Genomic DNA, 113,332 nt, shown 5'->3' with positions numbered 1-113,332 from the left:
TTTAGCACTAAAACAACCATTTCGACAACTAATGTGCCAGTGTTCAGTGTTTGAACAAGCGGTCAGTGTTTTTAATAAGCGAGTGAGAAAACAAAGGGATAAAAACATGGTCGTGTTTCCGGTCGGAAATTAAGTGATATGTTATAAAATGTTATAAAAGCGAAATATTGGGCGAAATGAGTATTGATGCCCATTTATAGCTTTACATGCGTCACCAAATGGGGACATGGTTAGAGTTGGTAGTACCATGGAAGGTACTAATCCATGGTAGTACCAGTACTAGTATACGCGGGGAGGGAGTCCAGAGAGGGAACAGCCAGCATCCCTTTTACGGGAAAACGTGACATCTCGACGGATTTGTTTCGTACTCACATGTAATATTAGGTTTTGCGGGCTTCTGAATTCAAAAATGATGACTAAATCAGCCAAAAGGCAAGCGTTTAGTAACATACATATGCAGAAGTTGGTTTGCCAGTACTTAATCCATTTTTAACACCTAGGCTACTCTATTGACATTGGTTGTTTATTTCATGGATTTGGCACTTGAGGTAGCTGATAAGCCGTGTCGAAAACGTGCACAAAACGACCATTCTGTGCACGTTTTCGACACGGATTAAAAACCAGTTGTAAGCACAATTTTTCATATGCTGCACGGTGTTGCTCCGTTCGAACATTCCTCCCTCCACAGCACCGTGCGGCAATTCTATTCATAACCGTGTATGTCACGTGGTTGGGCGATAGAAAGTTTACCGACCAATAGAAATCTTTGTTACAATGACTACCAAAAAGCGCTTGGGGCTTTGCATTTCTGATGTCTTCATCTTCGGCTTCATTTCTGCCAATATATGTTGCAGTGACACCATGAGCTTTGAGGTATAACACCTACTCTTCTATAATACTCAACAGTGGCTCAACACTATTACCACGCTCGATGGTCGCAAGGCTGGTAAAGCATAATAACATAAACTTGCCATCGAAAAAGGTCGTTATACAAAACCAAAAACACCAGTGGAAGACAGGTTATGCTCCCATTGTAACAAAGTTGAAAATGAGGAACATCATTTAATACATTGTAAATTGTACACAAAACAAAGAGACGCAATGTTTCACACTATCAACAGTGTAAATGCAAATTTCCTGAATTTGGATAAAGAAAAACAATTTAAACATATTTTACAATCAAAAGATAAAAATACTATTATAGCCCTCTATGTGTACTTGAGTAACAGTAAATGAACAAACAAAAGAATACACTCAGTCACACTTATTTAACTTTTTATTTACTCAAATTTCACCTACTTACTTTTTTAGTTATTCATTATTAACTTTATTACATTTTAAACACCAAATTAGAAATGTAAAATTTTCTACACGGTTGTAATAAAGCTGTTATCTTATCTTATCTTATCTAATGATTTGCCATTTCCAGTGCGACTAAAAACGAACACATCAGACTCGGAACTAAGTACCCTGAACGGCTTTTGTCCGAATATTGTATTGCCTCGACATCCAAGCTAACACAGCTTCCACTGTGCGAGCATTTTCACCGCCTGGCAACCATCATGGTGAAAACAAAGGCCAACAACTCTCAGAAAACGGTACTTTGAGATGGTTGTTGACACCCCCTGAACCGTGTAACAAGATTACCCTGCATATGCAACATATTTAAATTTGGCTGTTTAGGATTTCTTTAAAGTTAAGTTTGTGCTGTTTTTTCGATTTTAGCTATTTTCCGGAACGGCTTTTCGACCGGCGTTCCACAGCAGCTCGCGCAGAGCCCATAGAAATACATGGTAGAGCACAGGGAGCCCAGGAACTATAACCAACTGTAATACGCAGTCTCTATGAGCGGGGGGGGGGGATATCGGCTGGTATCTAGTGTAAGAAATAGACAAGGGATGAAGGCTCCAGCCAGCTCACATTTTTTAAACTCGAAAAAACAGACGAAACAAATAAAAAATAAAATCTAAAAAAAATACCAGGTTGAAGAATATTAGTTGCTCCTTCGAATTTCGCCAAAGCCTTACCTACATTTTACCGATATCTGAATAATAAACCAAGAAAACTACACAAATTGACTCCATTTAGGAATTCCTAACGGTTAGTCTGAACGCACGACACCGTTGGAGGCGTGACCTGTTCAGCATTTGTCAACAACCAATCACAAGACTGGTTACGAACCAGTTGAACAAGGCTAACCGAGTCGTGACCTCGATGTGGTTCGTAACCAGTCTTGTGATTGGTTGTTGACAAATGCTGAACAGGCCACGCCTCCAACTGTGCCGTGCGTTCGGGCAAACCGTTAGGAATTCCTAAATGGAGTAAATTTGTGTAGTTTTCTTGATTTATTCTGCAGATATCGGTAAAATGTGGGTAGGGCTTTGGCGAAATTTGAAGAAGCAACTAATATTCTTCAACCTGGTATTTTTTTTATATTTTATTTTTCATTCTTTTCGTCTGTTTTTTCGAGTTTAAAAAATGTGAGCTGGCTGGAGCCTTCATCCCTTGTCTATTTCTTACACTAGATACCAGCCGATACCCCCCCCCCCCGCTCATAGAGCCTGCGTATTACAGTTGGTTATAGTTCCTGGGCTCCCTGTGGGTAGAGTGATGCGCGTCTTTAATAGCGTCTTGTGGCTTAGCTCCGCCCCGACAATGTTGATAGCTTGGCCAAGCGCATTGATGAAAGAAGCAATATGATTGGCTGTTGGTAAACTGATTCTAAACTGTGAGGGCATTGTCACATACACGTAGTCCTAATGAAATACTTCAAGGTGATAGTGGAGTGCTTCGCCGGAACATTCACCTTGAAAATTCAAAATGTAGCGACGAAGCGTGGGACCCTTTGACTTTCAAGTAGCCTCACGCGCGTACAGTAGTTTCACAAACTTGACAAAACCAGTTCACTTCACTCGCCCACAACTGCTTCTATCAGTCGTTCGACTCGAAACACTTTGATCTCACGGGTACCTGCCACTCAGCAAAGACTTCAATTCACTGTCCTACCCGCGATGGCCTTCTCTTGGCGCACTGATCGGTTCAGGCCGTGTTTCAACCAGTCAACTCAGGACGGCGCGGTTTCACTTTAAGTAACGAGCAGCCATTGTTACCCCGTCTTCACTACGCTGACGTCATCAGTTCCACGAAGTGATCACGTGATATTCGCATGTCAAATGAATTCACTCAGGAGTAAAATAAGCTTCATAACTCCGTTACGGCTATCCATGTTAGTATAGTGTATGCAAAAAGCACATCCACACAAATCACTGCATGTCATGTCCGTCTGACAATCCATAAAATGTTCTAATTACGAAATAAAAATTATAACTCCATGGCGTCAAATTTACCAGGCGACATGTACACCGTGACTGACATCCTATCTTAGACTGGCGCAGTCGAGGCGATTAATTTGTTTTTGTAGTTTAAATAAAATTAAAAAAATCACGAAATGGAGGTGTTAGCGCGAAATGATTACGCAGTTACAGGGGATTTCGCGCTAACACCTCCATTTCGCAATTTTTTTTTATTTTATTTAAACTACAAAAACAAATTAATCGCCCCGACAGCGCCAGTCTAATCCTATCTAATATTGATACCACGTTTGGTGATATAAAACATCGGGGTCAGAGATCGCATAATGCTTATTAAAACAGCAGTTACTTCACTCCAGGTGTCACATTAGTTATCATATATATGAATTTCTAGAAACAGGTTCGGATGAGATTCATTCATTGACCTCTAGTGAAAAAAACAAAAACAATTTCTGAATAACTGACGTCAATGTTCTAGCAAATACACCACCCTATATAGAAATAAGCCAGGGTCAAGACGATTGGTTAGCCGAGGGGCTATGGTTTACAAACGCTTGTTGAACCACTGAAGAACCACCGAACCAGTGTTTGTGTGATAGAACCTCTAAAGTAAACAGATTGTAACGCGTGGCTAAAAGTTAAGATTATTAACCTTTAAGCGAATTACCAAATACTAGACCGTGAAAAGAGTTTTTATCCTTTCAAACTCTAAGGAAGATTTTAGTGAGCGATTTTCAGTGTAAACAAATACGCTTAGTTCAGAAAGAGCATATGTGTGGTGGCGCCATTTATTAAATACCTTGCAATTTGTTGAGGGTGTCGCGTTCCAATGTAATTGCTAGTATCACTCGCGGGGCTGAAACATAGGACAAATTTTCGAGAAGTTCGCATTTCCGCGAACACTTATACTCGATCGGGCGCATAACCGGGCATTTTCACCGCTTGACAACCATCGCCCTGTCAAAACAACAGTCGAAACACTCAGTAAACAAGTAACCTGTAGAATGCTGTGTGGGTAATATTTTTATATTGATTTTTGTTGCATTTGCAGCAAATAGTTACCAAACAATGAGAAATCTATAGGATTGGATATACCTCTCAGCTGGCTTCACATGCATAGTTCAAGACTGCCTAACCGGTGCTTATACCAGGATTTAGTTGCAGCACTGTGGTCTGTGGTTACAGCTTCATTTTCCGAGTAATCACAAGAAATTGACATTACAATAGAAAATAAAAGACTGGCACTCCCATACAATTAATAGCAAGTGAAATTCCTGGAATTGAAACATAGATTTTGAAGTCACTGGTGTAGGCATTGAATAACTTCAAGTTGGCATAAAGACGAGGTAGTTTATTTAATCAGTGCTGAACTAGAGGTTGAAATTATAATTAAGTTCGTTGTCATATAATTTGTTTATTTAAATTTCTAATGAATTCAAATAGAATACACTGGTGAAAGGATGTTTTGGAGGTGTGGTTACATTGTGTATGGAGTGGTAGGGTTGGGTGTCATATAATTTTTTCATTTTCAACTCTCATGAAATCACACAGAATTTCACTTAATTTATTTTCGATGAAAAGTTTTCAAGCAAACGGTGTGAATCAAATTTTCACTGTGCTGTGTCAAGTCTCAATAGAGTATGAGGGAAATGGCATTTTCACTGGAATTTATTTTAGCGGAAAAATGTTCACAGTGAAAGGAAGTATTCCACATTATTACATATATACTGCAGTTTATTTTGATTCGTCCCTGAAATCAAAATCGGTACTTCCACACCCCATATGCAAATGAGGTCTGAGAGCGAATAAAGTAGTCCGTTCAAGAGTAGCGTTTTTCGAAACATAGCAGAAATAAACAATATTTAGAAGTACGATACTTTACGTTTGGGTACATGAATATATTTGCCGAGTGAAATGAAATTTGAACAACAGTAATGGTACTTCTAAGCAGTAACTAATTTTGACCAAAACTAATTTGCATATCACCCATGCAATGATGTTTTTGGTATTTTCACGGTCAATATGCAAATGAACATGGTATTGGCGATTTGCTCCACTTGGATTGCCCTTAAAATCACTTTAATTTTGTGTATCTGTGTGTGTGTGTGTGTGTGTGTGTGTGTGTGTGTGTGTGTGTGATTTCTAGTGTTTTCACGTATTAATTCTTCTGTGATTTGTTTGGCTTGGCCGATTTCGCTCAAACTTAGCAGGTAGGTCACACCTTCACCCTAGTTATCAGGAAATGTATCTCCTACAAATTGTGGATACAACACCTCAGACATAGCTCATTTTGCTCAGCTTGAGTGTGGGCACAAAGTTACTATTGGTAAAATCTGAAAACAAATTCTGACCACCGTTTCCATGGAAACAGCCAACAACTGAATTTTTTAATACCTTCACGCCAAATGTATCACACCCTACATTTTTATAATTAAAAAGCATGGACGTAGCTCATTCTAATCCGCTTGAGTGTGGGTAACAATTTACTGAGATTTTTTTTGGCTTGGCTAATTTTGTTTATAATTGACAGGCAGGTCGTACCGTCACTAATTGGCAAAACAATCCTGCTCCACAGCTACCATGGCAACAGCCAAAAACTGTTTTTTGAATACTTTCGACCCCAAATTTATTACCTCCCACTAGTCTTGTATTCATGCCTTTTATTTTGGCTATGTTGCACACCGGTATAAGATCACCGACGCCGACATTGTTACACTGTATCAACGTAATCCCGACGCAACTTTGAATTTTGAATGAACTGTAAATTCTGCCTGCAATCTAGAAAATACGGAAGCTTATTAGATAAACGCCCTTATAAGATAGGAAAAGAGGATTTGAATCTAGGCGGTTTGAAAACTAATTTGGATTTAATATATCTTTCATATCTTATAGACCAGGAAAGCTTTACACCTGAAGCACAGTCTGTGCTTATGAAAACAAGGGACACTTTGATTTTTGTATAAATTTGTGTTGGATTTTGGTATTTTACAGAGCAAAATATGCATATTTAAAAGTAAAAAAAAACAAAAAAAAAAACTATTTATTCATATACATGAATCCATTTAACTTTTTTGATTTGCTGAACAAAAACTGTCACTGCTTTTTGTACTAATTGCTGTGTTTTTCCGTCTCCAGCTACAATTGGATAAATCCAGTAAATATCTTATACAATGGTGACTTCAGACTTTAAATAAAATAATCTGATATCACATGGACTTGGGATGTGTTCAAAACTTAACTGTATAATTGCATGGGGCTCTGCCGCATTGCATAATCTGTTAGTTATTTGTCAACTTCAACCCCAAAATATTTAGCCTATAACATTTTTTGCATCAACAAATTTATAGGCAATATGGGTAATAGTTATTATTAAGAACACATTTGTACGATTAACTTTTTAATCTATTGTTCTGAAATAAAATTTAAAAAATATATGCATAAGCGCGTGTGTGAATTGTGGAAAACAGGGTGACCCCCCCCCCATTCGCAAAATACAAATCAGGGTAACCCCCCTACTGATCCACCCCCAGGCCGAAGTAACTGACCAATCCCTAACAACAGCATACGTACTAGCAATAAAATAAAATGACTTCTAAGGACTGAATGTTTTTTTGCGAACTTTGTATACGGTGCCCGGTTTTAGTTATAAACCGACGTTAGCTTCACGTTCATGTCCTACCATGGCAACAGCCGAAAACATATTGCTAGTTTTTTTTAGTGGAGTGGATCGCCAACCGGCTTGTTTTCATTGGCAAAATCGTTCAGCAACATGTTTGGCATATTAGGTGTACATCACATGGACTACTACGACTGAGAGAACTTTATGTATGTTGAATGAGTTTTATAAACTCCGAAGGGCTCTTGGAAGATCCACCCGCAGTAAAATTAGCGATTGCCATGGAGGCGCAACCATCAACATCAAAATCGCAGGAGGTTTCTGCTGGCGACGTTACCCAGTTCCAAATAAAGATCACCAACGCCAAATAAGCAACATTTTAACCGGTAATCAAGATTAATTCAATCCACGGCTAACAAGCAACATCACAAGTGAAGTTGTAGCGTGAAGCTCAGCGACTACTGCTGACAACGTAAGTCATGCTTGCGTGCCTTCACCATTGTATTCAAACGAATCACGTGGTGTGCCGTTCTCTTTCAAACCCGGGATTCGATCAATAGGGGAGTTTCAGTAAAAAAACACATTGCAAATCATGCAAATTCAACATTTTCAAACCAGTATACTAAAACAGAAATGCTCAGCAATGCAAAAGAAGGATAGATGTTACTTTTCATTATACACATCTCTGTTGATACAATCCCTCACATATTCTATTCCCAGTTTTACCTGCGTAAATGGATTAGCCTCTTTTGATGTTGACAATCAGACTAAAATCACGTGACAGGCTGTTAACATTGGCTGTTGCATACACTTTCGCCAGTCTGAAAAATGTGTTTAGTTAGCTCTCATTCAAGTAACAATGCAGATTTCCCAGTGGGAGTGAAACTATTCGACTCTCCCAATTAAAAAATAGGGGTGTTTTGAGCAAAAAAACGAATAACCCTGGAGTGCACACAACACACTGAATTTCGGAACAAACCTTGCATTATTTACAGCAGCAGAATACCACAGAAATATCAGACGAAACATGGAAACACTATATATATGTATTTCGGCCTGAACCTTCTCTATTGCAATTCCAGGAATTACCCCCCATATGTGCAACCATTTTCCACCTTGGTACCACCCAAGCCTGAAAACAAAATCTTAATACCACGCTGAAGCGTTTGGTAAATATACTTTGGGCAGCAGGTTGGTGTGACTCTCTTGAACAGTGTAAGAAGACTAGTACTGCCCCCGTGGGTCCGACTTGTGGAAATACCTGGAACCCATGTCTGTGAAAGGGGTTTTCAAAATGATCCTAAACACGTTTTAAAAGGTCAAAATTTCGTACTCTTTTCACTGTTAGAAAGCTAAAAGATCACGCACCTTGAACTCGCGCCTGATCTCGCGATATTTGAGCTTTCTAACCCTTCAGTGTAAGCACGGGTTGGTCATATGCCGTGATCGCCCGTGATCGAGGGTCTTTAACCAGGGGGCAGGACATTTTCCTCGTTTTTGCGATCATTGAATTCCTTAAAGCAATAACAAAAAAACGATAATCTCGTTTAAAAAAATAACCACCCTTATCACGTTGGCAGTACCGGAAAAGACACCATTTTTGTCTATTGTGACTGAAATGGTAACCCTAAACCCGTAACGCGCGTTAACGTGGATTTCTTTAAAAAACACCCTTTTAACGCGTTTTCTTTCACAGACATGCGTACCATATCATTCTTTAAGTCGGACCCCCGGGGTACTGCCACTACATGTTCAACATATATCAATTTCAATGTTCTGGATTATCTCAAATTTGAGTTTGTGCTGTTTTTACTAGCTCTTCGTCTGGCGGACAACAGCGTCCGAACGTTCTGTGACGAAGCTAAGCCCCAAGAAATGTTTTATATGATATCGAGCGTTGTTTTATACGCGTGGGAAGCTATAAGTGGGTGATTTTCACTGTAAACAAATGCGTTCAGTTCAGAAAGAGTAGGCGTGTGGTGGCGCCCTTTATTAAGCTTCTTACAGCTCGGGCGTCGACCCCAATGTAATTATTACCAGTATCATTCCCATAACAGCCATTTAAATGCGTTGGTCGTCGTGCAGCGCGTGTCCAAATTTCATGTAAACAAACAATGTAATTTACATGCGTTCTCAGGGGCGGATACAGGATTTTTTTATGGGGGGGGGGGCAAACTTTAAAATCGACAGACTAAGTTAATGATTTTTTTATATTATAAAAATTCAAATTGAATAAATTTTTCAACGGGGGGGGGGGTCCGAACCCCAGATCCGCCACTGGTTTTAAACGTCGCTATGAGTCCCATATCGAACTGAGCGCGGAGCGCATTCAAACTCGAAGGAAGCTATTAGCGAGTGATGTTCAGTATAAACGAGGAAGTACAGTTTAGAAGAAACAGGCTTGTGGTGGCGCCCTTTATCAAACATAATAAAAACGTTTTTATCTGCTATTGAATGTTAAAATACCGAACTAAAAAAGATTGTGGGGAAATTTGCTTACAGCTAAATGTAATAGATATGCTATTGTGGTCTGTGTTTTTGAATATTATCAATGCAATCTGATAAATGTGGAGCTATAAAGTTGTCCAAGCTTGGTTCGAACAGTGACATTGGTATTGGGAGTAAGTACATATTACCCGTATTCCATGGAATCCTGAGAAATAGCTATATACGAATCCGAAGACGTTCAAGGAATCCATTCGCCGTCATGTGATATATACAACAATGCACTAAAAACATAACCTTTTGTGTTCATGCAAATACGACGCCGATCCACAGACACCAATTTGGGCGAAGTTTTATGTGCATTCATTTTGCGTTTTCTTTGGATTGTCGTGGTATACGTCGATAATCGCGCATATTGTAGCCGTGCCGTTCTGAACCACGCTGGTCGTCATGTAAATGATAGTGTATTTATACAGCAGAAAAAAAAGTGCATTTCAGTACAACATTTAACACGTTTGTTATGTATATATTTATATTTTTACACCAAATACACATAATTTATCATCAAGTTGTGTTGATCATTTTTTTTAAATATGTAAATAAATGTATACAGGTTTATTTCGTGTGAGGTGACGGAATTTGTCCGTGGTATTAAAGAAAATAGAGATTGTTGTTTTCATTGTTAGATTAATACATTTGGCAGACATTTTCATATTTATTTCAATAAAACATTTACACTTTTGAAATTAATTTCCGCCTGAGGTGCATTTGGTGGCCATCACAACAATAGACTTGTACTAAGTGACTGAAATATTAATCTAGCGGTGAATTAAGATATATTGAAAGCAAATTGTTCAACCCAAAAATAAATTTGGAAATTTTCTTCCAATTTTTCAATTTTCAATTTCGCAGCAGGTCTGTTAAGAAAAGTTCATGCAGATCACAACGACGCCGATGGATACAATGTGAGCGTGGGAAAAGGAGCGGTACCACGGATTAAGTGACGTCACGGCATCTACATATTTTGAAGTGATATAACATAAGTGTGTCTGTATTGGTATTATTTTTCAAAACCGTTGTGTTGTGTATAAAATGTATGCAAAACATTTACTTTGCCGTTCTCAGTAGAATAAATCAGGGAAACTAAATAGTTTGACCTTATTTACGAATTCTGACGGAGTGGTGTGCAAGGTTTTACCGGCACAACTGGAGGCGTGACCTATTTACAACTTGTCATACATCAATCGCAAGACTGGTTACAAACTAGAGCTAATTGATTCGTGACCCACTCTGTTTCGTATGGCAAAATGACAACATATTGGTGGGTTTCGCTGGTTATAATTGGCGGCGCATGCGTCGTTAAAAAAACAGCTGTCTGTTATGTCATTATATTCATTTTGTATCACGCTAATTAAAAATTCTTGATTGAGATAAACATAATATTAATCAGATGAAATTAGTTTTAGAACAGCAATTTTCACACACTGGCAGTGAGACAATAAAAATTAGGTATCTTATCAATACTGCTGTAAATGTTACACAGATTTAACGTTGGATTTTGAAAGTATTTTAGGCATCATTGAATGGAATTAATTATGTTATAAATTAAACGAACGTAATGTAAGTTCCGGTGCAACAATGACTGAACCACAAATATAAAAGTTATCCACGTGGGTTAGAATCGGCTAGCATTATACATGGCCATGCCGGAGAGGGGAACAATACCAATCAAATGAATAGAGACGCCATGTTGAACCGACACCACCTAGCATATGGAGCCATCTGTTGCAAATCTCAATTGACCCGTGTTAGAACAGCCATGTTTTATAGCCATACTAATGCAGTAGTGTCTCTTCCGACAAGTATTTTTTCCTGTGTAAAATAACGAGGCAGACGTCCAGTGTACATTTCTTTGCAGGTTGTAACGATGAGTGCATGAAGCCGACGATTGCGCGAACGGGTTTTGGGTTGCGTAACCCCCTGCCACTGATGCACAAACTACGTACAATGTCGACAATAAGCTTGGCCCGTTTACAGTTATACGTGGTAATCGCACTGTTCCTTGCTAATGTATACTGTATGTATGTTTACTGGGACACATGGGCCACGGAGTCGTTGATGCCTGCTAGTCACCATGGCAGCGCCCTGGTACCTGAATATGAGACGCACTTGTTTTCAGAAAACAGTCATACCGCGTGGTTCAAATATCGCCACAGAAGAAAAAGGTATGTATCAATACTGAATGTGCGTGTGTTTGTTTTCCAATTGTATAAATATTACGCCATTGTAAGGCGCGCCAGCGACTGAAATTGACGAGTTGATTCTGCAAACGCTTACAGGTGAACTCGGGTCCACCTGGAGTAATTTGGCAGGTGGGACATATGAGTGTTAAGCAAAGTAAAAAACAAGCCCTTTTCACTTATGTTTAAATTCAAATTTACTCTCATATTTCGATAAAAAATTCCATTCATTGTGGTTCTACAATGTATGTATTGTAAATGCAACATACAACATATAACAACGCTGGCGATTACACTGACACTGTCTAACACTCGAAACGCAGGGCTATTCTGTAATACGTGTCGTCACATGCATCGTATATTTTGTACCCCAGGGCCCTGGTTATTCTCAATCAAGAATGATATGTTTCAAATTTTCGAATTAATGTGTGAAATAACATGAATAGGAGGATTATATTTTAAAAACCTTAAAAATTCATGTGCAGCCGGTCGCATAGCATTGACACTTGTAATGCAGATACCGGATGTGTATATTTATTTAGGCATGCATCATCGCAGAATCCGTTATTGAATCTAAACAGCCAGTAGCTTTGTGAACAAATTATTTTTCAATAGATTCAGAAAAAAATGGAAAAAGTTCTTGAAAAGTGATTTCAGTTGTCAGAGGCGTTATACACAGAAGCTTTTGCAAGACTTGGTACCTGGGTGAGTATGTGTGGGTGTCACTATCTCTGCATATTCGGTTTGTGCACGCAATGCCATGAGGTTATCTTCATTGAAAATTATCCAACCTCTAAAAGGATCTTTATTTATAGCATACAGTATTTATAATTTAGAATGCACCCAGTATAATGCTTTCAGGTCTACGAAATCGCTCTTAGTGACAAACGGGGAGACACACTGAGAAAACCGTAGATTACGAAAAGAGAAACATGTTCTCAAGAATAATGGGGACTCTACAACGCTAGGAGAGAACAATTAAACCACTGTTTCAGTGGGCCCTGGCTCTGGTATTCTTTTCTTTTTATAATTTTAAACCAAATTGTAAATATATCAGGAAAAAATCACAAAAATAAGTAATGAGTAATAAGTTTGTGTGTTTTTAGCTTACTTCGTATTACCACAAATAACTGAAGGAGTATAAATTATTATTGGAGTATTAATCTTTATATGATGATAATAACGCTATATTAACATGTTATTCCTAAATTGATATCTATGTTGATTTGATATTTGCAGTTTCAACGCGAGTGATGAGTTATTTCTAAATACAAAATACAAAACATTTAAAAACTATGATCAGACGTTTTCAGAAACACCACCATACGGCTTTGATAGAAAGAGTGAGTAAATCTTTCCGCATAATTTCTGACTTATTTATTATGTATTCGCAACTGCCAGAGCGTATTTGATCAAGTATTCGAACTCGGAAATCGTTCAGATAACTTAGTACATTCCTGAGTTATCTGTAGGTAACCTAGGTCTGTGATTCTATGTTATGTTGATATACTTAAACGCGAATGTTTAGTCGAAATTTATTAAGAAAACGCATGGAAAATATTGCTCAAAGCACGCTACAATACATTAAATGAGTGACCGGACTGGTCACTGACCAGTTACGCCCTCTGTCGCTGACTTTCTCAACAATATCAAAATGGCCGTCGAGAGAGGGCGCCCAAGCTACAGTTTATGTAGGCGGCATGTGTGTACGAGTATATGCTGTGTTAAACCTGTGTATCGTTCAATTGCAGCGAGTGCAGTGGATTACCTTCTGGACCTACTTTTATTGTCTGACTATCCAGACCGATTCAGGTGAGCCAATGACGTGCGATTGAAGCCCTAAAATTGTGTTTGTTCGTTTTTCTTATATGTAGATATTATTGTCTAAATCCCGTCTATGAGTTGTAGTTTTACCACGAGATCATTACGAAGCAGATTAAAAAATACCAAAACACCTCATTATCATTCTTTGGTTCTTCAGTTGATAAGAGAGTTTCAAATTTACATAACTCGCTGATATTAAGATTATGCACATGGTGCGTTTCTCGCATTTGGGCTTTTTTATATATTGTTCACATTTAATAATGTCAGATAATATATGTTATAATATATTATTTTTTATGTGGATAAGCAGGACACCCTATCATGTGAAAGTTGCACCGGAAAAAACAACAACAACAAAACAAGAGCTATTTAAGTTTAAAATTCCCTGACCACAAATTCAAGTTAGGGGAATGGCTAATATTCTCCCAGTGCAAATTTAACATTATAGCAAACTAAGATATGTATGACTGCACATTATCATACCTATTTTTTCATTAGAACATTCTTCCAGTTTTCTGTGAATGCTTGTAATACTAAGGTAAAATTCTCCCTGTGTGCTAAAATAGTGACATGCCCCATATTTATGATAGCATGAAACAAGTGGGAAACGAATAGTTACTTCACGATGTATATGCGTGTTTCCAGGTTAACCAGGGCATCAAATTGTACTCGCTGCGTACTGGTGGCCAATTCCGGAATCCTCATTGGTAGTAAACTGGGTGACGTCATAGACAGTTATGACATAGTCATAAGGTATTAGTATACATTACGTATTTTAACACACAGATGAGCATGCTCAAATGATTCGCCGCTTCCTTTAATTCACACTCAACATGCAACACAGTCACATGACTTGAACGGTATTTTATAAACGCTCGTGTTCATCATAAAATAAATAACAAATAATCCTTGACTGCCATTGCAGGATGAACAATGCAAAGACAGTAGGTTACGCCGACGACGTCGGCAGGAAGACGACCTTTCGTTTTATATACCCAGAAAGTGCGCTCATGGACACAAGCCAGTATAATCGTGATTCTGATATCGTATTCATGTCGTACAAAGAAGACGATTACTGGTGGCTGGCCTCAGTGCTAAAAAAGGTGAGTCAGACACTTTGAATGTAACATCGTATACGTTAATGTAAACAGGTGTGGAGACATATTGTAGTTATTTTAGTTAGTGTCTAATTTCAAGAATGTCCTATTGTTAATTAGCAGAATATCTAATTGTTAATTAGAGAAAATGACCATAGTTCTGGTAAAAGAAGTGGCGCATACACGTATACGCGATTTGATTAAATGAGAGTTTCGTCAATGAGTGAATTATTTACCCATTCCATCATGCATCACTGTTCATAGGTCCACACTCATTGCATTGCAGTGTGTCTATCAATTGTTTGTAGTATAATTTTACTTCTGTTTTTTTGTACTTGTAATATTATCGATTGGTGTGGTGTTATTTATATTGTACTATGCGTTATATATATATATATATATATATATATATATATATATATATATATATATATATATATAAAGTTTAATTTTGTTTTAAATAATAACAGTATCATAGACATCACAGTATCACTAATGTTATAGTATGTTGCATTTCTGTCGAAAGAAAAAAATAAGTGGCTATTTCTGGAAGGAAATCCCAAACTCACTGGATAAACCAGAATATCAGATACGACTGCTAAATCCAGCTATACACCAGGAAGCGAGGGACATACATTTATGTTCGAAAGTGAGTATTATTCAATTGTAACTGACTGGTCCATATTGAATATAGGATAAACACGCAACATGAAAGATATATTTTGTTTTGTACCTTTGTTAGATACTGAATGTAGATGAGCATTACACAATTTGGTTTTCGTTGTAACTTAATTATGCATGTGCACCGATTGTGTTCATAATACATTCGTAGTACAGGTAGTTTGTTTTTGCATTTCCAATCGAACATCTTATTTTGCGTTCTACAAAAACAAAATCATTCTATACATATGTGTAATTATAATTAAAATGGGACATATTCCTAAAATAATTCAAAATACAAATGGCCCTGCCAATTATCTCAATTATTATTTTTAGCATATTTGAACATTAGACTAAAACCATCTTCGGTGCGGTGATCGTCAGAGTAGATCATAAGTTTTCGAAACTTAGCATAAACATTAATAGCGAACGATTCATGCGTACTGGTGGTTTAATTTATATAAATTAGCTTATCACTACGCTGACGTCCATGTATATTTCAGAAACGTCCGTCAACAGGGATCGTGGCTATGGTGTTCGCGTTTCACTACTGCGATATTGTTGATATAGCAGGTTATGGGGATGACCCACGAATGCCGAATCACTATTTCTCAGACCCGGTATTGGATAATATAAGAGTCACCTCGACAACTCATTGTTGGGACAATGAAGCAAAATATATCGAGAGAATGTTGTACTGTGGAGCTATTCGCAAAGATCTTACCCGCTACTACACAAACCGACTGAAAAACAGACCACCATCTAGCATAAGTTGCCATGGTACTACCTGGTGCAACTCGCGTTCTTCGTTCAAAAGTTTAGCTGCATGGTTCCACGATGTTATATATTGAACCACGATGTTATATATTGAAGCACGTCAAACGTAGATGGTTACGTCTTATTATATGTAAACGGGATGCACTGAGGCGTGATGGGGCGGTGTAGTCTGTGAAGAAAGATGTTTGGGTTCGATGTAAGGGTTATACACACGTAAAGTGTACATTATGGGAATGAGGTATATGACACACGGCAACGCACAAATACGGACGGTTTGCACAATCTATCGTTCCCAATTATGCAAAAGTTAACAGACAACTTTTAGAACAATCCAGTTGGTTTCTTTGGAACAGTTTATTTGTGGGCTTGAGACAATTCATACATGATGTGATGGAATCGTCAGTAAACTATGCAAGTAAAGAAAAATGGATTACTTTGTTTCAATTATCTTTTTCCAGGGTAGCAATTATCATCCTTGGCTCTCTGACTGAATGTTATAGCTACCATAGAAAATGATAAACTTGTCTAATAATGATAAATTCTACACGACTCACCTCACCGTTAGTTATAGTCATTGTAACTTCTGTGATACGACACCACTACGTTTCCGATCAGGATTAATTGTAAACTGAAAAGAGACTATTGCTCAATTGTAGTGATTACCAACTATAAGCACGTATAAGCAAACTGGACACGCATTACAAAAAATGCATGTAATACGATCACATAAACTCGTGGGATTTGGATGATTTAATAACCTTGTTGAACAGGCCAATACATTACATAATGTAATTGATTAGTTCAAAAGAAACGATTTAGCACAGAATTCTGTACATGTGCATCTAATAAGTAAAATGCACTCTTCATTAAACAGATGCAGAGTAAACAACATGCACATTCAGATATGTATGTGGCTTTTGTTCAACAAATATCCATGCGGGTCAAATGTGCTAGTGTACTTTTCGAAAGTTGTCGCATGTCACAAGTATCGTTCTTGTAAATACGTATCATATTACGGTACATGTATGTATGACAGTGTATGGGTAAATAACTAAATCATGGAGCATGGTAAAATAACACTATAGAAAGAAACAACACAATAACTTGGGTATGTTTTAATAACATGGTTTGAATATTCATGTTTTATCATTATAAGGTAAATATATTTTATACAATACAATATGTGTATTGAAAGTGAGTACCAGCAATTCAAAATATCACTAGTTAAAAAAAAAACATGAAAAAAAATCCGAAATACAGCAGCCATGTGCAACTGAATACAGTGATACTGTCTTGTTTTGTTTGCTTAGACGTGTGGCTGACCGGTATGAAACGTCGATTATCGTAGCACGAAATGTACATTCCTGGGTTTCATAATGTGATAACTACGAATTACACCAAGAAACCATACTTTTTTTTGATATATACGTTTTCATTCTGAAATAAATGTCATTGCCATGAAAACTGATTATATATGTACTTGTATTATATATAACATTGATATCAGTAGAAGTATTGCACGTGTGTATGCATGCAACATAACACAATACTGTACATATTGACATATCCATATTTAGTGAAGCTGGTCTTTATTTTATCTTCAATATATAACATGCATATATCGTAGATTAGCCATTCATAGTGGATCCTTGCAAGGCTCAACAGAATACACGTTTGTGTCTGTCGCATATTTGTGGCATTTCACCACGCAATAATGTGGTATAACCTTTGGAAGTCACCATTTGTATTAAAGCTGTGACGGAAACACAAACCATTAAAGACTGCATGTGGAATCATTCAGTGCTTAAAGGTTCTGAGCAATTGAAAAGCTCTGATCCCCGGATCCGAACCTCTGCTTCGTACAGCCCAGTAAGGTCTTTCTCGATCACACCACAGTAAAGTAACTTCATTATATATCTATTTTCGTTGAACCAGCTATGCGCACCATCTCTTGGGATTCCTTTGGATTTCTCATAATAATGAATGGTTACATTAGGATGATATCCATAGCCCGTTATATGCAGATGATCACAGTAGTGAAGTGCCATCACGACAGCCATCGCTCCAGTAGATGGACGTTTCTGCGGGAAAAACAAGTCATATACATGTGAATGCAATGCTAATGGTCGCCGAGGTCTCGTTTAGAGCGAGAAGGCCACGAGACTTTAGTTTGCCCTAAATAGTGTTACATCATCGATTTTTGAACAGATACATGCTGAAGCTGGTAAAATGTGGACACAATCGAACCTGAAGAAGAAAGCGAAACTGAGCCACTAGTGTGGACGTTTGCTGTGTGATGATGTTCGTAGTTCTGGCAATTCACAATTGCATTAATCAACATCATACAGTATCACACAAGGAATTACAAGCAAAGTTACCTCATGTCATTATCTAATCTAAGGTCCAGGATGAAACGTACCTTTGTTTTCATGTGATAGTTAGCAACCTCATGACCAAGGTAAGGGTTGAGTATTTGTATTTTATCTGCTGGTTTATTCAGTGAAGTAGCGCTTTTCTTCCAAAACTTTAGTCCCTTCTTAATAGGGTCGTCCTGCAAAGGAACAATCCACTAGACAGTAACATATATATACATAGTGATGATGTGCAATATACACTCAGTCTTGTGTTGGAAATCAATGTTAAATAATGCATTTGTGACACTAGTTAAAGTGGGAGAGTCGTCACCTGCGCATGTGTCAGATGACCATAGCGTGTTATTGTTTACAAACATAAGCCTTTGCGTTTTAGCGTGTTGTTATCATCGCTTGCCAGGTGCGCAGGTGACAATCCTCCCGCTTTAAATGAACCTGTGTATGAATGGCAAAATAATGGAAGATGAATGCATGTCCACTTAATGAACAATACAAAGACATTTTTAATTCAAGACAAGCAATCATTTATTTATTTTATTCCTGTCAAACTGATGAACTTGTCAACCTGCATGTAAAACCATGTGTGATCATTTTGTTACGTACCAATTGGGTGGTTAAGATACATAGGTATTGTAGTAAGAAGTATTGAACCACGAATAAACATTCAATTCAATAATTACCACCCAGTATTCCAATATACCCCAAATGAACATATATAGAATAGACTGAGTAACCATACATACGCCTTTAATAACTGCTTCCAGCCACAAGTAGTCATCAAGTTTGTACGGTACAAACACCAAAACAGAGTTTTTATCATATGAACTGCTTGTACGAAATGCACTCTCTGGGTAGACGAGTCGGAACGTTGTTTTTGACCCAACATCTTTTTCATATTTTTTCACCGGGGCATTATTCATCCTGGCACAGAATACAAAGAAAAAAAGATAGTGATAAAAAAGGTGATGTACCAGAAAACGTACACCATGTCCTCTACATCAATTGACAAAACAAAAAACAAAACAAAAGTGTTATCTGACTGATGGGGAAATATTCACATTCACAACATTTGAAGAAAGAACCATTGCACCCGATACGCAACTTAATCTGACTTTTGACTACGAATATAGCAGCCCCCAAAACGTATCATCATCACTGTCAAAGAAATCGTAACACTGGATTGATTGTAAGGCAGACAGGCCCTTTGCCATTGCAGGCAGACATTTCTAATTCATCGTGGTCACATACATTGATAATGATAATTTTCCCATTTAACATGCATGTACTATGAATCGTATGCCCAGCATACGAGCAACTATCTAAAATCTCTTTGCTATATAAATACATACAGATGTGCAGTATAGTCGACAATGTCAATCTATAAGTCAGTTAACAGAGAACTTTACCAACTTCTTGTCAGACCACATATTATTAGATTAGAAATGACATGCTATCATCAGTTCAGTCATTTGAAATACTATTATTACCATCTACATTATTAAAACCAATAAATACCTTGTATCTTGCTCTGAATGGTGACAGAGATCTAAATATGCATGCAGTATATACAGCTAAATTAAAAGTATTCACTTCATTTCTGTTATTATAAGTTGATTATCTTGAAAAAACAAACTATATTTATGTGACCACAACATTGGCAGCAGCGAAGTCTATATGATTATATGTTGCTTTGTACGGTTATATGAAGCGCGAGGACCACCTTAAACCCTGTTTAAACCCAAGTACTAATTTAGTGATATTTAAGAATCTGCCATTAAACTACTAAATAAACTATTTGTTATGTTCTCACGCATGGTGCTATTCAGTTGTGATACATCAACAGCCCATATAGATTAAATAGTATTTGACCCAAGACTCGGTAAACATATAATTAAAATGCAAACTAGTTGAATTACAGAAATTGTTGATGACGTATTCAGAACAAAGATTTTCATCATTGTTATTTTATAGTCAATTGAAATTTCAATTCACAGTTAGTGAATTATCAGTAACAAGCTTGTAATTCGAACATCTTTTGGCAAATTTTAAATTATCTTTAAATACAAAAGATAAACAAAAGTTATTTATAATTCAAATTGTCTGCATTGCAAAATCAAAAGATATTGCAATACATCAACAAACAGCAATTTTATGAGTAATTTCAATTATATAGATACTATTTTCTACGCAAAATTAATAAGTAAATAAAGCAAATGCATATTGCCAATTATGTGCATATTAATTTACATGCATAATTATTAAATAAGAATATAAAACATAAGCAGATATCAAAAGTATCAATTTTGTTGGTACTAATTTCTATCAAAAATTAATAAAGCAAATGCATATTGCCAATTATGTGCATATTAATTTACATGCATAATTATTAAGAAAAATATATAAAAAATATGCAGATATCACAAGTATCAATTTTGTTGATACTAATTTCTATCCAAAATTAATAAATAAATAAAACAAATGCATATTGCCAATTATGTGCATATTAATTTACATGCATAATTATTAAGTAAGAATATAAAACGTATGCAGGTAGCATGAGTACAATCAATTTTGTCCACATTCAGTGTGTGTTTTAGTTTATACCACATTTTCTCTTTTATTGAGCAGCGTTGAGGTGTTTCTGTGGTTAAAAAAAGTCATCAAAAAATTACCCAGTTCTTGTTACTACTTTTACAAACAAAAGACATCCCAAAAAAAGATGAATTATATGCAAAAAGAAAAATTCATGCAAATGCAGATAAAATGACCTAGTTAAATGTGTCAATTGAAGTTTGTGGGATTGGTCAATCGTTGTGAAAAACAAAATGATATGCATCCAGGTCCTATGATACTCAATGTATGTACAAAGTTTAAATGAAATCCATCCATACATGACAACATAAAGAATGGCAAATGTGCATTTTTAGCACTAAAGTGGCCGTCATTCATCCATCTTGAATTTGATCAGGAAATGTAGGCATATATGTATGGTATAATGTATGTGTGAAATATAAATATGGTCGGTCAAGACATGACAGAGAATAAAACCCTGGATCATCATTAACATGACCATCAGTCAGCCATTATAATCCAACTTGGGACATAAATTTAAATTACACTCATCAAGTTCTCATTATATTCATTGAACATTTTTGGATGGAATATATATATATGCCCAACCAAGATCCTGTTCCAAAGTGGCATAAATCCTTGATCATTAGCTTTAAAATAGCCACTATTTGGACACTTTGAATTGGATTATTGAACAAGTGTATGTTCATATATTTAACATGAAGTATACATAAAATCTGAATGTAATCAAAGAAGGCATGACAGAGGGATAGCCTTGGGATAGTATTCTTAAAACAAAATGGCCATTATCCGACAATTTTGGATCTGAGCTGATCTGAAAAAATGACAATGTACCAAAATCCTATTATATTCAGTGTAATTCAGTGAAATTTGTCCATGTACGATCCAGTTTTGAAATAACAACATGCTCATTTTTGATGCATTTTAGCATTAGACGGTCGCCATTAGTCCATCTTAAATTGGATGTTAAAACAAATGCTTTACTAAATATATACAACATAAAATGTTTGAATGGGCTCAGATACGTCCCCATTTTGAGGACTACGTTCAAACGAGGACTGATAATTATTATACATTATGCAATGATTCAGTACGCTACAGATGCAATTTTTGGATTATTAATGATTATATTAAACATGTGCCTCTAATAGTCTTTACTCTAATTATATCACAGTGAATTCTAAAAATCTATTTTTTCCCCAAAAAAGGAAATGGAATAAGGGTACAACTCAAAGAATTCAGGATTACACAATAAATAGGATGCATATAACATAGATAATACAGTACACAAATACCTCAGTGCCTCATTGAATCATGCAATTACTCACCGTATAACCACATCATATTTGTCTATCAACTTCCCAAGACCCTTTCCTGTACTAACACCAGAACTAGCTACTAAAATACACCGCTTACAGTCACCATGATCTGTTAATCTGTGAGAGTAGATGGCAGTGGTACAGATGGAACCATATACAAGAGGATATCATTTATTGGTTACATAGGAGCACACCATGCAATTGGGGATATGTGTTCAACCGCAGACCCTATAGATGGGCCTGCAGTTGAACCATGAATGAATACAAACATGCAGGAAAGAACTGTAAGCCTTTAACTGCTACAGACAAATCCCCATAAATGTCTGAGAAGATCAACAGTCATGATAAATCCAGTAATGTTATTCTAGACCAGTAGATGTACCGCATGACTTGTTTTCCCTGAATTTGATTATCTGAATTTAACGAATTCAACAGATTATGAGATGAATGTAGGGTTGATCATGAAATATCAATTGATACAGAGACAACAGCATGTCAAAGATGTCCTATTAAAGTAATCTCTACAATCATTTTTTTTTCATACAGGAGAGAAATATTGTCGAAGTCTCCTGATTGAATGATATTGCCCCAATTTGTGTACACCTCAAACATTATTTGAGATATTTGTCAAAAATGATCCCCCATAACCATATATTACAAGACAATTAAAATTCAAATATATCTCAATCGCTTAGCTACTATGTGTATGAAGTGGGGAGAGGGGGTTTGATAGACACTGCAGAATATGCAGTTCCAGGTAAATGTTTACACAATCAACTTAAATTTTTGTACAATTGTTTATTGTAGGCTTCCATGTTACCTTTGAAAGTATTGGAAATGTTCATAAAATAAGGAATACTTGTTTTTCATTCATAAACACAATGAAGTTGCACAGAATATAATATTGAATATTAGGCCAAGTGTCTCACAAATAATCTCCCCACTTTTCTGTCACAAGCACACTCAGTAAAATAACAACCATGGAACATGCCGGAGAACTCTTATCTATTGCATGCCATACTTTTACAACCATTATAAAGCAAGGTGCAAGAAGCCACTTACTTTGACAAACTTGTTTGAAATGCTTAAATTCCTTTTCACACATGACCAAAAAAAAAGCATTGATTATGCATGATTTCTACTTTTGTTTGTGTGCAGAGTTACTGTTACCAGTTATAGCCACAGTCCATAACAGTTGTGAAATGCGTTTTTTTCAGATTACCCCAGGAAAGTGTTCTCTGTTCCTTGTGTAATTATGCATTCGTATGCAAGGGATTTTTCCACACAAAAACAACAAATTTGGCCGAATTTTGCTAGCGATTGGTTTAATATTACCACAATGGGTTATTTGGCTGTGAAAGATTGGTATTTTTTTCCTGATTTTTAGGAATCTGAAAAACTCATATTCAAGATGGTGGCCCCCATATAGTAAATACCACATTTATTTTATTATCACTTGTGTGCCAGCTGAATATAGCGATCATCTCCACAATAGTATAGGGCATGCTTTTAGCATTTGATAGGACAAATCAATTCACTACCGGTACTTTGGTGGCTTTGAGCTTCTTGAATAATAATGTTGGTATAACCTTGTTATGGTAATCTGAGATTAGTAGAGATATTGCTAACAATCATCTATCAGCATGCATGTGCAAAGGTTAATATTTCAAACTGAAATAAATAACATGCAATTATTGGGATATATACACATCGCCTGCCAATATCCTTTTTTTTTCCCCATTAATTTTGGTAAATCCATGGGGGCTTTCAGAAGGCGAAGTGATAAAAGAATCATACAGCTAGTGTTTTTTACTGTACCCAATTGGTGTGGTCTTGTTGGCTTCTGGTAGAAGTTTCAATACTCTTTCAACAACATCCTCTGTACAAAAGAATTTTAATTAATTAATGCGCGAGTGAGTCGTCACCTGCACATGCGTCAAATAGCATAGCGTGTTATTGTTTAAAAACAAGCGTCTACCCATGAGCCTTTGCATTTTTAGAGCATGTTGTTATTGTTGCTTGGGACTCAATTCTCATGCATGCGTAGGTGACGACCCTCCCGCTTTAAATGTGTAATAATAAATTAAATCAGTGTTGTGTTTTCTGTTTTTCTTCTCCCCAGTAGACTGTGTAATGCCAGGTGGAAGTATAGAAAATACCTAGTATATACAATTGTCTATCAGTTTCCATAAGATGAATGAATACCATTAACATACATCATGGAAAAGGATGTGTAGCAATAATAAATAAATAAATAAATAAATAAATATAGTTCAAGACCATACAGTAAAAATATTTTTGTGTTTGAGGACTTGTTGAATACGTGATTTGGAGACACAATAGAAGGGAGCATGTACGTAAACTTTTTTTGTGTCAGAATTATATAAATACCATACCATGATTTTTGAATCCAAAAGGTTCACTGGAAGTCTTCATCCGTGCATAGTCAGTCCATTCTTTGAAATTACTTGTCAGAAACAAGGGAATATTTGGATCAAACCTAGAAACAAAATAACATTACAATACAAAATATGTTAACAAGTTTAGTTGCTGAGAAACTGTGGATAAATCTGACACATGTTTTGAGTATTTCACATTTTTTCAATGAAAAAGTACTACTGTATATGTATGTTTGCTGCCAGAATAAGTTTTTTTAATTTTTTAACGATACACAATACTATTTGTTCCCCTCTAACTATGGTACTTATTTCAGCTGAAGTAATTAAGTAAATAGGTTATTTTACAGTACTTGATGAGCAATGTGCATGTAAAAAGACAAGCAGATTGTTGGCTGATATAGCTCCACTATTTGAAATTCATAATAAGAAAGAAATATCAAATCAATCAGTCAATCCATTTACAAGATAACAAGAATATTCACTAAAATTAACAAGCAGCCTGTCGGCTGAGATAGCCCCGCTGTTAGCAATGCACATTTCAATTAAAGAACAGAAGATATCATTAGAAAACGAACAATATGTATAGTATCAAAACAATCAGACTTGAAGTGGAAAATATCACTTTTTACCAAAAATTACAAAAATATTCACTAAAATAAGAGAATTGAAGATATCATCACGAAATGAACAAATCTGAGAGAGGTCCACATGTAGTACCTATATATGTAATATCAAAGCAATCGGACTTGCAGTTTTTAACAAGAAGTTGAAAATATCACTTTTTACCAAAAATGACAAAAATATTCACCAAAATTAGAGAATGAAATGAACAAATCTAAGAGAGGTCTACCCAAGGTACATATACATCACGTATCAAAGCATTCAGGCTTGTAGTTTTCAAGAAGAAAAAGTAAAACATTGACACGGACGACAACAGACGACGGACAATCACTCATATGATAAGCTCCGCTCGACAAAGTCGACAGCGGAGCTAAAAAAATGAAGTTATCAACACTAAATGGATTAGTCTGATACAGTATTAAAACAAATCAATCTGACAGTGGTACATCTAAAGTACCTACATATAATATATCAAAACAATCAGAATGGTGGTTTTTAAAAACATACTCAAATTTGTATTTAGGCATTTATATTTTAAATATTCACTTAAGTTAGAGAATAAAAGTTCTCTGCACAAATCAATAAATCTGATAAATTCTGGTCATGGTACCTACAATATCAAAGCGATCTGGCTAGTCGTTTTTGAAATAAATCAAAAATGTATTTTTTTTGCCAAAATCAACAAATCTGAGATATATGTATATTTATTGACACAAAATCATAAAATCCGAGTGTTTACCAAAGATGTCTACATATAAAATACAAAAGCAATTGGGTGAGCCATTTACAAAAATATTATTAAAATTAGAAAGTCAAACTGTAATGAAACAAACGAATCTGAGTGAGAGCCACCCGAATTTAGAAACACAACTTCCATAAAAGCACTCATAAACCAAAATTTGCAAGCACTGTATGCTTAGATTATTAAAATATGTCACATTTTGACCATAGAATATTGATCAATACATGTAACTAATAATAAAGTATGTCCAGCTTAGGGGTAGTGGAAACAATGTATTCTATGAGGCCTATGGGATGATCCCTCACACATATTAGGCATCCAGAAGCAGAAAATGTAGTCAACGCAATCTCTGGTCTAGTTGGTCTAACATTAATTTCAAAAATACATAATATGTGAAAAGAACAATTATGAACAATCAAAGGATTGAAGCATTTAACAGTACTCACGAATACACATATTTCTTGATGGCTTTTTTCAAAAACCCTTTGGTACAGGATGTGAAATTCAGCTCTAATTCTAAATCAGTAACATTTCTAAAAAAAATATGAAAAATGAAAAAAATTATGTACTGTAGAATACTTTATTTTAGCTGGAATTAATTTTTCGCTGAAAAGACATTTTGGGTATTTTTTATGGAATTTATAGCGAAGTAAAGTATTTTACAGTAATCAGATAAGTATAGTGGCCACCAGCTACATGGGCAACAATGTCATTTGTTTCAAAATAAACTCACAGGAATTTATTTCTTTTATTGATGGAGAACAGATTGCCTTGCACAATCAATTGACAGTTACTGTAAACATATTAATTTTTCACTGGTTTTTACTAATATGTAAAATTCACCAAATTAAATCTACATGAACATGTAGAATAAGTTCATGAAATTGTTCAAAACATCAAAATGGTGAAATTAAATGCCAGTGAAAATAAATGGTTTTACAGTACATCAGATGACACCTTAAAAGATTTAGGTCCATCTTCACCATAGTGATGAGATAATCTACTTACACTTGAGTTGCCAGCTTGGTAAATTCTTCGACAACCGAATAGATCGATAGAGTTGGCTCAATATTTGGTCTGAACATTGCACTGTTGAACACGTAGACTACACAAAACAATACTGGAGGACAAACCACCATAAATGTTATGAATATTTTCTTTACGTTGCAGTTTACCATGGTTCTTAATATGTAGTATTTCATCGTTGGCATGTCCACTGATTTAACTCTATGTCTCAGCCTTGTCTACACTAGCTAAGGTAGGAACACAATAACCATTGGCACAGTAGAGGTGAATAAGATCCAATTTCATGAACGTCATATAGCTACAATGACAAAAAAATAATTAAAACTACAGAGCGGCTTTGTCAGGTCAAAGTTTGAAGACTGACAGTAGAATATGCATTAATACACGTATGTACAGTGATGTGAATTGTAAATCATAAAGTCCTGTGTTAATAACATGACATAATAGTTTTCTGTTCCCAAAGTTGGAAGGTCTTACCCGGGAGATAATATATATGGATTTTCATTTAATCAGACCTGCCATTCTGTAGAAAAAAAATTTTCAAGCATTTTGGCTGTTTGTCACTGACAAAACAATGATGGTCAAAGTCTGACTGTTATTACTTATGTTATTATATTGTACATAAATGGTAGAATATGCCATAAAAAATCAGATTGCCAAGCACATCAGAAAGTGGTCAAATAGCCACTTCCTGTTTACTATTATTTTTAATTCAAGATGGCCACCATACCAATGCACCAATCAAAATTGTTAGATTCACTAGCTCACACATTCCACAATGTGCTTGACAAATTGTAAGTCTATGGACAATGGTGTTCAAGTTCCAGGGCGACAAAGAAATGGCAGAAGAAGAAAAAGAATTACTTGGGCGAAAACAATAAGTTCTAATTGGACTTAAACCCTAATTAATATATTTGACCAAAAATTCAAAGTATTATTTTTAATTTAAAAAAAAATTGTGGCCCCCTAATTTCTTTAGTTTTTACAGTTATTTTATTTATAAAATGTGAATTTTGTACCAAATTGCAAATATTCCATAACTGGAATGTTTTTCGAACTCTCAGTATCAATGTGTAATTCACTGCTGCACCAGTGGATTAGCACAGCATGTGTGTGTGTCAGTGGGTTGTCAAATTGGCTAACAGGGCACACTGCTCATATCCACATCCATAGAATCTTACTGTGTAATAAAAGTGTGCAGTGGTGAGAAATATGTGAAATTTTGCTAAAATTAGGGCTGCACAAAAAAATTTTTTTAGTAATACATGTTACATGTATATAGTAAAAATAAGATGATAAGATGAAATACAGTTTTACATAAATAAAAGTGTCCATAGTCAAAATAAGTCATATTTATGTACACGCATTCAATACATGCAACTGTTTACATATGCTTCAATCAGAGATCACTTCAACAGAGCTAAATAACAATAAACGTTCCGTAAATACATCAGATTTTTGTTCCTCACTACCTGCATTTGTTTGAAGAGTAGATATAATTGTACTATTGCTGCATGCTTCAATTTTGAATAAACATATACCAAACGTGACAACAGTGCATTGAGTGTGGCACCTCAAGACAAACAAAATTATATTTGTCAATGTGTTTGTTGAAAGGAAGTATTTTTATATAATAAACGTTTAGTAGTATTCACTAATTTTTAATCCCGCATTGCATCTTTTCAAATGTTTATGATAATATGAAACAGAAATTTAGTTTTTGTTGGCCATTTATAAGCATATAATCCAAATACTGTAAAATCATTTATTTTCACCATGTTTAACAGCACCATTTTAAAATTTGATCAATATTAACTCATTTAACTGTAAAATTAATGTGTTTATGGATATGAAACAAATAATTCAAATTTTTTTTTGGAAAATAAATTACACATCTTCAGTAAGTATTTAAATGAAAATTTAAAATTCAATTTTATGGTGTAATATATTGACAAGTTTGTGGCTTAACATAAAAAGAACCAGTCCGTACAATTCAAAATGGTGGAACACTCTTACTGTTTATTAGCATTGAACTCTGGGTAATTAGAGCAATGACGTAATCATCCTCAAATAGAACCTTCAAAACATTACATATGGCAGTATTATCTGTTAAATTTATTTTAAGCTTTGGACATATGTAGTAAAATGAGCCATGAATTTGAATCAGCAGTTTCACTGGTAATTCTATGGACTTGTTGAAGCCCCAAGTTGCTGAAAATCTGATCGCAGCCGAATCTACATAAATGCTCTACAATTTTCGGCCGTTTGCTATCAATTTCCGACCCAGATATCTTGCGTGCTGTATTTGGTATATAGCACATACTACTTTCACGTGGTAAATGATACAAACAAAATATTAGATAATATAGCTTTAAAATACATGTAGTTTTCTCACCAGTAAAACAAATAACCAGAATTCTATTAATTCATAATACATAGATCTTTATGATGATTTTTAAGCAATTAATTTACTATTGGTTTTTATGGTAACAAGTTCGCACCATATCTCATATTTGTTTACATATGGTGAAAAATATATGTATATAAAATGATAAATAATATTTTTTTTTTATGAAATATTTCATAGGATTCCTGGGAAAATCTGGCATCAGCCAATGTAATTGGTGACATTACATAACATGTTAATTTATAGAATTTAAACAGAAAAAATGTATTTGTTTTGCGTGTGCGTCAGTTCAAATAAACAAGCTCAGATGTTTTGTTTTTTACTTGAACTGAAAAGAACAAGAGGATATGTGCTTAAAGTTGGTGGCACAATATTGTGTTCATGTATGAGCAGATCGACTTTTGTGACAAAACCTTTTCAGGGGCTTGAGAGCCTCAACAATAAAGCATTATTACTGCCCTTATGTAAATTGGTATTGTATTATTAAAGCGAGGGAGTCGTCGCCTGCGCATGCGTTAGATGGAGTGTAATTGTTTACAAACAAGCGTCTACCCATGAACCTTTGCATTTTTAGCGTGTGTTGTCATCATCGGTTGGGATTCAATTCCTGCTTTAAACATTATGCCTAAGGGACGACGTCAAAAGATCGATGTCGAATAAAAAACTTATTTGCTTTAGTTTGGGGGTGGGGGTGGAGGGTTTGGCCTCAAAAAATTTCCATCCTACAAAAACGATTTTATTTTTTTTAATGAACTCAAAAAAACCTTGGAGTATTTGTAGTTCGTTTTTTTCTATCCAATCATAGACAAAAATAACATAAAGTGAAAAAAACAAACATTCAAGACGAGAAAATGGTTTGGTCCGAATGTAAATATGTGCGTCAAATGAGGTCAATTTCAGGGCATGGACCTAGAGCATCCGCAGAACCCAGAAAGTAGTTTGCGCATGCGTATATTCCGCTTCATTATTACAACCAACTGCTATGCCATACTACTGTCCGATTATCAATTTGTATTTAATGGTGAATGTAGTCTGATGTCATGCTCAATATTTATCAATTAAGTTTCAGTGGGGGTGGGGGGTTTTGGGAAAAAACTAAAAGAATTAAGTTTTTTATCCGACATCGATCTTTTGACGTCGTCCCTAAGGATGTACCATTTGCAAAATGTTGTTGATTATATTAATTATTTCTAAAGAACATAATGTTTGATTGATGATATAGATCTACACAGAAATTGTGACGATAAAACAACAAGTGTCAATTCGACAAAAATAATTATTTTTTTGAAAAATCTTTTTTTTTTTTAAAAAGGCATTCCAAGCATGTGGTAATATGTAAACACAGTCCTTCACAGGGAGTGTTATGTAAACAACATTTTCTATATTTAATTTTATTTTTACAACAGTCGCCCCAGGGAAAGTGCGGAATATGTGCGAAGGATGAAGACAGACACCCTAGATTGGGCCCCATTATGTCAAATCTAAATTTCAACATGTCAGCGAGGCCTCTCACTGTGGAATATGCCAGAGAATCTTTGAGTATAAATAAAACGCTTATTCCCAGCAGTTAGACTGTTTCACTGAGAATAATTCAGTCACTATAATACGAAAGGTATAGACATTTGACTCCGCTATTATAAATGCATGCTGTACTCTGTAGCGATTAGTTCACGCCAAGCAACACAATCATATTAGTTTTGGTGACAGTACTCTTACCATAACATCCTGTGTCTGTTCAAGTTTGACCGACCATGTCGTCGATAAGCGCTCCTAAATATGTTGAAAGCGAAAGGGCAGCCACTACAGCAATCAATAGGGGCTCGGATGAGTCATCTAATGCAACCGGTATTCGGAAACGAGGGATGAAGGAACCGTTCACTGACAACAACGCCTCTGAAACTACAACTCTCGGCTATGGGCATATCAAATTTGTATTTGCTGTTGTTAAGAATAGGACTTTCGTTTTCTTGTGCGTGCGATAGAGGGCGGTAGTTATTGACAAGATGCAAGTGTTGCACAGACTCGTCACTCTTAGCATAACTTTATTTCAAATTTTTATTTATTCCTTTTCTAGATTTTCTATCAGACTATTCATATATTCGCCCTTGATTTGAACGGCGTATGTTTTATCCCCCTCCCCGAGTCTAATATACAGCTTATCTGGAAAATTTGGTCTGTGCCCCCCTTTTTTAAATGACCTTGTAAAGCAATTGAAGCAATCTATTCAAAAATTAGTTTTAAAAATTATCAAGACTTTCGTGAAACTGTATTGCGCCACCGTAACAAATCAAAATTAAATTTCTCAACTCCAAAAGCACTTTCAATAAAGTAGTATGCGAATTGCTGGAAATGATTTTTGGTTTGAGCAATAAAGAAATAATTTAAAGTTAACTATCATAAAATTGGGTCTATTGTATTTACGATTAATAAAATATGGTAAATTGATGAATAAAATATGAAAAAAAAAAGTTTCAAAAATACACAATTCAGTTATCAGTACTAAGACACTAATATAATTAGAGTAGTTCGTCACACTCAAAATGGTCAAACTACAAGGTTTTTTAAAAGTTTACCAAACACCTCAGATAGTTGTGACAGTTTTCCCTGAAAATACAGTGTAAAAATCTAACGGAAGTATTCAAATACTGGAATAACAATTTATTTGTTCACTGTGGTGTCACCTGTACCTTTTTATGAATGTCATTAAGTGTTCAAAAATACATCAAGGCTGATTAAGTAGGGTTTGGCTTCCACAAGTTGTCAACGACAGATTACCGGTAGTTTGCTTTCAACAAAATATGTCAACTTTGGTAAAAATGAAATTTAAATTTAAAAGCATTTATTACCGAAAAAATGGTAATCATTTAAAAACACATAATCACACAGAAAGAAGAACATCAGAATTTTTTAGTTACTTCATGAATTTGACAAATAAACTGATCTCTTGTGTTAGGTACATTCATTTGCTAAGTTACTAAACAGGTTTGTGATTGGCTAAGAAAAACAATGTATCGATAGTATTAGCCACAATGGCTCAAACTACAACCTTAACAGTAGCAGAAAAAGAGGTGGGTTACGAATTCTGTAAAAAGGGTATCCATTTTCATATTTTGTTGACCAATCGTTACCTAGACATATACACAAATGCAGGGTTAAAAACAATAAGTGCACCACCCCACAGGAGTGGAGATAAATCCTTTTATTTACACTGAAGACAAAGCATAATACAGTATATACAGATTTTGCAATTACGATAACTAAATACATGTAATAACATACACTAGAATAAAATACATCAGATATGATAAGGTGGTTTGAAGAAGCTCAACTTTTTTTTCCCCCCTTCTTTCGGTACTTTCGGTAATTTACAGCGCTGTGTGGAACCGAAAAAGAACTTTAATGTTCAGAATCATTTTATATAGCTGGTATCTTTTCACAACACAGGCTTCATTGCACTAAACATGTTCATTCATGTCATGTTTGCCACAGCTTGTCCAGAGTCGGTCATGAGCTTGTCAATTCACAATAGCAATTAGTCAAAAGCTAACGACCACCTAATGAGCACCACAGAAGAATTTGGCAAAACTTTCTAAGTAATTTACTCAAAAGAAGCAAGATCTTATGATGATAAAGGTGTTGAATGTTGGCAGCAATTGCAAGACTGGAATTGATGCTGGAAAGTTTTGTGTTTTTTTTTTATTGTTTTTTTTTTGTCAATGTGTTGTCAAAACAGATTCACATGAAATTGATTTCACTTATAAATGCATTTTTGATTGATAGATCAAGATATATTTACATTATTGCAGAGATTCTGTCGTGTCACGAGTAGTTTCACATTCACAGTCGTTACCGAATCACATCATGTACATACGAGATGTTCATGAATATACATTTTCCATGTGAGCACTTTAATTCTCATCTATCCCGTGAAAGGTCCAAACCATTCCTTCCTACAGTTTGTACGGGTGCTATTCTGGTAATGCAAACAGTTATACGGAAGAACAATACTCTCTCGTTCTTTGTCTGTGTCTTTGTAAATATATCAAAATATATAATATTTGTTGTTTTGAAAGAAGGATGCTAGTGTATTTATTATCGACTGAGAACTTTTTCCATCAGGAAGTAAGTGACAAAGAAGAAGGCCACTAAGAAGAGAGTGATGTAGCACATAAGTTTCCGGTTTCCTCTTCCAGACTGGATCATTCCTTGTACTCTTTTGAAACTTCCACCGAGTAGGCCATGGGTGCTGTCAAATTCATTGTCCTATAGAGGAGAAAGAGTAAACTGGACATAATTTCTCAGGTTTTCAACATTTAACACTACAAAACACACTGCCCCTCCCTCCTTCTACCTAGCTACTGATCACTTTGAGCAAATAGTGAAAATTATTATTCCACATGTTAAATACATTAAATAGCTAGTGTTTTCAAAAACAATAACAAGCTCCAATTGTGTTGTAGTCCCAAGTCATAACAAATAGAGATATTTTGAAAATTAAAAAAAAAAAAAATTTTTAAATTTAAACAAACAAAATTACAGTCTTCATTTTCGAGGTTTGAAATTCAGTGCAGATCTAACTATTTTTTTTTCAATATATTTACATAGTTCTCCACTCTTATCATTGTGAAAAACATTTAAATTCATTAAATAGGAAATTGATGCGCGTAGGAGGGATACCCTTTGAACCGACAGACGAATATGATTACAGATGCATCACTTTATGCCCATGCCTCCAGTGCGTGATATAGCAAGCTGTGCTGGATGCTGTTGTAAATACACAATACATAACAAATGGTCTGGGTTTGTACACTCCACGCAAATAACAGCCATCTGGTGCCACCAGCTTAACCCAGATTATAGAACGGAAGTATCAGAATATGCAATCTTGACTGAATATTCAAAAGCAATGAATTCAATACATGCAAAACCAAAGATGATTTATTGGAAATTTTTACACTTATTATTTTCAAACAACATGTAAGCATGGATGCAGTTTTTTGTTTTTTTTTCATTCATTTTGATTATCTGTGAAGGATTTCAGTAGGCAATGAGTTAATAAATTTGTGTTATTCACTCCTTGTTTATGCTGTTAATAAAGTGTGCATGGTAATTTTGTAATAATTTTGTATAATTGCTTCAAACAATTTTTCTTTAAAATATAGAATAAGTCTTCACTATCAGAGATCTGTATTCAACAGTCCCTGGGGACAGGTGGCAGATGTGATTGTTTTCATTCCTCTTTGCACCAGCAACTCACTGGAACAGCAGAGCTTTTGGTAAAAAATTGTATTCTATATGACATCAGATGTCCCCGATTTGTATGTGCTAATTTCAAGTGCAAACCCTAGAGTGCATTCTATCATAGCAATAACATTGCATGTTTAGGACTACGTGACATAGATGTATGACCACCATAATATCAATGTAAGCAACTAGGTCAAACACAATCACCAGCAGATCTTACCAATCAGTTACCTAAATTGAATCTCAGCTATGGCTTTCACCTATAATTCAAATCTGAGATGCTCATATTCATGGTATGTTTATCTTCACCTTTTTTTCAGTGGTCAACACCAGGTAGGATCCCAACTACTGATCATGAGCCGAGAGCAACACCCACAATACAAACAGTTGAAGCTTTCAGTGTACACTTTCAGAAATACAGATATTCCAACAGAGATGGGACTACACAACAGTTCCTAAGCCTATATTTGATTCAGAGCTCCTATCTTTTACTTCCATGGATAAACTGCTTTGTGTGAGTGCTTGTATCTTAGTGAAATCAGAGTCTTACCATGCCATTCAGGTGTCTATTTTGTTCTTCAGTTTCATCATGAATATCAAGGGCAATCTACAGGAAAGAACAAACAAACAAACAAACAAAAAATGAGACTGTACAGCTAACACCTTCTCTCATAGAAATCATCTTAAATTCCAGTGAACTTATATACTAGTAGAATAATGCACAAGTCAATGGAAACACTGATACCCTAACCCTAACCTCAGGGTATGTGGGGGTAATTTTGGATAGTGATGGTCAAAAAAACCCTGAGGACAATAGTGTAAGCATAGGGTATGGTGGGGATAAGGTGACAATGCCTTTAGTATTAAGGGGCATAATATATTTAGCAACTTGACTGAGTTATCTTGTTGCCACATATCTCAAGGCAGAAGGGGTGAAGATTTATATTGACTAGCCCGTAATACACTTGTACACAGCAAACTCAAGAAGCCATAGAAAGGCTAAATTGCAGACATTGGACGTATGCAGCGTCGTAGACATTTACAAAATCACTAGTCTCGACTGGCCTGGCAAAACGCAAGAATTCGATACACTTACCGATTTCAGTTGTGACACTTTCGCCGCCAAATTATCCGCTAGCCTATTATTCTCGTCTTCTAGCATGTCCTCAGTCGAAACCGCACCCCGCCCTTGTGAAGGAGAAACATTGTCAGACATTTTTTCAAACAAATATCAATATTACACAGGACGCACTCTGCTGTTACAATCAGTGCTCCGAGTTCGGCCTGTAGCGTGGCAAAGGCACTAGTTGTTGGCATACATTAGGATTTTATAGGGGATTTGACTTATGACGCAGGTGACAACAGCTTGCAAATAAACAACACACTGAAGGTTTGTATTCACGCACTGCACACATGCCACACTTATCTATCCAGCCAATCACAGTCATAGCTGTTTCTGCTCGTCATAGAGTGCACGAATTATTCAACAGCTTCGCCACTACGTTTAGACAAATTCATATAACAAGAGCAAATTATTGTAAAACTGAATAAACAGATTCTCACCGTTGCGTTTCTTTCCCCATTCCGCCATTTTGTATGAGTTGTCAGTTTGGTTGTTTGTGCCTCGCGTCTCCAGGGGCATCCTGTGGAGCACTCGTACTTTACTTCCACCGGGAATGGTAAAGGTGAGAAAGTACGCAACGCAAAAAAATTGTTAAAATCAAATTACGTGCTATTTTCATTAACAATCACTTGTCTGGTGTTCGAAGGCATGTATTAAAATTAATTTAAAAAAAATCACAGTTTCCCTATGTTGTTATGAAAATATCAGTCTTCATTTTTGTGATTTGAAATTCATTGCAGAATCTAAGGTTATTTTCTCTGATTTAACTTTTAACTATTTTTTTTTTCAAGATATTCACATGGTTGTCTGCTTATAATATTTTGGAAAACATGGTCTGTGTCAGGACGTAAAATGCAAGAAAATGTTATAATGATAGCCTGAGTGCATGGGACTGTAATTTATGAAGTCTTTTTTGAAGGAATGGCACTGAAATTAGTAGAATGATCCCGAAACAGCAAGAATACAGCGAAGAAGATACTGGGCAGATTCGGAAACTGGGCAGAGAGTCGAAGCATTTTGAAAATTTAAAAAAAAAATGACGGTTTAAAGAAAAATATAGATAACAATGTTCATGATGACCGCATAAAGTGAAAGATCTAGGAAAAATACGAATACAACAATTATCATAGAACATATGTGATTACAATATTTGCTAAAACAAACTTCCAGCCCCCCGGAATTCAAATGTCAAACTCTACTATATACACACACCTGAGGTCACAACTCAGCGATGTACTTAGTTACATATGTTACTTGTATATTTTAACATCCATAAGTTTTTATTACGAGTCGTCGTTTCGCTCCGCTCAGGTGTTACCGGCAGCAATGGTTCGTACTGTACAAGGTCCACGATACTAAGTAAACAATTCGATGATTGTTTATGTTTCGTAGAAATATGTTGTACTATTAAATCGGTCTCCACGTGTTAATGAACTAGCAACTTTTCTCGCTCTCAAAGTTACCGAAGTAAGAAAATGTATTTTGCCTTTAAGGTAGCGAGAACGGAAATGATCAAATTGGTGTTTTAAAAGCTAACACAAGTAACTAAAACTGCCGTTTCGTTGATATTTGCATAATGTTTAACTTCGGGACAATTTATATGATGACATCTTAAATATGTATACTCTCTTATTGCCGATTCTCATATAACTAACGGGTGATAAGCTTCTTGTTGCAAACAATGCGTGTTTATCTACTTGCAGATACATGTACCAGAATCGATAACCATTTGGTAAGTTACTTCATAGACAAAGTTAGAGTATGGACAAACATCTGAAAGTTTTTTTTTACCCGCTCTCTCAACATGAATTCTGCTCCAAGTACTTTGTTTTAGCCTCTAGTATTTTCTGAGTTACACCTCCTAGTAAATGGCGAATTACAGGTCTTGCATTTCTTTCTATAGACCGAGTCCCTTAATATTAAAACTACGATAAGTCATGATTGTGTCGCTTGACTCAACTATAATTGTTTCGCCGGGACTCATATCAATCAGGCATTTATATGGGTTGTCGGAGTGGACAGTTTCTGGTTAAAAAATCAGAACAATCAATAATATACCTGGTCTTCTGGTAGTTAAATTGAAGATTTGAGTCGGTCCATTACCTCCTACAAAATAAACAAATTCTTGAATACTTGTTGGGTTTTCAGTCATCACCTTGCTGAATCCATGCAATTCACTTTCGTCTGAGAGATCTTTTTTTCGCTGGAGCAAAGGCATCGAAAGTCACGTCACGGTCTGAACTTTGGGGATATTTTTCTTGATTGTACTGGAAGAACACCTGGAGCATTGGAATACCAGTTAACCCTTCTTTATATGCCTGAAGGTCCGAATCTGGTAATAATACGCTTCCCGCACGATACTAATCGAGTGCATACAAGAATTTAATAGAATATAAACAGAAAATTTGTATTTGTTTGTGTGTCTGTGTGTGTGTGTGTGTGTCAGTTCCAAAAAACAAGCTCAGATGTTTGTTTTTTTTACTTGAAACGAAAAGAACTAGTGAAGGTGTGCCTCAACAGTAAAGCATTATTACTGTCCTTATGTAAATTGGTGTTGTATTATTAAAACGTCTACCCATGAGCCTTTGCGTTTTAAACGTGTGTTGTTATCATCGCTTGGGACTCGATTCCCGCGCGTACGCAGGTGACGACCCCCCCCCCGCTTTAATTCAACCCCGCTCCAGACGCCGAACACTACTGTCATCCAGGTACTTTAATCCGCCCTCTAGCGCTGGCAAAAATCGATAACTCGAATGTCGGCAATTGGCGTTTTAACCCTGCCAGGAAGGGCTTTCTGGTCCATTACCCTCAGTGGGAAAAATGCAAAAAAAAAAAAAAAAATGGCTATAAACTTATTTTAATTTTAATTTTTTATTACTTTCGTTAATAATGCCTTTTTATTTTACTTTGATTTTTTTGATTTTTTTTTAATTCCACCCTACATACATCTGATGTATGTAGGGCGGAATTAAAAAAAATCACAAAATTAAAATCAAAGTAAAATAATAAAATAAAAATTAAATCCCGTACACTACATCAGATTTTAATCAGATTGGTGTACATCCAAGAGTAAGCCTGCGTAACTACATTATTTAACGGTAAAACTTGCCTATGTTAGCTTTTTCTTCTAAAGGTGTTCACAGTCACCCAACTCACAACACAGAACGTCATCTCATACAACAATCGAAATCCAACAATCAATCAACAATCGAGATTCAATCGACTTCCATACGACCGCCGAGTTAAATATATTGCGTCACAACACCCACGGTTCCTATCGTGCGCCGGTATGAATATATTAGAACATAATACACCAAATATAATATTATAGTTTTGTCGTTAGAGGGCGTAGCAAAAGAACCGAACCGTGTTTCGTTTCCTGACATTGTCACGGAGCGATGCATCCTTCATATGTATACTTGTCATGCAAATATTTAAAGGACGGTAGTCGTCGCGCCGCGTCCTGTTCGATATGGGACTCATAGCGACGTATACAACGCGTGTAAATACATTGTTTATTTACATGAAATCGACCACGCGCTGCGCGTCGACCACCTCGCTTAAATGATAGCGTTCTTCTTGACAACCGTTAATTAGATTTTTCGAAGTTGTCTGTTATTTATCGGATATTCTCATTAAACATAATTGACACCAACATTTGACAAGTGTTATATACATATATATACTCTTGTTCATCATTGTCAACATAGTGTATTGATACTTCTGGTAGTTGATTCAAGCATCGCCTACTGAAAGCCACAGTGTTGTATCTCACTACACTACACTACCTGCAGTACCTGCAGTACCTGCAGTAATATCTTTGTGCCCATGAGACAGGTTTAGGAAACGGCTGCCTCCCAATAATTTTCTAAATGTAACACGAAATGGATTTTAATCAAGCTTCTTTTCAGTATCTAAATTCATAAAAAAAATCGCATTTCTTCCCTCCCCAGAATTATAAAGTGCAGTAAAGTTTCATAAAGCGGGACGCAAAAACAAACGACCTCTGTTTTCTGTGTCCACGCCTCTAGGTGACCCAAACACACTGTTGTTGCTACCACCTCCATGTTGCTACCTTACAGAGGCGGCGGCGGCGGCACTAAATTTTGCATGAGGGAGTGAGATCTGCTCACCAACCTTGCCCAGCGAAGGCGTGACTTTACTAGAGGGTCCGGGCATGCTCTAGACTCTCTGAAACGCAATTTCCCGCATTTTGAGGGGCAAATTTTGCTAAAACAGGGGGTTTCAGCTTGATTTTTTCGAGGAGGCGGCTGCACCTTCTGCCCCCCGTGCCGCCGCCACTGCCTTATACTTGTATACCCAACGATATTACAGCACATATAGTAAATTCTGTAACCGAGGCTTGCTTTTTCACCACCTCCATCAACAATAATTACTAATATTGATGAAATCCCCTTAAGCCGTAGACACATTAATTTACGTACAGACAATGTCCCGTGGGTGATTTTGATTTATATATAACCTGAGTGTACCCATCTCAGTCACGGTGGTAACTCTGGACAGTACTAAAATACCCAATCCCAAACATTAGATACAAAGCTCGATCAAACATTGTAACATTCAGTGCAATACAAACACACTAACTGGGTTAACTTCTTTACTAATTGAATGATATATATATGTATATTAACTTGCCAAAGTGTGATTACAAAATAAAAAAAAAAAATATATGTAAATAATAAATTAATAAAAAAAATACGAATAAATAATAATTAAATCCATAGTTAAAGAAAAAAGGAATAAAATTATGAAAATACTCTATACAATACTCTCAATGTATGTCTTTCGTTTGATTTGACACCCCCCCCCCCCCCAAATTTCAATGAGCCTGAAGGTGAATGCTGAGAGGATGCTGGGTAACGCTTGTTTGGACTTTGCGTTACGTCTTAATGTTCAAACTAATATGTTTTGCGCGGCAGTAAAAGAACACAGTACACATGTTTCTCATTCATGTGGGACCTAGTACGTGAGAAAAAACACATAACCAAGGATTTAATCAAACAACTGGTCGTCTGCGCGATTACATGATTACGCCACCACACAACAACACTGTAAATAAACTCCCACATTCCATAAGTGTCAAAGGTCAATATTAACTTTACGCGCAAAGCAGCAAGTCCGGGAAGTTAACTAAAACAAGTTGTGAAGATAGGCTGAATGAATCAGATCTCCAAACAGGCGTGTTGTGTGTAAGAGTCTGGAATTTGTGTGGGTCGATCTGAACAGCGTTTGTAAGTTTATATACAGGAAGTCCGAAAGACGACTGCGGTTAGCTGCTTCCCGCTGATTTCCTAATACTATTGTTTCCATGGAATGAAACACAGGAAGGGAGAGGGGGTGATAGAAGACTGTCTATTTTCTTCCGTTTCTTATGGACACCGTAACTTGCATTGCTCTGTGTGTTTGATCAAAAGGTCTTTTGAGTTAAATCTGCACATTTTACCTGATCGGCGTGGAGTACTTTGTAACAAGACTGAAACATGGAAATAATCCGAAAAGAAATAGGAACAAAATCGTCTTGTGAAATCCTGTCAAGGACAAAATGGCAGTCACGCGGAGCAAGCTTAATATTTATTTTGTCCTTTATCATTGCGAATTTCTGTCTCGTTGGAGCTCAGAAAGCGAACACAGACGCTGCTGTCACCGATGCTCATGATATATATCCTTATATTATATTGCCTGTATCCGATTTTTTTCTCTGGGCTGCCTCGCCGTGGAGTGAGTGCAAACTAGTCAAATCCGATGTCTGCTGTGACGATGGATGTGGTCGAACTAGAAATGTGTACTGCATTGACGCTCGTGACGGTAAACGAGCACCCATGTATTACTGCCAGAAACTTGAACGACCGGTTGCGATCCAGTCTTGCTTAAACTGTTCAGAGAAATGCGTGACCAGCACATGGTCTACTTGGTCGACGTGTAGCTCGACGTGTGGACCAGCGACCAAGTATCGGAGCAGACGCGTTCTCCGCCTGCCGACTGAATCGGACAGCCAATCTTGCGGAGCACTTTCGGAATTCCGCGACTGCACCGATCTGTCTCCTTGTCCCGAACCTGTTTATACGTGGAAAATCGGGACATGGACAAGTTGTCGTAAGGTGAGTACACGATTGAGTAAAACGAAATGCTTTTATTGAGACGAACTAAAACCATATAAATGAACAAAACAAAAAGACAATGTGCTATGAATTGAATGGTTTCCTTCAACCTCGAGCATACACACTTTTACTGGCAAGACACACAATGAAGTGAGACAATGTCTATTTTTCAGTTTACATGTTTTAATTTTTTTATGATATTTAAATTTTTCAGAATTTCGGAAGTATTTTTATTACCTAAACTGATTTTAATTTGTAGAGAAGTGTAATACTTACGACTTTAATAGGCACCAGTCAAACATTGATTCGTTTTTGTGACATTTAGTTATTGTACCAGGATTTTGTTTATTTTTTAGCGAAAAATGTATTTTTCCTTTCTCACAGCTTTCACAACTTCATAATTATTATGTTATCTCCAGGTATCAAACTTTTAAGTGGTTGATTGCCTTACAGGCATGGTAATGTCAGGGGAGTGTGACCTTTCACCCTGGGAGCATAAATAACATCACAAAACAAAACAAAAAGTCTCCCGCCAGCTGCCCCTTCTGTTTGACAGGGTCATTTCCAACAAATACTTTAAATATACAGTAGCGCTAGCCATGCATGTGTTAAATTATCAAAGTCATGGTGAATCATTGTACCCAAGTACAGTTAGTCTACGTACTATGAGTTTTATGGTCGTCCTCTTTCTGTAGTTCCAAGCAACCATGGAGAATCACTTGAAAATCACTTTGTTCATTTGAACAAACTGAAGAACTAAAAATGTAGTCCAACAACAGATCCAATCCCAGACCCGAGTTTTGTGTTTGTTTTTTTTAATTACATGCATGATCCCTGGGTATTAAATTTATTTTATTGTTGTGATAAAAAGTTAATTCTTTAGCATCCGTGGACAAATCTGAAATTTCTGGTATACTGGTATACACTTTCTGTATATTTTTCAAAACAAACTACTGAAGTAACAGATGAACATCCTAACCCCCCCCCCCCCCCCAATTACAATGTGAAATACTGGGGTCACCATAAACTTGTGTTTCTGTTAATTGTTCTCAGCTGGCTCACTGAAATAATAGTCTTTGTTCCCCCTCCAGGGATGGGACATTGACCACTTTATTGTCAAGATTTGCATTTTCAATAAATCATTTAATTAAAATCTGTCATTCTTTGTGCGTGACATCATGAAATCTGGTGATTAAAATCGAATATCTTCGGCTTAGTGATTGATGTGTTGCCAAAATACGTGACAAGTATCTCCTTTTTATTAGATATTCTGTCTTGGGAATTCTATGGTTCCTGAGTGAGCACAAGTTATGAATAATTAAAAAACTTTTTATAAATTATAACACTCTGGCTGCTAAGTGCTTGACGCACTGTATTAACCAATCACAGACCTGGTTGTATTTCGTTACCCAAGTTTTAACTGAATGAGTCATATAATATAAGTTCAATTTAGTTAAATCGATACTTACAGGTAATACTGTAATTTACTAGTGTAAAACTACAAAATAAATTGTAAAAATTATTTTATCTCATTCTCAGCATTGGCATGTCTGTACTATAGATACATGTATACCCGTAGAATGTACTGGGTGCTGTGGCAATGCTTCTAAAAATGTGACATGGAATGTTGAAATTCTCACTTCCACTCATGCTGTCATTCAACTGCATATGATACTTTGTTATAACTTAATTAATGTAGTCTTTATAATACTAGTATTGCACTTTAGGTAAAGCCAACTCATAAATAAGAATGCCCAGATTTTATCGCATTTTGCAATAAACTCTTCTCCCTACCAAAACATGTATATGTATGTTGAAAAACACAGTTCGGGTCACCAGCCAAATGTTGGCAAATTTTACCAGTTATGAAATCGTTTTAGCAATTGGTTATTAAGGTGGTTATATTATCCCAAATTTGTGTCCGGTTGAACAATTTTATATGACTAATGGGCAACTTTGTTATTCTGAATTATTCCAAAAATCTGGGTGTTAAAAAGGGCATTCTATAGAATTGTTCTAGAAATTTTTAACTAATATTCTGATAAATTTCCCAGAATACAGTATAGTTTGTGTAACACATAAGAATGCTGTTTCACAAACATCTAACAAATTATGAGTACTCCACTACCTTAAAAGAAACTACTACTGTAAATAATTATAAAACTGACTTTTTCAAAAAATAAAAAATATTACTTTCATGCAAATGAGCTAAAAATTATTTATTTCTATGCAAATTAGCCAAGGTCATTCAACCAATGGACTTATTTTGCGTTAAAACATGAAAGATGAAGTGACACTGGTTCTAATTTGATAAACAATTTTTATCAGGAACAAAAAATGATTAATTCTGGAATACAACAAGCAGTGCAAAATTTGTTGCTGTTTTAAAATCATTAGAAAATAACAAGTACTCCTTTGTGATTTACCAGCCTAAAAGAACCTTTGACCTCAACTGACCTTGATGTTATACACATGGAAGAGTGCTATGAATTGAAATTAAGTGAAGCAACTATTGTGTATAATATACGACCTAAGAGATTGAGAGATGTTATCAAGTTTACACAGTGAATTGAAATACCGGCTTTTAAAGTGGCTTGAATTGGGTATTATTTTAACTTCAATAGATGTCACTCATTAGACGTGCACTCAGTTGATCTACTCCACCAAATTGAGACGAATGCCAGAACAGTAGCCATTCACATTCAAATCACAAAGGATGAAGATTACAAGCGAATCCATTAGATATTAAGTGGGCGGTAGAGAACTGTAAAAAAAGCAATTTTATTTGTTTCACTCAAAGGGTGTATATTATACATATGTAAGTTTTAATAACTATTATTATTTCACTCACAGATAAACGCAACCACTGTTAATAATTCAACGTGTGGTGTGGGTCAACGAAGTCGCTTTGTTACGTGTCTGGATGAGAAGGGCCTGCAAGTAAATCATTCACTGTGTCTGAAAAGTTCACTAGGTAAGTTTTACTGTGTCAGGTAAAATTGTGTATTGTCTCAAGCACCAGTCAGGATTCCTTAATTAATTTCGCTTTTTAAAAAAAAAAAATGATTATTGTTATTCACTACCTGGCTCATGAGTTTTAAACATTCAATATTCAGATACAAGTAAGTTAACAAAGTTTATGATGTATCAAACTAATAACTTGTGCATTGCAATGTTAAGGTAATTAATGGTAACTGTAGTAACCTACCAAGTTCTAGGTATTAAAATACTCCCATATAACAGCATGAACCAATCAGCACTGCCGAATAATTAATTAATTTTCATAAAATAACAAATTATTGCTCCCTATCTACCTACTTTTATTTTTAATTTTAGTAAAACACACTACTTTTGGCCAAATAAATACATTTTTTGTTTTACTTACATGCCATATTACCGGTAGTACTATATGGATCCAAATTATTTCAATTAGCTACTTGTCTAATTTGCCTTACTTTTTAGCTCCGCTGTCGACTTTGTCGAGCGGAGCTTATTATATGAGTGATTGTCCGGCGGTGTCCGGTGTCTGTCGTTCGTGTCAATGTTTTACTTTTTCGACTTCTTCTTGAAAACTACAAGCCTGAATGCTTTGATACTTGGTGAATATTTACCTTGGGTAGACCTCTCTCAGATTTGTTCATTTCATGATCATATCTTTAATTCTCTAATTTTGGTGAATATTTTTGTCATTTTTGGTAAAAAGTGATATTTTCGACTTCTTGTTAAAAACCGTAAGTCCAATTGCTTTGATATTACATATATAGGTACTACATGTGTATCTCTCTCAGATTTGTTCATTTTGTAATGATATCTTCAATTCTCTAACTTTGGTGAATATTTTTGTCATTTTTGGTAAAAAGTGATATTTTCAACTTCTTGTTAAAAACTGCAAGTCCAATTGCTTTGATATTACATATATAGGTACTACATGTGTATCTCTCTCAGATTTGTTCATTTTGTAATGATATCTTTAATTTTCTAATTTTGGTGAATATTTTTGTCATTTTTGGTAAAAAGTGATATTTTCGACTTCTTGTTAAAAACCGCAAGTCCAATTGTTTTGATATTACATATATAGGTACTACATGTGAATCTCTCTCAGATTTGTTCATTTTGTAATGATATCTTTAATTTTCTAATTTTGGTGAATATTTTTGTCATTTTTGGTAAAAAGTGATATTTTCGACTTCTTGTTAAAAACGACAAGTCCAATTGCTTAAGTTGATATTACATATATAAGGTAGATACTACATATGGACCACTCTCAAATTTGTTCATTTCATGATGATATCTTCAATTCTCTAATTTTGATGAATATTTTTGTTATTTTTGGTAAAAAGTGATATTTTCTTCTTGTTAAAAACCACAATCATTTATGGTTAAAAATTATATTTTTGAATTTTTGTTGAAAACAGCAAGTCCATTGCATTGATACTATGCATATTGTTCATTTTCTAATGATATCTTCTGTTCTTTAATTGAAATGTGCATTGCTAACAGCGAGAGCTATCTCAGCGGACAGGCTGCTTGTTTAAGTAAAATTAAGTAAACAAAGATAACATTAGCGCGCTTCACTGAGATTGCAAACTAAAGTTCATGCATTTTATTGAAATATTATCACATATGTGGGGTATTATATGCTGGATGACAGTGATGCCAGAATCTGTTTGAATGCAGCTATAGTGAGACTCCTTATGTATTTTTGGGACATGTATTTGCAGTGATAATCAAGGTTATTGCCCTGTGGGTTGGCATGGCCACTCTTATGCAGTGAATGGAACTTGTACATGATCCACTACACAAACTCATTAACCTCTAGGATGCTTTAATAATAGGTAATTCCCCTCTATGGATGGTGTGTCTTAAAGACATCATTCCACATCATTTCCCGTCAATGGCCATCTGTTTAACAATACTCTGTGTCCCAAATAACTCCCATTTGGCATTTGTCTGGTTGACTCGAATCCTGTGTTTAACACTTAAAATGTCACAGTAATTTTTCACCACTTTTCATAATCCTTTTTTCAGATTTATTGAAATTTGTTTTTAAGTCAGCTTGAATTAACAAAAAAGTGTTTGAAATTAATTAATAAAATAAATTTACATATACATCATTATTTTGGTGGGAAAGATTATTGCCTTTTAAGGGTAGTATAGCTCTCATTAATCGTTAGGTGTTTTATATTTGCTTTGTTAAAAATTTAAAAATATGTGTGGCAGATTTCTTTTGAAGTTATTCAAAATTATTTGCAAATGTAATGTATATGCAGGGTTTTTTCTAGAAAAAAACTGCATGAGTGAGCACTGCGATTCAGCGGTGTCACTAAGTGGGAGAGATAGGGTTCTCCCTCTGGTCAATCAGACTTTTATGGTTGCCAGAGGATCTGCTCCCCAGGGTAAGGGGGCGCATGACTATGGCATGAGGGCGCTGCGCCCCTGGTCCCTTGTTTAAAAAAATCCCTGCATATGTATTTATTTACAAATTTTCTTGGGCAAAATGAAAAACAACTTTCCACGAAGAAACAGTAAAAATAAATACCGAAGGAAAATGGTATTGTGATTGACAATTTCATTTGTTTAGTGGTAGACCCTAGAGAAGACATCTGATTTTGTTGGCATTGCTGTTCACTTAAGATATCGTAGTGACAGTGACAGTGACATTATACAGTTGTTCACAAGAGATTTAATGTTACACATATAATCACTTATTTTTATGTCCCCTGTCATGGAAGAGAGCTGTTCATATTACAGGTTGTTCCTCGTTGTCATTGTCAGTTGGCATCAAATTTACTTTAATATAATTTAATTTAATATAATTGCAAAATTTTCTTTGTTGCATGCTGTAAAGTGCCGGGTACTTTATTTTCACTTAGAATTTATTTTCCCTGTTTTTGTGCATTACCTGGAGGTAGTGAAAAATACATCTAGTGCAAATGCCTTTTTTTCCTACATTTTATATTCAACTCATCAACAATCAGTGAAAATAAACTTTTTAAACAGCCAAAGTGTCTTTTCATCGAAAATCAGAGTATGGTTACCAGGCAAGTCATTTGAAACCTCTAATAATGAATTTTAGAAATAAATATCTAGATGTTGTCCAGATATACATTAAGGACCGAAAAATTCATTTTAGCTCAGTATTAGATGAATTAACAAATTTGAAAAAATTTGCTTAAAAGTGTATACCGGAATGTGATGATACCTGAATAAAAAGTAATCCTTAAATTTGTTTTTTAGAATTTTATAGAAAACTAACCAGTTGTTGGTAACTGATTAGTTAATCTATACTGTCATTGGTATTCAGTGGGTAGTTCCAGTACAGTTACTCTTATAAAGCCATCTTGCGATACAAATCTGCATGCTACGACACATGTCGTTGGTATTTTAGCTTCCCACATGTCGTCACTGACAATGATGTGTAAGACACTTGAGTGAGTTTAAACCCTTATGAAGGAAAAGATCACTAGGTTAAGCTGATTACCATGGCAAAGCAGATGACGAGATTCTGCACTTATGATACTTTTACTCAATGGTGTGAGGTAGCTGAAAAAATCAATGTTTATGTGCACTCTCAGGTTATTCAATAGTCTAAGATCACATCTGAAATAAAAGAATATAAGTATCTGCTCTTTTAGAGACACATCTACAATATACATTTGTAGGTGTATGCCAGGTATAACTGATCAAGTTTTGGTGTTATTATAAGTACATTGATCCATTTATTTGGGTTATTTGTTTGTGCATGCCCTTGTAACAGTGCAAATACAGTAGTGTCTAGTTAAGTAGTAACAAATATTCTTATTTTAAATGCCAATGTTGTAATTTTTACCTTGCCCGTACCATCAAAGATGGAAGGGAAAGGTATATTAAGGGGAAAATTTTGTTCGGCGTTGTCGTCGTCGTTGTCGTCGTCGTTAATAATTGTTATTGTGTGCATAATAACTTTACTAATTCTATTCCAAACTTTATCAAACTTGGTCACCTTATTCATCAGTATAAAGTCTTCCCTGAGTTTGAACAACAGATGTCCTGTATGAAAATATCATGCAAAAATTGAGAAAATCTGATAAAATATTTTGACTGTTTCTACTTGACTGATCACTGGTGATACACATCAAAGGTCACTGATCTCAGTGGAAATATGCATTGTTGTATGTGTTCAATGAAGCAAATGATTTATCTTGTAATAATATCCTTGGTAATGTATCTCAGAATCCCATACTGGGTTTCAAAACCAACTCATGGAGAGATTGCACAGTCTGATACACATTTGCAAACCTACCAATAAAATCTTTACAGAAAACAAGATGTCAGAAAATCAATATAAGCACTGCTATGAACTGGGTGCCAAACTTTGATCAAGATCTGAAGCTAATAGAAAATCTGTTTAGTCAAAAGTTATCAAATCAAAAACAATACATAAAAAATACATTAAAAGCAAAACATTTCATCCACATTTTAAAAAGATAATTGTTCTAAAATATATGTATTCTGTATTTTGACAAACAGTTCATTCGACAAATGAAAACTCACAGGAATATATTTCAGCTATTAGAACAGAATGATAGAGTTTTTATAATACTAGTTTAAAAACGCACTTCAGAGATTGCAGTGTTTGAAGATGTAGTTTCTCAGGAGGCAACAGTACTGTTGACTTCTCCCTCCACTGGACACCAACTATTTAAGTTGATTTGCATACAAAGCAGAGCTTGCAACATGATAGCTATTCATAAAGGGTGTTTTTTTTACTTTTCATATAATACAGCAGTGTTCTCCACAAGGGGTTTTAGACGGGCGGCCCGCCATCAAGTTTTACAGCCGCCCAGTAACTCTCAACACCCGCCCACCAACGTACATCCAGCTGAAATTATTTGTAAAAAGCTTGCATTGTTCTTCCCAAGCCTAAACAAAAGAGTAGTTGCCCAACCCTTTAGTTTGCTATTGTTTCAACAGTCCAAACATAAACAATGTCCATTGGAAGTCTGCAAGCAGTTATCAAGTGTATTCATGGCAATGTGTCAATCGCTTGAATTCATTGTCGCCCGACATTGTTGCCACTTATTGCTCACGATATGCAACTACAGTGGTTTCAATTTACAGCTGTATTTTTAATAATCGTCTTCCGATCACGAAAGAAAGAAGTAAATACGAACGAAATGTATATGCACAGAAAATAAACAAATATATTAGCAGATAGCATGTAAACTCGAACAAAAATTTAAATTCTAGCCGTATTTACAACGTTCGCTCGATTTTCATTGTGAAAACAGCATGGAGAAGGCAAACTGATGACCTTTTGGCCTACCCCATTCAACGACCGTCTGCTACCCACCGCTGTTGGCGCTGTAACGATTTAGTATCTAAGTTGCATAGGGGAACAGCGCATTCTGGGTGTTCGTGTACTGAATTCGGAAAGCGGTAATAAACATCAAACATGGCTGCTGGATTAGTTTACCGCGAGTATTTGTAATTGAATAATATTTTAGTTATCTTTTCGACGTACTTTTTTCAATTTATCTATTTTTCATGTCTAATCTTTCGAGAACATATCAGATTCTTTTATTTTGCCGATTGCTAGCATTTTTTTCTTGAATCCCAAAACAATGTGTGAAAACGCAACGTATCGTGGCCGTACATGCGTAAATGCATCCTACCGTCTGTCGGCACGGGTGAGTACTGATGCCTCAAATAAAAATGTTATGGATTTTGTTTTGACAAATTGTCTGTTTTGGCTTCGTGGGCAAATCATCTCGTATATTTTCTACCTTATAACTCAATTATGTTTTGTACTTGCTCTTGGTTACTCGAATTGCATTTCATGAACGCAGAATAATTTGCGAACGCATAAATCACCGATTTCAAACTTTTTGCATTTCGTAAATATTGATAGTGACCAATCTGTTTGTATTTCAAAAAATTGTAACATGTTCCAATTAAATTAAATTAAAAAGAGAATAGTAAATAACTTAGTGTGTATTGCAGTTCATGTCATAAATGCGAGAATGCTGTATGTAAATGATATGCAAATTAATATGCAAAATTTATGCTAATTAGGCCGCCCACCAGCTAATTTGGATTGTGGAGAACACTGTACAGTAGTCACACAATGAGGCAGTTCATATTTGTCTCAGTGAATCATTCATTTTTGACAGACACCTGTACAAAATACTTGAACTAAAGCCAGCTAAATTTTTCTGTTATCTTGCATGTTTTATGAATCTATTCACATCTAAATGCAGCACTTTTTTTTTTGCAATGAGACATTTGTTTTTATTCTAAAATATCTCAATTACTTTCAATAAAGCTGGAAATTATGTTCCTTAAAATAATTAAACAAATAAAGCACCAATGTTTTTGTAAGATATTTACATCTTTTAAGGACATTTGGTAGACTGATTCCCCACTGTTGGTTCAACCCCAAAACTTGTTTGTATTCAAAATTAATTATGACAATGCATATTTATATTGAAAAAAACTATGATAAAGGGAATTATATTATATAACAAAGGGCAAGGTCACCAGAGTTCAATTATGTTTTATTCTCTCACAACATTAATTATGACCTAAAGGGAATAGTAAACTGTGTTTATTTGCCTCAATTCATGTATACACATGTGCTCCTAAAATTCAAATTGGTTTTGTTAATACAGAAAATAAACAACATTTATTCAATATATAGTTTGAAAAAAAACCCTAAATAAATTCTTTAAACTCAAATACATTAACCAGTACCGTAGTCAATTACAGACTATGCAACAACACTGAGAAACTGAGGAAGACCACCTAAGCAAGTTACAAAAAGCTTGTTTGCGTTAATTTTCAGTTAGTTAAGGGTACGTGGACATCAATCTGTTTAAATCATAATGTTTGTAGCTTAGCTGTTTGAAGATAAAGACATGCACAACTTAAACAGTTGAATGTTTCTTTGGAAAGCGTTATCAGCAACCCAAACTTCTATTCTTGACAAACGCATCTAAACATTAGCTTTTATTGGTATCTTGATTTTTATGGTTTTAGTAATAGGTACCGGTAACTCTGTTTAAAGTATTCTCTTCTGACAATACTTAGGATAGCACTGATACACACTTAAAGAATGTTGCACGTATATAAATTATATTCAGTACTGAAGCACATTGATGGGGTCCCTGAATCAGTAGATCAGTATTGTCGTGTATGCCTTATTTGGCATTGCTAAGTTGTAATTATTTAGCAACTTTTCATCATTTAGCAGTACTGAATAATTATTTAATTGACTTTTTCAGAGAAAATAACAAAATTGTCAGAATCTGCGTACCTTTGACATTTACGTGAATGTACATTTGTGTTATAAGCATGTAAAAAATTAAATAATCCAAATAGAAGAAAAATGCACTTTAATGGAACAGCGTTCTCTCTCTGTCTAACACTCACTTGGTATTTCTTGATGGTTTTACATCATAATTTTTTTTTTTGGACAATCTATTTTATCACAATTTTTATAAATTAGTCAACCATATTTGCATATCAACAACTCTTTCAATTTAATTTCAATTTTGAATTTTTTTGTTGAAAAATAATATTTTTTTCTCACTCTTTCAAACATGACTACCCGTAAACCTCTTTAATTTTTCAATAATCAATTTTCAAGATTTTCGCGAGTCTGTGACATGAAGCGTCAACGACTTTCATGAATGCCGTAAAAAATCCTGAAATCGTGTTCATTTCTCACAGAGGAAATTTAAAGCATTTACAGTGTGTAGATGCCACACAGAGAGAACATATCGCATACGAGTATCATCAACGAGTATCATCAACGTCACTATTTAACAGCTATGTAAGACCCTTTTCCCTGTGGGCTTCTGAAGCAAAATGTTTCATTCCATCATGTCAGGAAGTCTTAAACTTTCCGGAAAAATCCTTGATCTTGGCATTCCCAGGGCATACCGCACAGGAAGAGGAGAAATCCACTCTCTCTCTCCCATTGGGTCTACAAGGAAATTTGAAGATTTCTAAACATAATTAGAACTTCCCCCTGAAGAACCAGTGTAGTCTGTGTTGTATCACTGTTGGAGAAAAATAGGAATAGCTGTATGGAGATCCCCAGGTGGTCAAAGTGCAAATAAGTCACAGGAGTAACTAATAGGTACTGACAAATGTAAACGGGTGATCTGTGGATTCTGTTACACTTTGAAGTACTGGATTTTTATTTGCATGCACAATCAAAATAAAAAAGTTGTTTATTTTACATGGCATCTTAAAAAAAAATCCTGGAAGCCTGAAGGTAAATACCGGATTAAAAGGAATTCTGTGATGGTTGGTTTAGTTTTGTTGGCTCAACTTTTTACCATTGAAAGCATTCCTAGCTGTCCTGTGAAGTCAACAAATCTTAATGTTTGATTTCTGTGCGTGATACCTATTAAGTAGATTTTGTAAAAATGTTTTTTTTTTTTTTTTTTTTTTTTAAATTTTTTTTTAGAAATTTTTAAACTACCGGATTTTGTGTGTGTGTGTGCTTACCTGAATTTTGCTATAGAAAAAGTGAGTGAATGTCAAACAATTGAAGGAAAACCAACTTTTAATAGCAACTCAGAAGCACAATAATCTCTAATTGTATTGCAATGGTTACGGTACTGTTAATCATGTGTTTCATTATTTTCATCAATTGAATTTTATTTTGCTGTACTGCAAAAAATAATATTTTAGTTTCCAATTAAACATAGTTCAACGTTTCATGTAAAGATTTTCATATTTATACACATAATATATTGTAGAAAAATTCATGTAATTTATTAAATTATTTGTAAAAGAAAAAGAAACAAACATTGTGGGTGGTAATGAAAGAAGGACCAAAATGTTGATATGATCTGGATGTATACATGTAAAACCCATATGGTACTCTTCACTATTAGAGCAACTATCAATGATTCATGATAACATCAAATAAAAAAAGTATCAGAACAGGAAGGAACATGGGAGCTGCCTTGAATCCTGCTTCCATTCAATCTTACAATCATTAAAACGGGATAAATTTTTAATGGCCGCGATCTCATCTAACCATTGGCCGGCTTCCAAATTGATTGTGTAGTTTTTAATTCACCCATTGATCTGAGACCGGCCTTTTAGTCTGTAATCCAAACTGATTAAATTCAAACTTACATGTGACTGCTGTCAAGGTTTGTACATGTACAAATGTACTTGGTTGTTATTCATTTATTTTCATGCAGGTTTTCTTTTTGGGCTTTCTGTCATTACCTGTCTGTCTGTCTGTCTGTCTGTCTGTCTGTCTGTGTGCAGGTCCACAAATGCTTGGAACTGTCTTTGAAACCAGCTTAATAATGATGTGAAATCAGCTGAAAATATAACTATTTTTTCAATAAAAATTTAACTTGTAGCTTTGAATATTTTATAATTCCCACATTTGATGCTCTTAGACGAATGATTTTTTCACTCTATATGCGTCTAACTAAAAGTGATAATAGGATCAATGTAGTGCTTTCATCATCAGACTCGCATTTATGTTCGAAGTGTTATGTTCTGTACCGTAAACTTATGTATACGTCACAGCTACGATAGAACAATGAATTTATTTATTATTCAAATTTTTGTTATGTATTCGTTTTTTTAATATGGGATGTACGAACTTTTCACTTTATATACTGCAATAAAGATTTAATAAATCAATAATAATTAATTTATAAAAATCAGTCTGTAAATTTGATGTTTCTGCAAGCAGCAGTATAGTATTTGAATGTGTAGTGCAAGAAAAAATATCAATAATGCTTTGAGCAATACCACATGTTATCCTCGGTATTAGCTATTAATTACTGCTTTATCATACTGTAAATGCACTAATTTTTTGCTGATTTTAATTTCCATGATAAGTGAAATCCACTAAATTAAATCCATGTGAACATGTAAAATAGGAGTCATTGTTTCTCTGCCAAGTCCAGGAACTTAAATTAAAGCCCAGTGAAATTGCTCAAAGCATCGAAATAGTGAAATTTAACGCCCATGAAATTAAATGGTTTTAAAGTATTTGCATTTGTATTAGTGAAAAAAACTGTTCAGAGACTAGCAGAGGAGTATGAAAAGTAGAGGGTCAAAATCTGTCGTAGACAAAAGACCACAGTATGCATATTTGACAGATGCACACTTATAATCATTGAAGAATATAGTGATATCTGATGAGGGATATATTGTCGAACATTATACGATTTAAATTGTTGAAATACTGAATCAAATTAAGCATAATGTTAGATATTTGGGGGGTTTTTGTAAAGAACTTTGCAATGAATGTGTACATTTATAAAATATCAAGGATAGGAAATGGAATTACCCAAGACTGTTACCATAAAACAAGGTAAACAAGAACAACTTGTTCACTTCACTTGTAAATGCTGTTTGTTCTCTGCAGAAAATAAATGAAATATTGCCTGAAATGATTACTACCGGTATCCATAATGAACACATGAATTACTGTTCAACACTGGAACAGTTGCAGAAAAAAAGATGTTATATGTAGATTTGTAGATGCCATCTGTGTGCTGTTGATATTTCTGGTTCAAACAATAACACAGGGTCAAAAAATTACAGCGGAGTCAAAGTATATTGCATAGTATGAAACAATTACCTCACAGTATTACTGCAGATTGTACCATATATATATTTATTTGCTCTTATAGGCCACTGGCCCCTTTTGCTTATTACAATACTGATGCAACAAATCTTTGGTCAAAGGTCAAGTACATCTTGTCTCAACTTAAATGCATTTTGTATAAAAACAGCTAAGTTACTAATAATTTCAAATGAATTACATGACATTAAAGAATAAAACTTATTTACAGATGGATTTGTATAAGCCCAAATGGGAATCAATGAGCCGCTTTTAGTATTACTGCAGATAAGACAATAGGAACACCTGGATATTAAATTGCTCATATGATAAGTGAATCTATATCTAATACATGTATCTACATGTAACTATAACCACCCATATGTTTGCATGCCAATATCTATATTATCTAACTAATTATTATTCTATTCCAATATCTGAAAATCTAGCCTGGTACAACTTCAAATATTTTTAATAAAAATTAATAAAAGATAACAAATTATATCTGTAATAAGAGATATCTCCATATCTGTTGGATATTGATCCTTTAGTGTAATCTGGGTGTAATTCAGATATATTTTCTGATAACCCTGAGTGAATATACTCTTAATACATATAAAATAACATATGTACTGTGAAATACTTTATTTTCGCTGGAATTAATTTTCGCTGAAAGGGCCTTTTGGGCTTTTTGCTTAGAATTTATTTTCACTGATTTTTGATGAGTTTAATGTGAAATATAGGAAATAGTATAGTATAGAATTAATATATTCGCTGGATTTTATTTTCACGGAATCATTCCTTCAGCGAAAATAGCGAAAATAAATTCCAAGCAAAAATAAAGTATTCTACAGTATATGTTATTACAGTTTAGCATATATATTGGGTGCTTGTAAAAAAAGGAAAATTTTAATATACAACAAATATGTGTCTTTATTTAGTGTCGTGAGTTTAGTGAACTGTGGATGTATGTATAATTCCAATTTGTTATTCTTATTTTGAATGTTTGTGCAGACTGCATGTAAATAATTCAGATGTATTTGATGACATACATTGTGTCTTTAAGCATCTTGATAACTTATCAAATACTAGAAGTACTGATATGTTGCCTGCAGTACTTCAGTGTATTTCCTGAATTAGTTAGCACAGAGACAGAAAGAATTAAATGATGGAAAATAAATTATGAATGTGATACTTTTGTGGTACAATCACAACTGGAGGAACTGTAGTACAATGTACATCACAATGGATTCCACAGAGCTTTCTGGGATTTTCCCTGTGACTAAACATTAAGATGGTGGTTACGTGGTGATATTTTCTGCACGTTTCCATTTTTCTAGGTTGTAATTTTATGAAAGAATTATTGTAAACAAAATGATTAAAATTTTTTTTACAACAAGGTGCTCAAAAACTTCTACAAGATGCTGGGATTTTTTTTTTTTTGGGGGGGGGGGGGCATTTTTCTCTGCTTGTCAGTCTGCAGTCCCAGATGTGCTAGTTACATAGTATGTGCACACTGCCATGTCACAGAAGACCAGATATCATCGTGGGTTATTTTAATATTTTTTGAATCAAGCATGATATGCATATATGAATGTGCTCTAGGATCAGGTCATGACCTTTTAGTGATATTCATGAATTTGAATACTAAATGAGTTCCTTTTATACTAAAATACAAAATAATAGGCAGATGTCTTGCATTGAAATGAAACTTCATGAATAAACTTTTAATTTCAAATTTTTGCCAATTTATTTGTTTAGACATGATTATTTTATCCAAACGGGATAATTCAATGATGTTACTGAAAACAAAATTTTTCCCATAATTAAAGGGCGGTAGTCGTTGCGCCGCGTCCTGTTCGATATGGGACTCATAGTGACGTATACAATGCGTGTAAAATACATTGTTTATTTACATGAAATTCGAACACACGCTGCGCGTCGACCTCGCGCTTTAAAGTATGGATAATTTTGTTGTTTTTGTTGAATTGACAATGAATAATGTTCCACCTATGAGTTATTTGAATCAAAATAATTTGGCTAAATATTAATTTTTTTTTCTAAACTTTGTAGGTGAGGGAAAGCCAGGGAATAAAGAAGCATGTGATTTGCCATGTGATTGTATGGTATCGGAGTGGACACAATGGAGCCAGTGTTCAAAAACATGCAGAAGCCACACAAACTACGACACAGGTATTCAAAAGAGGACACGCAAGATCACGACATTGCCCGAGTATGGTGGACTACCGTGCCTGCCGCTGATTGAAAAACGACACTGCGATATCAGAGACTTACCACTCTGCCCCCTGTATAAGTGGCACACAGAGCTTGAGTGGGGACAATGTCGGTTACTAAATAATGAAGGTCTTTGCGGTGCTGGACAACAGAGGAGACAGGTATACTGCATTGTTGAAGGAGATGAGCAACTGAGACCAGTGAAAGAGGCTTTCTGTTTGCAAGGTAATTGTTTATTTATTCAAAATTACATAACAGAACGTCTAATAGTATACTGTTCAATACTTTATTTTACCTGGAATTAATTTTCGCTGAATAGACTTTTTCGTTTTTTTGTATGGATTTTGTATGGATTTGAATGTAAAATATAAGGAAAAATTATATTCACTGGATTTTATTTTCACTGAATCATTCGTGAAAATTAATTCCAAGCCAAAATAAAGTATTCTACAGTAGTTAATATTATAATTTTTTTTTTAAATCTTGGCATGAGAAAAAAACAAACATATTTGTAATAATAGATGACTACAGGAATGTAAACATGTATATCAGCCTTGTGTGAGTAATGCAGCACAGCATGTAAATTTGAAGGTAATAAATTGTTGTGATCAGTTGATGAGAAAAGGCTAAAAGGAAAAGCTTTCATATTCCATTTTGAGCATACTTCAGATCTGTCTATGTTTGAATTTAACGCAAATTTCCCACACTCGTCCCTGCGTTGAATTCATAGCTTCCTCTGGGAGTTTTGACTGTTTGGTCCTTTAGTCATATCACTGAAAAGCAGGTAAATGATATCCTCAGCACTTTGATTAAACCATGCCTAATTTTGGTTTAGAACTTGAAAGAAAAGTGGACATTGATCTTGCCCGCAAGTCTTAAATTGTATTTACATTGAACTCCAGTACAGTAATTCTAGCACAGTTCAATAAGTGAAGTTTGTAAACATTTCTAATATTTAGAAAGAAACCAATATAAACACTTCACAAAACTTACACTCAAGGAGACAGTCAAGATATACATATATTAGGCACCCTGGACATAGAGAGGGTAGAGATACAACATACTTATTAATTGTTGTATTAGGGTAAGGGCCAGTGTATCACAGTTGAACTTTCCAGGCTAATTATCATACCTATCATCCTCAACTGTGTTCCATTGCATTTGGTAGGGTTACATTTGTATTCACATTTGCTTCCATTCACTCTGAAGTTGTTAAATTTGGGGTGAATTGTCTAGCATTTGACATCAACTCCTTAGCTAGCTTAGCTGTATGAGCCCAATTATATATAAACCCTATCAATCTGCCATTATGTTGGTGGCAACACTTTGTATTTTCTACAGTTTTTTTGTCAGTTTTGGACTAAAGGGACACGACTTCCCATTAGTTGCAGGTTTTTGGTAAAAATTTAATTAAAAAAACGGAAAAAGAAAGTTATGTGTGTTTATTTTGTGAATGATGACAAAAGTTGACTTTGGTACACTAAGGGTTAATTAATATATTCATAAGAAAATTAATTTGGCAAAGGGGGTATAAATGGTGCAAATCTGCACTACATATTTATTGACAAGCAGATCAAAGTTTGCAGGAAAAAAACCCACAGCTTATACATGTACATGCAAGTTATAGGACCATAAATTTGACACGTGTATGTAATGGAGACATTTTTCTTTTGCACTCGATGTCTGTAAATTAGATCTTATAGCCTAATAACAATTTACCTGTTTGCCGAACCCAAACGACAGCAAACGATTTTATGTTTGATAAAACATCTATATCTAGCACCTGAAACACTGAATAAAATTTAGCTATATACATCGTTTGGGGTGAACTACGTCACCACCAGGATAATGATGTTACATTCAAACGCTTTCCTTTGTTTAAATTGAACAGAGAAGGCGCACATTACTGAGTGCCACTGTGTTAACATTTCTGTCAGTTATCTTTCATTAAATTATTTCTGCAAACAGGGAAAAATAAAATGATAATACAGTAATAAGGTTATCACACGTATATGCACTCGGGCAGTACAAGATCACATCAACCTCTACCTTGCGTTGGTTGAAACGATCGCTGTACTATACTGCCTCCATACATATTTCACAGTATGCTTATGATATCAATATACATGTATGATGCATGAAATAAAAACGTGTCAGCTCTTGTCCTTCAGTGATCGTCTTCATTGGTCTTTGAGGCCAATAATTTATTTTCTAGTGGTTTATTGCTGAGTGACTAGAACTTACGAACTATACTTCACTGAAATTGATCGCTGTACTGTAATAGTGTAATAAGAAACCATAATACTTGCTTTGATCTTGGAAAAACAACTCTTACCCCACACTTTTTATCCTGCTCACAGCTACATATATCAATTGAAAACCAATCCATTCAAAAGAAAGTGTTTATTCAATCCCCCCTCCTTTTCCATTAAGGTGGGGGTAGTTGAAGAGGAAAGACTACAAGGTCAAGTGCCAGACATAAAAATTCCTGCCATTCTTGTTTTCACCTCTGGGGTCAGCTAAGTGTGTGGATACTAGAAACACTGCATCAAAGTCATGTAATCACCGGTTGGTGTGCAGCCAATTAAAGTCAGCTGTGTCAACTGAAAACTGCGGAATGTTCCCTGTGTACATTACACTATGCAGTGATGCAGTCATGCCTTAATTGTATCAGTTTCAGAAGCCAATTTAACTACTGTTTGTGCTTGCTTAAAGTTACCAGATTCCCTTGACTAATACAGTCTATGTTCAATAGTGATATTAAATTCATAGTTGGGAGCTGTTGTTGAGTTAGCTAGAAAGACAAGTTTTATAGTAGTTGCCCATTGACTTCAATATGTACATCATATTAATTACAGATGATGTAAAATGTAGACTTGTAATGACTGAAAGTTTTACTTGCAAAGTTTACACCATAAATGGTCATGCCATGATTACTACAAACTTTAAATAGACCACTCTCCTATTTAACCTTTTCACCACCGTTTCCCTCTATTCATCACAAATTCACAAAATAGACCCGTTTATAGTCTGCACATTCCTTCAGCCAAATTTTTCGGCTGATCTGCACTGGCTCGGAAGATGAATTCTGATTGGCTAAAAAAACAAAAAAACTTGTGGCGTTGAATGCACGTTCATTGTCAGTATTGTTATGCAAATTCAAACTAGCTAATCATTTACAACCTTCCGAGCCAGTGCAGATTAGCCCAAATTTTTTGAGTAAAAACTGAAAATTTACTCAAATATTGTCTGTTGACTCGAAAATGAGAGTTCATTTCCAAAAATATTGATGAATTTAAGAAAAAAAAGTGCAGACAAATTTGGGCGAGTAAAGTCTGGTGATGAAAGGTTAATATTTCTCTACACCAATTTTAAAAATATTTGTTTTTTCTTGATCGTCAACAGATGTATCAACAAATTCCACCAAACAGAAGCCCCCATCAAAGCGTGCCTGCCAGGTCGCCTGCCCTCAAAACTGCCAAGTTGGCGAATGGCAGAACTGGTCCCCGTGCTCTCAGAGTTGCGGAGATGGTGGACAGAAGGTTCGTCAACGGGAAGTGCTAGTTCCTGCCATGTATGGAGGTCGTGACTGCGGCCCTCTACTGCAGAGTACTAAATGTGAAAGTGTGGACTGTGTATGGTGGTACACAGGTGAGTCATCTATCATGTCATACAGCTGTGTGTTGCGTTGTAATTTGAAACTTTGAGATAAGGGGTAGACCATTTGAAACTCTGGGAGGGGGTGATCATAAATATTGTGTACAGATTTTTTCCTTCACTTAGTTTTTTACTAATTTTTGTTTCCATGATTAAATTGGTTGTAATTTTTTTTTCTATACTACCGGTACAAGGAAATTTTTTTCCTCAAGATTTTTTTTTCTGTTACTGATCCCAAGATTCTTTCAAAGTTTTTTTCTAGTGCAATTTTTTTTTTTTTTCCCCAATTCTTCCACCCCTCCTAAGTTTCTAATGGGTGACCCCCTAATGCAACATGCATGGGATTTAGTCATAGTGAGTAAACGACATTATAGACTTTGTGATTTCAGGAAAAATCACCTCATTAAACACTAATTTAAACCATTTGACGCAAATGATGCAGAAAAAAGTGACAAATTCTTCACAGAACACTAAGTCTTCCTCCATGTCTAATGACTGCTTCTTTATGTTGCCTCAATAAGCATGAAACGTATAAGTTTGTTTGTTCCTGTAATAGATCTTTATTTTAGTCCCTGATAGCTCACTGGAATGGAATTCAAGACAGGAATTCTGTCACTACTGCAGTTTGTTGAATAAAAACAATTCATATGCATTACCAGTGTGGGCTTGTCAGTTTATTTAACGAAGTCGTCCATTTCACTACTGCTTCTCTGGTTACTCATGGCAAGAAACTTTAATAATCATTTGTGGACAGTCTTGAGTTAGGGTTTCCTTCCTTTTCAGTGATTCTATTCTATTCTATTTTCTATTCTATTCTATTCTATTCTATTCTATTTTCTATTCTATTCTATTCTATTCTATTCTATTCTATTCTATTCTATTCTATTCTATTCTATTCTATTCTATTCTATTCTATTCTAACACATCCTTTTTAAAAATTTCTATTCTATTCTATTCTATTCTATTCTATTCTATTCTATTCTATTCTATTCTGACTTTTACATCATATTTTTTTCAGGGCGTTGGAGTAAATGTTTTCTGGACTATGGCAACAGTAGATGTGGTTCGGGCAGTCAAGTTAGAGTACTCTACTGTAAGAGCGCCATGGATGACGTACTTGATGCCAAGAATTGTTCTCATCTGGAACGGCCGTTGCGAACCAGGGTTTGTAAGGTCCCTTGTCCATCAGATTGCGTGGTATCTGAGTGGTCAGAATGGGGAGAGTGTTCAAGATCATGTGGCAAAAAAGGTGGTGTGCAAACTAGAACCAGACAAATACTAGGTAAGAATTGAGATTAAACCATCTTTCATTTGTTTTCAGTAACAATAAGAACTTTGTATGGATACCTTTTATTAATAACTTTAAAAAAAATCCTAGCTTATGCAGATCCGGTGCGGAGTTCCTGCTTGCCAGAGGACGAGTTAGTCCAGACACGAGTATGCAACGAAGAAGTCTGGTGTCGTAATTACATGTGGCAGGTCGGACCGTGGGGAGATTGCCATTCTGATGGCCAGAGTTATCATTGTGGTCCAGATACAGGCATCCAAGTAAGGGATGTTACCTGTGAAATAGACACAGGTATGTGTTTATAGATTTGTACATTACTATTATGATGTCACAATGAATTTATAAAATTTACCAGATAGTGTTGTTTTCAAATGTATTACGTGATGTGGTGAATTGGTTTTCTGTATCAAATGTGTTATTGGTACCAGGTTTAATTGTACAGATTGCGTTATTGGTACCAGGTGTGTTATTGGTACCAGGTTTAACTGTACTGGGTGTGTTATTGGTACCAGGTGTGTTATTGGTACCATGTTTATTTGTACTGGGTGTGTTATTGGTACCAGGTGTGTTATTGGTACCAGGTTTATCTGTACTGGGTGTGTTATTGGTACCAGGTGTGTTATTGGTACCAGGTTTATCTGTACTGGGTGTGTTATTGGTACCAGGTTTATCTGTACTGGGTGTGTTATTGGTACCAGGTGTGTTATTGGTACCAGGTTTATCTGTACTGGGTGTGTTATTGGTACCAGGTGTGTTATTGGTACCAGGTTTAACTGTACTGGGTGTGTTATTGGTATCAGGTTTATCTGTACTGGGTGTGTTATTGGTACCAGGTGTGTTATTGGTACCAGGTTTATCTGTACTGGGTGTGTTATTGGTACTGGGTGTGTTATTGGTACCAGGTTTATCTGTACTGGGTACCAGTATTGGTACCATGTTTATCTGTACTGGGTGTGTTATTGGTACCAGGTGTGTTATTGGTACCATGTTTATCTGTACTTGGTGTGCTATGTGTACCAGGTGTGTATTGGTACCAGGTTTATCTGTACTGTGTGTGTCATTGGTACCAGGTGTGTTATTGGTACCAGGTTTATCTGTACTGGGTGTGTTATTGGTACCAGGTTTATCTGTACTGGGTGTGTTATTGGTACCAGGTGTGTTATTGGTACCAGGTTTATCTGTACTGGGTGTGTTATTGGTACCAGGTGTGTTATTGGTACCAGGTTTAACTGTACTGGGTGTGTTATTGGTATCAGGTTTATCTGTACTGGGTGTGTTATTGGTACCAGGTGTGTTATTGGTACCAGGTTTATCTGTACTGGGTGTGTTATTGATACCAGGTGTGTTATTGGTACCGGGTTTAACTGTACTGGGTGTGTTATTGGTACCAGGTGTGTTATTGGTACCAGGTTTATCTGTACTGGGTGTGTTATTGGTACCAGGTTTATCAGTACTGGTGTGTTATTTGTACCAGGTGTGTTATTGGTACCAGATTTATTTGTACTGGGTGTGTTATTGGTACCAGGTGTGTATTGGTACCAGGTGTGTTATTGGTACCAGGTTTATCAGTACTGGTGTGTTATTGGTCCCAGGTGTGTTATTGGTACCAGGTTTAACTGTACTGGGTGTGTTATTGGTACCAGGTGTGTTATTGCTACCAGGTTTATCTGTACTGGGTGTGTTATTGGTACCAGGTGTGTTATTGGTACAAGGTTTATTTTTACTGGGTGTGTTATTGATACCAGGTGTGTATTGGTACCAGGTTTATCTGTACTGGGTGTGTTATTGGTACCATGTGTGTTATTGGTACCAGCTTTATCTGTATATGGTGTGTTATTTGTACCAGGTTTATCTGTACTGTGTGTGTTATTGGTACTGGGTGTATTATTGGTACCAGGTGTGTTATTGGTACCAGGTTTATTTGTACTTGGTGTGTTATTGGTACCAGGTGTGTTATTGGTACCAAGTTTATCTGTACTGGGTACCAGTATTGGTACCAGGTTTATCTGTACTGGGTGTGTTATTGGTACCAGGTGTGTTATTGGTACCATGTTTATCTGTACTTGGTGTGCTATGTGTACCAGGTGTGTATTGGTACCAGGTTTATCTGTACTGGGTACCAGTATTGGTACCAGGTTTATCTGTACTGGGTGTGTTGTTGGTACCAGGTGTGTTATTGGTACCATGTTTATCTGTACTTGGTGTGCTATGTGTACCAGGTGTGTATTGGTACCAGGTTTATCTGTACTGTGTGTGTCATTGGTACCAGGTGTGTTATTGGTACCAGGTTTAACTGTACTGGGTGTGTTATTGGTACCAGGTGTGTTATTGGTACCATGTTTATCTGTACTTGGTGTGCTATGTGTACCAGGTGTGTATTGGTACCAGGTTTATCTGTACTGTGTGTGTCATTGGTACCAGGTGTGTTATTGGTACCAGGTTTAACTGTACTGAGTGCCTTATTGGTACCAGGTGTGTTAATGCTACCAGGTGTGTTATCAGTGATATGAAAATTGCGTCCATTTGGTCCACAATCAATAAAAAAAAATATATAAAAAAGTAAGAAAGTTCTAATAAAATGAAAAATGTTGACAGGTACATGAATTTAGTAAAAACTAATAAAGTATAAAATACAGGTAAGCAACAGAATTCCTCTGTTTCCATCCAAAAATTAACTCAAATTTAATTTACAACTTTCATTCTTTCATTTTATGTATTTTGGTCCTAATAGACACAGTCAAAGTTGTTTGCAGATTTAAATAAAACAGTTTTTATTAATATTGCACGAGGGATGATGAATGTATATCATAGTAATAACATCTGATATGCTCTGGTGGGGTTGATCACTATGTGTTTCTGTTTAATAATAACAGTCTGGGAAGTCTCCGGTTTGTACTCATGCCTATTTGCCCAAAGGTTATTGCCAGAAAATATCTATTTAAAATCTGTATTTAAATGCAAGATTGGTAGTTTAACAACAAACCTGGAGTCCATTTTTTGTGTAAAAAATGCAAATTTTCATTTAAAAGCTGAAAGCTTTGTTGAAATTCAACTTTTGTTCCTGTTTAAGTTGTGGAGGGCCTGTCTAAAATGACTGGTAGACAAGTGAATGGCTAAACGTCTACTTTGTCTTTAAGTTTTTAATCTGTAACTCAATCAGTTGTTTTTTTTAGTGTGTGTCTTTTCATCAAAATTCTGTTTAGCCTGATATGTAGACAGCGTCCTTGCCGCCCGAATGGCATCAGACTCGACTACCGTCTAATAGTGTATGTCTCGTCAGCAAGATCAATACTGCAAATTTGCAATGTTCACGCCATCTACATCGTTCTGTCCGGCGTGTATTGGGTTTGGAGCACCACGGAGGACGCAACTTATGTGACCATGTCAGGTTAAATTCTGATCTGTTCAAATAAAAACCCCTAGAAATTTGTGTGGGATCAGTTCAAAAAATATTTAAAATTTGGTCAATTGTATATCAGTTCAAAATGTTTTCAATACCAACTTGTGTCACCTTTCGTAAAATAAATGTGCATATATTTTTAGATTTTTGTTTCAACTATATCGATCTAAACTTGTAGGTTATTTATATTTATGTCCATTTGGATCAAAATAAGGAAAGAAATTGTTGACAAATGTACAAAATGTCATACACCTATTTTGGCGGGAAAACTAGTAATGCATGAAATATGTGTAGTATGAAAAATCCAGACTTGAAAACAAACAAAACCAGCTGACACTGTTGACTGATGATCGCAATCATTTAACAGGGCCTTCCCCTCTGTGACAATTACCAAATTTAGCACAAAGCTGAAATAAACAAACTCAAGTGTTAAGGGTGAAGAGGTCAAGGGGTACTCATTCAAGAATACATTTTCAGTACCTTGCAGAATTCGCAACTAGGCAGGTGTTCCAACAGGAAGCCACTATAAACATTTTACGAGTTTAGACTACATCTAGCATCGCTTTGTAATTTGTGAATTCTAGAAATGGACCTGATAATGTGTAGTTTGGTGACAAAAAAACAATAAAAACCTATTATTGTCGGTTGTGTTTGTAATGATCCATAAAACATGTTTTTTCTTCACTGCTCGGTAACTTCAATAAAAACAGGTTTATCTTTATGTAATTTACGACAGTTTGCTCAGAACATTATTTGGTCATTTGGAAAAAACAGATTGAAGCCGAACTCTATTGCAATTACCAGCGCTTCACTAGACTAGGGTCATCAGGTTTTGTAAATTATTTGTAGAAGTAATTACAAAGGGAAGTGTTTGTTGTGGCTATCATTGTGTGAGTTCAAAAGGAGGCAGGATGGGGGAGGTTCACTCAATTATTTGTCTTACAGGTATGGAACCATTATGGATGATACAAAAACCATTGAGCTTTTCTGTTACATAAACAGGAAATGTAGAAAGAATCAGCAATAAAAATAAATAAAAGAGCTTTACCATTGATCATCAAAAAAAAAAAGATGAACGTTTATTTATTCTTACTTAGCCTAATCTTTTTGTCACTGATATTTTTCAGAAACGTCAGCCGATGAACACCTTTGTGATACCGCCTCCAGACCGAATAATGTACGTACGTGTAACGTATCATGCCCCATTGACTGTATGCTGAGTAGCTGGAGTGATTGGTCTGAATGTAGCGAGACTTGTGGATATGGTGCTTATAAATACAAAACTAGGAGGATTCTTCAGTTGTCTGCATTTGGTGGAGTGCGATGCCCCAGAGAAGTGGATGATAATGGTGAGTATAAATTACAATTTTTTTTATACAGATTATGAATATTAAAAAGTGTTAATAATATATTAATATAGGGTTGCAGTACATGGTGCTAAAGACTGTTGCAGGATCGCTGCTACCTATTTCACCAAAGATTAAGTTTATTGAAAAATGGCTAAACATTAAGAAATTTTTTTATCTGAATGCCTATATTAAGCCTGAAATACGTAACAAAACAGTAACTTAGTGACCAGTTTGACTAAAAGTTTTTTTTTCTGCAAAGTGAGGGCCCTGCTGGTGGTGAAACAAAGAATGTATTTTATATTTTCTTGTATACATTGTATGAGACATATCAAAAAGCAATCTTTTAGTTTTCCATTAATACCATTAATAAATCACCTATATTAAAATGTGAAAAATTGTATTCAATTTACATAATGCAATAAATAAACATATGAAAATGATATTGTAATTATAATTATGACATCTTAAAAAAATTGTTTGGCTCGCAGCAGATTTGGATGAATTAACAAACAAATTTTTTCTACTTAGGTGTAATCACCAAGAGAAAGAAATGTAAAGACCTTGAGCCGTGTTATACCTATCATTGGGAGGTGCTGGAATGGAGTGAGTGCACCATACTGAACGAGGAGTGTGGACCTGGCTACCAGACACGACCTGTGTTCTGTCAGCGAAGTGATGGTGTACGAGTTGAACCAGGTCTGTATTCAATCTAGTCAGAACGAGTTTTTAAAAATGGCTGAAGGTGGTATGGCATTCCACGTAAATGAAGCTACCTCGTTAAATTAATTGGTGTATAGAAGGAGATGCAAGCCACTTAAATTAATGAATTGAAATTACCTTGATGCATTGCCAGGGATTGACAACTTACCCTTTAATTTGAGCAGCAAAACTCACAATACAAATATGACGTAATTAAACACTACAAAATGCATTCAAAAATTTCACTATTAAATAATGTGTTGTATTGTAATGTTGCATGTTTGTATGGATTTAATTAAGTGAAATCGCGTTTTAAAACCTAGTAAATAATTAATACAATTACATTTATTTTGGTGAATTAATATGCAAGCACTTAACTACACCATACAGGAAGATTACATTCAAATATGTTCACAAGAGGAAAGTGATAATTCTCACGAAGTGTATAAACACGTAATAAACCAAGCATGGGGTAATTACGTCAACTAATTAATTATTAAAACTGCATTCTCATGCAATCTTCTTTTCCCTATAGGCGTATGTTTAGAGAAGTTACTGAGTGCTAGGCCAATCTCTCACAAGCGATGTCTTCTGCCTTGCCCTGGGGATTGTGTACTTTCTGAGTGGTCGGAATTCACTGCATGCTCTCAGACATGTGGTGACAATCCAGGCGTTATGATGAGATACAGACATGTTACTAGTTCAGGTAATAAGAAAATAATCAATTTGTGTGTTCACAATTATGAACTGTCCTTATATGATTTATGCCTCTCAGATACTGTCCTTATATGGTATATGCCTTTTAGGTACTAGCCTTATATGGTATATGGCTCTCAGATACTTGCCTTATATGGTATATGCCTCTAAGGTACTAGCCTTATATGGTGTTTGAGCTTATGTACTGTCCTTATATGGTATATGCCTTTTAGGTACTGTCCTTATATGATTTATGCCTCTCAGGTACTAGCCTTATATGGTATATGCTCCTCAGGTACTAGCCTTATATGGTATATGCTCCTCAGGTACTAGCCTTATATGGTATATGCTCCTCAGGTACTAGCCTTATATGGTATATGCCTCTCCGGTACTAGCCTTATATGGTATATGCTCCTCAGGTACTAGCCTTATATGGTATATGCTCCTCAGGTACTAGCCTTATATGGTATATGCTCCTCAGGTACTAGCCTTATATGGTATATGCTCCTCAGGTACTAGACTTATATGGTATATACTTCTCAGGTACTGCCTTATATGGTATATGCCTCTCAGGTATTAGCCTTATATGGTATATGCCTCTCCGGTACTAGCCTTATATGGTATATGCTCCTCAGGTACTAGCCTTATATGGTATATGCTCCTCAGGTACTAGCCTTATATGGTATATGCTCCTCAGGTACTAGCCTTATATGGTATATGCTCCTCAGGTACTAGCCTTATATAGTATATGCTCCTCAGGTACTAGCCTTATATGGTATATGCTCCTCAGGTACTAGCCTTATATGGTATATGCTCCTCAGGTACTAGACTTATATGGTATATACTTCTCAGGTACTGCCTTATATGGTATATGCTCCTCAGGTACTAGACTTATATGGTATATACCTCTCAGGTACTGCCTTATATGGTATATGCTCCTCAGGTACTGTAAAATCTGTATTAGAAGCTGCGACTTCTATTAAAATAGTACAAATCAACAGATAGGGTGCGGCTTCTATTAGAGCATCTACACATGTGAGAAACAATGAAATTTTGGTTCTCAATTGTTTAAAAAGAATATGTACGACTTTTATTAGGGATGCGGCTTCTAATACAGATATTCATGGTACTAGCCTTATTTGGTATATGCCTCTCAGGTACTACTAGCCTTATATAGAATATGCTTCTCAGGTACTAGCCTTATTTGGTTTTTGCCATTTAGGTACTAGCCTTATATGGAATATGCTCCTCCGGTACTAGCCTTATTTGGTATATGCCTCTCAGGTACTACTAGCCTTATATAGAATATGCCTCTCAGGTACTAGCCTTATATGGTATATGCCATTTAGGTACTAGCCTTATATGGAATATGCTCCTCCGGTACTAGCCTTATTTGGTATATGCCTCTCGGGTACTGCCTTATATGGTATATGCTCCTCAGGTACTGTAAAATCTGTATTAGAAGCTGCGACTTCTATTAAAATAGTACAAATCAACAGATAGGGTGCGGCTTCTATTAGAGCATCTACACATGTGAGAAACAATGAAATTTTGGTTCTCAATTGTACTAGCCTTATATGGTATATGCCATTTAAGTACTAGCCTTATATGGTATATGCCTCTCAGGTACTAGCCTTATATGGTATATGCCATTTAAGTACTAGCCTTATATGGTATATGCCTCTCAGGTACTAGCCTTATATGGTATATGCCTCTCAGGTACTAGCCTTATATGGTATATGCCTCTCAGGTACTAGCCTTATATGGTATATGCCATTTAGGTACTAGCCTTATATGGTGCTTAAACTTATGTACTGTCCTTATATGGTATATGCCTCAAACATATCATCAACTGTTTCTCAGGCATGCCTGAACTGATTTTATTCACACATGGTATGATGTTTTATGTTTGGCACAAAAATGGTTGACTGGCAGCCATGTTGGTTTTATTAAGACATAAGCTTGTACTTCCAACCTAATACAAACAGTGACTGTATCATGTGCAATGACTTGTTTTAAATTGTAGGTTCAGCTACTAGCGAGCACTGCTCCCATATCGCATTCTCTGACTTGGAAGACATTTCCCCTTGCAACGCAGTACCGTGTCCGTCTTACAACTGGGATGCAGGGCCCTGGAGAAGTTGTCTTCTCCACGAGGGAAACGATGGTGAGTACATGCATTTATTTATCGTGTTTTTATACCAACGTCAGCCTTAATCAACTTGTTTCTTTCATTCCCAATTACAGCTGTCAAAGAGCATTTGAGCTCGGTGAATTTAAGTATGATCTGTTGTCTTCAGTTAGGCCACTTACGTGTTGAATTGTCAGTGGGGAAAGATACGCCCCCACAATGTCTCTTTCCAAAGCTTTTTCATATATCTACATAGAGGATACAATGTATAGTTGACAGTATGATTACCTTTAACACAAAGACAACATACTTGTGTCAATTTGATTCCAAGATTGTGTTTTTATTCAGACATAATCAAATACAGAAATAATGTAATTTTTCTGGCTTGTTTTGAAATGTAAGTTTCAACTTTATTGTGACTGATAGAACAATTGCTTTTTAAAAAAACTTGGTATGAAGCCAAGCTTTTTTGATGTATCAGTTTGACCTGCTGGTGTGACCTTTGGCCTAGTGGGTCAAGGATATCATTGACCAATCAGACTGCTGTCTGATACTGTCAACAGTTTCCAAATAAAATGAAAGTAAAATGAATGTTAAGGTCATTGTCGAAATGTAGATTACTAATTCATGCCTGTCACAGGGGACACTGTTTTTTTTCGATGTGTAGCTAGTACAGTTATAAAAAATAAACAAAACATCATATTTTGGGGAAAGCAAAACTTTGATATCTTAAAAAAGTTTAATTGTTGCTAAGATCAAATTTGGAGAATAATGAAAAATCTGTAATATGTTGGTTGAAAAATGAAGAGAAACGTTTTGGATATACCGGTAGTAGTAATGTTATTACTTTGTTTTTAACATTCACAAAGAGGTGTTTTTGAACATACTCCTATCTGTTGTACACTATTGTATAAACCATTGAAATGAGATCGTACAAACTGAGTAATTGTTACGGTCTAATGACTCGCGTTATGCAGACTCAAGTATTACATGTCAGTCCTTTGATGTTCTGTATTGGGACAAACACATAACACAATACGTTTATTTGAACCTGTATGTGAATACATTGGGACAATTTACAGTCTCCTAGATTCTTTCCTTGTTCTGCCAAGTGAGACAGATCTGTAGTGGAGCATGTCTAATTGCTCCAGACTGACTGCAGGTTCAGGAAGCAGGTCTTACTGGTACTTTGTGTTGCTGCCCTCTGGGCACACGTGTGTTGCAGTGTGTTGTTTGGAAGACGCACACCTTTCGGACAATGAAACACAAGAGTTAGATATCCCCGAGTGAATAGGTATTGTGACACCACCGGAACACCAAGACAGGCAGATGCATCCTGTTGTATGTTTCTTAATTGTTTGATGCACATGTCTTTTGTTAGGTTGTTTTTTTTTTGGAAGGGCAATTTGAATTCTTTCCACATTCCCATGGTCTCATAAAAACCACCTCTCTACTTAAGCAATGAAACTATATATTTGATATAGGAAGCCCAAGTCAATGGTTTTTATAATATATTTATAATGGTTTTACAATGGGTGAAAGAAAATAACATGGAAATTGATCTAAAAAATTGTAATGAATGTCAAATGGTTTTAAAATTTTCGACAAACTAAAAATAAATAACCAATGATATTTTTTTTATTTTATCGAGTAATATATTGTATTAAAATGCATTAATTATTCACTATTTTTTAATTTCACTATTTTCGCTAATAAGTAAAATTGCTAAATTAAATTCACTTGAACATGTAAAATAATAATAGAGCCAAATTCATGAACTTAAAACCCAGTGAATTGCTCAAAATATTGAAATAGTGGAATTATTTAAAATGCCAGTGAAAATAAATGGTTTTACAGTACTTTGGTTCACATAAGTACCTTATATCTGAAATGGAATTTGTAGGATTTCACTAAATGTAAAATATTTTTTTTGCCATGTAAAATACTTTATTTCCGCTTGGAATTTATTTTCGCCATTTCTGCTGAAGGGATGATTCAGTGAAAATAAAATCCAGCAATTATACCTTTTTTACTATATTTCACATTCAACTCATCAAAAATCAGTGAAAATAAATTCCATACAGAAAACCCCAAAAGCCTTTTCAGCGAAAATTAATTCGAGCGAAAATAAAGTATTTTACACTAGTTAATACTAGATTGTTTACTTTATAAGCCAATTATCATCTTGTTTAGACACTTGGTCAGAGAGAAAAAAATCAAGTAGTAAATTTAAATTTAAACACTGTTTTTCCCATTCATTTCAGCTATTTGTGGAGGTTTTCAACAGGCAATATATTAAAACGGAGGATTCGTCACCTGCGCATGCATCAGATGGCCATAGCGTGTCACCATTTACAAACAAACGTCTACCCATGAGCCTTTGCATTTTAAGCGTGTGTTGTTATCATCGCTTGGGACTCAATTTCTGTGCATGCACAGGTGACGACCCCCTCGCTTTAACCATAGTGTTTTTCCAGATGTTTAACAATTTCTATAGGTGATGACATTTTTGTGGTGACCATTTTCTCTGATTGATTTATCGTTGGAGGCATATTTCCAAACTTCTCCTCATTTGTTACATAGCTGATTCTGTATGAATGTAATTCATTGTTCGAGTGTGATTCGTGTTTGTTGCTTGTGGTCTAAAATTCATTACCTACGGTAGTAAACCTTTGTTTTTGCTCTTTGCATTACCATATAAATATATCATTGACAACAAAAAGAGGAACATGTTCATTTCAGTGAGGCGGGTTGTGGCTTAAATAGGTCAAACTAATCATCAAAAATAAAAATAGATGTACATAACTGTAGTAATATGATGATTTGGGTCAGTTTTTTTTTTAGAAAATAAGAGCACAAAACATAACTAAAAAAAATAAAAATAAGAGCCACATTCAACTGATCCATATTTAGTTTCCAGTGTCAAAGTGTAATTCCTAGCTAATCTTAATATTTCAGCATTCTACAGTATTGAACAGTGATTCTGAATCTAATCTCAGCAAAAAAATATTTATAATATGAGGTTATTATGAGAATACCTCAAAGTATGCACGAACACAGTACAGCTGAAGTATCGACCGACACAAAGGATACATCATGGGAAATCCAAAATTTTAAAACAGAATCAATGAACTTCTTTGTGTCAAGTCCGATCAAACCCTGGTGGCAGCCATGTTTTTTTTTATTATTAGAGGATCCTTACACACATAATCATTCCATATTTGGAATTCACATTCTTTAAAATACTGCAAAATTACGACATGCTGTAACTTATGGCGTTACAGTGACAGATGTATAATAATATTAAGTATTGTGTAGGTTCAGTTATTTTAATACTATAAATCAATTCGAATTTATTTAGAATGCTGCTTAACAAAATAAATTGAACTGTACTATTTTTGTTGTAGTCACTGTTATGGGTGCCACACTCTGTGGTAAAGGAGTACAACGTCGCAGTGTCCTGTGTCGTCGCAACGATGGTCAGTATGTTGAGAACCATTACTGTGACAAAGTTGCTTTAATGCCAGCAGTGCATAAGGAGTGTATGAATATGTGTCCTATTGACTGCCAGGTGTCTGAATGGGGTGAATGGTCTGGATGCTCACAGAATTGTGGAACAGGTACGTAAGGACTTTTAAAGTTGGGTTAACCCTTTAAATGTTAAAACCAACAATCTTAAAAAAAAATTCCATATTTTCTCAAAAATGTAACAGTGGAAAAATTATGTACAATTGGTCCAAAATGTGCAAAATCCAAAATATTTGTGAGGAAATTGGGTTAATCAGTATAAATATTAATTTTTGTTGTAGAATTACTATTTAAATGCCTTAAAGTGTTGTGATCCCCCACCATAAAAAACACAACTTTCACCATATGGGCAGATTCTGAGAGAATCAAAACTGAGATCTATTAGTGTACAACTCGTCCATGCACAGATGATGTATGATGTTAGGATAGTGCGTGATATGAATCAATTATGATATGTATTATGATATGAAACCTTGATGACATGCATTGAAATGTACACTATACATGAGTCAGGGTAACTAGGTTCCACACCTGTAACTATAAAAGTGTATTCTGCCATTTAAAAAAATTTGCAAATTTTTTTTTCTGGGCGACCCTAAAATAGACAGATTACTGAAGTTTAATTTTCCGTAGAAAGGTTTGGTTGAAAAGTGGATAATATTTGGTAATCATTGTCCTAAGTAAAGTAAATTTACTTCTATGCTATCGATAAAGAGCCATTGCTCGGAACGTCTAGATATTTTTATTAGTTACTTAAGACAACGATTACCAAATATTATCATATATATATATCATATTTATCAGTCTGAGCAGCGTTTATTTATTAACTACTTTTGGGTTGAAAAGTGATAGTGTTTAGAAAACGGGTGTTCAAAGTGATACATTGTTATCTTTTGATGAGATTGGGTTACCCCAGGTCTGAAATTGTCAACTTCAGTTCCCATAATATTGCCACCAAATGTTTAATCAATTTTACATGTGCTAAATTCTGTATTTAATTTTCTGCAAATCACATGCTTTTCACTGGGACAGTGTTTTAAGCTAGTATAAATCATGAGTGCATGCATCATATGTGCTGGACTGATAGTTGTACTTGAAGATCATTAATAGAGCTTTATTTGGGTCTAGGGACTATTATGGGAAATACTTGAATTAGCAATTTCTGCAAGAAGAAAAAATGAGGATTCATTAGAATTCTGTTTTGTTTTGAATAACTGCAACCTGCAAAAATTTGGAGCAGAGGTGAATCTCTGTAAATCTTTACTTATGGGGAAATTAATCATAAATATTAGTAAACGAATTTTTAAACATACAATGAAATGTGAAGCTCAAACAATCGCCAGTGTTCAGATGCAGACCCAAATAAACCTATACAAATGCTACTTTAATTGTCTGAAAAGATAGGAGACCCAGATGATGCACATCTGTAATCTGTAATCAAAATGTGTATGTGTATGATTCCTGATTAAATTCTAGTCTTCATTTTTTATATACCTGGAGTGAATAGTATAATTAATGATCAGTTTCTCTATATGTATGCGTTCCGCTTCATAGCACAGACACTTTGACTTTTAATGTATTTTTCTGGTTGAATAAAATAAAACACTTGCATTAAATTTGATTGTCATCTTATACAAAATCATGTGCTTAATTGTTTTTATATTTGTTCAAAACTGTGCTCAAAAATTAACAAACAAATTACTCAAAATACATAATAATTTACAAAATGTGTTTGGCAAGGACAAAAGTATAGCGTCCAAAGGATGTTTATTTTGTATCATTCATCAATGCCAGCCATGCTTCATTCAGGAGTTTTATTTCAATTCATTTTGAGCTCAATCAGCGTGTTCCTTTTCGCTTTGTTTGGAGACTAGCTATTGGAATGTTTATAATAAATTGTTTTGTTGAGTGTGGCAAGTTGTTTCAAATTCCTCAAGACCAGATACTGTCAGGAACAACTTTCTGTATATTAACAACGGGATTCTTTCTGAAACCCTTAACATAACATGCATGTATTCCCATTGCAATGTTACTGTGTTATGTGCAGAGCTTGTAGTTTTCTATATTTATACAGTAAATGCAATTTTTGTGTGAATGTTGACTTACACAGATGCACTCCTAATAGAGCCAAATACAATTATATCTATTCAAAACCCTGAAATTCCTGATTTTTTTTTGCCATACGTCCACTAATATTGTCTAGATAGGATGCCACATTGTCCATTTTCTATGATAAAAATTTCATTGTATCACAAAATCCTTGATAATTAATTGCTACATTTTCTGGATTACTAGTACCAAAAAGACGTAATATTTCTCCGCTTTAAATAACAAATATAATTTGGATAATTCTTTTAGGTTACGAAGATAGTTACAATTTTAAATTTAAAAAAATTATCTTTTCTGACGTGGTCCTCGAGTATAAGCCGACTTCCTAATTTTCCCAATTTTACATGTTCAGGCCCTTGGGCTTATACTCAGGGAAGTATGGTAGTTACTGTAAATGCATTAATTATTAACTGGTTTTAAATGTCGCTATTTTTGCTGATAAATAAAATCAACTAAATTAAATGTACGTGAAATTGTAAAATAACAATAAAACTTATTGTTTCCTTGACAAATTTGTGAAATTAAAACACATTGAATAAGCCAAAAACATTAAAATAGTGAAATTAAATGTCAGTGAAAATAAATGGTTTTACAGTAATGAATTTCATGACCTTTCTGTGGCCTTGCTTAGATGTCATTTATGTCCTAAGGCCCCCATAGATGACCACATTTCAAAATGCTGAGTTTAAACTATAAATTGACTCAATAGCGCTATCACAGGACTGCCAATGTATTATGGGCTATTTCCACAGAATTTTTCAACAATATTTATAGTAGGTACAATGATTTACAAAAAGATGATTCTGGTATACTTAAAGTTGTCAATTTGAAAGTAATTCAACTAGTAAATTTATCTATCGCACACACTTTTTATGATTTTCAAAAATGTCTAAGTTTGTGGACGCAACCAATTATCTAAAGTAAAAACAAAGGTCATTATTGTCTGCACTGTTGAGGGCGCTTGTCAGTTGATAGGTTTGGTGGATCACCGAGACTGTATGAGTATGGATACATTGTCTCTTCCAAATTGTATAACATTGATATTACTGTCTCATAGGAATAAGGATCCGATATAGAATAATTGTAATCAACTCTCAGTATGGTGGGAGGATTTGCCCATCTACAGTCCAAAGCAGCGTGTGTTTAGATACCCCATGTGAACTGTTTGAATGGAAAGTATCTGAGGTAAGTTCTTTCATTTGGCAGTCACTTACTGAGGTGAGTCTTTTAATTGGCAGTCACCTACTGAGGTAAGTCTCTTGCTATTCTATGAACCCAGTTTTTATATCGCCAGGAAATATGACTGAATTAAAAAGACATATCTTGTTTCTTTTCAGTGGAGTACATGTAGAGCGACAGTGGACCGTCACTGCGGTGTTGGAGTTCAAACACGAGATGTCTCTTGTCTAGCTGGTGATGAGTATATTGCCGAATGTGCATTGAGAATGCAGTCACCAGAAGCCATCAGGCCGTGTGAACTGCCTTGTCCTGGTAAGTCAGTGGTTGGAAAGTTACAAAGGTGAACTTTGAGAAGCGACTAGCATGACCATGTATATTCATTATTCAATAGAAACATAGATAAACTGCTAGTATTTTGGTGTTTGCATATTTTTGGTAATTTTTAATAAGAAGCGGGCACGAACTATTTCTATATTCTTGTATATTTACCGAGGTTAACACAGGAGCACTTGATAGAATCTCACGTTATTTACTTTCAGGCGATTGCGTTACAAGTGAATGGAGCGAATTCTCCGAATGTAGTGGCGTGTGTCCCATTGGGGGCATAAAGTCGCGGGGTAGAGAGGTCATCAGACATCCATCTCTGTCCGGCAAGCAGTGTGAAGACACTATAGAATTTGTCCCATGCAATAAAGCACCGTGTGTCATGCATAATTATACCACAGTGATTGGTGATTGGACAGATTGTCAGTTAATTGCTGGCCACTGTGGAACAGGTACGTTGAAATTACGGGATATCCTTCAGTGAGCATTAACGCCTCATTGGTTTTCAGCATATCAGAATGTTTGGGATCATGTGTACTTTCCTTTAGAGTTCAGTTTGAAATTCATTCCCAAATGATTAGGCAGTGATAACAATAACAGCGGTTTTGTACACATTTCATCATTATGTTTAGTTTTATTACAACCAACATTAATTCAGCCCCTTAATGAGTACAATATCAAATACTGTACATTCTCAAACCTGTAACATAGACACATTTTTGTTGGAATGATTTAAGAGCTTCTCTGTTTTAACACCACATTATTGCTAATAGTTCTATAGAACACAATGTTAAATTAAAACTGTTCTCACTTTTAAAAACTAATCCATCAGTCACATATATACAATTTTTTTCACCCAACTTCACAAGCCTACAATTTTGAGATCTGGCATACCATAGAAACTAATGACATTCTAATGCTGATAAAAAAAGCACCATTGAGTTAAAATTGCATTCTCAATTAGTGAGTCAATTAATTTTCATTGGAATGGGTTACAATAAGTTGAACTATTTTTATCTGATCATTTTTCAAACTTATAGAACTTATCACACACTAGAAAATATCAACCAAATTAAAATGTGTTGGGAGTAGCATTTCTATTTCTTAAAATTTTGGTAAAAATTCATCTACAATAAAACATTTGTTACCTGGAAATAAAGGCAGAAATGTAGACTTTTGCACTGCAAGTCATGTGACCAGATGTCAGTACTATACTTTCCAAGATTTGTTACTTAGATGCTGTAGCCATATATATATTTTTTTATTATGTAGTATAAGTATTTATTTCCTGTCAAAAATTCTAGTCTGTATTTTTCTCACCAACATTTTGCTTGAATATATATAATAACAATCAATAACAATCAGTGTGATGATTTGTATTCTTCCTGATTCCTGTTATTTAATATCAACGGGCAAGGTTGTAATACTAGCACTATGTTTTGTTTTCAGGTTATAGACAACGGCCAATCAATTGTGTGCGTGAGGATGGCATCACAGTGTCAGCTAAAAAATGTTCAGATTTTGATTTGACATTGTCGTTTGAACCGTGTGAAGTCGAATGCTCAGAAGACTGTATTCTCACCGAGTACACAGACTGGTCAGAGTGTGATCACAAATGTGGTCTGGCGGGTTACAAAACCAGGTCACGGTCAATTGAGAATGTGGCTAAGGGCACAGGACGACAGTGTCCAGATGAGTTGACACAGGTTATTATTCATTTTTATAACAATATCAGTTCTTAAACCACCACCAAAATGTGGGTATACTAACAGTACTCAGTCGATAAACACACTTGCTTGTGTGTATATGTTGTGGATTATACAAAATATTGTGGTATACCTGCATTCGGTGGTGGTTTATTGCTTGTATAACCTCTCAGCTATCTTATATTTCATCTGTTGGTTCGTATCACTTACTTGTGTTGATGAAAATACGTAGTATCAGATTGGCAGAAAAAAAAAAATATGCCCAATATCGTATTACATGTGTTCACAATTCATACGACGTCTATTGCAGAAGACACCATGTAATGTGGAAGCATGCTATAACTACGATTGGTACATAACGGAATGGAGCTCATGTAGCATTGATCGTAAAGGCTGTGGACATGGTGAACAAACCAGAATAGTGAAATGCCAGAGAAGTGATGGCAAATTTGTTGATGAAATACACTGTGCATTACAAGGTAAGTTCACAGCCATTGATAGATTGTGACATCAAAATAGCAATGAAAAGGTAAATTGAGAGACTCACAAATGAGCGTTTTTTTTTGGAAAAAAATAACTATGGTTGTTTTTTTCCAGTATTCGTGGAAGTGATTGTATGTTTTACATTTCTTGAATATTTGTTTCCGATACCCTCAATTATTTGTTTCAGGTTATTGAGTACCCAGTAGTGATTGTATTGATCAGAACAGGTTGACATGCAACTCACAATTACAAGAACTTACTAAAAAATGTCATAACCATAGAATTTGGTTCAGTATGTCAAACACATCAAATGTGGTACAGCACACGTAGTTGATAACAAGTTTGATCCAATTGTGCTACTTCGCGGTTGCTGCCTCAACAAAGCCCTCACTCACTTAATCGTATGTAACATCAGTTCATAGTTATATTTGTCACTATTCTAGTCTCACCCATTTGTTTGTTTGTTTGAAACAAACATCTTTATCAATAATTAATCATGTGATGTAAAGTTACGTCATTCGTGAACTATGCGATATGAGTTGATATCCTTGCAAAAAATGCATAGTTCATAAGTAGTTTGATTTCAATTGGATCTTATCGTCTTGTATAGTTAGGAAATGTATCTGACAATGTATCTGACTCTTGTGTTGAATTTGTTGTAATTTTTACTTGAATGATTCAATTTTATTACAGGCGAAATGAATAATATTAGAGATCTTGCTGAGTTAGAGAAGATGGCCACTAGTCTGAACAAAACCCAAAAGAATTTGGAAACCAGAAGACCATGTGGTCGTCCTTGTCCTGGAGACTGTCAGGTATTTTTTTTTTTTTTTTTTTGATTAAGACCTTGTATCCAATGAGATATTAGATTCTCTAAGACAGACCGGGAACAGAAACGAGACAAAAACAAAAGATTTTTCAAGTTAGTGTGTGGGGGAAATAACGTATTATCGTCAGGGAAGGCTGTTGTTTAAGCTAGTCTGTGATTGGTTGTTGGCAATGTTTGGGGGATTTTGACCAGTTTGTGGCGTAGGCTTGACTTTATTTAGATTCATTTAGACCAAAAATGATGAAAAAAATACATAAAAAACAGCAAAATGTAGTACTGAAATTTTGGAAATGGTATTCAAAGGCTTAACCTGAAAGGACGTTGATTATTTAGAATTCATATGAATCAACATATATTTAGTTTGTTTATTTATGGTACCAACCATAAACTATTAACTGACTTGTGTTATCTTCAACTTACAGATGTCAGCCTGGAGTGAGTTTAGCCCATGCTTGAAAACTTGTCGTAATGGGGTTGTCCGGAGTCAACAGGTGCGAAGTAGGCATGCGATCAACAGACAGACAGTAGATGGAATACCATGCTCAGATAACATTGCAGAGTCAAGGTAACCACTTTCATCAAAGCTGTGTGTTCTACATACGAGTGAATATACACATACAAATCAGTATAAGAAAAAATACTGTTCTTTTTTAAGCAAGAGTCATTATGTCCTTAATTCTTTGTATGTTTTCTTTCCTATAGGCCTTGTGCAGAACATGATAGTTTGTGTCCCAACTTTTCATGGCAGATTGGGCAATGGCATCATCATTTTGGAGTTCGAGAAGTTTGGTGTACTGCTAAGGGTGAGTTATATATTCCCTATTGTTTATTTATCTTTATAACCATGTTATTGTGACGGGCAAGGTTACTACAGTTGTGCTATGTTTCATCAAATCATAGTTTACATTGTAATAATAATAATAATAATAATAATAATAATAATAATAATTGTTTATTCAAGTACCAGCTCAGGTACAAAAAATGGTTATGTATAGTTGAATGATAGCTTGACAATCCTAAGACAAACAGAATGACAAAATTCAATAAGCATTAATCTGATCATCAAGGGATATCTTTTTTATATTGAGTTCACTCCATAGAATTTTGAAACAGCTTTCAGATGAGACACTAAAATATGTGCTGTTTTGGTACACAGCACAAGGACTAATAATTAACATGATTCATTAATAACCATGTGTCACATGTACTGTACATCCAAGCATGAAACAAACATGTGTATCAGATTACCAACAGTGGCAGTGTCTTGTTACAATGCTACTAATTGCCTATTCATCACACTGTTTATTGAGAATGCCAAACTTGATTGATTGCTAAATCAATGATAGCATTAGACTGATTCAGTGTAATATTGACTAACCTTTGGTGCCACATTGCTGGTAGATTGCATGTTTGTTTCCTAGGTGTGTCTGTGTGTGTAACTTCATCTGTTTGCTCTGTAGATTTGGAGCTGAATGTTACCGGTGGTTGCGTTGATGAATTAAAACCCCCAGGCATTGCAGAATGTATCCCGGAATGTACCAAACCGTTTACTCGATGCCATGAAGGTGCTTGTCAGTGTATTGATGGATTTGAAGGTAAACTCATGCATATCAGAGTTATATTGTATTGCATGACTTCTATTTACTCAAAATACGTAATACATATATTAGACTTTTCACAAGTTTAATCGATCTATCAAAATCAATATTTTAAATCTGAGAAAGTGGGCCCATAATAATGTCAGATAATGAAACCAATTTAAGCATTCTCTCCAACTGTAAATTTAAAAAAAAAAAACCCATCCCTCCCTGTAATTTATCCTTACATTTCAATTCCTAATATCTCACCACTCACTGAATAACCTCTCATCACTGTATCCAGGCAACTAGGAATTAAGTTGTCATTCTGTGACACTTACCGCAATGCATCATGGTTACTACTGTAAAATCTGTATTAAAAGCCGCGGCTTCTATTAAAATGGTACGATGCAACAGAGGGCATGCGGCTTCTATTAGAGCACCTACACATATGAGAAATGATGAATTTTTGCTTCTCAATTATTCAAAAGGAATTGGTGACTTTCTGTTAGGGGTGCGGCTTCTAATACAGATTTTACAGTAACAATTCTCATCTGTTGATGTAGGTGACGGAGTACATTGTTTTCCCGCAAATGGATGTACAACGGATGAACATTGTGTGTTTGAACATACATACTGTGATCATGACAACCAATGTCAGTGCAAGGAGGGATTCATGATGCTCTATGATGGTAGGTAAAACAGAACTACATATTGACCAGAAGTCATTGTGATATAGGAATCCTATGACATTGTTTCTACAGATTGCTGGATTTATATAGAATACTATTGGTACCTGTGCAACCAGTTGTCTTCCTATTATTTTGAAATCTCAAAACTAACTTCCTCTGTTTGGGTATACATTATTAAATATCGTTAAATTTGTTTTGCAGACCAGGGACCGTGTGCTGAGATTCGTAGAATTGCTCACATGACGTCTACACTGCCGACTTCTGTTACTTCAGAAGGGATTGAGACTTCCATGAAACAGACACAGCCAGGTGGTAAGTATTAAAACAATTCATTTCCTGTTCTCTTCTCTAGTTTATAAATGTACTATGTATGCAATACTCTCATGTGTACTGGCAATTGTCATACCATATCACCTTATTAGTCTCCATTCAAAAACAAGGACTTATGGGTTTACCTTTGTACGTCCATGTGTTCGTGCGTGCATGCATCTGAACCTGTCTGTATCTTAGACATGCCTGGACCAATTGCATTCTAACTTCACACATACATCATACATAATATTATACATAAGCATAATTTGTTTTATGATCTGATTCAAGATGGCCGAATGGTTGCCATGTCTTGCTATTCTTTTAATAGTTACATGATTATAATGTCTATAAAGATGTCTGTAAATTTACTGTTTCCACCTTTTTTGTTTTCTTTTTCAATTAGGTCTGTGGAAGTATGTTGCCATAGCAATTGGTGTATGTGTAGCTGTATTAGTAACTGTATTATTACTGGTGGTGTTGCTACTGAGGTATGAAATGTAATAATTTTCTGTCACTTTGTAATTGTGTGTCACATTTATCAGTTTGCTTTGTCATGGATATTATACATTGTATCATGAATTTATTGAATTCTCAACTGAAGTTGCCACATGAGAGAAAGTTTATCGCTGGTGTCAAGTTTGTAAAGACAGCCATTTAAACATAAGAGTATATATATCAATCGGCTAACGTGTTTTTTTTTTGTTTTTTTTACATTTTTAGGAAAAAGCACACTGGCCATGCAGAGATCATGACCACAGCCACAACGGTGGAGTTTAAACATAACAACTTCAACACCACAGTGGATGGCAAATTGAAAGACAAAATGTCAAATCTTGAGAAAAATGCTCCAATGAGATGTTGATAGAACACTGTGGAGATCTTCTCATAAAAACAAAAGTATTTCACTAACCTACCATAAAGGACAGTATGCAACTTTCCAAAAAACAGCAGCAGCTCAGTATTCTACCATAGAGGGGAACCTTTTCTAGTTATGAAAACAGCAGCAGCTAAATATTATGCCATAGAGGGCAGTATTACTTCCAAATAACTAGCCTTTGAACAGTAATGTGCCATAGAGTGTGTAGGAGGTCATAGGATGAGATTTTTTTCTTGAAAATGTAGGACTTTTATTTTATATCAAAGGGTAACTGCTGTCTGTTAGGCTCTCAAACTTAGCTGCTACATGTATACCCTGTTATTATGAAAGTATGAGTATCACCATGTGGCCATCGCAACACAGCTGGAAGAGATGTGTGACTTGCCATAAAGGTTTTGCTGTGATTTGATGTTGACAGATAAAGCATTGAGAATATTTGTTTTTTTTTTGTCTGGCTGATTAGACCCAAGTGAAATATATTGCTTGCACAACACTGATGCATCTTTTCTGCACCTGACATGAATTGCAAACTCGCTGTATCTCTGATAAATTGGAAATTTGCCAAATAACACAAATTGCATCAATTTGGTTCAAACAAATCTTACTTTAGCTTTGGACAGAGATCATGCATATTCTTAACATGTCAGCCTCCCGTATACTGCCCTCTGTTGGGTTGGAATTTAATTCGCTTGTTTTGATTTTTGGTTCAAAAAACTTTTCATCTTAAAAACAGATTTGTAGATTTTTTTCCATCCATTACGGCAATCTAAGCATGTCAAGTGCAGTTAATTCGGGTAAATTTCACAATTATGTTTAACCTTACCCAAAATCCAATTTTTGCTTGTAGACCAATCGTAACATACCTAGATGCACAACAACCCAACACGAACCACTGTGTGCATAACCCACTGCAACAAGTACAAACAATAAAAAAAAATTGTATATTAAAATTTGATCAAATATATATGGTATGCAATAAAATATTTCTTGTAACATAATTTACAACATAGTATATTAAACTTTAAGATTTATATAACATTTCTATTTATACAAAACTATGTGTAGCTCGTAAGATGGGGTTTATTGTTTTGTATTTGTCTATGCATGTTGTTCAGCAGCCTTTAATTAATGTTATTGATGAATAGTTTTTGATATATCAATCACAAATCCTCTGTCTGTTAAGTTGTATGTGCATAGGGAAGGCTCATACAACACAAAATGGTTACATATTGATAGCCAGTCAGTTTTTAGAAATCTGCTACAAGGCAGTTGCACATTTTCAAACAAATATAAATTCAAATAGTTGTCAAAATTAAGTGTTATATTTTGTCATGGTTGAAAGTACTTTACTTACGACCATAGGCAATGTATGTTTTGTACAACACCATGTGTATGTATGGACCAATCAGAGAACAGATATCAGAACGGTGGTATTTATAGTTCTGATGATATTTACGCTTTAATATGTGTTCGTCGATAACAAATGACAGACGTCATCAATTTCGAATCAGCACAAGCTGTTTGTTTTTTTACAATACATTAATATCATTGTGCTGTGTGTGAAAACACATGTGTTATAGTGTTCAATACTTAAAACATCGTCCGCTGAAAGCCTCTATTGATAGCCGACATGAATGGGAACAACAATAGTTCAGTAGTCGTGTCAATACATGACATCTTTTGTTTCAAACCTTCAATTGATACATTATGTGCTGAGTGTTCTGAGTCCTTAGAACAACTTATTTTGTATTCTGAGTATATATATAGACTTAATCGATTTGAATTCAGTGATATTATATTATCGTAGCAATTACCAAGTGTGTAAAATACAGACAATGCTTTCAGTGTTGTTCTCAGAATATTTGACTACTAGAACCGGTTATGGAAATCAATGCCATTACCAAACAATAATATACATATATAATATTAATGATGTAGATTGTATAGAAAATTGTATACAGATTTTAATGTGATCATACAATCATCTTCAGCTTTACTCGTGTTTTTTTTAACTATGTACTGTAACATGTCTTGTTGAATAAAGACTGAAGCAAAATTTAGTTTGTTTGTGTCTAATTTTATGCTTAAATTGTAGTATCAATGGAAGTATGCATTTGCGTGAATGTGATCTTGTAGCAGGAAAAAGATATAACATACAAACTACCATGTTTACATGGAGTATTCTAACTATTAAGTTTCTGCCAGTGGATTACCCCGTGGTCAACTCAGTACTCAAGAGTCACTAAGTGGGGCTGCTAGACAAGTACAAATTCAGAATGGATATTGGTGATATTTTTACCATAGGGAAACCTGTCCATCGGGAAATACTGTAAAATATGTCTTTTTAGCTAGCATGTTATTTTAGCTAATTTCGCTAATTCAACATGTAGCTAATTTAACAAAAAGTCTATTCTCACAGGGAGATAGTCAACACTTTAGCTAAATTAAGATTCTGTTAATTCATGCCAAGAGTCAAATCCGATCTTTGTTAGAGTAGGTCTAGAAGGTAACTTAATGCCAATGATTTTCAAGCTTGAACAATTCGAACATGATGGCAAGCTGGAAAGACCATTACACTGGGGGCACCATACGCCATGTCAGTGTTGATTTCCCATGGAGAGACCACTTGGCATATTCAAAACAACAAAAACTAATCTGGTAGTCATCAAAGACATCATTGCATCAAAATATTGTGGCGTTTTGAAAGAAAATATAACAAACTGGTAGGCGGCATCAGACAAATTGCATTAGACTTTTAAGATCACCTCAGTGGTAGATATTCCGTGATTCCAGCTCTCAAGTAAATTTTGTTTATAGTTTGGAAAAGAGAAGAGATTGTCACAGTTTTTATCATTCTCCCGCCCCAAGTGTACGAAAATGACAATTATCATACCACATGAACCTAACCCGGTCAGTTCTGATCAAACGAGATCTCCTGGTATACACCATACACTACATTAATCAACTAAATGACTTTAAATTCTTTGAAAGCAATCGCATATGTGACACTTGACTGCATGCTGTACACCCCTTCTGAATGAAATTAGCCATTTTGGATGGGATTTGAACCAATTTCATTCAAATATGATCATTTTTATAATACACCATTTTAAGATTTTGTGTAATGATACGGGGCCCATGATGAACTATTCCCAAAGTGAAGCAGAACTATTCCTATATATCCTTCTTTTAGTTGAAATGTGAATGTTGTGTTTTAACTATGTACTATAACGTGTCTGAATAAAGACTGGAGCACAATTTAGGTTTTTTGTCTTTATGCTTGAATCAATGGAAGTATGCATTCGCGTGAATGTGATCTAGTAGCAGGAAAGAGATATAACATACAAACTACCATGTTTACATAGAGTATTTTAACTATTAACTTTCTGCCAGTTGATTATCCTTTGGTCAACCTAGTACCCAGAGTCACTAATGGGTCAAGTGGGTCTGCTAGACAAGTATAAATTTAGAAAGGATATTGGTGATATTTCCACTACAGGGAAACCTGATGTTTTCTGATGATCTACTACAGTTATCAATATCTCACATAAATGCCTCCTCTACTCCTGTAACAAACTGGTGGGCTGCATTAGACATGTTGCATTAGACTTTTAAGATCACCTCATTGGTAGATATTCCATGATTCCAGCTTTGAATGTTGAAGAAACTTGTTGTAAACTTTCGTTTATAGTTTGAAAAAGAGAAGACAATGCCACTTAAATCATTCTCTAACGATGTTCAAAACGAATGCTTTGATTGCACCAATATGTCCAAATGACGCCATCTTTAATTAACCACGCTGACACAAACTATCATGGATTTCCATGACATTTGTCTGTTTCATGATGATATGTTCATTTCACTATTTTAGTTGTTAATGTGTGCTATTCCCTTTCTATTCTCAAAAGCATTGCCCCAATTTCCTCGGTATTTGCTAAGTATTTGAGTGAACCTCAATCCGTTTTGTATAGCTCGCCATATTTCGCGCATTATTCCTTTATTCTGTTTTTTTTTCAATAATTTAATTAGTATATTTCCTATGGTATATATATGTTTGAATCTCTAATTTATAGCGAACAAACCATTATCATTTTATCAATATCATCACATCTTGATTATTGATATACTATTTCATCATTTTAAGAATAATATATTTTATAAAAATGTCAGGGCCCATCACGTAAATTAATATAGTACGAAATTAAGTTATTACACCATTTTCAATTTTAACTAAAAGAAAGTTGTCGCGTGGTCGATTCGTATACATACACTTACATTGATATTGAATTTCATTGGAGCAATACATCTTTCTTTGGTGAGATGGTCTCCACATACTGCTCATACAACGAACAACATATAATCGGTTTATAGACTTTGCAACCTTCGTACAATTCCAAAACCATACCGACACAACAGACCCCTGATTTGTGTTGCCCTCGTACCCCCTACTGAATTCAACCTTTTAAACATTTCAACGCTCTGGAATACAGGTGCGTGCCCATTTCTGTGAGTTTTAACTATTATTGAATACAAAGTTTCATGTAAGTACAGAAAATAGTAGAAATAAGAGAAAATATGAGTCTTCATGCCCCATATTTTACATCGAATTACTTAATAGCTTCGTTTATTGAAAGACCACCAAGAGTCTTAATAACAATCTGTATTTGATATAAAGCCCCCCCTAGCTGCTAGATATTTCTGATACTTTTGATGGATATAATAAACCCAGATAGTTGTAGGGCAATACCGCAACTCAATACCCCCTTTATAATCCTTGGTTATACTCCAAAATGATATAGATTGTACTGTGTCCACCGATTGTAACCTTCAAAATAAATGGCGTATGATATAATTACAACTATACCGAGTGTTCAGAACTTTTACAACTATATTGCACTAACCGATTTGTGACTCATATACCCTCATTGTAATGCTTATCCATATAGGAAGTAAGCTCATTAACAAATAAACTATATAGTAGAGGGCTTTGGCGAAAATCCTTATCTCGTATCTATAATGCCCCCCCCCCAAATACTAAAAGTTTCACTGACCACAACAACGCGTACTACCGTGACGATAATTAGAGGCGTCGTTAATATCCCCATGTTTGTGTAACATGAAAATAATTTTCCCTACTTATTGGATATTTTGCCTATGAAAATACATAAATGTCACAGACATTGATGCACAATGTCACAACTAATGACTATGCTTAAGCATTTCATTTACAATTACAGCTGGACCAGGTGCTTTCCAATTCTTTGTGTTTGTTGTTAGTACAAGTTTCGATCTCTTGCAATACCCCTAGTTAGTCAGTCATTCGGTCAGCTAATTGCCTCGCTGGTTTGCAACATCGCCAGTCACTTCGCGGAACGGTTAGCCTTCTTGAAGTTGCAAAAAAATCAACATGCGCACACATATCACAGGGGGTGATTTATTTCATTTTCTCCCTACCGCTCACTTTGAAGAATATTCCATTTTGTGGCGAAATGTACACACTTTCAATACATTAAATATGTATTGATATTAGTCTCCCTATTTTTTTTTAAATTTCATGTTTTTTCAAAAACCTACATTGATGCCAAATTACAATAAACAACGACAGAATGTGACCTTTGAGAAGATCGACTAAATGCTCCTCTATGGTTGAATGCTATATCCTAACATAGCTTGTCCATGTGTGTGTGCATTACACTTATGATTAATAATACCAGCACACGATTGAGATCGGTGGCATATGCCCAGACACGTTAATTTAGTGACACGTGATAACATTACCAAAGCTAACGTTCAAATGATTGCACGCCATTTTCTTTATTACTTTATTTGAGATAGAATTAAATAGACGGGACGTTGGCACAAACACAGAAAACACTTTTAGCTACCTTGGTTTTAAATTACTATGCAGTAAAATAACCCATATTAACTTTCGGATTCAAGTGCGTGAATGGGCTTTGTTTATTACATTAACATGTGTTTCTTTATATCACTACTAATTATATCTACGGCCATCGATGAGTTTATTTGCATATGTATAGCAATTGGTTCGCAGTGTACAATGCTCTTGTGGCAGGTTGTCAAAATATGTTTGTACAGTGATCATCATTATCAAATGAACATTCATGACCTAACTGTAAACTCTGTACATTTCCAAACTCTCACCAAGTTGGTTGTAGCTAGATATGTTGCGTGTGTGTACCATGAATATTGCATGGTGATTGCAAATTTTAACCCAACTTCCGATGGCCCAATTCTCAGGTATTGTCTGTTTACGGACTGGTCCATCTGCGCTTCTTTATTATGCTGTTATTTTCACTCAACAGGTCTCACGGCGGACATTGCCCGGGTTGTTTGTTGATCATGATGTATGTGTCGGGTTTAGGAAGCATTGGTGAAAAGACTTTTTATTGGTCCCATTTTCTCTTGGATGGACAGCGTTTTATATGTTCAGTTCTGGGGAAACTTTTCACATCGATGTATTTCATTTTGATTTAATCTCAAAATGCGGCCATGACAAGTCATATATTTCAATATATATTAACATTTTATTAATATCGTAATACTATTTGTGAATGAAATAAATAAAAGACCCAAATTGAAGTGAATTACATTTTTTCAAGTATTAAGTTAATGATGGGTGAGTTGACAGTTTGAAATATTGGTCAGACACTCCGTACAAGTTTTGTCTCGTTTACGTTTATCGTAACGAGTCACGTGTTTAAGCGGCCAATAGACCATTTTCCGTTCACTACGAGAATCACGCGTTATGCGTGAAATCGAACGTAAAAACAGGACAAACAACGGTCATAGCGTCGTAGTGGCGTCAAACATCGCCTAGGATTTGACAAACGCGAAAGTATTTTGGGGGACATTTCCATGCTTAATAATGTGCTGTCCACATTTCAAGATAGGCAATTTCGATTAAGTGGGGGTATTCGGAAGCAATATTCCTCTGTCGAAGATCGGCCCGTCGATGTGAGCTACGAAATAAAGAAATTCGAGTTGAAAATCAAATCGTTCGATTTTTACAGCAGACGTTCGACGCGCGTCTTTCATGCATCTCGCGAGATCTGTGATAGGTATTTTTGATGGTTAAAAACCTTTCACTTAGGTAACCGGGATTCGGTCGTTTCCACGCTAGGCTGACAAAAGACACACACAAGCTCCATTCATGTTCCAAACGATTCTCTGCCAAGTCTCTGGTTTTCACCCGAGACAGCATTAAATCACTCTTTATTTCTTGTCACTCCTTAACCAATTACAATCAGTATAAGAGACTCCAAGGCCTTGCCTTCAAACAAACAACCAATCACATGAAAGTTTTACACATCATAATCAATTAATTACTCGTCAAACTATCTAGAAAAAACACTACTCTATATTGTCAACACTAACTAATATTTATGGGGTAATAGTCTTGCACTAACATTCCACAAAGATACCGCCTTAGTTAGAATCGCAAACAAAATTGGTTTAGGATTACAGCTACTGTATTGTATCTTAAAAACTGCAGGCTCATAAGATGTTTTTGGTTGATTTCGACTAGCTCGCCATCTGGCCTTGTCATTAACCTTTATCAGTATATGTCATGGCAACCACTGTCAAACTGACTGAAATATAAATCATGACAGATCTCGCAATTGTACGGAAAATCACCTATTATATTTTGGTTTTCTCTACATGCTTCAGACCATATTACAGCTGGGAGTACCAGTGTATGCTATCTATGTGACCCCGTACAAAGTATACTATTCACATGCATAGTTTTGCCCTCAAACAATGTCAATCTAAATTATAGAATTCTAACATTTTCGAATAGTTTACATTATCATTATCATAAAAGATTTCGGTTTAAATAGGAATAAGTTTTGAACTTTAAATGTACAGGCAATTAGTGACGGCTGGATGTCGCAATCACTTGTACATACAACAAACAACAACACATTATGAATCAGATAAACAATACAGATTTGTCTATTTTGTGGAAAGAAAGACCAAGACGTAGGAATTCATCTGCGCCTTACCAACCGGGGGTGGGGTGGGGGGGGGGCAATACATAGAACGTGCCTGATGGGGACGTGCCCCTGAAATGAGTCTCGTTTTTTGGATTTTAGGTATAAGTATCAGTCTTATTTCTGGTCAAGATAGGTATAAATATTGGTAGTAAATATGCTCCTACGAAAGTGACAAAGCTGTTTCTATGGTCAAAATACACATTTTAATAAATAAATAAATATACAATGCAACTGCTGGCTTACATGTGTTTCTATTGAAGATGCTCTTCTAATAGAGCAAATGCGATAACTGTTTTATTTGGAATAAAGTGATGGCAGAAATGGGAATTTGGTATAAATATGGATATAGATTTTGCCACTATCCAGGTATAAAAATGGCCACACTTTTGAGCACTCAGGGGCACTTCCCTACCCTGCTATGTATCAACTGCCCCCCCCCCCCGCTTACGAAACGTTCAACTGTCGCGTTGTGAGATTTGTACTGGTGATCGTAAAATGCATACTTCTTACAGCGATTATGGAAATGATTTGGCCAGTCAGTTAGCAAGATGGCTAGACACTTTTCAATACACTTTGATTTTGCTCAACATAGACATTATGGCGCCGTTAGACGAATGTGAACACCTTACAAATACACTAACAGTTCGCTGTGACTGATTACCAAAAGCGGCGATTGTAATGGGATTCCACGCACGTGTATATTATGTTGACCACCCGGTTCCTGTGAACTAGTTCATCCCGGATAGAGCGCCGGAATCGGCGAATGGAAACGACGCCGGTAAGTCAACCAAGCCATAATGTTGTAAGTCATATTGCTATTTGGCTGTCCGAATAATTCACAAAACCGCTGTAATCCGTTTTTGCCGCCATATTTCTACATATTTACGCGGAGGATAATGATATAAACATATTAAAAAGAATGTTTTTTTTTAACATTAAGTACAATAAATATGTTAAATCATCGCAAAGGTGATACTATTATTAGTATACAAATGTCTCTAAAATGCATGTCCACCGCTGTTGGGGTAAACATTTTTATTATTATACCGAATAAATCTTAAAATAGAAATTGTTGCATTCAGTCACGACAATCTCCCAGGTCACACTTGTAGAGCTGAATGCATGTATAAACACAAATATACAAGTTGGAAGAGTTCAAGAGCAGTGATTACTTTCTATTGAGTTTTATCATGGATGCTTTATTATTCACCGTTGTGTTGATAAACCTAATTTCAGCAGCTTCAGACTGGCGAAAAAATCATTTTTAACAAACACAAACGGCGCCACCCTGTGTGCAGCTATACACCACGCTGCGTTCTAGTTCGCATTAGAACACTAAAACGAGCTGCACACGGAGTTGCACACTGTTTAAGTATATAGTTTATGTCAACACCATTCTCTTTCAACAAATACACTGTACATAAAAAGTCGATATACTGTCAAAACACACAAAATCTAACAAAGCGGAGTCCACTCTTTAGGTATACGAACTGCGCAATCGCAGATCGAATGTCTCAAAGCGTAGCTGAGCGCGCTGGCAAGAGCGACTTAAAATCACGCGGAATCGCTACAAAAACTTAGTTTTCTCTTCAATAAGTTAGTCACATAGTGAACGCAAACCTGGCAAAATAATCATTTTCATGAATATTGCCGCGTATTGTGTTCCCTTGACCAGGTAAATTCGGGAGGAAGGTACCCGGATTGATGTAGGCGGATGGGAACCTGTGGTCAAGGTTGGGTATCCTGTTAGGCACAGTATTGTAAGCATTTATTATTTATAAATACCGAATTTCATTAAAATAGGGTGCATAATACAGCTGTGTGCTTATTTTATTACATGTTCATTATTAATAGTTAATTTGCATATCATACACAACCAAATCACAGGTTTTCTCCACAGTTTGCAATTACGTCCTGTAATCGCATTAAGAATGTCCGCGACACCACAAGGACGTTGTGACGTCACTGACACTGAAACAAATTCGATAAGAGCAGCTATGATGTAGCATAATACTGATTATGATATACTAGTAACAAAGCATGAATGTCACAGTCCCCGTCATTTAACTATAAAATACCCATGTTAAAAGAATACATCTTAAAATGTTAAAAAACATCTGCAAACAGGTGAATTAATATGTACTGTATGTGGGTACAACTTAACATTAAGTGGTTTCCCTTAATCTAGTATTGTACTGATAACTGAAAACTTCCATTGACCCATGTCCAAAATCTCAGAGTACACAACTGAGGAGATTACCCATAAACGTGGTATACTAATATATGTATAAAACTATGAAACTAGTTTGACGAAACCATTGCATAGACGGCTACGTAATGTTATCAAAAGATATACATCAGGATTATTTAAAAATGCCCCGTTTTATTTATTTAGCGTTTTAATAATTTTATTAAAAATATTCGATGTAACTCTTAGTAAACCTCAATTCACTCAATTTGTCAAAAATTTATGATTAAGTCGTGTTTATTAATATGACATCGTACCTAATATCTGAGTTTATTATGAAGCATAAAAATATTTAATTATTTTCATACAATATTTTTATACAATATGATACATTTTTATTTTAGCAATGTGTTTCCATAGTACGGCATATTAAAATTATTTGATGTAATTCTTAGTAAACCTCAATTCACTCATTGAATATAGGTAAATCCTTTGTCAAAAATGTATGATTAAGTCGTGTTTATTAATATGACGTCGTACCTATCATTTGAGTTTATTATGAAGCATATAAATATTTGATGTAATTCTCAGTAAACCTCAATTCACTCATTGAATATAGATAAATCCTTTGTCAAAAATGTATAAATAAGTTGTGATTATTATTATGACATCGTACCTATTATCTGAGTTTAGTATGAAGTATAAACATATTTATTTATTTTCATACAATATGATACATTTTTTTACCAAGGTCTTTCCATGGTACGGCAGATGAAAGCACAATGGATGAGGTATGCAACCATGGCAACCCCAGAAGAAAGTAGAACGGCTATTGCAGGTATTCCTAACACTCCCCGGTTATAGTCATACCGGTATATGCGACCAGACCACCCACAGAAAGGCGGCGCCAGCAAATCGATCTTCTGAATGATCTCGCAGCGTAGCAACAACATCGGAAACGCCGTAATGCCCAGCCCGAAGCCAACACTCAAGCTGCACAACGCGAAAAAGGAGGAGAATACATCGGCATTCCTTTGCCCGATGACCCCCCTGCAGAGTAACATCAGGCATGAGCGAGACGTCTTTACAATCTTGCAATGGAAGCCTATATGAATTATATGTTGTTAGTCTTCCCGGCAATATAAACCATATACTAGATAATCATGTAAATGATTCGTGATTTAAGACTTATGATATTATTTAATGAATTTGGGCATGGGCATACAGATTTAATAAATAATTGCTTATTTGCTTAGAATTGTTCGAGACAAAGTCTTTGAAATTCCCAAACTAATACAATCTAAACTTTATATTTATTCATACCAGTCTCCGGCAATATTAGTTCAGTAAGTGAACTCAAAAAACCTTTCTCAAAAGTACATTTCACAAAACAATACAACCACTAGATTTAAATATTTATTATAAACCTTCAAATCCAAATAACGTTTATTTTCTTACCAATTAATCTATTTATCATGGTAAACATTGGGAGATTAGGTTTAACAGTAATGCCAGTAATGACTATTCTAATTTGCAGTATTTTTTTTTAAATTCTGCCACAAGTTGAATAAAGCAACCGAAACGCCCGCCTTTGAAAAAGGAGCGGGTCATTGTTATATGAGGCAAGTTGGAAATCGGCTTCACAATTTACGTGTCATGCATATTCAATTTCTAAACAGTATACACCTTCACATAACCCGACTTAACAGTATTAGCTGCCACCCCATTACGAGTGACAGTGGGACATATGCAATGAATCGCCAGCTGAGATATTTATTTGCGTGTTATGTGAGAGTCATACGTTATCTCACCATTCAGCGAAGTATCTCGTAATGTTGCAAATTACCTCGGTAATTAGCTGACTGAATGACCGACTAAGAGTATTCAGAGATGTTATGCCAACAGTGACTACCTAAAATACTGTATATTAGACTCACAAAATGTGAGTCGTGTTCTTGTAATTTGTCAATAATATTGCTCTAATTAAATATTCCTTCGAAATAGTTAAGCTGCTCTACTAATAGTATTACTCTCTGAGGGAAAGGCACCATTTCAAGCTCTTATTTATTTACCCACCCTTCAACAATTATCCTGCATGCAATGTAACAACATATTACGTTGTTTAAACTAATAAACCGATGGGGCTCATTAGCGGAGTTGTGTTTAAAATTTATACATTCGTACCTGTAATTTCGATTACTTACACTCAAGGGTACTACACTGCATGATAGGCATATTTGTTCTCGAGGAGGTTCGTAACTTAGGCATATGTCCCCGAGGAAGTTCGTAACCGGGTATGTCGTTCTGACTATGATTATACTAGGTTTTATTTGTGTGCAGAATTTAATTCTATACGTTGTTTGTGACGTGGGGAATTCTAATTGTGCATGGCCAACTAGTCATTGAAAGATCCTATTCACTAAACGTCCGAAAAAGTCTACAACATGGTTACGCGTAGTTTTAGGCATATTGAACTCATCAACCTCGTACTCAAACTGATACATTTCACTCATTAAATTGCTACATTTCCTTATGATATCAAGTAAATCACCTGTTCTAGCATTGAAGTCGGCTAGCAATATACAAATCAAACTTAATTAATTTCAGGTTCTCCTTCACTGTAAATCCCACCGCAACACTGCCAGACTCGATCGCTCGACCTAAGTCAATTAATCTCAACACGTCCAGTCTTAGCGAGTCGTAGCAGTGTGCGCCGCTATACGACTGCGAATGATTCAACATAAGATGTAGAAAGTCTTTTATGTGTCCGATCATAGTTAATGACTGCGTCTAACTGGTCTCGACACTGTTATCCGTGATACACTAGTAATCAATATGGTCGAATCCTGAAAGGAAGTGAAAGGTTAAAATACTTTCAATTGCTGATCTTGTAATTGGTGTGCCTTATACGTTCTTATTACACAAGTCATTTGCGCATGGCATTAAAGGTGATTGTTACTATGGATAAATAATTTAGTTCACAACGTGTGGTTATCAACAGGCATTCGTCGTCACTATACAAAGTTATAGTTGGTATACCACAGGGTTCTATGTTATGTTACTCACCAGATGTTTGTGGTCACGAAACATCAAAACACAAAATGACTGTGATAGTCTTAAATCCTTCATCCAAAAGCTTGCATGATGTAGTAAGTTGAAGCTCATTGTTGAAAAATGCTGTAACACTATTACTATCAACACAAAGAAATCTAAACTATAATTTCAATCAATATCACGTTTGTCAATAGTGAAAAACAACTTAAATTTGATATTTTTGAGTACGTTTAAATACGTTTGATATTAAATTAAAGTAAGTGTACCCCATGAGTGTATTTGCTATAATTGGATACATTATGTTATGGTACCAGTGATATGTTTAGACACTAAACAATATCATTATTATTAAATCTGTCTAAATCAACGGTTTTTTTGCGTAAAGTGTAGATGATCTTCTACATGTTATTCTTACTAATTGAGTGTGGCAATGTACTTGCTGCTTGGATCAATGCAACTGCAATTTTCAAGAAGGGTAACGGCATTGACATGTGTCATTCGCCATATATGGATGTTGGCAGATGAGTTGCATTTTCCTTCGGGCGTTTGACTGAGTAAATATTGACAGAAAGACGTCGTGTCACGCAACTTCTATACATTCTTCGAAGTATAGACCAAAATTCTGAAAAAACTAAAAACGAAACCACTGCATCAACAGTTTTGCCTTCCGGATAGTGTAAACTCTAGTACCATCTAGGTTAATTAATTGAATTGTGTTAAGTGTATATGTGAGTGAGCTCGGCAAAGGGTCGCTCTATCAAACTCCCGGGATCAAACCCAATTACAGTAGAAGGTTGCATGTTGATGCCGCTAGTGTTACTTAGGGCATCAACTGACAAACCAATTTGATTCAAGAAATCGGGGCTAGTACAATTCATGATTGTCGACGCCTCGAATGCATTGCCAGACAAGAATGTTTCTGTACGTATGTGGATTAATTTAAATTCCAACTAATTTCAATTAAGGTTAATAAAGTACTCTTTATGTATCACATTACGTGCACTCACACATAAGTTTTGAATCCTTGTAACGATATGACCAAATCCGTATTCACGATACTGCCATATCATTTATTTATTGTTTGAGAAATGATATGTCAAGCTTTTGATTTGACAATTATAGTTGATAGAAACAAATGTATCATTCACTCACAGACGTTCATCTATTTCTCTTCACTCTCCCTTATTCATTATTTTGATTAACTGGGGAGGACATTTGGGAATTTATTATTAAACCCAACGGGAAATCAATAAGATGAGTCGTGTAACGTCATTCGTCATTGGAGAGGCGTATTTAACCAGGGGCACTTCACTATCTATTGAAACTACATGTCACCAAAGTGGAGCGTGGAGTACAAGACCGGCATAAATGGAAAACTATTTTACATACTTTTCCTTAATGGAACATGAGCTGCTTTCGTAATTGTTATACCCCGTTCGTACTAAATTTCACGTATGTGCATCCGTCCGTACCTGTATGTCAAACATACCTGGGCCGATTTCATTCAAACTTCACACGCACATATTATACATACGCACATTTGTTCATGATCCAATTAAAGATGGCCAAATGGCAGCCATCTGCCATTCCGGAACTGGATCTCAGCCTTGCATGAACATATTTTATTTACACTTCAATGATATGTCCATTAAATGTAGTGGGTCTTTAATGCAACTATTTTCCGCTCAGATTTGATTAAATATGGCTGATGAATAGCCATTTTGTTTTTAACGAAGGCTGTTTTGGAGAAGCCATATTGCTAACCTGACTGAACTGGTCATGTGCAACCTTTAAACATACATCATGTAACACATTTACACACGTACCTATTTCAGAATCTGATTCAATATAATGGCAGCCCGTCATTTTCGTCCTAGAAAGCATTATGAATGTCATGTGCAGAATGAAGGAGGGAATCGCACAATGACCTGACTCCACTTTGTATCACGTTCCCTGTTTATTACACATCTCACTGAACAAAAAGACAGTTTGAACTAGCAGAAGTGAGTGAACTCTCAGAGAGTGACTGCACAGACATGCGACAGTCGGATGTCACAAACAATGTGCAGAATTTAACTCTTCACACAAATAAGAACACCCGAGTGGAAGCAATCGAAATTACAGGTATATTACGAACATGAAACACGAGATTGGAACACGGCAATTGCCTCTCTCCACTGTAAGCAGACGCGTTCTTTCTTTACACCACATCTCACTGACAAAAAAGTGAATGCGATCTTACAATGACTAGATGTACATGCCCTATTCGAATTTCCGACGTCACAAACAATGTGCAGAATATAAATCTTCACACAAATAAAGCAAAGTACAATCATGGTCAATACGACCTACCAAGTTACGATCTTCCTTGTGGACAAATCTGCCCACCAGCAGTGAAAAAGACCCGAGTGATTGTAATCGAAATTGCATTACGAATATATAAACACGAATCACGAGATTCGAACTCAGCAAATGCCCCACCATTGTAAGCAGACACACTTCCCATATGTTTACTCATGTACCACATGTTTACTCGTTTGGTACCACAAAGGTTACTTTGGTTCAGTATATGCAAACTGACATCCGTCGTCATGTCAAACAGTACAAAAGGGTGGCTATTCCACACTGATATTATGGATATGTTTTGAACGAGAAATTATTTCAATAGTGTTCCATTCCAAATCGACAGCGTACACAAATTGACAGATGCTGACGTCCAATGGTGACAGTGACAGTGGAACAGGTGGAAATGTCTGGGTCATTAAATTCGACATTTTCGAAAATTTAAATCTAAACCGAGCATATATTTGAAGGAAATTCAAACTAATCGTATCGACAAAATTGTCTGTGCTGCGGAAACAGCGACCGTACACCCGGCTATCACACAAATCCTGGGTTTGACCAGAAAGAAATTCACAAATGTCGCCGGAATAAAACAAATTATACTACAAGTGTTTGAAATCACCGGTCGCCCAAGTCCGCCAAGTGTTTTAACGTCGCTGTCCATCTAATTTTCTGAGCAGTAGGATATAGCTGACGGGCGTCAGTAAATTAATAAACTACTTAGTAAACATTTTTCGGCTGTCAATCTTCTCCATGTTTCATTATAGCTTGAACAATGTTTTTCGCTTCCTTTTTCGTTTCCATCAGGAAAAAGTGTCTGTCTGCGTATGTGTAATAACAGAAAACATCACGTGCGCACTCCATGATATGAAGTCGTACGAATAATGGTCCTCATTGGCCATAAGTGTGAATATGTATAACTAGTTATCCAATGCCGTCGTGCAACTCAACTACGCGCGTTTGGAAACTAAAATAATAATTATGCGTCGTCGGCTACAAGATTACGTGCTCAGTGTGGTTTATTGTGGTTTTGCGTTCTGTTTAACGCGTTTGTCGGTACCGTAAATAATTATTCGTTTCTTGAGAATAAAATACCAAGTAAAAACCCATACTTCGATTTAAGCTTCGCCAAAAAGAGCACTTACAAACAAATCGACATCGAATAAGAAGATGAAATTATGAATAATGTTGATTATTAGTCAAACACAGTCAGCATGGAACTTCGGTTGCAAGACACCACAAAATAAACGCAGCCAACGCACAAGGTACCGCAACGTTGATTGTGTTTATTTTCTCGAAATGTATCACTGGCTGCGTTAATTTTGTAAAGTTTTGCAACAGGAGGCCCACGCTGACTGTTTTTGTGTGTGGTTGTAATGCAACTAAAACTATCAGCTTGAAAGTATACAGTATCGGTATTACTGTTTATTGTTTTCTTTCATATATATTAGCGTCAATGGAACACCTTTTGCTTATACAGCACTGGCAGGCTGCACGCCAACATTTTACCAGGACCACTAAAATTTTTGAAAACCGTGTCAAATTAACTGGGTTGAATCGTCGGTAATCAGAAAATCAGGATGTCGTGCTACGGTCATGCGGGGAGAGAAAAATATGTCGAAATTGAAAGACATGTAAGTAACGTAAATTACACAATCAACCTGTTCCCGAGTGCTACCGTAATTGAAAGTAAATTGTCCAATCTGTTTAAAAAGACTATTTGTCGGCAAATCCATTCGCCGATCATTCTTCGTCTCAGATCTGAACATGTGCACTGCTGTTCATTCGGCGTAAGTAAGAAGAGTCTTCATGGGAAAACCATCTTCGGATACGTGCACAGGGACTATTCTCGCTTTAATAGTACACTGTACATGAATTTGACTATTTAAATAAATATTATCTCATGTTTCCTGGCGGTTGAAGTATGAAAACGATAGCAAACTACAACTTTGTTTTTGATCGTGATGTATCTTTCACAGACATCAAGTCTACTGGTTTAACTACAATGTGAATTCATTCCCAAGAACTTGGTTAACCAACTTGAACACTAAATGAAGTATAGTTATGAATATTTGCGACAATAAATATATTCGTTATTCTACGTAACTATTGCAATATTTGTATTCAATATAACATTTGATAAGAGATTTTTATCTTTGTATTGTAAACTGTTACGGTATTTTCAACCCTCCCACGCAGCTAGTGCGCTCGACCGGCGGCGTCACTCTCACTGCGTAGACTGTGGAAGTCAGTTGTCAACAACAAAGGCGCCGCTCAATCACTGCGTTCCATTTCGTTGCCTGACGCTGTAAGGGAAAGTTAACGGTCGTTCAGACAGCAGTTCATCTGAACTGTCTAGAAGTCGATGTCGGTCATTGGCTGTTTCATTCTATGATAAGTTGATTATTATGCAGATATTGCGTAAACGACTTTAATGTTAGTATGCAAATTCGTTAGAACAATGACCGGCCACGTGTACTTATTCACGCATTGCTTACATTACAAATTTCGTACAAAGTAATTTATAGAACTTACCGAGGTATGAGAATGAGTATGAGAATTTAATAATCAAATATTTATTTATAGATTTTTATGTCTGGGCGGTTGGTTTTAAGTCGTATAAAGCACCCCTACTCTGTCTTTTCTGGGATATAAAGTCCCCCCTGCAACAAATGCAGGCTGCTGTCTCGGGTCAGACTTTATTATAGAAATGTATCAATTTGTTCAGCGGACTTATAAAAATCCATTTATGTTATCAACATTGTGTTACAACAATTTAAATTCCGTTAATTTTGTTTTACGTACATTTATATATATTTATAAAACATTTGTCCGGACATATCCCCGCGCTTTATTCAAACAAAAGGACAATGTTTTTTTATTGGCTATAGAAACTATTGGTAACGCCTATTGCGTATGAGTCTTTGGGGTGGGGTTTCTTTGGCTGATTTGCTGCCATGAACGCAAACATTTGTTTGAAACACTTAAAATTACAATGATTCGTTCGCTAAAAAAATGTTTAAAAACATTATTTAGCACTTGTATCGTTTGGCACAGAACGATAAATTGCGAAAGCGAGCCTTGTCATAAGAGAGGTTAATATTTAACCAATCACAGTGAAGCTCTATGCAGGCGGTATTCATTCATCAATGAACATTTGAAATTTTTAAATATTTTATATCAAACAAATAATCACAAGTATTACTTATATTTTTTATCAATTTGGCGAAACTATCCTGTCTCACGACGGCCGTGCAATTAATCAAGCATGAATAATCCCTTGAATAAGGTGGTTGCAGATTGGACTGGCTAATACATTTTAGTTCATTGACAAATACATACATTTTAAATTCTTTATTAAAGATTAACACAAGTTAGTTCAATTTCCTATGAGTTAAATTGTCTTTGTCAAAAGTTCGAACGGGCATTTTAGAAGCAGGTACGAACATTTTTCACCAGTTTCCATAGAAAGACAAACGTCGTAAGTTAATTCCGTTTTTACGCAATTCCCTTGTTTGCAGAAACATTCCATGTTAATTTTTAGCAATATTGTCATTGATTTATAATCTCACATGCAGATTTCATTCAAACTTACACATCATACCATTCATGTGCACGTGCGTTTGTTCCTTGATCTAATTCAAAAAGGACGAAGGCATGCATAATAAAGGAAGGAATCGCACAAATAAACTGGCTCCACTTTGTATCATATGTGTCACATGAGTGTAAATTGAAGGGGATATGTCATTAACAATGACTTGCCAAATTCGACGATTGGTATGTGTAAACATTTGAGGAACCCCCAAATGATTTTGACAGTGTTTGCAGAGGTATAAAGCGTTTTTAACCTATCGATGCCCTCGCTGAGATATAAATAAATTATTCACGTGTTCATTATCAAAAAGATTAGTAAAATATGTGAGCAATTACGTGGCATTATTTTAAGGTGCGTTTATGTGTCTCCTGAAGGATTGTCGGTTTATATTAAAGGTGAACCAATTTTAGGTGACTGGAATGCTAGAACAGGGAATTTAGAAGATTTTATAGCCGAAGACCTAATAGAAAACTTGCTAATAATTGATAGCAATTGATGTCGATTTGAAAAGTGCATCAAATAATGACAATTTTGGGAGATCTGTGATAGATATGCGACGTGGGTTTGGTTGCCATATTAAGAATGGACAGCGCAATAGGGAACATACGTGTTTTACATGGAAAATAAATTCAATGAAAATTCAGTTGCAAAATTTAAAGATAGCAGATAGCATTGGAGAGATGAATATAAATATGGTTATGAATATGAATTTTGAATTAGCTCAATATATATGACGATCTGTCTCGTCTAAATTTATATAATATTGTCTAATTTTGTATGGCATGCATGGCAAAGTATTACGGTCTTTGTATGCAAAACTGGAGTCCTGCGTACGGTGCATACTTTTCATGTAGTCTAAAAAATAGACAAGGTTGCATGTTGAGTCTTTTCATGTTTTCAGTTTCTGTAAATTTTCTGGCATTTAAATCTACCTATAGAAGAGGAATTGCATGCACTGAAAATATGTAAATGAATTGAATATAATTTGTTACTTGCATGTCCAGTGTATCAGGATATTAGATTACTATATATTCAGGAGAAATTCTACTATTAATGAGTTGATTATGCTGTGTATAACGTCATTCGTCTGCAATAATTTAAAAATGTAAATTTACACGAACAATGAAAACAAAGTCTGAAACATGTTTACACATTATTTATTCGGACAAGCAGTCTAACGGGATTGGTCAGTATAAATTCCAAGTGCGGTTGACGTGATGTAAACGGATACGGACAGTATGACTGATCAGTGTTGCAAATACCGCCTTGTGGTTACACGGGCGTTAGAATAAACTGATCATGAAAACAGGAAAATCATTTGTTTTTTATAACGGGGGTTGCAATAATGAGATATCTCTGAAGGGTAATTATGCTCATGCATGTAAATATTTAGAGATTATTTTGAAGAGTTCTTAAAATTAGAAATTGTAATCTGAGTGACTATAGTATAGCATATTCGGACAATCTAGCTCTTGGAACATTTATTTCAGAGACCAAACAATTAAATACTATTGTTCTGCTAAACGGGGATTCAATAACCATACTCAAGGTGCACATATGCAGAATAGAGCTCTTAGATTTGCCATGGACGTGCAGTGATTTGCGCCAACTTCGGCGGCAATCGGAGGACCGGTCGGGTGTCTTCGAAAGGCAGACACTGGGTAAACATGACACGATACTGGAATAGGTTAATATGTATAGATGTAGACAGATTATGTAAACTAATATTTTTGTGGGATAATTCAATTTGTGTAAATAATTGGACTTTTGATATGTACAACATGTTTTAGTCATGTGATATCGATATATATGCTAATAGAGGTATATGTAACCTTCGGCAGCTGCAATTCCGGATTGAAATCAATGTTAGCGTAAATTGGTTTTATAGAATTTGTATGAAACTCAAATTACGTACCTATATTTTACGGTTACGGTAAATCAGAGTATTTAAATTTGAATTTAGATATTAGTACACGTTCACTTCTGATGCAGTTCATCCGGTTCGGTACCCACAACCCCCGCATTGAAAGTGGCAGATATTTCGGTAAAGCAATTCACGAGATTACCTCCATTTTTTGTAATAAGACAGAGAGATAGATGAGATGCATTTGTATATCATTGTTCACTCTGTGATGAACAGCGACATTATTTACGGCGGCTAGTATTTCCTTTCATTTCCTTTTATTTCCTGACCGACTGACTGACTTACCCATTTACCTATTTACTTACCTAGTTACATATTCACTCGCCTACTCACTCACTCACTCACTCACTCACTCACTCACTCACTCACTCACTCACTCACTCACTCACTCACTCACTCACTCACTCACTCACTCACTCACTCACTCACTCGCTCACTCGCTCGCTCACTCACACACTCACACACACTCACTCACTCACTCACTCACTCACTCACTCACTCACTCACTCACACACTCACACACTCACTCACACACTCACACTCACTCACTCACACACTCACACTCACTCACTCACTCACTCACTCACTCACTCACTCACTCACTCACTCACTCACTCACTCACTCACTCACTCACTCACTCACTCACTCACTCACTCACTCACTCACTCACTCACTCACTCACTCACTCACTCACTCACTCACTCACTAACTTACTAACTACTTATTACCTTCACGCAGGATCCCTTCCCAGCAAATAATCATCGCACATGCGTATCACAAATTGTAAATGTTTCTTCGTTCGACTTCCATGTAAGACAATAAATAAAATATATCGAAATAAATCAGAATTTCTATTGAAACAGATTGTACGTACTTCGTTTCCTTAGCATGTCCATTGCTACATAATAATACCCGCGGGAAATCGAAATAATGTAATGTCTATTTTGTATAAGAAGATAATTTTGTTACGACTCAACTGTCAAGAAAAGATAGCACATTCATCACAGTGAATGTTAATGCTTTTTCTTTTACGTACCGACAATACAGTAGCCTCAGGTAGTATCAATTTATCATGAACAATGATTTATTTTAAAATGTTAGCTGTCGTAATCGGGGTACTTAATGAGTATCAACAAATATAATTACAAGTATATTATGAGAGATCATTTGAAAATGACATTGTTCCCACAATAATTGTATTTTCGTAGCCCTGCTATAAACATGTTATTGAATATCCCGACAATTCATCACAACCTATGAATCAATGTCCGTTATGTAGTGCATAGGTAGTCAGTCTTATAAAGACATTAATTTACGATTTAAGTATAGTTGCACAAATGAATACATCAAAACAACAAACACTGTATTGATATACAGAAGGACACTACGCCACACAGACATGTACAGACATGACAATGAGGGTAAAGCTGTATTTATGAGGAAATATCATATATATCACTATTGAGTAGATACTTCGCCAGAAACATTTGTTTGTATATTGTCTGGCCAAATTTTCCCGGTTTGGATTAGACTGACTATAATTGCGAATTTCAGAAATCGCTGTCCGTTCAGTTCAGTGTATTAATCATTATTTGCCAGCTTCACATTAATTACACGGAATAGTGAGAACGAAAATGATTTTTTTCCGAAGTGACACAGAAGGATGGATCTTCAGGTAATACGATGTATACTGGTATGTGAACGTGTACTTCGTTTTACATGTCGAATTTCATTGGATTATGATGTATTCGATTCTTGTTACGACCACAGTCATAACCAACTCATTTTTTAAAACGTGTATTTGAATGTTTATATCAGAAAGAAATCACTTCACGGGGTTTCATGTGTTTTTTTAAACGAAAATATAGGCATAGTGTTTTTTCCCTCAAACAAAGAACGTAAAGAACGAGACTTTACACAAAATATGGGCAGATTTCGGCCTCTGTCCTAGACATGTTATATCTGGTCGGGGCATGTATGTAGAAAAAGAGTCCGGTACTCAGACTTTTTACTTAAAAACACTATTGTGGCATATTGTCACTCAGAATACACACGGCTAAACTTACTGTCAACAAATTTGGGATATAATATATTTTGATTTCCATCGTGAGATAGGAGTAAAGTTGAGTGACCAAATTTTGGTTTTATTCAGGGCTTCATATCATCACAAATGTTCAGAACAGTTCATTCATCGGCATCTTGCTAATCATTTCTGTGCATACGGTTATACACACCGGCGATGTTTGCCGACCAATCAGCGTTTGTTATTCGTACATATTGTAATCTAGAAATGGCCCAGCCTCGGTGTGATCGTTTGTTGCTATAGAGTCTCTCTATAAATAACACTCACATCTGCTGTTATCGCATTTTGAGACTCTGTGAGGTTTTGAGAGATTACATCGCACGTGTGCATCGACTAAGAACCACTTGTTTATGGAATGATTCTGTACTGCGAGTTTATTCTTCCGTGCATCTGGGGGTGACGCATTCGTCAACACAACTCACTACCAGTAATTTATATTGTGCAATATCATGAATAGTCTAACTATATGGTGATGCCGCGTTGAATAATGGTCGATGATATCAACAACACGGCTGCTGACGGACCAGCGGACTCATACGCAGCAACCGTAATTCATAGCACCATACTTTCAACATTACTTGTTCTGATTATTACTGGTAACGCACTTTTGATCTTCGCAATATTATCCACGCCGCGATTACGTACCATCACGAACTGTTTCATAGTTAGCCTGGCCGTCAGCGATGTGATGGTCGGCCTGGTTGTTATACCGATAAACTTTGCTTTCCCGACAGCTTTATTGAAAGGCTACACTACATGTATATATGCGGCTTGTTTCACGGTCATCGTGTGCTTGAGCTCGATATCCAACATTGTCGCAATCACCGTTGATCGCTACCTGGCTATCACCTCCCCGTTGAAATACCATTCAATAATGACACCCAGGCGTACAGTTGCCACAATCGTCATTATCTGGATATATGCCTTTGTGGTCGGTTTTTTGCCAGTGATGGGGTGGCGTCAAACGTCCACAACCTGCCTGCGAGGGGAAGTATATGCTGCCAGTTACGCCGTGTTTTTATTAATGATGGGTCTTGTTCTCCCACTTGTTATTTCAACAACGCTTTATTGTCGTATTCTACGGGAGGCGAGCCGCCACATAAAGCAAATACGCCAGTGTGAAGTAAGCACCACTGCAGGAGAACATATTCAGCAAATTGGAGAAACGGTCTCGCAGAGCAACGCCGGATGCGGTGATGGTGGTGTTCATCCATATCATAACCATCATCACCGACGTGACCAGACGGAATCACACCACGACAAGGGCAACTTGAAAAAAAACCGAAAGGCACTTCGCACGGTTATGTACATCTTAGTTTATTTTGAGTTGTCATGGGTACCGTTATTTGTCACTTTACTCATCGATGCTTTCTTTTCTCCTCGTCTTATCGTTCTAGAAGTGCGAACGTTCATCAGCTTACTGGCCCTCGGCAACTCAGTCATGGATCCCTTCATATATGGATACTTCAATAGGGACATCAGGGGGCGCGTCAGACAGATTACAAATAAAATTTGCCAATGCTACAGACGTACTGAAGTTAGCCCTATTTCAACAATCTCAAACACAGGACCATGACCCAGTAAACAAAATCGCCCGATTAACATTTGCACTCCGCTGGGAAAGCACGCGCGTCGGACAAAAAATTCAACAGCTCTCTGAACTGAATCTGCTGTACGATTTTAATATCCGTATTACAACCATGCCAACACGACTAATAACAAAACTAATTTCAGATACTTTAATTTAACATTGTCTACTCGAACTGATGTACTTTTACGTACACTTCAGCATTGAAAGCCATATTCTAATATCTTCAACCTTCATGGCGTGGTAACCTTTTCTTCAATTTCGAAATTTACTACGGAAAACTAATTAATTTCTTAAATTAGTTTCATTCACCAATCAGCTGACGGCATTGTCTGTATGGTATTTACCTTGTGGGAAGAACAGCAGGATTCGGTACCGGCACAGAGACGCTTGGATTTACCACAACACTTTCGTCTTTGAATGTAAATGTTATTTAATTTTACAGATTTTTAATTCATTTTCATTAATCGAAACGCTCACGCCTTCTTGTCAACCATTGAAACGAAAGGTGATATGGTAATTATTGATTCGAGCTTCTTTTCTTTTTCGTGACGTGTATTTTTCATCACGAACCGACAAGCTCGAGTAGGTAGATTGATTGATAGTTCTGTATTGGATATTACATACGAGAAGCGTCGTCTTTGCTTCACGCATCATGTGAAAATCAGTACAGGCAGCTTACGAACATTTAAACATGTAAGTTATATTCTTCAGTGACTATCTGGGTCATTGGTTTAGTCACTTAGAGTGGGACATAATTCCGTGGTTGGTCGAACTGGCGATTGCTAACTTCAGTACATAGTACATATCTTATTAAGGCAATATAATTATCTATTACATATCTATTTACATCTATTACATCTGAAATGGTATCAAAGGAACTTGTACGTGTTTTTTTTTTAATATAGTAGCTTACTGTATTGCTTAGACCATATTAAAAGTACTGCTTGATAAATGATGCATCATTGTGAATCAAAACATTTCACATGTCTTAACATACAACATACAAAGAAGCAGTAGCGGCAGGGGGTCGCCCTGAAACAAATGTTGGTGGGGGCGTCGCCCCTCCAAAATCAAGCTGAAACCCTTTGTGTCGGCAAAATTACCCTTCAAAATGCAGGAAATAGCGTTTCAGAGGCCTAGATTTCTAATTTTTAAGGGGGGAAGCATGCCCACGGACCCCCTAGTCAGGTCGAGCCTTCGGCGTGAGGCTGGTGAGCAAATATCGCCCCCATGCATAATTTCGTGCCGCCGCCTCTAATATACGCATCTTGTAGAATATATTTCTGACTTCTAAGCTGTGTGCATAGAAAATGTCATTTAATTCGCGATTATATGTTTATCACGAAAATCCTTTTCATAAATAACAATAAACCATTACGATCAATGCAGCTACCTTCAATTTTGACAACAGCGCCTTAATTCATTCATGAAAATAAAAAAAACTTCGCGGCGTCAAGTCGAGTATTCGTAATTTCGGTCTGGCTTAGATGCACGCCCACCATGTGTACTAAAATGTATTAATCTATTTCACCATCTTCTCAGTTGTTTGTCCCTGTTCCCTGTGCGACGAGTCATTGAGCTTGTAGAAAGGAAGTTACGCACGCCTGGTTTATCATGACAGTGTAAACATCATTGTGTCTGTCAATGCGATACACATGAATCAGTCATGTGACGGCATACCGGGAATTAAGGCTTAGAAATGGACGCATTGACAAGATTCAAACAATTCGCCTAACAAAATGGTTTCAACGAAGTTTGATGCGATTATGTACTTATTCAATTTATTTCATTCAATATATCACAAATTATATGGATTATTATATGGTACAATAGTATGTCATCTTTGTTCGACCTACTGTTGTCATATGTCGAAATACAGAACATTTTGTCTATTAACAATCCTGCATAGAACGTAGTTTTCACGGAACGTATGTCCAAATCATTTCCTGAGATCCATGCTCTATAACTAATCAACGTGCATCCAAGTGCATTGATTCCTTTCTGTAAAGATTTAATTTGTCACGCGTTTATATGTTTAAAGGGCGGTTGTCGTCGCGCCACGCATGCGCGAGATATATGAGTCTCATATAAACAAAGATGGCGACATTGACTGTTGCGTAGATAAACGAGTACAAACTGAGACGTTACCAAGCTTCAATTCTCATCAGTAAACTGCGTATGATGTCTGTTGTTGCGCACACACTTTTTTGGACGATTTTTCACCTGTATTACGCTCATGCATTGTAAAACCACAATTAGTCTTGATTAACCTACGACCAGTGTCATCATGATGACCGTCAGAAGGTGCATTAGAATCTGACCTGCAATGTAGTCATGTAAAAGAAGACGTGCACATCGGCTATGTAGATCCAAAAAAAGTGTTACATTGTAATAGACAATGCAGTGTAGCTCCAATCGCGACCAGTACAGTGTGCTACTGTATATGTTTAATTGTTACCAGTGTACGTAGTTCTTTAGTCTGGATTTCGTTTGGAGTTCTATGCTTTTGATGTGCTGACCATGTGTATACGACTGTACCCAGTGCTTGAGGCGCTGAATATGTTAAAGTTTGTTTTGTTGAGCAATATCATCTCACTTTGAGTAATTTTTATCATCCTGTTTAGCAGGCTTGTAGTGTTGACTTTGAGGAATCGTAATCGTGTCTGGTGGATATGATTATGTGATATTATTCATTCTCATTTCTGTGGAGTGAAATTGGTACAGAATGGAATCATCTGCTTATTGAAATAACCAGGTTTTATGTGGGAATACAATCACCTGACTAAAGAGACGTTCTTCGTCCTCCGTTGTTAATCAAATAGGGTTGGTCACCAACATAGATAAGCGTCTTTCAATAGCTCAATTGTAAGCCAATCTGTTTCAATAAGCAGTCACTACTGACGTCTGCACGCAATTTTACTTGTTTAGCATGATTTCAAATTAATTACTGTAAGTGTAGCTCATAATATCGTGTTTATTTTAAGCCACAGTATTCGTATAAAATGAGCACATTATTTCTCTTAGTGGGAAAAGAATAGTGAAATGTGGGTAAATCAATGTAAGCTATTGAATGCTGTATGTCATTCTGAACTGCAGGATTCATTGATTACAAGCCAATCTTTTTCAATACTCGGTCAGCGCAGACGACCTATAATTATGTTGTTTGAGATGTATTGCATGTGAAACCACACTGAACACTAAAATGTATATGGCTTTGAGACAGCATATTTAATGCAATACACCTCAAACAACATAATTATAGGTTGTCAGCGCTGACCGAGTATTGAAAAAGATTGGTTGTTAATCAAAGAGGGTTGGTCACCAACATAGATAAGCGCCTTTCAATAGCTCAATTGGAAGCAAATCTGTTTCAATAAGCAGTCACTACTGACGTCAGCGCTGTATTGCATGTGAAACCACACTGAACACTAAAATGTATATGGCTTTGAGACAGCATATTTAATGCCTCCTAATATAAGTATGACATCACTGTAGTTTATAGTAGAATGATTGCCACATCACTAGCAGTAACTCTCAAATGTCACTTCACTATCAATCACTTCAGATCGTCAATAATAACCGCTGGTTGAACGACCAGAGCTGTGCTTCCAATCACTGCGTTAAATGCACTCGACTCTCAGTCCAAAGGACAATCATGTCCTAATCATCGCAGTAATGATTCAACACACTCTCCATTATCACGCTAGAGTTTCTACATGGGTCTTACTTACTCTAGCGTGGACGTTGCCACTGCAAAAGTTTATATAAAAATAATAGACTATATAAATATTTGTATACGGTGATAATTATAAATATGTTAAGAACGCGCGTCATGCCTTTCACTGGCCCGGCTGAATTAACACTGGAATCGCTGTTATAAACACACAACTAATCATTTTGTCCCATGGACCTTGTTAATTGTTAAACGCATTGGACTTTACT

The 113,332-nt window shown here is 35.6% G+C and overlaps 5 protein-coding genes across 7 annotated transcripts; 3 read left to right on the top strand and 2 right to left on the bottom strand.

Annotated features, from left to right (window-relative positions):
• The first annotated feature begins 11,173 nt into the window (after positions 1 to 11,173).
• LOC102802188 (CMP-N-acetylneuraminate-beta-galactosamide-alpha-2,3-sialyltransferase 4-like) lies at positions 11,174 to 16,044 on the top strand. Its single transcript, XM_078008909.2, has 8 exons — positions 11,174 to 11,597; positions 12,228 to 12,317; positions 12,852 to 12,955; positions 13,364 to 13,424; positions 14,082 to 14,189; positions 14,362 to 14,539; positions 15,060 to 15,182; positions 15,697 to 16,044. The coding sequence occupies exons 1-8, from the start codon at positions 11,308 to 11,310 to the stop codon at positions 16,042 to 16,044; spliced, it is 1,302 nt and encodes a 433-aa protein (XP_077865035.2). The 5' UTR covers positions 11,174 to 11,307.
• A 1,037-nt stretch (positions 16,045 to 17,081) lies between these two features.
• Positions 17,082 to 31,382, bottom strand: LOC102802302 (CMP-N-acetylneuraminate-beta-1,4-galactoside alpha-2,3-sialyltransferase-like). Of its 3 annotated transcripts, XM_006816003.3 has the most exons (9): positions 31,165 to 31,382; positions 27,024 to 27,339; positions 26,462 to 26,548; positions 24,650 to 24,753; positions 24,072 to 24,132; positions 22,263 to 22,370; positions 19,086 to 19,263; positions 18,390 to 18,521; positions 17,082 to 18,051 (listed from the first exon to the last, which is right to left on the bottom strand). In XM_006816003.3, exons 2-9 carry the CDS (start codon positions 27,224 to 27,226, stop codon positions 17,764 to 17,766), a joined length of 1,161 nt encoding a protein of 386 aa, XP_006816066.3. In that variant the 5' UTR covers positions 27,227 to 27,339; positions 31,165 to 31,382; the 3' UTR covers positions 17,082 to 17,763. The 3 variants fall into 3 exon arrangements, with proteins under 3 accessions (XP_006816066.3, XP_085357291.1, XP_085357290.1); XM_085501165.1 differs by lacking the exon at positions 22,263 to 22,370; XM_085501164.1 differs by lacking the exon at positions 26,462 to 26,548.
• A 1,218-nt stretch (positions 31,383 to 32,600) lies between these two features.
• On the bottom strand, positions 32,601 to 36,325 carry LOC100376968 (BET1-like protein). Its single transcript, XM_002734388.4, has 4 exons — positions 36,256 to 36,325; positions 35,789 to 35,880; positions 35,243 to 35,299; positions 32,601 to 33,711 (listed from the first exon to the last, which is right to left on the bottom strand). The coding sequence occupies exons 1-4, from the start codon at positions 36,281 to 36,283 to the stop codon at positions 33,541 to 33,543; spliced, it is 348 nt and encodes a 115-aa protein (XP_002734434.2). The 5' UTR covers positions 36,284 to 36,325; the 3' UTR covers positions 32,601 to 33,540.
• Positions 36,326 to 40,927: 4,602 nt separating this feature from the next.
• On the top strand, positions 40,928 to 86,656 carry LOC102802421 (thrombospondin type-1 domain-containing protein 7B-like). The gene is made up of 24 exons (XM_006816004.3): positions 40,928 to 41,934; positions 44,788 to 44,908; positions 57,599 to 57,985; positions 61,166 to 61,411; positions 62,436 to 62,699; positions 62,796 to 62,996; positions 67,233 to 67,454; positions 67,983 to 68,150; positions 68,689 to 68,859; positions 70,876 to 71,016; positions 74,388 to 74,600; positions 77,675 to 77,802; positions 77,955 to 78,108; positions 78,336 to 78,572; positions 79,570 to 79,826; positions 80,137 to 80,305; positions 81,003 to 81,124; positions 81,561 to 81,703; positions 81,841 to 81,941; positions 82,599 to 82,733; positions 83,282 to 83,407; positions 83,609 to 83,719; positions 84,123 to 84,207; positions 84,440 to 86,656. The coding sequence occupies exons 1-24, from the start codon at positions 41,317 to 41,319 to the stop codon at positions 84,579 to 84,581; spliced, it is 4,662 nt and encodes a 1,553-aa protein (XP_006816067.3). The 5' UTR covers positions 40,928 to 41,316; the 3' UTR covers positions 84,582 to 86,656.
• Positions 86,657 to 108,286: 21,630 nt separating this feature from the next.
• LOC102802542 (adenosine receptor A2b-like) lies at positions 108,287 to 109,375 on the top strand. The gene has a single exon (XM_006816005.1). It carries the CDS (start codon positions 108,287 to 108,289, stop codon positions 109,373 to 109,375), a length of 1,089 nt encoding a protein of 362 aa, XP_006816068.1.
• The last annotated feature ends 3,957 nt before the right edge of the window (positions 109,376 to 113,332 follow it).

The sequence above is a fragment of the Saccoglossus kowalevskii genome, chromosome 7, assembly GCF_978046115.1.
Source record: "Saccoglossus kowalevskii chromosome 7, keSacKowa6.1, whole genome shotgun sequence".
Lineage (NCBI taxonomy): Eukaryota > Metazoa > Hemichordata > Enteropneusta > Harrimaniidae > Saccoglossus > Saccoglossus kowalevskii.
Note: the sequence above shows the minus strand (reverse complement) of the source record. Positions and strands in the feature narration are given on the sequence as shown.

Bases quoted from the DNA above. Each gene is read 5' to 3' on its own strand.
- LOC102802188 (XM_078008909.2), top strand. From the start codon at position 11,308: ATGAAGCCGACGATTGCGCGAACGGGTTTTGGGTTGCGTAACCCCCTG. The intron at 13,425-14,081 runs GTGAGCCAATGA...GCGTGTTTCCAG, and splicing joins GACTATCCAGACCGATTCAG to GTTAACCAGGGCATCAAATT. The intron at 14,540-15,059 runs GTGAGTCAGACA...TTCTGTCGAAAG, and splicing joins TGGCCTCAGTGCTAAAAAAG to AAAAAAATAAGTGGCTATTT.
- LOC102802302 (XM_006816003.3), bottom strand. From the start codon at position 27,226: ATGCCAACGATGAAATACTACATATTAAGAACCATGGTAAACTGCAAC. The intron at 24,133-24,649 runs GTATGGTATTTA...TCTTTTGTACAG, and splicing joins TTTTGGATTCAAAAATCATG to AGGATGTTGTTGAAAGAGTA. The intron at 19,264-22,262 runs GTGAGTAATTGC...ATTCTGTGCCAG, and splicing joins AAATATGATGTGGTTATACG to GATGAATAATGCCCCGGTGA.
- LOC100376968 (XM_002734388.4), bottom strand. From the start codon at position 36,283: ATGGCGGAATGGGGAAAGAAACGCAACG. The intron at 35,881-36,255 runs GTGAGAATCTGT...CTCCTTCACAAG, and splicing joins ATGGGGAAAGAAACGCAACG to GGCGGGGTGCGGTTTCGACT. The intron at 35,300-35,788 runs GTAAGTGTATCG...TCTTTCCTGTAG, and splicing joins AAGTGTCACAACTGAAATCG to ATTGCCCTTGATATTCATGA.
- LOC102802421 (XM_006816004.3), top strand. From the start codon at position 41,317: ATGGAAATAATCCGAAAAGAAATAGGAACAAAATCGTCTTGTGAAATC. The intron at 68,151-68,688 runs GTCTGTATTCAA...TTTTCCCTATAG, and splicing joins TGGTGTACGAGTTGAACCAG to GCGTATGTTTAGAGAAGTTA. The intron at 68,860-70,875 runs GTAATAAGAAAA...TTTAAATTGTAG, and splicing joins CAGACATGTTACTAGTTCAG to GTTCAGCTACTAGCGAGCAC.
- LOC102802542 (XM_006816005.1), top strand. From the start codon at position 108,287: ATGGTCGATGATATCAACAACACGGCTGCTGACGGACCAGCGGACTCA.